The sequence below is a fragment of the Sorex fumeus genome, unplaced genomic scaffold (assembly GCF_029834395.1).
Source record: "Sorex fumeus unplaced genomic scaffold, SorFum_2.1 ptg000093l, whole genome shotgun sequence".
In the NCBI taxonomy this organism is placed as follows: Eukaryota; Metazoa; Chordata; class Mammalia; order Eulipotyphla; family Soricidae; genus Sorex; species Sorex fumeus.
Window position 1 is genome coordinate 5,723,096 of NW_026606150.1, and position 112,512 is coordinate 5,835,607.

The 112,512-nt window shown below is 44.1% G+C and overlaps 1 protein-coding gene and 1 pseudogene across 1 annotated transcript; both read left to right on the forward strand.

The window, feature by feature from the left end:
* Positions 1 to 5,636: 5,636 nt before the first annotated feature.
* TOP6BL (TOP6B like initiator of meiotic double strand breaks) lies at positions 5,637 to 104,316 on the forward strand. Its single transcript, XM_056131577.1, has 15 exons — positions 5,637 to 5,698; positions 12,480 to 12,684; positions 14,640 to 14,781; positions 24,306 to 24,359; positions 71,319 to 71,440; positions 77,803 to 77,886; positions 80,129 to 80,184; positions 80,559 to 80,630; positions 82,694 to 82,889; positions 87,952 to 88,102; positions 94,639 to 94,785; positions 98,344 to 98,465; positions 99,932 to 100,042; positions 102,648 to 102,746; positions 104,188 to 104,316. The coding sequence occupies exons 1-15, from the start codon at positions 5,637 to 5,639 to the stop codon at positions 104,314 to 104,316; spliced, it is 1,752 nt and encodes a 583-aa protein (XP_055987552.1).
* Positions 36,727 to 36,871, forward strand: LOC130040079 (uncharacterized; annotated as a pseudogene).
* Positions 104,317 to 112,512: the final 8,196 nt, after the last annotated feature.

Genomic DNA, 112,512 nt, shown 5'->3' on the forward strand with positions numbered 1-112,512 from the left:
TCTGGTGCGCGCAGGAAACAGAGAGAAGGGCGGTGGAGGAGGAGCAGAGGTGAGGCAACGCCCAGTGAGTTCTGGCTGGGAAGAGCGCTCTGGGCCAAAGCGTGTCAGCACTCCAGGTCATTGCCAGATCTGAGGCTTCCACCGGGAACTCCCGAGTGGCCTTTGAAGGGGTTGAAACCGGGAAGGGCAGTGATGGACTTTGGGTCTGCGGCCACTCTAGTTGCTCTGCAGGAATCAGGCTGGAGGACAAAGTCATCTGATGTGCGAAGCCAGCGAGAAGTCAGTCGGGGGCATTCACGTAAGAGAGGAGACGGAATCTAAACTTGGAGTAGTTGGCCGTGGCGCGTCTGGCTGGAGGTCGGAGGACACACGGGGAGAAATGACCACACGTGGAGCAGGGTTAGCCTCAGCGTGTCCCGCTCACTCCCTGAAATCCGGTTCCTTTGGCTGAGGGTTGCCCTGTTCTGGCTTCCTCTCCACGCCTGGGTGTCTCGTTTGCTCACTTTGGGCCCCCTTTCTGCCTGTCGCTTTTATTGTTTGCACAGATGGTGGTCTTTTGTTCTGTGCCCATCGGCAATCTCTGCCTTCTGCCAGTCTCATGTCCCCTCTGCAGTGAAAGCCAGCTTCCGGGTGCGCCAGAAAGGTCCCTGCTCCCTCCAGACTTCAGGGCCACCCAGTTGTCTTAGGGGTAGCGTTCTTCACAAAGTGTATGCCATCTGCTTTTTGTGCCTGTGTGTTCACTCAACACCCTCTGGGAGTTTGTCTGCTATTTGTAGGGTTTTGAGCTCGTCACTCTCGCTGACCAGAAGTGCTTTCATTTCTGGTCTCCTGAGTATGGCCAATCTTTTATGTGTCAGTTTAGGATTCACTTTGCTCTGGGAGGTAAGAGAGATCCTCCATTGCCAGTCTGGCCTGTATGTTTCTTTTTCTCTCTCTCTCTTTTTTTTCTTTTTTGTGTTTGTTGTTATTGTTTGATTTTGGAACTCACCTAGCTATGCTCATGCTCAGGGCTTATTTCAGACTCTGCACTCAGGGGTCACTCCTGGTGGACTCAGGGGATCATACGTGTTGCCAGGGATTGAACCTGAATCATCAGTGGGTAAGGCAAGTGCGGTACCCACTGTGCTATCGCTCTGGCCCTGGCATGTATGTTTCTGTGCGGGAAATTAACAGATGGCAGAAAAGGCCTTGGGAGAGAAGCTGGTTCCTTGGTTCCTTGCTGAACCATGAAAGTCGATGGTCAGGCCACGTTTTCTCACTTTCTCTTACCCCTGCTCTGTCCTCCACTGTTCAGGCTCTCTTCAGATGCACGGCCCGGGGCTGAGATGGAAGATAAACATTGAATTCTTTGAATTTCTAACTAAACCCTATAATGCTACTGCGTCCAGTGACCTGGTTCATGGCGGAGCACAGTCCTTGTACGCATGAGGGCCTGACAACCCTGTCCAGAAAAACACAGCCTATGTCAGAGACTAATTTTTCAGTTGAGGTAAAATTGGCATGGGATCACTGTCTTTGCTTCAGGGATACAACAGAATAGCTTGATTTCTTTTTCTTTTTTTCTTTTCGTTTTTTTTTAATACAGTGAGAGCATCACACCAATGGCCAAGTCACCATCTGTCACAAACATTATTTTTGTTGTGATGAGTACTTAGAAGATTTCTGTTCCTGGCCACTTTCAGATATGCAATACAATATTCTTGATGGGAGTCGCCAAGCCTGAGTATAGTCCATTTCCATGATTTATTTATATTATAACTGGAAGTCAACCCCCTTGACCCTTTCACTCATTTTGCCCAGCCCCCACCTCCTTCCCCTCAGGCATCGACCAATCTGTCAGAGAAGAGATTTTTAAAAATTCCAGTTTTTAAATCGCAAGTGCCAGATTCCAGAGAGGGGGATTTTTTCCCCCTCTGTCAAAACTTCCTTGAAATATCAAGGAACAGAGTCAGAGAGATAGTGGGGGTTGGGGGGGGCGGGCAGGATAAGTCACTTGCCTTGCACTGTGGCTGACCTGGTTGTGAATGTACATATCACCAGTCACCTGAGCACAAAAGTCAGGAATAACTCCTGAGCACTGCTGCGTGTGACCCAGAAGCCTGTGCCCCCTGCAATAAAATAAATAAATAAATATCAGAAGACAGGCTCTTCCTTGTAAACCTATATGTGAGAACCCCAGGCGTGGTTCCTGGCACCGCATGGTCCTAACCACCAGTGTGTGTGGTCCCTGAGTAGAGTGGCAGGGGTGGCCCCCCTCAAAAGGATGCTTCCAGGGCGGCCAAAGCTGAGTGCTCAGATAATGGAGGAGAGGTGCATGGTTGTAGTCAGGGATCGTATGGAGATGTCATAGTCCCAGGAAGAGCAGAGATGGGAGCCCACAGTGCTCCCCTAGGAAGCAGAGGCTGCACTTTGTACCAAGACCACACCACCACCTGCTGGAGAACTTTGAGGCAGCTACAATGGCAGCCAAGGGCTAAAGCTGAGAAAGGAAGCAACACTCTGGTATCTGGGAGCTAACAGAGGCCCAGATTGTGCCCCCCCAAAAAAACTTTTCTTTTTCGCTTTTTGGGTCACAATCAGCAAGGTTCAGGGGTTAACCTAGCTCTCATTCAGGAGTCGCTCCTGGTGGTGCTTGGGGGATCATGTGGGATGCCAGGGATTGAACCCGGGCCAGCCACATGCAAGGAAAACGCCCTCCCTGCTGGACCAATGCTCTGGTCCCTAGAATGACTCTTTTTTAAAAAAATTTTTATGTCGGAGTACTGCTATTTATTCAGCCACTGATTAGCTGATTGAATTGGGCATGAACTCCACCTTACCTTTTTTTTTCATTTTTTATAATTTTATTTATTGAATCACCATGAGAGCAGCTACAAAGCTTTCGGGTCTAAGTCTCAGTCAGACAATAAAACACCCGTACCTTCACCGTGCCCATTCTCCACCCCCAACAACTCCAGTACACCCCCATCCCACATCCTCCCCCTACCTGTGGGGCAGATGATTTCCACATTACTCTCTCTCTCTACTTTGATCACATTCAATATTTTGACACCAGACCCACCATTATTATTTGAGATTTTACCCCAACACTCTGATCTGCCGAACAGGCAACAGTAAACAATTTGTTTCCTATTGCTGGTTGTGAATAACATATAATGTTGTGTGGCTGCAGTAGTGGCCACGTGATTTTGAAATTCTGAAACACTTAAATCTGGAGGGATTTCTGCCCAAACCTGCTGGGTTCCAAGATTGGCTCCTGAGTCTCTGGGATCATGGTCGTTAAGCCACTTGATCAGGAGCCTGAGAGGCCGTTCGTGGGTAATGATTTGGGGTCTCGTTGGGGTGGGGAGGACAGGCCCGGCTCCACCCCCATCCCGTGAGGCCCAACAAGTTTCATTACTGTGGGCCCAGACCTGACTGTCCAATGGCCTCTGGAGGATGACGGCCACTGAGCCGCCAAGGGGGAGCAGGCGGAGGGAGGGACAACACCTTTTCCCCCCTGGGGTGGCCCAGCGACAGTAACCTACTGCGGGGTCCGGACACATTTCTGCCAAAAGCCGCTGGGTTTCAAGATTTGTTTCTGAGTCTCTGGGATCAAGGCCGTCAAGCAGCTTGATAAGGAGCCAGAGAGGCCGTTTGTGGGCTATGACTTGGGGTCTCGTTGGGGTGAGGAGGACAGGACCAGCTCCACCCCCATCCCGTGAGGCCCTGTGTGTCTCGTCACTGGGGGCCCTGTGGCCTCTGAAGGATGGTGGTCATTGGGCCGCCGGGGGAAACAGGCCACGGCATGAAACCTATTTCCACCTGGGTTGGCCAGAGAGGCCTTGCCTCCAATTATATAGCTGAGCCGGAGATTGTGGGTGTGTTTTCCACATACCTAACTTTTGGCCATTTACTTTCTTGGTAACTTTGTGCCAAGTCTTTGGGGTCTGGCCAAAGGCACAGCAACAATTTTGGGGTATCTGGAAGTCTGAAGGCGCCATTAGGCTGCTGATGCACTCACCTCATAGGTACAGATTGACCGGCTGGCGGCACCATACCCCCTCAGAATGACTCTTGACCTTCACCATCTTCCCTGATTTCAGAAAGATACGTGAGCCCCCACGAGAGCCTCATGAGTTGGGGACTGGCAGGAGGATCCTGAGAAATTGAATTCAGACTTTGAGATGAGGCCCCAGAGAGAGAGAGAGTGCAGAGATGGGAGCCCAAGCAAAGGCACTTACCTTGTTGCGACCCTGGTTTGAATCCCCAGCACCACATTTGTCCTCCTGTGAAGTTCCAGGGGTCACTCCTGAGCTCAGGACCAGAGAATAGGCCCTGAGCACCACCAGGTGTGGCCCCAATTCCCCAGTCAAAAAAAAAAATGCTTGAGACGATTGAATTGCTGAAGATTCTGATTTTTCTGCCAGTAAGATAACTGGGAACTAATGGACCACTAGGTTGAGAAATAAAGGACATGATTTTCTCACTTGACAATGTGTCTGTTTTTTGTTTGTAGGTCACACCTGGTGGTGCTCAGGCCTTACCTCTGGCTCTGCAAGCAGGGAATCACTCCTCCTGGGGCTCGGGGACCATATCCAGTGCCAGGGATCAAACCTGGGTCAGCCATGTGCAAGGCCGATGTCTTACTCACTGCACTGTTGCTGTGGCCCTTGACAATGTGTCTTGAATTCATATGCAAGCCTATTGCACAAGCCAAGTTTACAAAGCAGGGAGTCACAGAGCGTTCCAAGGACTCACTTGATTTCTGGCGGCCATGGTGGGTTGGGGGGTAGGAATAATTCCAGCTCTGGACAGGAGTGGGAAAGATTGATTTGAAAGCTGAGGTCTTCAGCTGAGTCTGTACAAGTCCAAGTCACACGGTGCTGTGGGAAGAGCTGGAGCACGAAGAGCAGAGTCCGCCCTCCAGCTCCAGCTCCAGGAAGAGAAGTCTGGGGTGCTGGGCCACCAGGGATGTAGCCTAAGCTGATCACTGCTGTGGGTACCAGCTGTTGGAGACTGAATGGAAGAAACTGGGACTTGAGCGAAGACATGGAAGTCAAACATCCATTTATCTCTGTCCACTTTGGATTCAAAATAACACTTATTTATGGACTGTCCTCCCCAAGCTATTTTTAACTGGCAAACCTAAACCCCATTAAAAACGGGGCCTAAAAATAAATAAATAAATAAATAAATTTTAAAAAATAGGACCTAGGGGCTGGAGAGATAGCACAGTGGGTAGGGCGTTTGCCTTGCACACGGCCGACCCAGATTCGATTCCCAGCATCCCATAGGGTCCCCTGAACACCGCCAGGAGTGACTCCTGAGTGCAGAGCCAGGAGTAACCCCTGTGCATCGCTGGGTGTGACCCAAAAAGCAAAAAAAAAAAATAGGACCTAAAAACCCACTTGATTCCCCCCCCCCCCCGCTTTGTTTTTGGGTCATACCTGGCAGTGCTCAGGACTTATTTCTAGCTCCTTAGGGGACCCTATGTGGTGCCGGGAATCAAACCTGCATCAACCTTGTTTCAGGCAAGCACTCAACCCTCTGACTATTGCTCCAGCTCCTAAAACCCATTTGAATAATCCTAACCCATCTTGGAGCAGGCTGTGATCAGTCCCGGATCTCAACATGGAATATTTTACCTGGCAGTCATGAATGGCATCTTGCCTCTAAGCAGTTTAGGCCAGGCGTACCTGGAGCACACCAGCCCTTGGTGAGCATTCTGCCGAGACTTCCGGTGCATCTGCGATGGTTTGTCAGGATCTATTTCATATTAATAGCTGAGGCAAAGTTTTGGGGTTCCTGAAAAACTCACAGTGCCAGATGCTGTAGAAGAAATGTTTCACATCTACCCTTAACGTACTAGAAGTTTGAGGTCACTTTCTATGTTGTGAGTAACCTCTTTCATTGGTGCTGGGGAACACAGCTGGCGATAAGCCATTCCAACTCATGTTGGCAGCTGGAACTTCCTGGTAGTTAAGACACAAGACTCAGAGTCACATGACCTGTTAGAATTCTGACCGCTACCTTCTAACTGAGTGACCTTGGACAAGTGATTTAACTTCTTTAACCCTTGGTTTCCACAGGGGGTGGGGGGGGGCTAATTCAAATTGAGAGTGGGGTGAGAAATTCAAGAATGCATATCAGGAGCAAGATGCCTGTGCCAGATCAGGGCATCGCATATCTTAGCTGTTGCCAGTATCATTATCTTTACTTGTTTCATACGAAGGCAAATCTTGCCTTAAGTAAAATGCAAAGGTACAAAAATCTAGATTTGCTTCTTGAATGGTTAACTGGAGGTGGTGAGTTTTCCTGTAGAAATGAACTCTTTAGTTTATGAAAGAACCGAGAAACAGGATTTCTTTTCAATAATCAAATTCCCCATATGCCTAAAAGCATTTGACTCGCATCCAAGTGTGCAACGTTTAGCATGCAAATCCCAGGACCTCTGCAGTGCAAACTTTAGACTGAGTTTTAAAGCTCTGTGACAAGTTTACAATAGCAATCCCACGGCCTCAGTGATAGTACAGCGGGGAGGGCGTTTGCCTTACAAGCAGCCAACCTGAGTTTGACCCCTGGCATCCCATATGGTCCCCTTGAGCATTGCGAAGAGTAATTCCTGGGTGCAGAGCCAGGAGTAACTCCTGAGCATTGTGGAATGAGACCCAAAAAGCCAACAACAGGGGTCTGGAGTGATAGCACAGCGGGTAGGGTGTTTGCCTTGCACGCAGTCAACCCGAGATTGATTCCCAGCATCCCATATGGTCCCCTTGAGCATTGCGAAGAGTAATTCCTGGGTGCAGAGCCAGGAGTAACTCCTGAGCATTGTGGAATGAGACCCAAAAAGCCAACAACAGGGGTCTGGAGTGATAGCACAGCGGGTAGGGTGTTTGCCTTGCACGCAGTCAACCCGAGATTGATTCCCAGCATCCCATATGGTCCCCTGAGCACTGCCAGGAGTAATTCCTGAGTGCATGAGCCAGGAATAACACCTGCGCATTGCTGGGTGTGACCCAAAAAGCAAAAAAAAAAAAAAAAAAAGCCAACAACAACAACAGAAAGCAGTAGCAATCCAGGGTGTCTGCACTCCCCTTTAGAAAGGAATTAGATGAATTCCCTGGGGTTTCAAAGGACAGAGCTGAGATGAAGGGGTGGAAGAGACAGTTGGGGGTGGGGAGGGGAAAATTCGGTTCAACACAGTGAAAAACCCTACCAGGTGATTGCTGGGCTCTGAAGTGATGAAGTTCTCAGCATTGAAGTCAAAGGTGGGTATCAATTGAGTAAATTATTGGAATGACTATTGCAGGTCATCGGGAGGTGAACTAGGGCAGTGCATCCCACACATAAACACATGTCACTATGCCAGCTGGGTTAGTTCCCTACACTGGGGGTCAGGAGGAAGTGGAAGAAGGAGATAGAGAGAGAGGCTGGTTAAGGGGGAGGGGGGTGGTGAGATCAAGGAAATAAATTGGAAAAAAAATATAGCCTCTCTGGTTGGGAAATATTAGATTAAATTACTTCTAAGATTTCCTCTAATTTCAAGATTCTAAAGCTCTCAAATGGTTTCACAGATGTTATTTTAATTATATTCCTGGGAGAGTTTTCCTATTTTAGTTGTGGAAAACTAGAACATAACACCTCAAGTAAGTGGTAAAGTGGGCAAAGAATTCAGACATCCTGACCCTTTTATTTTTGTTTTTTGGGCTACATAGTGCCCTGGGCTCATTCCTGGCAGTGCTCAGGGGGTGATATGGGCTGCCGAGTATTGAGCCCGGGTCGGCCATGTACAAGGTAAATGCCTTACCTGCTGGACTGTTGCTCTGACTGAACCCCTTCTCCCCCCGCCCCCAACCCTTGAGATTCTTGATCACACAGCCTCTTTTCAACTGCTAAAAGCATCAGAGATTGGCATGACCAGACTGGAGAGAGAGAGCACAGGGGTGGATCTTGGTTCAATCCCTGGCATCGCGTATGGTTCCCTAAGCACTGCTAGGAAGGATCCCTGCGCACAGAGCCAAGAGTAATCCATGAGCACCGCACCACTGGTGTGCTCCCCCTCAACCCCCCCTCCAAGAAAAGGGCAACTTGAAAGTTCATTCCAGTTACAATAAAAATTAAATCTGGCTCAGAGGTCAGCGGAAACTTAGTTCACTGGAGTTTGCTTTTAAAACCTTTGTACACAACGTTCCCAGCGCAGAATTCAGAGGCCTGTAATCATACAAAGAGTGAACCTGTGGAGCCAGTATCCCTTTAATAGGCTTCCTAGAGGAAGAATGTTTGTCCCGCCCGCTGACTTGCCTTTCAGCTAAAGTTGACCATCTGACCTTTGGATCAACTGGTTTATTTGGCCCCGTGTGGCCAGGTTACATGGCCCCTTCTACTCCCAAGGTTCCTGTGGCCTTCCCAGGGACAGCAGCGTGTAACCCGGTGCAGCCCTGTCCAAGCAGAAGGCAAAAAGCCAATTACAGACAACAAAAGTACTTTGGGAGACTGATTTGATTTGTGACCTGGTGGGGGGGGCAGAGAAACTGAACCCCAACAGGAAAGGAATGAACTCTCTGGGGCTGGCCTCGGTCTCTGCTGCCAGTGGAAGAGAACCCAGAGACTGTGCAAAGGATGAGAGTCAGCCAAGAAGAATCAGAACCTGCCCCGCGTCATGGTCAGTTATTTGAAGGAGAGGAAGGACCCGGGGAATGAGGGTGATGAAGAAAAAGATTCCTCAGATACAAGATTTGGGGGTCCAGTGGGGAGAATCTCTCCTTGACCCATAAGCCTAAGAGTGAGGAAGAACGAATGAATGCTAAGGGATCCCGGAATTGGCACAAAAATCAGCACCCCTCTGCCTTCAGGGCCCCCATAACCTGTCCCAGCCCCAGCAAGTCTCTCCCTGCGTGACCCCAGAGCAGAGCAGAGGGTCTGAGTTTTGCCACTGCCCCAGATTCTGCGCTCCAGGTGGAGAAGGGCCTCAAGAAGGTGAAGGGATGAGCTAATCTGAGCTCCCTGGCCCCGTTTCCAAGGATGTGATTAGTGGAGGAGCACCGGGGACCTGTTCCATTTCAGGAAACCCGGTTATGGGAGCTGGTGGCGGGGACAGACTTGGCTCGGGAACCCAGGAGAAGCAGTTAACCCTTTTCTCTTGCTGGCAGGGGAACAGCTTTTCTGAACAGGTGTCGAGGAGGAGTTGGGGGATGGGCAGGTGCGCCCCGGATGGGTTGAGTCTGGTTGGAGAGGGAAAACCTGAGTGATACTTTCCAGTCACGTTCCCAGGGCCTGTTTGCCTCTCCAGGGCTCTCGCCAGGGGAGCCTGAGAACAAGGTCGGGTCTAAGAAGAGTCTAGGAATGATGTTTTACCAGGCCGACACATTCAAAAGGGACATTGCGCAAACATTCCTGAAACGTTGCTACTCCATGTCCGCTTCCACTCGGCCCTGGTGTGTGGGTCAGAAGCAGCGGGGTGCTCTTCCGGGGGCATCTCTTCTGGACCTGAAGGGACTCTTCCACAGAGGACAGGAGCACCAGCCTCTGAGGGGGGCGAGGGAAGGCATGCCGGTCAATAGGCCACTGAGGAGATGGTCTGAGGACTCTGGCCCAGAAGTCACCACTGATAAGACCCTGGGCCCCAGGGCTGGAAAGATGCAGAGGAGCCTCCACAGGCACCTTGGCCTGGGTGACAAAAGTGACCCTCAGCTTGGTTTTTGTCACTTCCTCTCTTCAGATCTCAGGTGGCGTCCTCTGTTCGAGGTCATCCATAACCTCAACAGTCCGCTGCAATTCTACCCTTTGATATGGCTCTGAAGATGGGAGTCTGAGTAGAACACTGTTAGGATATTTTGGCGGTTCCCTGTGGAGTTAAGAGACCCCCCGCGGGGTGGGGGCACACACTGACAGCAGGGAGTGCCGGCTCGTCTAAGTTAAAGTCTCGGTGTGTGGGAGATGAGGGTATCTGAGTTCTATGCTTCTGTTCTCACACCACAGAACTCCAAGATGCCAGCACACAAAGCTGGATGAGGGATGGAACGGGGGAGCCGCAGGGGAGTGGAATGAGAAGTTAAGTGATTTTTGTTTCAGGGTTTTGGGAAAATGGCTTCAAGAGCTGGAGCACATGTCTTGAATCTGTGAAGCCCTGAGTTTTTCTCGTTTGCTTTTTGTTTTGGACCACACCTGATAGTGCTCAGGGCTTACTCTGGGCCCTGCACTCAGGGATAACTCCTGGCAAGCTCAGGGGCACATATGCAGTGCCAGGGCTCAAATCTGTGTCTTTCGTATTCAAGGCAAGCACCCCAACTGCTGTATTATTGCTCTGGCCGAGTCCCCAAGTTCTATTCCCTGAGCACGACCTGGTGTGGCCCTGGTGACCCCATGATCATGCTGGGCCTGAGCTTTGAACTATCCAGCCGGGTTGACTGAGTACTGCTGGGTATGGCCCTGGGAACCCCTGAGCACTGCTTGGGAGCCCTCACCTCTGCATGAAGCTTTTTGGTTATAGATCGTGACAAACCAATGATTGTACAACCTCTTCTTGGGACCTCCTCTTGATTATTTATAAAACAATGCTAACAATGCTTCACATTCAGAGGAGGAGGGGGCTCAGATGAAAAGGTGGAGACCATTTCCACCTCGTGGATATGTACATATCCGAGCAGACGGCGGAGTATACAGTGATGATCACAGATGCCAAGCCTGCATCAACCCTGTCTTCCCCAGGGGGCACCCTCGGGAAGGCCTGATGTCAGGCTCCCTGACAAAGCTCCTGCCTCCCTTCTCCATCCATCCCTTAGGGATGCTGGTGGTGCCCTGAGCTCCCTTGCCTCGAATTGGAGGCGGGGTTTTTCCTTGCATCTTCTTCATCCTTAAGGTTCATCCCAAGGACAAGGGCTGGCAGCCAGGGTGACCAGCTTAGCTACAGTGCTTCCACTCTGGCAACCTTCCTCCACCCTGTTTCCCAATGCCATTCTCAAGGTGGGGCAGTTTCTGTGGAGCCAGCACGCTCCTTGAGACACAGTTGAAAGAGCATCTCCAAACCTGGGTGTCTCTCCATCAAATAGGGAAGATAACAACGACCTCACAAGACGCCGGGGGGGGGGGGGGGGGAGGGGGATGAACACAACCGAGGCCAAGAGTTCAGCTCCCTGACCGCACGCATGCACTCATTAAAGGCTTGGACAAGCCTGTGGAAACTCCGCTAAAGGGAACCCCTGAGAAAGAGAATGAAAGGAGATCAAGTCCCAAGGATGCATCAAAGGCCAGCTCTCTTAGGAGGTTTGAGGTGGTATTATGTTGAGTTTTCCAGAAAGCAGAGCCACTTCTCCAACAGTCCTTTCTACCAGCACCAGGATGGGCAGTGCGGTCAGCAGAAACTGGCAGGAACCACAGACAGAGGCTTTGAGTCAAGCCTCCGTGGATGTATCCTTTGGAGTGGCTTCCAGGCTGGGTCCTGGTCAGGCACCCAGCCAGCTCTCTGGCTGATTGTCCAACCCTGGTTTCTTGAAGCCAGGGCGGAAGAATTTTGCCTGAAGGATCACAGCCAACACCCTGTCCCACCTTTCTCCTTGGGCAACTCTTTGCCAGGCAAGGAATTTCTTTCATCAGTTTCCTTTTTGTCGGCTGCTGGAGGAGCAAATTGCCTGATCATCAGTTTGGGTTCACGCTGTTCTCACCAGCTGCTCCCCAGCCATCCTGGGGCCCACATCTGGAGTCTGGCTGCCTACCTTTCCTCCAGCTGGGAGCGCACTTGAAAACCCCCAGAGCTGCTGCCTGCTGGGACCGGTGAAAGCAACTCCTACCCAGGGTTCTCAGATGTGGGGAGGGCCCATTTCCAGGTCCTGTCTGCATGGCTGGGGCTCTGGAATTAGGCTGGGAACGTAGTCGGGACAGGTGCCATAAAAAATATAGGACACCCAGTTTTAAATTTCAGATGAATGGAATCGGTTGTCGGAATCTGTCCTAAATACTGCGCAGGATATGCATATGCTTTTGAAAGATCACTTCTTTTTTGGCCACACCCGGTGGTGCTCCGGGTTACTGCTGGCTCTGCACTTAGAGAACATTCCTGGCAAGTGCTCAGGGACCATATGGGATGCTGAGGATCAAACCTGCGAGGCAAGCGCCTTACCGGTTCTGCTATATCTTCGGCCCCCCCCCTCCCCTCCACCTGCACCCCCCAATTCGCTCTTTCCGCTGGAATTCAAGTTTAACTGCCCATCCTGCCTTTGGATCTGCTAAACCTGGGAACCAGAGGTTGCCCTGGGGCACTCGGGGCAGCCGGCTCGGGCAGCCGGGTCCCCGGCGCCAGCAGTTTCTCCGGCACGAGGGAGAGCGGTTTGCAAAGGGCTAAGGACAGCTCCTCGGCGGGACCGTGGGAACGCGCCTGGGAGGGAGGCGGAGTCGTGGCGGGGTCGTGTTCCGGCTCGCCCGGGGCCAGCGCCCCGGCTCTCCCCACACCCGGGCCCGCCCCACCGCCCACCTGCACGCGGCGCCTTCACACCGCTCGCCAGGCCCGGGCGGGGCGGCCGCGGAGTGCGCAGGCGCGGTCGCGGGGGGCGGGGCTGGGGGCGGGGCGGCCGCCCGGGCGGGAAGCGGAGCCCGGAGGCGGCGGGTGCGCGCGCGGGCGGACGGCGAAGCCCTGAGGGCCGCGAGGTGACCGGGCGTCGTCGCTGCCCGCCGCGAGCCATGGAGGGCACGGCCATGGCTGTGTGCCAGGTGATGGCGGACAGGGAGGGACTCACAGAGGGGCACCGCGAGGAGCTGGGCTTGGGGGTGGGAGGGAGACCGCGAAGTCTGGGTCCCAGGGCCTTTGGCGCGGCCTGAGGTGGAGAAAGAAGGTTCGGGAAGAAGAAGATGGAGGGACCGACCGTTCGCCTGCCTGAGGGACAGCCCGTGAGGAGACGAGCCGGTGGGGCGCCCTGGGCGGAGAAGCCCCTCGGGGGCCCAATGTGAGAAGCCCCGGGGGGCAGCCGGGCTCAGGCCGCCTCAGAGTTGACCGAGGCTCGAGAATACCCCGCTTGGCGGGCACACCGGAAGGGGCAACGGGCAACAGCCGGCCGAGGGCGTTGGTCCCTAACGGATGGGGGCAGAATGTGGAGTCAGGTCTGGGGGAGTTACAGCCCACCCCCCCCCCCCTCAGCGCACCCCGGGCCACCTTAGATACCCCCGCGCGGGAAGGTGACGCAGGTGTCCCTCGCTGCCATCTTCTCGTGGAGGAGGAGCTGCTGGGGGTCCCGGCCAGAGCAGGCGTGACCCCAGGCCACCCGGGAACACCTGAGGGTCCTCTCCCCCCAGGCTCCCCGGCTCTCCGGCTTCTCTGTGGTCATCGGGAAAGTGGCGGGCTCGATCTGACAGGTGACCAGAGCGCAAAGAGGACCCAGAGCTCTGACTCACAGGCCCGTGATCTGGTCTCGGCTGCTCCCTCCTTGTGGAGAAAAGAGCTGAGGGGATTGGACCTCATCCCAAGGTCAAGCTGGGCAGTTGGGATGCGCGAATGAGCATGTTAGGTGGGAGAAGTGTCTGTAAATCGTCCTCATAAGCCCTGGTCACATTAGAATCTCCCCCTCGCCCCCCCCCCCCCCTTACTGAGATCTCACTGACTCAAAAAAAAAAAAAAGGAAGATGGACCAAGTGATAGAAGTGATAGTACAGAGGGTGGTGCGACCTGGGTTCCACCTCCAGCACCACATATGGACCCCAATTCCCCATCACGCCAGAAGTCGTCCCTGAGCACAGAGCCAGCCAGTAAGGCCTGAGCACTGGGTGTGGCCCCCAAACAACAAAAGTCAAATACATATACAGTATTGGTGCTGAGTGATAGCCAGTGTCTACTAAGCATTTACTGTTATAAGCCTGGCCCTGTGTTAAGAATTTTCCAACAATATTTGTTCCATTCATCTGTGGCCAAGTGTCCTATGTTGTAGATTTGTCCTCAGTTTTCATACACCAGGAAGCTGAGATCCAGGGAGGTTGAGGAATTGGCCCCCAAAATGTTTGCTGGACTTTGTCTTGTCAGTTACTCAGATCCAGGCACCTATCTGCTTCTAGACAGTGCTCTTAACTCTGAACCTAAGAAATGTTGCTCCTATGAAAGGGGCTGGGGTGTTAGTACAGTGGGCAGGGCGTTTTGCCTTGCAGCAGATTCCTGTTCTATCCCTGGCATCCCATATGGTCCCCTGAGCACTGTCTGAGTGCGGAGCCAGGAGTAACGCCTGAGCATCGCTGGGTGTAACCTCCTCCCCAAAAAAGAAAAGCAGAAAAAAAAAGAAAGGTAAATATGATTCATAGCCAGGTCCCATTCTTAGTCATAATCTTCTTGTTGACTTTTATTTGGGAGAGCGAAAAAAGAAACAAGAAAAACAAACTCCCACTTGATATTTCCAAATTATTATTTCTAGATGAACTTACCCTTTGAATAAAGCAATTCTTTGTCTCTATTTCCACTCTTCTGGGGCATTGCCTTGAATTTCATTGACTTCTCTTGTGTGTCACTCCCAGTTGTTCGATTTAGACTTAGTGCTTTGTTCTCAGCAAATGTAAATTTGACATTTTACAAGCAAGAATGTCTCTTTTTTTGAAACTTGAATTATTGATTTCACTATACTAAAAAATTTATTATTACCATGATTTCTAAAGAAGATTTTGTTTTCTTTGAATTATGCCCTTTTCAGATTTTGAAATATTTAATCATTCACTGGAAGTATGAAACAGCAAGAGTATCAAAGGGAGCCTTGCTGGAAAGACAGCTAGTGATTTCCATAAAAGCATTAAATTCTAAGCACCAGACAAATACTCTTCACTGTGTAACAACGAGTAAGTGAAGGAAAAATGATTCCCTATCTTTGTTTTATCATAATTTGTTATAGCTTATTTAAAATTTTCATTTGTTTATGATCTTTATCATGTTCTCCAGGGTTCTAAAGTTTAAAAGCTTATATGATGATGTAATAAGCAACTGGTAATTGATTTACTAATGTGTCATACGGGAAAGGTGGGTAGAATGATGATTACAGATTCTTTTACTAGCTTAATTCAATATTTCTCAGAAACAATCTCACTCTTGCTCTTAAGTTTTAACATTCTCTTTCACAGCAAAATTATATTAAACTGAAGTTTACTTCCTTTTATATTTAGACTCTGGTAGTTGGAAATGAGCCAAAAATAAAAAAAAAGGAAAGATAAATGATGAATGTGATAACCTTAACTTGCAGTTTGAAAAAATGTATGTCCCATCTGCTCTTGATCACTTTGCCAGTATAATTGTGGGAAAGCTGATTCATTCAGTGGCTTTCAAACAGCTACTTTTCTTTAAAAATATTTAAGAAATTTCCCCTTTTTCCTTAATTATTAGTCTTTGTGATTAGGGGCACACTTGATTTGTGAGGCTTGCACCATTGTTTTATTCTCAGATTTTTTAGTTGTGGTGCTTGAGTATACTTGATTATGGTGTGCTAAGAATCCTAAAAGACAGAGTCTCTGGGATTTTTCTTGGGCTTGTGGGGTGGTGCCAGTGCATGGCTTTATTGGCCTCCTGCTTGCCAGATAGGCATTCTACCACTAAGCATTGGTTTCCTACAGTTTCTTTTCTTGAACTTCTATAGTGATAACTTTTTTGTTTGGGTATTTGGTGTGTGTCTGTGTGTGTCTATGTGTGTGTGTATCTCTGTGTGTATATTTTTTAAACCTTGAAATAAAGTCCCATACACCTTACCGGAGTCGCCAGGGGTGGCCCTGGTTGAGAATGGGTAGTGTATTAGATACAACCAGACATTTCCTCACCTGAACTGGACTGACCCATCTTCTCTGGTAGTAAATATCCTCACATGTTAGCTTGGTTTGCTGTTACTCTGCACAAACTCAATTGTGAGAGGACAGAGTTCCTGCCAGTCATGATCTGAGTGGCTTGGGTGATGATGGTCTGTACATGGTTTTGTTAGTTTGTGCATTATCCCAATCCACTCAACTGTGGCTAGGGTAATAGGATTGATTTCACTCGAAGCAGAAGAATTAAGCCTCAATAAATTTTGGTTAGAAATTGATTCTGTACGCATTTTCAGCCTGAGGTGAGGGCCATGTTATTTTAGTTGCAGTGCTTGCTTATGCAGTTACTGAGGGTTACATTCCTTAGTTGTGGTACTTATATACATTCTGGTTGCATACTTACTGGGGTTTGATGTGGTGCTCACACAGATATGCTTGCCAGGTATCATGTTCCTGACTGTAGCATTCACACATATTTTTGAGTTCTGGTGTTTGCCAGAGTTGCACCCTTTAGTTGCAGTGCTTGCACATATTTGGCTGGAAATCATTCTCAGAATTTCAGTCATCAGAGCTGCCAACCTTGCACTTTGCACATGTAGAGGCACCGGGAATCAAAATCAACTTTACACTTACAAAACACATATATTAGCTGCTGAGCCATCTTTTGAACCCCCACCCCCACCAGTCTATCTGTTTTTAATAAACTTTGGTTCTCAGCCAAAGATCCTTGTTTTTATCTTTTTAAACAATGATCTCTTCCACATCCACTATCAATGTTAGGGAGGGCCAGTCTCTCGAAGGCTGAGTGGAGGAAGACTGATTTCTTAAGATCCAACTACTACTTTAATTTCCTTTTTTTCAACCTATGTCTCACTTTAGCTCTCATGTTATCTCTTCTTCTAGAGGCTCCCTTATTCCCGAGTCTTTTTTTTTAAGGGGGTCTAAGCCTTCCCTGCTTCTGACTTATAACTAAATTTCTAAACCCTTTCCTGTTAGTACTAGTTTTTATTTTCTAGACTCGGGTTTGATTCCTCCGGCTCTCTTGGAGAGCCCGGCAAGCTACCAAGAGTATTCCACCCTCATGGCAGAGCCTGGCAAGCTCCCTGTGGCATATGCTAAAAACAGTAACAACAAGTCTCACAGTGGAGATGTTACTGGTGCCTGCTCGAGCAAATTGTTGAACAGGAGGACAGTGCCGTGCTACAGCATTTCCTTATAAATGTTTCTTGATTCCTCCCAAAAAGTGCTCATGGGGCCCTAGAGCCCTTACTGGTGATACTCTGTGCCCAGTGGTTCAGTATGTGGTCCTGTCCATGTGATGTTGCTGGTCATGTTACTGGGGCCACTGGAGTTACTTCTGCTGTGTTTGGGAATCTGTAGGGAGTGAGCTCAGTTTTTCAACACTTCGAATTACTCCCCAAATCTTATATGATCATGTCTAATTCTTGTCCATTTCTTTTCTATTTTTTTTTAATCCCTTTTCTACGGGCTGGAGCGATTGCACAGCGGTAGGGCGTTTGCCTTGTGCGCAGCGACCTTGGCTGAGCCAGGTTCGATTCCTCCGCCCCTCTCAGAGAGTCTGGCAAGCTACTGAGAGTATTCAGTATGCCAAACACAGTAACAAGAAGTCTCACAATGGAGACGTTACTGGGCCCGCTCGAGCAAATCGATGGACAACGGGAGGACAGCGGACGGTCTCACTGAAATTTCAGGAGGATGTAAAACAGAATTTTATGTTCAGTTTTCCATCCTTACTTGAAAGGGTGGTGGTGTATTTGGTCTGAAATCTCTGATGAGGGCTGGAGAGATATTACAGTGGGTAAGACAAGTGGGTAAGACACTTACCTTACATGTGTGTGACCTAGTTCAATCCCCGAAACCCTTTATGGTCTCCTGAATACTTCCAGAAGAGATCCCTGAGTGCAGAGCCAGGTATAAGCCCTTAGCAATACCGGCTGTGGCCCCCAAACAAAAACTCAAAATAATTACAAATAATCTCTGATGATGAAGAACCAAGCTACTGAGGGCTGCACAAATTGGGTATTTAACAGCATTATACTTTATTATCATATTATGGGTGCCAGAAGTCCAAAATCAAGGCCTTAGTATGGTTAGATCCTTCTGGAAACACTTAGAAAGCAACCATTTTGCATGTTTGTCTCCTACTTCTGGTAGTTAAAACTGGTTCTTGGTTCTTGGTTTGTAGATGTTAATTCTCCAATCTTTACCTCTGTCTTCATGTATTATACTTCTCTGTGTTTTTATATGCTTTTCTACATGATCTTATAAGTATACTGGATGGATTTGCTGACAAATATGACTTCATCTTAACTTGATAACATCTGGAAAGAACATATTTCCAGAAATAGATCTGGAGTGATAGCACAGAAGGTAGGGTGCTTGCCTTGCACACAACTGTCCTGGGTTTGATCTTGGGCATACCATATAGTCCCTTGAACCTCCCAGGTGTGTTTTCTGAATGCAGAGCCAGGAGTAAACCCTGAGCACAGCTGGGTGTGGCCCAGAAGCCAAACCATACAAAACAAAACCAGATATAGACATAGGCACAAGCAATAGTGATTAATTCTTTAAAATAGCTTTTCGGAGGACAAAAGACAGCTATCAGCAAACTAGCAAGTAGTTTTATTACTGAAATAATTTGTGAGAACCTGAGTGGTCGCTATTTAGTTTTTTTCCCCCCTATCGGTAATTCTTGAAAATTTTAACAAATATTTATTGTGTTGTTTCTTAAAATAAGGCTATAGGACGATTATTTAAATTATGAGAGGATTTTTGTAGTGATCTAAATTTGGGAAATGCTGGTTAGGAGAATCAAATAGATTTTACTATTTTAGATCTTTGGAGGGCTGGAGTGATAGCACAGCGGGTGAGGCGTTTGCCTTGCACGCGGCCGTCCGACCCGGTTTCAATTCCTTCGCTCTTCTCTGAGAGCCCAGCAAGCTACTGAGAGTATCTCGCCCACACGACAAAGCCTGGAAAGCTACCCGTGACGTATTCAATATACCAAAAACAGTAACAACAAGTCTCACAATTTGTTGTGAGACGTTACTGGTGCCCGCTCGAGCAAATCGATGAAAAATGGGAAGACATTGCTACAGTGCTATAGATCTTTGGAACCTTTAATATGCCTACATGCGCTGTGAATCTTTTCAAGTGGGGTATGGTTTATAAAATTTCCCAAATATATCTGATCTCAAAGCTCTAGTCTTTCTTTCTTTTTTTTTTTGCCTTTTGGGGTCACACCCAGCAATGCTCAGGGGTCACTCCTGGCTCTGCACTCAGGAATTACTCCTGGCGGTGCTTGGGGGACCATATGGGATGCCGGGGATCGAACCCGGGTCGGCCGCATGCAAGGCAAACGTCCGACCCGCTGTGCTATCGCTCCAGCCCCCTGTCTTTCTTTCTTTCTTTTCTTTCTTTCTTTTTTGTAAAACAAGATAGTTCTTACTGAAACTTATGTAGAAAGATGTGAGGTGAGAGAAAGAGAGAACTGCATTCTTGTGATGTGAGGTGAGAGGTGAGAGATGAGAGAAAGAGAGAAAGATGTGAGGTGAGAGAAAGAGAAAGCTTTTCCAGAGTAGAAATGAACATACAAAGAAGCATAGAGACAAGCAAGTGAGATATTGTTCAAGGGAGAACACAGACTTGAAGAGCAAGCCTCAAAACTATTTTTTAAAAACAATTTCTATAAAGGGAATTTAGGAGAATATTATTTCTTTAAAAATATGTGTCTGTAAAAGTCTCTCTCTACTGTCATCTTAGCAGTAAAAGGAAAATACTTTATTATTTTCTTGTAGACGCATTAGAAGTGTGATAAAAAAATAAATTAGGGTTTGGATTGAGTATGGGGCAGGTAGGATGATTACTCTCCCCGGGCATGTTCTCCAGAAGTGACTTATTTCAACAGTAGTTGATATGATGTTACTAAAACTAAGAATAGATATTAGAGGAAACTCTGACCTATGAAATTGAGAAATGCCAGGGACATATGTGAGACATACAGGTTGTGAATTTTGTTTTTTTCTCGTTAATATCCTAGCTCTTCACTGGCTAGTAATGTAGGCATCTCATCTCAGTGACTAAATTCATTGAAGCCTGTGGAAGAACAGTAGGAAAAAATGTTGATTATCTTTTATTTAGTGTTCTATACTATTTGGGCTCAGGCCTTTTCAGCTAGGTATATTTGCTCAGAATTACTCAAACTCTGGAGATCTAGAGAGATGGTTTTCAACATGGACCAGTGCCAGCCTGTAGACATAAAAATGTTGAAAACAACTTATCTAGAGCATTACTGTCTGATAGAATTAATTTTTTTGTTTGTTTTTGTTTTGAGGCCACACAAGGTGATACCCAGGTATTACTCCTGACTCTGCACACAGGTCTCAAGGCTATGAATTCCTAAAGCTGTTGTCTTTCCATGAAGCTCTATTTTTTTTTCCTTCTTTTTGGGTCACACACGGCGGGTGCTCAGGCGTTACTCCTAGCTTTGCCCTCAGGAATTACTCCTGGTGGTGCTCAGGGGACAATATGGGATGCTGGGATTCGAACCCGGGTCAGCCACTTGCGAAGCAAACGCCCTACCCACTGTGCTATCACTCCAGCCCCTGAAGTTCTGTTTTGTTCCTTCAAATATGAATGATAATCTAGCTGGCTAGAGGATTCTTGCTGAGGTGTTCATTCCATTGAGTTTTTATACTACCACCCTCCATACTCTTCTGGCTCTTATAAGTTTCATTTGATTGATCTGCTATACTTACAGCTTTCCTGTGTAAATTTCTTTTTTAATCTCGTTGCTTTCAGTATTCTATCTTTAGTGTTTGTCATTTTGAGTACAGTGTGTCTTGAAGTTTCCCTAGTTGAGTTTATTTTTCTGGGTCTCTTTTCTGGGATCTCAGTAGCTTTATAATCCTCAACTCTGCAAAATCCTTATAGATGGTTTCTTTAACAATTATTTATTGTTAAAGAACAATTTGCCTTTCTGTTCAAGGACTCCACTGATTTCTATATTATACTTCTTAAACTCATTCAATAATCCCTTGGTATGCTGCTCATTTTCTTTCTTTTTTTTCCAGACAACTTCTTACTTTCTGCAGTTTTTTTTCCAGTTTCCTCTTTATCTTAGAACTCCTTAATCTTGGGACTGGAGCGATAGCACACGGCTGACCCCTTGCACGTGGCCAACCCGGGTTTGATTCCCAGCATCCCATATGGTCCCCTGAGCACTGCCAGGGGTAATTCCTGAGTGCAAAGCAAGGAGTAACCCCTGAGCATTGCTGAGTGTGACCCCCCCCCAAAAAAAGCAGAACTCCTTAATCTTTTATTCAGCTTTTGTTATTCTGCTGCTCAGAGCTTCTATTGAGTTTTGTTTGTTTTTGGGCTCAGGGGTTACTCTTGGCTCTGCACTCAGGAATCACTTCTGGTGGACTCAGTGGATCATATGGGGTGTCAGGGATTGAACCCAGGTTTGTCACATGCAAGGCAAACACCTGACCCACTGTGCTACTGCTCTGGCCCTGTCATTTCTGATTGTAGTAGGTTTTTCATTTTGACTCTGTGCTTTGCCTGACTACCTGTGCTATCATTTCTTTGAACTTGTGGAACATCTTCATTATGGAGTTATTAAAGACATTGTCTGAAGATTTACTGGTGTTGTTTATGTATTTGGTGATATTGTTTTTGCTCATTGAGTTGGGTGGGCTTCTAGGGTTTTTTACATTGCTTTTCTTGTGTTCTTGCTGTGCTACTGGGTGAGTCTGTAGTTAGATTTCTTGTGAAATGCTGAGGGTTTAGGCTGGGGTTACTTTCTTCTCTGCTGTCTTCACCAAATGACAGGAAGAATAACTGAGCAGCGTGTAAACTTTTGAGTGGATCCACACACTTCAGGAGCTGTGGTGTGGGTCCATTTGTGTGACAGGCTGGTGTGGAGGCTGTTGGATTCTAGTGATAGGGAGGAACTCTGCCTCCTGTTTTGGATTAGGCCCAGGGATGTCAGCAGAGGCAAGTTAACCCAGAATGGCCGAATAGCAAGCAGCAAGGTCCTCCTTAGTGATTCTTACATAACCTTTTTTCCTTGAAGAATACACATTTCTTGAGAAAAAGAAACATTTCCATCGATTTCAATGATAGTTATTTGAGTTGGAGGGTTGGGTTTAGAGTTCAAACTCACACATGCAAGGCAGTTGCTCTGCCAATGAGCTATATCCCCAGTTCATATTCTCAGATTTCATTTTTTTTAGGGGGGAGAGCTGGGAAGTCACAACTGGCAGAACTCAGGGGCTACTCCTGGCTTGGTGCTTGGAGGTTGCTTCCCCAAAATGCAGAGGACGGGGGTTATGATGTGATGCTGGGGGTTGAACTTGGTTCTCTCAAATGCAAAGCATGTGCTCTAGCTCTTTGAGTTATTTCCTCAGTCATCCCCATGCCATTGTTAGATTCTTTTTTTTTTCTTTTTGGGTCACACCCGGCAATGCACAGGGGTTACTCCTGGTTCTGTGCTCAGGAATTACCCCTGGTGGTGCTCAGGGGACCATATGGGATGCTGGGAATCGAACCCGGGTCGGCTGTGTGCAAGGCAAACGCCCTACCCGCTGTGCTATTACTCCAGCCCCCATTGTTAGATTCTTAACAGTGGGTGGGGTCACATCTGTCTAAAGGAGGGCATGTTCAATTTGGAAAAAAAAAAGCCTCCAGATATTCAGATCTTCTTTTTTCCTTTTTGGGTACCTACTTCCTCCCTCATCCTCTTCCTTTGAAGAATTGCTGCTCTACTTGTTCTGATGTTTGCATTTAGAACTGTTGAGTGCAGAGATTTTTGTTTGTTTGAGTTTGCTTTTGAACCACACCTGTAACTGCTCAGGGCTCACACCAGGCTCTTTGTTGAGGGATCACTCCTGGTGGGGCTCTGAAGACCTTATACAGTGTTGGGATTGAACCCTGATTGGCTGCATGCAAGTCAAACATTCTGTCCTTTATACTATTTCTCAGGCCCTGAGTGCAGAGAGCTTTTGCTTGATAGACCATAATGTGTTTTCACTAATGAGTGAATTGGTTAAGAGGTCCAACTACTTCTTTGTTTTTTGGGCTACATCTGATGGTGCTCAAGGCTCATTCTGGTGGCACTTGGGGAACTATATGTAGTACTGGGATTTAACCCAACTTGGCCACATGCGAGGCAGTGCACTGCCCAATGTACTAACTATCCCTCCAACTTGTGCACCAGCATTTTTAACTGGATCTTAAACTGAAACGTGGGTGATTATATTCTGATTTCTTTCTTTCTTTCTTTCTTTCTTTCTTTCTTTCTTTCTTTCTTTCTTTTCTTTCTTTCTCTCTTTTTTTTGTTTCTTTTTTGAATCACTGTGAGATACAGTTATGAAACTTTCATGTTTGAGTTACAGACATACAGTGATCAAACACGCATCCCTTCACCAGTGCACATTTTTTGCCACCAAAATCCCCAGTATCCCCCCTCATCCCAACCATCCCCCTGCCTGTGTGGCACACAATTTCCATAATACTCTCTACTTTGGTTACATTCAATATCAACACCAGTTCCACCATTATTATTTGGAATTTTTCTGCTACCACTCAAACCTGCTGAAAAAGCAATGCTAGACAATTTATTTTGTATTGATGTTTATGAATAGCATAAGATGTTGTGTGGCCATAAGAGCCACGTAAGAGCTCTTGGAATTCTAAAATTTTAGATAATTAGGACCTGGAGAGATCTCTGCAGTGAGCTACTCGGTTCTGAGATTCTTTTGTGTGTCTCTGAAACACTGCATTAAGGAGCTTGAGTAGTAGCCAGAAGCAGTTTATGGGCGTCATCTCAAGGTCCCATGGGGTGAGGGATGAGCAGGGCTGGCCCATCCCCTATCCCGTGAGGCCTGGTGTTTGCCGCTACTGCTCTTGTGTACCTGGGCTTCTCATTGAGTTCTGAAAGACGGCGACTGCTGGGATTCCTAGGGGGCAGGCGGAGGGACAGCACCTGCTCCAGTCTGGAGTAACCCATTGAAATCTATCTATTGCAAAGTCCCAAGGCATCTCTGCAGCGAGCTGCTCACTTCCGAGATTCTTTTGTGTGTGTCTGTATTCTGATTTCTACCTACAACTAAACGGCTTCCTGTAAGCCTTTTCTATCTGGGTAGAATATAAGTGAAAACACTTGTTATATGGTTTTCTTTGAGAATTAATTCTGCTTTGTAATAGTAAGCAATGTTTCACTATTCTTTGCCTCCATTTTTACTTATAGTGTTCCCCCTTTAAAAGTTGTATATCTGTAAGCAGTGCTCCGTAATCCCATTTGATTCTTTAAATTAATGTTTTCTGAAGTGCCCCCCCACCTTCCCATGTAGGGGACAGCAGTCTCTTTATGTACAATTAGGAAATGCTTTCTCTTTGTTCATTTAAGGAAGGTAGATTCCAGCTAAGTTAGTTTTTTTTTTTAATTTTTCTAAAAAGGGGATGGTTGGCCAAATAAATTTGGGAATCTCTGCTTTAAATCAAATCAATTTAATTGTTTTATTTTTGATATTCATATATTATGTTTCTTACAGTTGCTTCTGCAGGAAATATTTATGGAGGGTTGATTCTCAAGAAGCTCCTGAAAGGTAAAGAATTACTCATTTTCCACAAGACTCTGTTCCTGTCAGTGAATTTGCTATTTTTTTTGGCGGGGATGGGGTACTCCCAAGTAGAGCTCAGGGGGACAGCTGGGCTGTTTGGTTTAATGCTAGGGTCCAGTAATGCCAGGGGCCACCATAGTCATTTGGTGGTGCTCAGGAAGGCCAGCTGGTGCTAGGGATTGAACTGGGATCCTACGTGTGCCACTATCTCTTTGGTCTGAATTTGGGGATTTTGTTTGTTTTTTCTGACATCCCCTGAGCACCACCAGGAGTGATCCCTGAGCAGAACAAGGGGTGATCCTTGAGCACTGCCAGGTGTGGCCCAAGAAACAAAACAAAACCAAATCCAAAGTAGCTAATGTTATCTGTAGATGGATGAGGTCACAAGAATATAAGCCTTTTTTTTTCTTAGTTTCAAACATTTTATTACTATACTTTGGATCATAGAGGCCACCCCAAAAGCCTCCATCCCTCTTGGAGAGCCCAGCAAGCTACTGAGAGTATCCCACCTGCACAGCAGAGCCTAGATAGCTACCCGTGGCGTATTCGATATGCCAAAAACAGTAACAATAATGGGCCTCATTCCCTGACCCTGAAAGAGCCCCCAGTATGCCATTGGGCTACTAGCACGGGACTGGGACAAATGGAGTTGTTACTGGTGCCTGCTCGAGTAAATCCGATGATCAAAGGGATGGCAAGTGACAACTGACAAGTGTTTGTTTTTTTGTATGTCTTTTTTGGGGGGTGCACATCCAGCGATGCTCAGGGGTTACATCTGACTCTGTGTTTAGGAATTACTCCTGAGGTATTCAGGGGACTGTATGGGATGCCAGGGATTGAACTCAGGTCAGGAATGCTCTACCTACCGTACTGTAAAACCTCTGAATTTGGTATTTCTTAAAAAAGACTTACAGTGAATGATAGGATTACCAGATTTAGCAAATAAATAAAGGATGCTCATTTACACTGAAGATCAGGTAAGTCATTACTAGTTTTAAATAAAAGTATGCACTGTCATGGCGTATGGTACTGCTAGCAGGTTAATCTGTACCTGTGAGGCGAGTGCATCAGCAGCCTGATGGTGCCTTTAGACTTCTAGATATCCCAAAATTGTTGCTGTGCCTTTGACCAGACCCCAACAACTTGGGGCCAAGTTTACTAAGAAAGTAAATGGCCAAAAGTTAGATATGTGGGAGACACACCCACAAACCACCTCTGGCTCAGGTGTATAATTGGAGGTAAGGCCTCTCTGGTTCCTGATCAAACTGCTTAATGGCCATGATCCCAGAGACTCAGTAACAAATATTGGAACCCGGCGGCTTTTGGCAGAAATGCGTCTGGTCCCTGCAGTAGGTTACCAGTGCCGGACCACCCCAGGGGGGAAAGGGTGTTGTCCCTCCACCTGCTCCCCCCTTGGTGGCTCGGTGGCCGCCATCCTCCAGAGGCCATTGGACAATCAGGTTTGGGCCCGCAGTGATGAGACATGCGAGGCCTCATGGGATGGGGGTGGAGCTGGCCCTTTCCTCCCCACCCCAACGAGACCCAGAGTCGCCACCCACGAACGGCCTCTCTGGCTCCCGATCAAGCTGCTTAACGGCCATGATCCCAGAGACTCAGGAACAAATCTCGGAACCCAGCACATTTTCGCAGAAATTCCTCCAGATTTAATTGTTAAAATTTCAGAATTCCAAAATCGCACAGCCACTACTGCAGCCGTGCGACATCATATGTTATTTATAACCAACAATAGATTTGTTCTAAAACAAATTGTCCATGGTTGCCTTTTCGGCAGATCTGAGTGCGTGTGGGGTAAAATCTCAAATAATAATGGTGGGTCTGGTGTCAAAATATTGAACGTAATCAAATTAGAGAGAGAGGGAGTAATGTGGAAATCTTCTGCCTCACAGGTAGGGGGAGAATGTGGGATGGGGGGTATACTGGGGTTTTTGGTGGTGGAGAATGGGCACTGGTGAAGGGACAGGTGTTTCATCATTGTATGACTGAGACTTAAACCCGAAAGTTTTGTAACTGCTCTCACGGTGATTCAATAAATAAATCTATAAAACTGTTCTCGTGTTGTTCATTGATTTGCTCGAGCAGGTCCGGTAATATCTCCATTTTGAGACTTGTTGTTACTGTGTTTGGCATATTGAATATACTCTCGGTAGCTTGCCGGGCTCTCCGAGAGGGGCGGAGGAATCAAACCCAGCTCGGCTGGGCTGGCTGCGTGCAAGGCAAATGCCCTACCGCTGTGCTATCACTCCAGCCCAAATTTATAAAAAAGAAAAAAAAAAGTATGCACTGTCCTGTAGCACTGTCCTCCCTTCATCGATTTGTTTGAGCGGGCACAAATAAAAGTATGTATTATATAATATTTTTACCTTCTATTTTACCTGGCAATCCTACACAGACCTACGAATTCATACACACACAGGATAAAGATACCAAGATCATTGTAGTTTTTCTCAATACTTTGTATTATCTCAGGCAAGTTTTTCCCAGCAAAGAAAGTTTTTACAGATTGTTCTCATTTACCTCAAAGAATGTATGGCAAGTGACTTTTACTGTAAATGGTTTTAGGAAGTATTAATAGCTGCTTTGCTCATTATATGCCAAAGTTGCTACAATTTAGAAACTTTAGTTTTTCTTTCCTTGACTTGAGAATATGGGTTCTTACCTGCTACCTGAAATTATACTGTTCCGATTTAGTATAACTTGGTTGATTAATTTTGGAGGTCTGAGAAAAAATTTCTCCTTAATTTATTTTACCGTGAATTAATGGTAATGGTCTTCTATGACCACCGACGCCTGCCAAATAACCTACCAAATTATACCTGATAGAGTAGTTTACTTTTGACTAGCTTGTGGGACCTGTAGACTTAAGTTAAAATTCATACATTTCCTGTTTGTTTGTTTTTGGGCCACACCCAGCTGTGCTCAGGGCTTACATCTGGCTCTGCATTCAGGGGTCACTTCCAGTGGGGCTCTCGGGACCTGATGCTGTTTTGGGGAATTTTTAAGAGTCATACATTTTTTGGTTTGTTTTGAGCCATACCATGTGTTTTGGAGTTATTCCCTGCTAAGTTGCTAAGTGCTTGTGGGTTGCTCCCATGAATGCCTTGGGAGCCATGTGGTGCTGGGGATCAAACCTAGGGCCTACCATGCAAAATAAGCACTGTGAATGTGCCTTCAGCCCTCACAAGTCTCTGTCTGTCTGTCTCTGTCTCATGCACATGCGCATGTGTGTGCATGCACCCACACATGAATGTGCACACACACACACACACACAGACACACAATTAACAACTTTTAAAAAGGAAGTTTTCTCAACTAAATCAGAAATATAAGTAACATTTTTCAAAACACATTTTTGCTTTAAGAAAATATGCTCTGGGTGGGGAGATAGCTCTAATGGATTGTAAGGCATGTAGTTTTGCATGAGGGAACCCTAGGTTTAGTTCTTGACTCTTCATGGTCCCTAGAGCACCACAAGAAGTAACCCCATCCCCTCAAGAACAAAAACAAACAAACAAAAAGAAAATATGCTATGTATCAAATATGGTAACAACCAGAAAGCCACATTAGAAAGGTAATATATATATATATGATAAATATAATGACATTTACTATGTCTGTGGAGCGATAGCACAGCGGTAGGGCGTTTGCCTTGCACACAGCCAACATGGTCGACCCGAGTTCGATTCCTCCGCTCCTCTCGGAGAGCCCGGCAAGCTACCGAGAGTATGTCGCCCACATGGCAGAGCCTGGCAAGCTCCCCGTGACGTATTCGATATGCCAAACACAGTAACAACAAAGTCTCCAATGGAGACGTTACTGGGCCCGCTCGAGCAAATCGATGATCAACGGGAGGGCCTTTACCTTACCTTTACTATGTCTATAAAATGTATTACCACTGGACTTTAATTTTTTTAAAATTTTTTAAATTTTTTGCTTTTTGGGTCATACCCGGTGATGCTCAGGGGTTACTCCTGGCTCATGCACTCAGGAATCACTCCTGGCGGTGCTCGGGGGACCATATGGGATGCTGGGAATCAAACCTGTACCACTGGACTTTTAATCACTTAATCACTTAACTTCCCATTAGTCGTCGATTTGCTCGAGCGGGCGCCAGTAACGTCTCCATTTGTCCCTGTCGCGTGCTAGTGTAGCCCAATGGCATCTGTTCGCTCCAGGAACATGAAGGGCCTCAAACCGATCGTTCATGATCTTGACGAAGAAGTCTGACCATCTGGTAGGTGGGCGGCCACGCGGTCTTTTGACATCCCGTGGAATCTAATCAGTAACAGCTCTAGTCCAACGGTCGTCTTTAAATCTCATTACGTGACCAGCCCATCTGATTTTCGACACCTTGGCAAATGAGACAGCGTCCCTGATCCTTGATCGTCGACAGATGTCAGAACTCCGGATTCGTTCTCTCATTTGAGTGAAACGTGATATTCCAAGCATAGCTCTTTCTATTCTTCTTTGGGAGACCTGAATAGCGTTCTCATCTTGTTTGCGTAGGGCCCAGGTCTCTGAGGCATATGTTAATGCAGGAAGAACAGTGGAATCAAAGAGATGTGCCCGGAGCCAGAGGTTCTTCGTCCTCTTAGCTATTTCTTCGACGTTCTTGAAGGCCTTCCAAGCCGCTCTCTTCCTCCTGCGCAGCTCGGGTGCCAGGTCATTCATTTGTCATGTTGACCTCTCGACCTAGGTACACATAGCTGTTGCATTCGGAGATGGTCGTTCCATTGAGAGTGAATGGGGCGTCAGGAACAAGGCTGTTTCTCATAAACATTGTCTTCGTAAGATTCAGCTGTAGTCCTACCTTTCCACACTCACGGTCAAAGTCGGCCAGCATTTGTGCCGCTTGGCTGATGTTTGGTGTTATTAAAACAATGTCATCAGCAAAGCGGAGGTGGTGTAGTTGCCGACCATCTATCTTCACTCCCATTCCTTCCCATTCCAGTCGTCGCATGATGTTCTCGAGGGTGGCACTGAAGAGTTTTGGTGAAATGGTATCACCCTGCCGCACCCCTCTCTTGACATCAATGATCACTTCTTTGTAGAATGGTGAGATCCTGGTAGTGAATCCGCAATACAGCTCACGGAGGATCCTGATGTATTGGGCTTGAATGCCCTGATTGGCTAGGGCTTCAATGACCGCTTCCGTCTCAACAGAATCAAAGGCCTTCTTTAAATCAATGAACGTTAAACAGAGCGGCATCTTGAACTCCCGAGAAACCTCAATGAGCTTGGTTATCGTGTGGATATGGTCGATGGTGCTGAATCCTTTGCGGAACCCGGCTTGCTCGCATGGTTGTCCTTCATCTAGTGTTCTACCAATCCTATTTAGGATGACTCGAGTGAACAACTTGTAGATGACAGACAATAGGCAGATCGGGCGATAGTTGCCAATGTCATGGATGTCTCCCTTCTTGAACAGTAGTACGGTCCTGCTGGTTTTCCATTGGGACGGAACCTTGCATTCAGACAGGTAGCGAGTGAAGAGCCGAGCCAGTGTATTGATGAGTACTGACGGCAGGTTCTTCAGGTGTTCAGGTCTGACCTTGTCTGGGCCGGGTGCTGTTTGTTTCTTTACCGACGAAATGGCGTGTCGGATTTCGGAAGGGAGAACGTTGGGAACGACATATCCATCCTGTGGAATTTGGTATGTCGGCAAGTGGACATGGCTATTGAAGAGATTTGAGTAGAAGTCATGGATAATCTTCTCCATTGCCGTTCTGGAGGATGTGATGGATCCATCAGGACGTCGGAGGGCAGTCATCTTGGTCTTATAGTTGGCGAAGGACAGGTGGGCGTTACGAATACTTTTCCCGGCTTCTGCCGCATCTACCAGTACTTCTGCTCTTCTCTCTTTGAGGTCTTCCTTGATCGCATCTCTGCACTGCTTTGCGAGCTCGGACGTTAGCTTGCGGTTGCCTGAGGCATGCGCCAAACCACGCTGGCAAATTAGCTCAAGAGTTTTCGAAGATAGGCGATTTTTTGTGGTTATCTCTCTCTTGGCGTTCCTCGCACATTCATGGAGGTACTGAACCAGTCGATCGTATTCCTCGTCAATGTTGTCAACAATGGCATCTTCCCATGTTGCCGCAATAGTACCAAAGAGTTCCCAGTTGGTGGTCATTCTGGGAGTTCTCTTTTTGAACTTTGCAGCCCTTTCTCCCCGCTCTGTGAAGTAGAATTTTGCACGAAGGAGACGATGGTCCGATCCCATTTGAAATTTTGGGACAACAGCGACATCAGTCAGGCAAAACCGTCGATTGAATATGATGTGGTCTATTTCGTTGTGGAATCGTCCACCGGGAGACTCCCATGTCCATCGTTTAGATTCTGCCTTCTGGAACTGTGAGTTACCATGAATGGTCTTGGTCGACATGATGAACTCAGACAGTCTCTCACCCTGTTCGTTCCATTCTAGGCCATGGGTCCCGATGTGAAGTTCTTCAGCTGATCTTCTCGGTCCTATCTTGGCATTAAAATCACCCACAATGATCTTGTATAAGGTGTGGTCTTCTTTATAGAACTTCTCTAGCTCCATGTAGAACTTCTCGATTTCTCTTTCATCATAATGAGATGTTAGTGCGTAGACAACGAAGATAGAAACTGCAGGCAGTGAGCCACATCTATTCAAATGTAAACGTCCGATTCGGGTTGTTAGGCATTCGAATGAATCAATGCTCTTGGCCAAGTTTGTGTTGACAAGGACACCGACGCCTCCAACACCTCTTTTATCGCATGTTCCGAGGAACAATTCTTCTCCAGTGTCGAAAACGGCATGGTGAGATTCGTGCCTTCTTGTCTCGGTCAGACCAATGATGTCGTACTTGATCAATTTTTGTTATTTTAGGACCCATACCTTGTTTTTGCCTTCATTTCAATTTTATTTAGATTCTATTTGGTTTGCACACATTTAAACCAGTAATTGTGAAAAAGCAATGAAAACAACAACAAAAAGAAATTAGTAGTTGTGGAAGAAAAGAAATAAAAAATAGAGATTTTTATTCTTAGCTCCATAGAAGGTATTTTGGGGACCTTGTGTAGATTATTCTTCCTGTGATCATAATTAAAATAATGATCTATTGAGTATTTATTTTATCATGTGCCTTGTGCCAGATATGAAGAGATTGCAGTGGTGTACAAAGTAGATTTGATATTCCCTTATGCCCATTATAAAAATATGCATAGTTTTGGAGGATGTGCCCCGGGTTTATTTCTGCCTCTGTGCTCAAGGACCCCTGGCAGGATTTGGGGGACTATATGTAGTGCTGGGGATCCATTCTGGGTCAGCTGTTTGTATGGCTGGCCTTTGTGCAGTCTCTCTAGCTCCAATCAAAATACCTTAATCAGTTAATTCTGTTGCCTATCAATTTGTATGGAAGAAAATGAATATCATCTTATTGTATGGTGTGTTTGCTCCTAAGACGTTTGGGAAATGTTAATCCAAGTTTGTTTTTTATTTATTTATTTATTTATTGCTTTTTGGATCACACCCAGCAATGCACAGGGGTTACTCCTGGCTCATGCACTCAGGAATTACTCCTGGTGGTGCTTGGGGGGCCATATGAGATGCTGGGAATCATACCCGGGTTGGCTGCTTGCAAGGCAAACACCCTACCAGCTGTGCTATCACTCCAGCCCCTGTTTGTTTTTTAAATTACTATTTAACAACTTCAAAAACATCTTAGAAGGAACTGGAGAGGGAGAGATAGTATGGGGATTAAGGCTCTTGCCTTTCATGCAGCTGACCCCATTTAGATACCTCATATGGTCCTGCCTCCCCTAGCACCTCCAGGAGTGACCCTTGAGTACAGAGCCAGGAAAGCCCCGAACACAACCGGATATTGCTCCAACCCCCAACCCTTCAAATCATCTCTATAATTAGTCTTCCATTTAAAAAATTTTTTTCAAGTTTATTTTCATAAAGTTGTCCACAATATTGATTACATTCAATATTTTACCACCAATTCCTCCACTGTTATACTTTCCCACCACCATTATTTCAAATTTTCCCACCACTACTCAAGACTGCCCACAGATAGATGCTAAATAATTTATTTTGTATTGCTTGTAGTGAATAGTACAAAATGTCACATGACTGCTTTTGCAGCCACACACTCCTATAATTCTAAATTTTAAATAATTTAGGTCTGGAGACATCTCTGCAGCATACTGCTCTCTTCCGAGGTTCTTTTGTGAGTCTCTGGATCATGGCTGTTAATGCACTTAAATGATATCCTGAGGCAGTACATGGGTGTGACTGCCACAGCACCTAAGGGCTGGGATGGGGAGAGGCGACCCATTCCTGGCTCCATGAGGCCTGGAATTTTCAGTCACTGGTCCCATGATCATGATCACGATCATCCTGTTTGTCAATTGCCTCGAGCAGGCCCCAGTAACGTCTCCTTCGTCCTGGCCCTGAGATTTTAAAAAGTGCCATATTCAGGGCTCTTTCAGGGTTAGGAGAATGAGACCCGTCATTGTTACTGGTATTTGGCATGTTGGGTACGCCACAGGGAGTTTGCCAGACTCTGCCGTGTGGGCAGGTTACATTCGGTAGCCAGCCAGGTTGTCCAAAGTAAGAATGAGATAATAAGATGTCGCTTCTGGGAGCTGGGTTTTATAGTCTCTGGGTCTTGGCCATTGATGGGATTACATGGCGCCAGGGGACCAGTTGGTGTGACCCCTGCCTACTGGAAGATGGAGGGTCTGGGTGGAGGATGCTCAGCCCTGATCTGAGCAAGCATGGAGATCTCAGCCCTGGGACCCGCATGCCTTTGTTCCTCTGCCAGTACCTTCATGCATGTGGAGAGTGGTCTCAGCATGGTTGTGGCTGGTTCTGGAGGTCTTCGGCTGCTAAAGCTCTGCTCAGGGTGGTGAGGGAAACTCAACCCGTCCCCCTCCAAGGGACCCTGGCGAGGACAGCCAGGCGCAGGGGCAGGAGACTCTGCACTGTTCTCTTCCGGGAGCTGGGTTTTATAGTCTCTGGGTCTTGGCTGTTGATGGGATTACATGGCATCAGGGGGCCAGTTGGTGGGTGTGACCTCTGCCTACTGGAAGATGGAGGATTTGGGTGGAGGATGCTCATCCCCAATCCAAGCATCCTCCTTGGAGATTTCAGGCAGAGTCTCCTGCCACCCACGCCTGGCTGTCCTCCCCGGGGCCCCTTGGAGAGGGGCGGGTTGAGTTTCCCTCCCCGCCCCGAGCAGAGCTCCGGCAGCCGAAGACCTCCAGAACCAGCCAGAACCATGCTGAGACCACTCTCCACACGCATGAAGGTACTGGCAGAGGAACAAAGTCATGCGGGTCCCGGGGCGGGTCCCGGGGCTGGTCCCACATACCTGGGTACTTTGGTAGAGTTCTGGAGGTTTGCAGTTGCTGGGGTTCATTTGGGACAGGCGAAGGGACTACACTGGCTCCCCTCTGAGGTGCCCTCGTGAAATCAGCCTGGCACGGGGTCTGGAGACATTTCTGCAGTGCGCTGTTGTCTTCTCAGATTCATTTGTGAGTCTCAGTCTTACATTTTTTTGGATTATGCCTTTTTTGGATAATGCAAAGAATGGAAATTCATTTGTAATGCCATTATTCCAGTTATTATACATAAAGGTACTGTGTAATGAGTAAAAAAAATAAATCATTAGGCAATAAGTATTTCCTTCAAAGAAACCTATACATAACTTGTCTGTACAGTGAGAAGTTGGATCACATCTATTGCTACTTTTCTAGATAATATTTTTGAAAATGCTTTGAAACTAGTAAAAAACACTTGAAGTCCTGGAAATGGGGTCAGAGCTATAGTACAGTGGGTATAGCATTTGCCTTGCAATGGCTGATTTGGGTTCTATCCCTAGCACCTTATCTCTTCCCCTTGTGCCCCACCAGAAGTGATCCCTGAGCACTCCTAGGTATGGCCCAACTCCTCCTCGCCAATAAAAAAGTACAGGGAGTGGTCTTCTCATGGTTTCCTGATACTGGAAGAAAGTACTGAGTTGAGTATATTGTGTTATATTTATACAGACTTAGGCAGTTTGTGTCATGGTGACTTAGTTTAATGGAAATGTTGCTTTAAAGAGCTCAGAGAAGTCTTATGCATATTTATTTACTCCTTTTCTGTCCTTGAGATAAGGTGGAGGTGACTAACTTTTTGTACAAAGAGGAAGTGTTGTATAGTAAGTACATGAAAATTGAGTCACTTGCTTTTAGTCAGTCTTACTTTTTTGTATCCAGCTTTAGCTTGTCTTTTTTCCAGGTGTTTGGGACTCATAATACCAACCTCCACTTAATAATGCTATTTATTCTTACTAATTAGTAGCAAAAATGACTCAGTGAAACCCACAAAGGAAATTGTCCGAGACTAAGACTTGAATCCCTTAGCTCTGGATTATGCAGCATTAATTATGTCTTTATTACAATGGTTATTTAGCATTTTTAGCAATCTGCTTTCAATTGGTCCATTTAAAAATCTTTACACTGTTTAATTAGCTTCATCAGGGAGTGTCTGAATGGTGACTCATTAGCCATCAGACTTCCAGATGCTAAAGATTTAGGGGTCTATACAAAATGAATGCCTTTGAGAATTCAGTTTGCTAACTATATTGACCTGTATTGTTCATTTGATTTCTCTCAGTGTCTGAAATAAGGTTTCTCTTCAGGGAAATTGTACTGTTGTAGAACCAGCCATCTCTTTACTCTTGAATCTGTCCTGTCAGGATTATATCAAGCGACTTTTTTCTTTGAATCTGGAAAACTTCAGATGAATTCTAATACAAAATATATTTCATTAAAGCTGAAGTAATAAGCAATGATCAAGATAATTTCTATTTTTTCCCCTAGTGTTTATACTTCTCTTTTTTCTTCTCCTTCCTTTCATTGATATTATTATTGTGGTGTCTGGTTGTAGTGTGAGTGAGGATCACACTTGTTCATATCAGTGCACTCATTGTAGTCTCACTTGGGGGGGGGGGGTCCGTGAGTTGCTCACACAAATGCTTGCTGGGGGTTGCATTCCTGGCCACGTGGTGCATACATCTTTTAGTTGTGATGCTTGCCTAGGGACCTTATCCTTTAGTGGTGGTGTTCCACACCTGGCTGTGGTGAGACTGGGAATTGCTTTTGTCACTAGGGATCACAGACAGCAAAGATGCCAAGTAGAAACAGCAGAACTGTCAGAGTTGTGCTTGACACATTTGGCAGCACCAGGGATTGATCTCATGGTTTTATGTTGTCTTTTCCTAGTTCTTTTTTGGTAGGAACATGCTTTTTTTCAGTAAAGCTTTATTATTATTACCATTATTATTATTAACATATATATCAGGATCGATTTGCTCGAGCGGGCCCAGTAACGTCTCCATTGGAGACTTTGTTGTTACTGTGTCTGGCATATCAAATACTCTCAGTAGCTTGCCGGGCTCTCCGAGAGGGGCGGAGGAATCGAACTCGGGTCGACCATGTTGGCTGCGTGCAAGGCAGACGCCCTACCTGCTGTGCTATCGCTCCAGCCCAGGATCAGTGGCTTATTCCTGCCTCTGTGCTTGAGGATCACTCCTGGCAGGACTATGGATGCCAGATTCAAACCCAGCTTGGCTTCATGCAAGGCAAAACCCTACCCTCTATTATTTCTTGGTCCTTTTATTATTTCTTGGGTCCTTTCCAGTAAAGCTTTATTGACCATCTGCCTGGCAAAAAGAGGAAGTTCTGCCAGCTGTTAAGTACTTTAAGGGAGTTATGTATGTTTAAATGCTTCTTTGCTCAGGGGCTATGTGATATTGAGGATCAAACTCAGGTTAACAAGCATGCAAGGTAAGCGTTGCAAGCCGTAGTATACTGTCTCTTGCCTTTCCCCTCCATTAAAAGGTAAAAAGGTAAAGACCCTCCCGTTGATCATCGATTTGCTCGAGCGGGCCCAGTAACGTCTCCATTGGAGACTTTGTTGTTACTGTGTCTGGCATATCGAGTACGTCACGGGGAGCTTGCCAGGCTCTGCCATGCGGGTGAGAGACTCTCGGTAGCTTGCCGGGCTCTCTGAGAGGGGCTCCCCTCCATTATCAAATCTAATTTATTTTCTTAGTTCTTTGGTAATCTAGATAACATTTTCCAAAATTCAGCTAGCAATATGTTTTTTCCCCATGTTATTGGCATCATTATTCTGTATTTACTTTAGAGATAGCTTTTCTACTTTTATTATTTACCCTATCACTCATATGCTAATGAGACTTATTTTTTCCCTTCTATCACTAATTTTTTCCTTAAACTCCAGTGGAATAGCTTTAATTATCAATTTTATTTGCATGTTTCTCTGGTAAATATGCAACATGTCTAAACTAGGGTTAGATTGTCAGGTAGGATAATCCTTACCTGCTCTTTTCTTGAGAAGGCAGATGGAACATGCTGATTGGAGTTCGCATGATTCGTGATTAATGTCTCTGAGTGATTAGGGGTGATTAGGGCTCAGAACACCCTAATCGCTCCTATCTGATTCGCAAAAGTAAATAAATAAATAAATTAAATATACTAGGGTTAGTTTCCTGGAAACTAATGTATTGTGTAATGTTTTTATTTCTTTTGGTGCTACTAACATTCTCATAATTCTCCAGGATGAAAGTTTGGACTATTTTATGGGGGGGGGTAGTTTGCTTTCATCCCACTATTATTTTTTAAATTTTTAAAATAAATTTGGAAATGGGCACAACTTTCAGTGTTTAGGGCTTATTCCTGGTAGTACTCAGGGAATATGTGATATTGAGGATCAAATTTAGGTCAACAACATACAAGGTAAGCATTGCAAGCTTTACTGTACGTTCTCTGGCCCTCCTCCTCCATTATCAAATCTAGTTAATTTTGTATTTATTCATAGAACTATTTCTTAAATTACTTATTATTAAATGCAATTTTATATTCCTTCCTTAATGAATCTCTATTACTTATTATAGTAAAACACCTCAGATCATATTATTTGAGACCTTTATTCTTTTTTTCATTGTTTTCGGCTTTTTGGGTCACATCCTGGCATTGCTCAGGGGTCACTCCTGTCTCCGCACTCAGGATTTACTCCTGGCGGTGCTTAGGAGACCATATGGGATGCCAGAGATTGAACCTGAGTTGGTCACGTTCAAGACCCTACGCACTATTGTTACATTCCTTTTTCTTCTTTCTTTTGGGCCACACTGGGAAGTGCTCAGAGGCTATTCCTGGCTGTGCTCAGGGATCATTTCTGATGGACTTGGGGGACTATATGTGTGCTGGGGATTGAACCTGGGCCTTTACTTGGCTGTATTCAGGACTTACTTCTGGATCTGTGCCCAGCAGTCACTACTAGTGGTGCTCAGAGGATCATTTTTAGTACCAGAGATCAAAGCAAGATGAGGTCCATGGAAGGCAAGTGCCTTCCTTTGTACTGTGTCTCCTGCTGTTTTTTCAAATAAAATAATCTTTTTTGTTGTGGTTTGTTTTGGGGTTACACCCAGTGATGTTATACTGGGCTTTGTCCTGGCTCTTTGCTCTGTGATCACTCCTGGTAGTGCTCAGGGAACCATATATGGTGCCAGAGACTGACCCAGAGTTGTTTGTGTGCAAATTCCTTAAGTGCCTGGTATTATCTCTTTAGTCCCCAATATCCTCTTATTTGAAGGGTGACATTCATTAGTATAAAATGTTATTTTTAAAAATATTTTCAGATTAGTTTCATATTCTATATCATATCATTATCCATTTATTTAGAAATAAATTTTAATTTTGTTTTTTTTGGTCACACCTGGTGATGTTCAGGGCCTACTCTTGGCTCTGCACTCAGGGATCACTTCTGGCTGGACCTTGGGGACCAGATGGGATGCCAGGGAGTTAACCTGGGTCAGCCACATAAAAGACATGTGCTCTGTTCATTGTACTATCTCTCCAGGCCTAGAAATACATTTTATATCCATTTGTATACTTCTTCATTTACGTAGGATTATTTCTATCATAAATATCAGTTTTGTGGAACACAGCTGTTTTATTCTGTTTATCGAAATCAAAAAGCAACTTCCTATCATGTCTAGTGAAAAAAAAAAAAGAAAAGAGTTATAAGATGAGGTATTATGTACAAAGCCATGTTTATAGGCCTCTGTTTGTTCTTTAGTTTCTTATATCTCTATTTATTTATTTGTTGTCTTTTAGAATTCTCCCCTTCATTTTCATATTTACCAAAATAATTTTTTTTTGAAGGGAGGCCTTCCGAGAGGTTCTCAAGGGGCTCTAGGAGATACTCCCTAGAGTATCTTGGCCAGCTGGACCAGTGGTTCAATGCTTGGACCTGAGGATACAGTATTGCTTGGGCCCTGTGATGCTGGGGACTTAGAGGTACTCAGGGGCCTCTAGGGCCATACCCAGCAATGCTCCAGAGGTCATGTGGTACTTAGGATTGAATCTGGATTGGGCACATGCCTATCCATTATACTATCACCTGGCTTTTTTTGGTGGGGGGTCACACCCAGTGATGCTCTGGGGTTACTCCTGGCTCTGCACTCAAGATTCACTCCTGTTGGTGCTTGGAGGACCATATGGGATGCTGGGAATCGAACCTGAGTTGGCTGCGTCCAAGGCAAACGCCCTACCCATTGTGCTATCGTTTCAGCCTCTAATTAATTTTTTGAAAATAAAATACAATTTGGCCAGTAATTTTTTAAAAAATATCAAGTGTTTCCCAGCGTACAAGGAGGAGAAATGAAGAAAGTGTGGAGGGGAGTTGGGGGAGAGACAGATGAGAAGCAACAGGGCCAGGACAGGGGAGTCAGGTACAAGCAATGACAGAGCCAAATATCCAAACCATAGAGTCAGCAACACTGAAATCAGAGACCCATGCATGATCAACCAAACTTAGAAAGGGGCCTGTTGAGAGGGCAGGCTGGGGAGAGGGGAAATGTGAGAGAACTTGGGAACATTGGTGGAGGGAAGTTGACACCTGTGGTGGGATTAATGCTACAGTATTGTATTTCTAAAACTCAACTGAGTAACTTGGTAAACCACAGTGCTTTAATAAAATGTGGGGAAAAAATATCAAGTGCTTTCCCAAATCAGAACTTTTGGGACTAGAGTGATAGATAGCACAGCCAGTCGGGCGCTTGTCTTGCATACAACCGACCCAGGTTCAGTGCCCAGCATCCCATATGGTCCTCCAAGCCTGCCAGGAGTGATTCCTGAGTCTAGAGCCAGGAGTAAACCCTTGAGCACTTTATAAACCACAAGGTGTGTGCCCATAAACAAACCAAAACACAACAACAACAACAAAACACATTTATAGCCCTTTTTTCCCCCCCTTCAAAGTACTAGGTAAGAATATCTTCTTTGTGAAAAGTAGGGAGGACTGATTTGCCATTGAAACTATTGATACATGGCTATGCTGGTTATGATAGTTTAATTTCTTCCTCCTTTCTTTACATTTTGAAATTAGGGAGATGTTTTAAAAAGTAGTTTTTTTCCTATTTGTTAATGTTTTTGGGAAGAAAAGTGAGGAGTACTGCTTTTTGTTTGAGAATTGACAGTTTCAGGTTGAAATACTCATGAGGGTGAACTCTAGATGTACAATTTCGCATGCTTAAAACTTTTTTTAAAAAAGATTTCTATATTCAAAGAATAAAAATATTTATGACTTATTTCAATGTCATAAACTAAACTTACAGATAAGTTGGTGAACTCGTAGGTCATAGGTTATCCTTGGCAACTACCCTTAAATCCTCAAGCTTTTGATGGATTCTAAAGCCTCTTGCTGCAAAATTTGCATATCACATGGGAAAGATTTTATCAAAAGAAGATTGATTAAAGATTAAGATGATGGAGAGATAGTCCAACAGGTTGAAGCACATACTTAGCATGTCAGAGTTCCTGTTCCATCCTCAGCATTTTATAGTCCCCTGGTTACTCCCAGTAGTGGCCCCCTCAGGGTGGGTGTGGCCCAAGACTAAATTTTTTTTCCAGTGTTTGAGCCAAATCTGGCAATACTCAGGGGTTACCCCTGGTTCTGCACTCAGGAATTACTCCTGGTGATGCTCTGGGGACCACATGGGATGCCAGAGATTGAACCTGGGTCATTGGCATGCAAGGCACGTGTCCTACCCGTTGTGCTATCTCTCTGGTCCCCTAAATTTTTTTTAAGAATATATTTAAAAGTTGATGCAGGGGCTGGAGCGATAGCACAGTGGGTAGGGCGTTTGCCTTGCACGTGGCCGACCCGGGTTCGATTCCCAGCAACCCATATGGTCTTCTGAGCTCCGCCAGGAGTAATTCCTGAATGCAGAGCCAGGAATAACCCCTGTGTATTGCCGGCTGTGGCCCAAAGAGAAAAAAAAATTGATGCAAAAAATAAGGAAATGGGGTTGGAGTGATAGCACAGCAGGCAGGGCATTGTCCTTGCACTTGGCTGACTTGGGTTCCATCCCTAGCATTCCATATGGTCCCCTGAGCTTGCCAAAAGTGATCCCTGAGTGATGAGCCAGGGTAAAGCACAGCTGGGTGTGGCCCAAAAAACAAAAAAGAAAAAAAAAAAGGTAAGGAGATGAAAAGGTGAACCTTGACAGTTTTCTCTTTTCCTTTCAAACTTGTATAGTAAAAAAGCAATAAAACCGTAGTTTTTATTAGAACTTTCAGTTGAAAGTTAATCTACCCTACTTGTGACTTTTACTCAGTGAGCTAGCCTACCTTGATCTGCTTTGACTTAAAAAATACTTGAATTGTTTTTACCCCTTATCCAGTAATGAAATGCATACCTATTGCTTTCATCTCTTTGGCACAAAATATTATTTACCTTTAGTAGTGAATTTGGTTGCTGTGGGATAAAGAGACATTTTGAGAATTATTTCCTGAGTTGACCTTGTGGTTAGTCTTTTATAAAGACATTGTATATGAGACCATAGGTCCACTTTTAAAAATGTATTCTTAGGGGGCCAGAGTGATAGTACAGTGGGTAGGGCGTTTGCCTTGCACGTGGCTGATCTGGATTTGATTCCCAGCAACCCATATGGTCCCCTGAGGACCACCAAGAGTAATTCTTGAGTGCAGAGTCAGAAGTAACCCCTGAGCATTGTGGGTGTGACCTTAAAAGACCAAAAATTTTAAAAAATTGAAAAAGTATTCTTGGAGCCAGAGAGATAGTAAAGGAAGTAAGGTGCTTGCCTCGATTGTGGCTGAGCCAGGTTCAATACCTGGCATTCTGTATGGTCTCCTGCACCCCACTGGGAGTGATTCTTGAGCACAGGGCCAGGAGTAAACACTGGGAACCTCTGGATGTGGCCAAGAAACAAAAACAAAAAGCAAATGAAAATACATTCTTTTTAGACTTATTGGTCATTTGTATAAATGTTGTCTTAATTTGCTGAACCACAAATAGGGTGGCTTGAAATTCAGAAATTTATTTCTCATAGTTCTGGAGCCTGAGAACCCTCCAAATGTAAGACATAAGCTTCCATACATCTTGAATTTTGAAAACATGCTAAATGAAAGCAGCACTGCACAGACGGCTACATATTATGATTCCATTTTTACGAAATGTCTAAAATAGGCAGTTCCATAGAGACACATCCAAAGTAGACTAATGGGAGGAGGAAAGAATGGGTAGTGACTAATATCGGGCATGAGGTTTCTTTTTGGGGTGATAAAAATGTGATGATGGCTATATAACCTTGTGAATATGCTAAAAGTCACTGAATTATATACTTAAAACGTGGTGAATTTTTTGGAATGTGAATTATATTTTCGAAGTTTCTTGAATTCCCTTCTTCCCCTGTCTTTACTTCCATTCTGGCACCCCTACTCGGCTCCTACTCTTGGGTAACTACTTAGCACAGTATAATCCCCTTATGCCTTGACTTTTTACCTTTTCTTTCTTTCCAGTTTCTAAGTTTAGGTAATCCCCATTGTTCACTTTTTTCCACCCTCATTTCCAAGATGCCAAACACTATTTAGTATAAACTATAAAACAGAACCTTGGGTACACTACAAATTCAAAATGAATTTCTATTAGGGTTGTTTAATAATGATTGTTTATTTTAGTTTTTTATCATTTATATCCACCATAATGGATATAAAAAACCAGCTCCCGGAAGAGACCAGTGCAGTCTCCTGCCCCTGCGCCTCGCTGCCCTCGCTGGAGCCCCTTGGAGGGGAGCGGGTTGAGCTTTCCTCCCAGCCCCGACCAGGGCTCCGGCGGCCGAAGACCTCCAGGACCAGCCACCACCATGCTGAGATCACTCTCCGCACACATGAAAGTACTGGCAGAGGGACAAAGTCATGCGGGTTCCGGGGCCGAAATCTCCAAGCCTACTCGGATTGGGGCCAGACATCCTCCACCCAGATCCTCCAAACTCCAGTAGGCGGGGGTCACACCCACCAACTGGCCCCCTGGCGCCGTGTAATCCCATCAATGGCCAAGACCCAGAGACTATAAAAACCAGCTCCCGGAACCGGACATCTTATTATGACATCTTATTATCTCACTCCTACTTTGGACAAACTGGCAGGCTACCGAATGTAGGTTGCCCACACGGCAGAGTCTGGCAAACTCCCCGTGGCGTACCCAATATGCCAAATACCAGTAACAATGATGGGTCTCATTCTCCTAAAGAGCCTTGAATATAATCTCAGGGCTAGGATCAAAGAGACGTTACTGGGGCCTGCTCGAGGCAATAGACAAATTGACGAAATAATGGATATATGTGTGTATACACATATATACACATACATGGATATATATTGTCACAAAATGTCTGAACTCTTTTAAACAAATTATCTCTGCTTTCTATTTTACTGAGATAATTGAAGTGGTCTGAGTTATAGTTCTTTCTAGTTGTAGTTGTAGTTCTTCAAATTCTCATTGTAATTAAATTTGAAATACTAAGTTGTAATTCAAGGATCTCTTGTTCCATACTAGTCATAGGTCAGCTACTTTATGGTTTTTTGAAAAACATAAGATATTTATATGTGAAAACTAACTTGTATTAATTTTACTTTTATTTTTAAATCATTTAAAATATGCATATTTATTTTGCTTTTTAGACCATACCAACAGTGCGCAGGGTTTACTCTTCACTCTGTGCTCAGTGATTACTCCCAGCAGGGTTCTGGGGACCATACGGGGGGTTCCAGGATCAAACAGCTCTACCCTAGGCATACTTGCTGTACTATCTCTTTTTTTTTCTTTTTGGGTCACACCCAGCGATGCTCAGGGGTTACTCCTGGCTCTGCACTCAGGAATTACTCCTGCCGGTGCTGGATAGACCGTATGGGATGCCAGGGATCTAACCTGGGTCGGCTGAGTTCAAGGCAAACGCCCTACTTACTGAAATATTGCTTCCGCCTACTGTCCTATCTCTTTGGCTTCTAATTTTACTTTTAATTTACTTATAATTTTACTATGAAATTATTTTATGTTATGACAGTGTTTTTAATTGAATAGGTATAAATGTGTATAAAAAATTTCCCTAAGGAGCCAGAGCAATAGTACAGTGGATAGGGCATTTTCCATTGCATGTGGACAACTGGGAGTTGGATCTCCGACACATTATATAGACCCCTGAGTCATGCCAGAAGTGATCCCTGAACACAGAGCCAGAGTAAGCCCTGTGAACCGCCGAGTGTGGGCTAAAAACAATAACAACCACAAAAATTCTCTAAAAAGGATGATAAACGTAGATCTAAGTGTTGATAGCATTAAACTGTAAAATAGCTATTGGAGAAGAATCTGGGTTGTGTATGACTTCTGGTGAGCACCTCAACCAAGTGTGTGAACACCACAACCAACCATGTGTGATTTTAAGCCATCACAATAATAACAGCAAAAAGAGAAGAAAAGGGAGATGAAACAGAAATAGTATTCCTAACTCTGACATCAACCACATGAGGTAATTTTATTTTCTTGCTCCTTTTGTATGTTATTTTCTTAGAAAATAAAATATAGGTGGGAGTCACCATATAAAAACTTTTCAAAATTTAAATTTTTTATTTTTGTTTTTTGGGCTGCACCTGGCAGTGCTCAGAGCTATTCCCATTTCAGTACTTTGATTTCTGGCACTGCATAGTCCCCTGAGCATTGTTGGGGGTGACTGCTGGGCAGTATAGCCTTGAGCACTGCTGAGTGTGCCCAAAAACAAAAAGTAAAGTTGAAAGTTCAAATTCCTTTTATGTATTCAGGGAACCATGTGGTGCAAGGATTGAACCTGGGGCTCCTTTATGCAGAGTTATCTCCTTGACTCTCAAAAATGAAAAATTTAAATTCTGCTTTTTATTTATTAACCTCAATGTTTTGATATGAAAAAGTAAAAACGTTTTTTGGAGGGGGTACAGGGACAGAGTTCAATGGAGTGGAGCACATACTTTGCATATCAGAGCCCTGAATTTTATTCCTGGCACTGCATGATCTCCCAAGCACTGATCCAGCAGAATCTTCCAAGCACTGCCAAGTTTGGCCCACAAACCAAGACACAAACCCAAAACTGCATAGTTTTTTTTTCTCCAAGTAGTTTTAAATTTTATAATGTGAAAGCAATTTGAAAAAGTATAAAGTGGGCTAGGGATAAAACTCAGTGGTAGAACATATGCCTTGCATGTGTGAGACCCTGGGTTTAGTTCCCAACACTTAAAAAAAAGTTACTAAACAAACAAACAAAAAAAAAAAACAGAAGAGCCAAACATAGAATGCTTTGTAAAGAACATGAAAGATATTTTTAGTCTGTCTTTCCAATTCTTTCAAAATGATAAATATGCTATTTCTCTCAACTCTTATTGCTTCCTGTTGAACTAATGTCACCTCAGCTTTTGCTATTTAAGTTGTTGCCTCTCTTGTACTATCTTCTTTGCCCTATATGTAAATGTTGTTAGGTCTTTTCTGTTCTTGCCAAACAAGGAACAAAAATCAGTCCCCAAATCTCCTGTTTTTTTTTCCTCTTTATTACATTTTTAAGGTAACATTTTCACTACTCTTACCTACTCTTATTTACTCAGCTTCTTAGTTCCTTATAAATTGTTTTCTTCACTTTAGTCATTTTATCAAAATCATTCCTGAAAGGTTAATACTAACCCCTATTATATTTTTTTTACAATTTAACAATTGTTTTCTAATTATAAAATAAATACATACTCATTATAGAACATTTGCAAAATTCAAATACAAAAAAGAAATGAAAATCAGGGGAAGCAGGGTCACGGTGGAGAAGGGTGCTCTGTGAATCACTCCAGGTCCAACATGCACAAAACACAGAAACTACAAAAAGATTCTGTAATGGGCCCTGTGGAGGAAGTATGCAAGAAAGAACAGCAGACAACTCTGAGTTACTCAAACAGTAAGGAGCTCAGAATGAGGCCCCAGAATTGAGGAGGGACAAAGTGGAGAGATATAACAGGAGATATAACAGACTAAAATTTCACCCAGCCTATTAATCTTGCCTCACACAAGACCTGATGAGAGCTGGACCAGGATCCCACACCAGCATTTGCAGTGGGGCACACAGATGCAGCCCCAGGCAGGAAGGTGATGTACCAGTGCTACAGGTTTAGGTGACAGGCAGAAAGCAACCAGTGACACCATGTGAAGCAAAGGACCATCCCTTCCTCAAGGCACATCTGAGTGCTCACATTCATAGTAGTTTCAGGAAGGAGTTTGATCTGAGAAATAAGGCTGGTTCAGCAGCCCAAACTCAAGGATTGAGGCAAATGGGGCCAGGCTGAGGCACTGGGTGCTATGAAAGCAGGGAGGGAGCATGGTTTTATGCTGTAAAGTCTTAATTGTAGCCAAATATAGTAAACTCTTTGTGGAATTGGTGAATACGAACTTCAGATTGCTTCCCAACCCTTTATAAAACGAGAACGTCTGGGCTGGAGTGATAGTACAGCGGGTAGGGTGTTTGCCTTTCATGCAGCTGAGCTGGGTTCGATTTCCAGCATCCCATATAGTTCCCCAAGCACCAACAGGAGTAATTCCTGAGTGCAAAGTCAGGAGTATACCCCCTGTGCATCGCCGGGTGTGCCCCCCCCAAAAAAAACCCCAGAACCTCACCCCTAGCTTTTAGAGCACAATAGACATGATGCAAGTGTTGAAATCTGGAAAATATCTCAGACACTCAGTGGTACATAGCCTATCATGATAACTTTAAAGTGACTATAGTGGGGATACAGAGAAAGTATAGCAGGTAGGGCACTTGCTTTGCATGAGGCTGACCCGGGTTCAACCCCTGGCACCCCATATAATCCCCTGAGCCTGCTAGGAGTGAACACTGAGTGTAGAGCCAGGAGTTAGCTCTGAGCACCAATGGGGAGTGGCCCCAAAAATCCAAAAGCAAAACCAAAAAACCAAAGTGACAATGGTAAGGCTATTTAATAAATTGAAGGAAATGATAGAGCAGATCTCCAACAAAGAAAGTATAAGTGATGGCATAAGAAAACTGCAATTGAAGTCAATAAACAGTAGAGAAGAGCATGTTAGTTAACTAAAAACTCACTGGATGGATGCATCAGCAGATTCAGTTCTCAAAGGGGTACTGAAGTATGGTCCCCCAGGTACCAAAAAGACACCCTTGACCCGAGCCTGTGCCACACAGACCAAGGCCACTTTCAAAGCTGGCTGGTCTCCAACTGTTGCAGATGTTACTTGGAGATGGAGCTAAGCTGGTTCAGGACGCTCTTGCCCTCACTGAGAAGAAAGCCCCATTGATCATCTTCATTGTTAAGTTGGATGCTCCTTGACAGCGAGAAGGTTGGGGAAGTACAGAGAGTGATGCTGGAGCTTCTGCACCAGCTGGATGGGTTCTATTGCAGCCACCAACAGGGTGAACATCCTGGACCGTGCCCCTATCCGCCCAGGCCATTTGGACCATAAGATTTGAGTTCTCAATACCCAAAGAGGAGGCCAGGGCCAGAATCATGCAGATCCACTGTTGAGAGATGAACATTGGTCCTGATGTCAAGTACGAGCTCACTCGCTGCATGGATGACTTTAACAGGTTCGTGTATGTGGAGGCGAGCACAATCACACTGCGCAGAGGTGCCACAAGCTCATCTATGAGGACTACATGGAGGGCATCCTGGAGGTGCAGGCCCCAAAGAAAACCAACCTGCAGTCCTATAGCAATAGGATACCTAGGGTTGCCTGGGCCACTTCCTGCTCTCTTGCTGGTTGGTTTGGAATAAAAGATTGTTTGGGGGTCATGCAAAAAAAAAAAAAGAATGGAAAGAAAGGACAATGTCAGAGAATTATGAAATAAAAAATGTAAAGGTAACAATATCCAAATTTTAGAAGTTCCCAAGGGAGAGGAAGGAGAGAATGGGAAGGAACTATTTATTTATTTTTTGTTTTGGAACCACACCAGCAGTGCTCAGAAGTCCAGGCTCTCCATTGAGGAATCACTTCTGACAGACTCAGGGGACTATTGGATAACATTGGATTGTCCTTGCACCTCCCACAGGGAGATTAGATTTATTGAGTTACTTCCACAACAGTGCCCCTGAGGCACACCAAATTCCATCAAGCACTAATAATCCTATATTGCTTTTCCCTTTCCTTTATGTCATTTGTATGATTTGGTAATGTCCTTTTTTTCTTTGCTTACCCCTGGTGGTGCTCAGGGGACCATATGGGATGCTGGGAATTGAACCCAGATCTCTGCATGCAAAGCAAATGCCTTACCCACTGTGCTATTGTTCCAGCTTCAGCAATGTCCTTTTTTTTATAGACACAGGAAGACAGTTGATGCTGTGCTTTTGTAACAGAGGAGTTAATTGACTCCAAATAATATTTACTTCTGGACATTCATCATATTTACCTGACTTTTAAACCTCCGTTGCCCTTACTTCCTAACACCCTCTGACGGAGGGTCCCAACAAAGGGACTGGATGGACCCAGGTCAAGCTGTAAGCTACCCTGGCATTGGAAAGGGACAAGCTAAGTGCCATAAGAAATATAATAAGATCATGGAATATAATATAATAAAAGTCATGGAACAAACCCTGTCATGACCCAAAAAGGACCCTGCTGGGGTTAGGAAAGACTAATCTGGCTGAGGACTATAGTCTGGAATATATAGCAAGATGTCCCCAGGAAGAGCCAACCTTTAAACTTAATACATCTCTTACTGTGTTCATACAAAATGACTAGAAATATTCACAATCACAATCACAAAACATCCTGTTATTCGTTGATTGCCTCGAGCAGGCCCCAGTAACGTCTCTTTGATCCTAGCCCTGAGATTATATTCAAGGCTCTTTAGGAGAATGAGACCCATCATTGTTACTGGTATTTGGCATATTGGGTACGCCACGGGGAGTTTGCCAGACTCTGCCGTGTGGGCAGGCTACATTCGGTAGCCTGCCAGCTTGCCCAAAGTAGGAGTGAGATAATAAGATGTCATAATAAAATGTAGCGCACCCGCTAATGCGGCTGCGCGGTTCTGGGAGCTGGTTTTTATAGTCTCTGAGTCTTGGCCGTTGATGGGATTACACAGCGCCAGGGGGCAAGTTGGTGGGTGTGACCCCCGCCTACTGGAATTTGGAGGGTCTGGGTGGAGGATGCTCGGCCCCAATCCGAGTAGGCTTGGAGATCTCGGCCCCGGAACCTGCGTGGCTTTGTCCCTCTGCCAGTACCTTCATGTGTGCGGAGAGTGGTCTCAGCATGGTGGTGGCTGGTCCTGGAGGTCTTCGGCCGCCGGAGCCCTGGTCGGGGCGGGGAGGAAAGCTCAACCCGCTCCCCTCCAAGGGGTCCCGGCGAGGAATAGCCAGGCGCAGGGGCAGGAGACTGCACTGTTCTCTTCCGGGAGCTGGTTTTTATAGTCTCTGAGTCTTGGCCGTTGATGGCCGTTTATGGGACTAGAAATATTAAAAGAAGTAAAATTACTGTGATTGTTTAAATGGATTATTAGCTGAGGAAAGGATAAAGCAATACACCCTGGATGGAATCCCACCTTGAGCGGATCTCCTAGTAATCTGGAGTGCTGAACCCTCAGATGAGATTTTGTCCTTGAGTTAATTCCCTAGAAGTTCCCCTGAAGGAGTGGCTTTACCTCTGTTTGTTGTTATGACAGTGTTCAACCCCACCTATGTGTACCCCCCCTCCCCGATTTCTATGTAACCATGCTGTAAGGGGTAAGAGGGGTATAGGACTTTGAGGTCTGTGAGGAGACTAGGATGATGAAATCATGATGCCTGGGACTATGACCAAAACTACGAATACAGTTGTGCTATAAGGGGAGAGATCGGACTACGCCCGGGAGGAGAGAGAAATAAACTGACTACCAACCAGCCTGGGGCCCAGTCTGTTTCTCTGTTCCCCCCATCCTTTGTCTCTCCAATCGCCATGGACTGGCCAGGGGAATAGCTCTCAGCCACCGAACTTTCAAGTCTTGTGTGCCCATGTGCTTTCTCTTTGAAACTTGCAGGGGACCATATGTAGTGCTGGGGATCAAACCTGAGTCTGCTGTGTGATATATGTGAGATAGCAAGCACGCTATCTGCTGTACTGTCGCTCCAGCCCAGGATGAAGAATACTGGTCTAAGAAATTATAGCTGAGAATTCCCCCAATCTGAGGATTTGAGTCATATATCTAGATCTAAGAAATTCAGAGTTCCAAACAAAATAAACTTAAGTAGAAGAATTCTAAGGCACACTGTGATTAAAACAACAAAAGCCAAAGATAGAATCCTGAGAGCAGCAATATCTAGGAAGAAACTGTAGAGGAACTCCTCTAAGTATTGCAGCATAGTTATTGAAGGAAGTTCTACAGATCAGAAAAGAATAGTTGGACATCCCAAACAGTTGATGTAATAAGCATTTTAACAAGAATATTCTATCCAGTTACATGATTTTTCAGGTTCTAAGGAGTGACAGAGTTTTATGTGTGGTGCTTACATAACTTTAAGTTGTACTTCCTGGGGTTTACACACTGTTGTGGTATTCACACATGCCTAGTGTATACTAGAGATCATACACTCTTGTGTTGGGGGTCCCAAGTAGCATAGCCTTCAGGATTGTACTTGGTGCATGTAGAAGACATTAGGGATGGAATTTGTGACCTCATACTTGTAAGGTAGGCACTTTTTGTTTTGGGACCATTTATGGTGCTAGAGATTGAACTGAGGTGCAAGGCAAATGCTCTGCCCGCTGTACTATCTCTCAGGCTCCAAGGTAGGCACTTTCTGCCACTGTGACTCTCTCTTGCTTTTAAAATTGGTCATCTTAGGAGCTGGAGTCATAAAACAGTGGGTAAGGCATTTGCCTTGCGCACTGCTGACCCCTTAGCACCGGCTTCCGTTTGGTCTCCTGAGCACATCCAGAAGTAATTCCTTACTGCAGAACCAGAAGTAAGCCCTGAGCATCACCAGGTCACTGTCACTGTCACTGTCCTCCCATTGTTCATCGATTTGCTCGAGCGGGCCCAGTAACATTGTGAGACTTGTTACTGTGTTTGACATATCAAATACGTCACAGGTAGCTTGCCAGGCTTTGACGGGCCGGTGAGATACTCTCGGGGTTTCTGAGAGGGGTGGAGGAATCGAACTCGGGTTAGCCATGTTGGCTGCATGCAAGGCAGATGCCCTACCCGCTGTGCTATTGCTCCAGGTGTGGCCCAAAAACAAAGAAGAAAAAAGGAGAAATTAATTGGAAGAATTTAGGATTCTCAAAATTTAATTATTGTAATTAACCATTGCTAATTTTGTGATTATGTACAAGTTAATCCCTATGTGCCTCAGTTTTCTTATTTATAAAATAAAAATAATAAGTCGGTGGCTATAAAGATTAAAATAAAAAAATAGTTAAAATGCCACAGACAGGGCTGGAGCAATAGCACAGCGGGTAGGGCATTTGCCTTGCACGCAGCCGACCCAGGTTCGATTCCCAGCATCCCATACGGTCCCCCGAGCACCGCCAGGAGTAATTCCTGAGTGTATGAGCCAGGAATAACCCCTGTGCATTGCCGGGTGTGACCCAAAAAGAAAAAATAATGCCACAGACACAGACAAGTGTCAATAAATGAATCAATTTTGAAATTATATTAAGTATCATGATTGCAGTAATAGATAACTAGAAATCAAACACAAAAAGAAAGCTGGATGCTTTGCCAATAGAGGCTTACATTAGACTCCCAGCACTGCCAGGAGTAAGCATGGTACCCAAACCCCACTGGGCATGGCTTCGGAACCAAAGGAGGGAAAATATTTGGAAAAACTTGAAATATGGGGTCTAGGGTGATAGTTTAAAGTGCTAGAGTGCATTCCATACACGTGGAGGCTCTGAGTACTGGGCCTGAGCATTGAATCTTCATACCTATATATCTTGACAAACTATCTTTGTAGTGGCCCCCCTGGGTCCCTGAATATTGCTTGGGATAATTCCCTCAAACCTCCCCAAATATGTGGAAACTAAAAGATGCTAAAGGTAAAGGCCCTCCCGTTGATCGTCGATTTGCTCGAGCGGGCCCAGTAACATCTCCATTGGAGACTTTGTTGTTACTGTGTCTGGCATATCGAATACTCTCGGTAGCTTGCCGGGCTCTCCTGAGACAATGAAATCATAGTAGAAATAGAAACAAATGCGTGCAGAAACATGAAAATGAAGTCATGAACTAGTAGAACCTGTGGGCCGCAATAAAAGTGATAGGAGGAAACTAGCACAATATAGGCCTACATTAAAAAATAAAAATACTGGGGCTGGAGAGATAGTACAATGAGTAGAGGGCTTGCTTTACACACAGCCAACCCAGGTTTGATTCCCAACACCCCATGTGGACTCCCAAGTATCACCAGAAGTGATTCCTGAATGCAGAGTCAGGAGGAACCTCAGAGAACAGCTGGTTGTGCCCCCCCCCCAAAAAAAGGTAAAAAGGTAAAGGTAAAGGCCCTCCCGTTGATCGTCGATTTGCTCGAGCGGGCCCAGTAACGTCTCCATTGGAGACTTTGTTGTTACTGTGTCTGGCATATCCAATACTCTCGGTAGCTTGCCGGGCTCTCCGAGAGGGGTGGAGGAATCGAACTCGGGTCGGCCATGTTGGCCGCTTGTAAGGCGAACGCCCTACCACTGTGCTATCGCTCCAGCCCAAAAAAAAAGAAAAAAGAAAAAGAACTCAGATAACTCAACAGCTAAAGAGCCCATCAGAAAGCAGGAAGAAGAGCTGAAAGGCAGACATTTTAAAAGCAAACAAATGACCAATAGGCATATGAAAAATATTCATCACGAAAATGCAAATCAAAACCACAGTAATATATCGCACCACATCTGTGAGAGTACCTATGCCAAAGGATGAGTAACAAGTATTAGCAAGAATGCAAAAAAAAAAAAAAAACCAAACATATAACCCTTGTTTGTTGTTGATGGAAATATAAACTAGTAGCCTCTATGAAAAGTAGTATGAAAATTTCTCAAAATATAAAAGAAGATCATAGGGCTGGAGAGATAGCACAGCAGGTAGTTTGCTTGACGCCAGCCTGGGTTTAATCCCCAGATATGGTATCCCAAGCCTACCAGAAGTGATTCCTAAATGCAGAGCCGCGAGTAAGCTCCTGAGCACCACTGTTGTCCAAAATTTTAAATTGAACTTTATTTTTATAGAAAGTAGATCTGCCATATGGTACAGCACTCTTACTTGTATATCTGAAGAATATAAAAACATAAAAAATTTATTACTTTTTTATGTTGAACTTGTGTTTACTTCAGCACTATTTAGAATAGTTAAGATGTGGAAACCGCCTAAGGTACTAAAAAATGGATTGTTAGATAAACATGGTATATTTAAACAACAGATTACTACTCATCTGCTTTTATTTTTTTCCTTCAGTGAAGCAGGATAGTTTTTATGGAATGAAACTACTTAGAAATCTGAGGGGAAAAAAGAGGAAGAAAAGTGTGTTCAAGAGAGAACACGAGCTTGAAGAGTGAGCTTCAGTGACTTTTTAAAAGTTGATATTTTGCCTCTTGTGACAACATGGGTTGAACTGGAAGGGATTTTATGCTAAGGAAAATAAATCAAAAGTAAAAAGACAGTGTGGGTTATTTCACTTGTATTTGGAATATAACAAAGCAAAGGAACAACAAAAAAAGTCAAAACAAATCCGTGGATTTGGGCTGTATTTTATGTCATCTTACTAGAGGAGTAGGAGTTGGGTTTAAAGGGGTTCACATGAGGGGCTGGAGCAGTAGTACAGCAGGTCAGGCGTTTGCCTTGCACATATCCAGCCCGGGTTCGATCCCTAGCATCCCATGTGATCCCCCAGCACCGCCAGGAGTGATTCCTGAGTGCAGAGCCAGGAGTAATACCTGTGCATTGTCTGGTGTGACCCAAAAAGTCAAAAAAAAAAAAAAAGGGAGGGTTCACGTGAACAGTGTTGGAAATTTATTGATTTTTTTTGATGAGCAATAATATATATATTTGAAGAGGTAACCTACATTACCTCAATAAGAAAATGTTTTTTCATAGTACTGGGGACAGAGAAAGTGTCCAAGTTTGTGGTTTTGAGTACTCATATCTCCATCCCAATCCTATCTCCTTTCAGATTCATTCTCTTTATAGTAATCAGTAAGCATTTAAAAACATAAATTTGTATGTCGCTCCCCTACTTGAAACCCATAATTACCTTCTTTTGCAACTAGGAAAGTGTTCCTTCTTATTATAAACTGTGTCTTTGAATGATCTTTTTTAAAAAAAATTATTTTCATAAGGTTGTTCACATTAATTGATTACATTCAGTATTTCAACACCAATCTCACCACCATTATACCTTCCCACCACTATTATTTCGAATTTTCCCATCACCATTCAAGCCTGCCTGCCAGGGGCAGATGCGAGATAATTTATTTTCTATTGCTTATTATAGTATCAGGCTGGAGCGATAGCACAGCGGGTAGGGCGTTTGCCTTGCATGCTGCCATCCCCGGGTTCGATTCTTCTGCCCCTCTTGGAGAGCCCGGCAAGCTACTGAGAGGAGCTTGCCCGCACGGCAAAGCCTGGCAAATTCCCCGTGATGTATTCGATATACTAAAAACAGTAACAACAAGTCTCACAATTTGTTGAGATGTTACTGGTGCCCGCTCTAGCAAATCGATGAACACCCGGAGGACAGTGCTACAGTGCTATTATAATATCATGAGAGATTGTGCGGTGATAAAAGTGGTCATGTACTTCTGAAATTCTAAAATTGTAAATGGCATTTGTTTGTTGTCTTTCTCAGTGTAAGTTCCAAAAGGAGAGGGATATGCCTTAGTCATTCCTGTGTTTCTCGACTGACTGATGTGCCATTGATTAACACTGTCACTGTCACTGTCCTCCCGTTGTTCATCGATTTGCTCGAGCGGGCCCAGTAACGTCTCCATTGTGAGACTTGTTGTTACTGTGTTTGGCATATCGAATACGTCATGGGGAGCTTGCCAGGCTCTGCCGTGTGGGAGAGACACTCTTGGTAGCTTGCCAGGCTCTCCAAGAGGGGCAGAGGAATCGAACCTGGGTCAGCCGGGTTGGCTGCGTGCAAGGCAAACGCCCTACCTGCTGGGCTATCACTATATATATGTATGTATATAAATATATAGGGCTGGAGCGATAGCACAGCGGGTAGGGCATTCGCCTTACACGTGGTCGACATGGCCGACCCGAGTTCGATTCCTCCGCCCGTCTCGGAGAGCCCGGCAAGCTACCGAGAGTATTCGATATGCCAGACACAGTAACAACAAAGTCTCCAATGGAGACGTTACTGGGCCCGCTCGAGCAAATCGATGATCAACAGGAGGGCCTTTACCTTTTTATAAATATATATGTATATATATATATATATGTCTCAATCTGTTTTTTATTGAATATCTGTGAAATAGACCACTACAAAGCTGTTCATGATTTTAGGTTTCAGTCATGCAGTGATCCAATACCCATCCCTCACTAGTGTACATTTCCCAGCACCCGTTTTGCTCCCACCATCTTCCAACACCCTCTGCCCCCAGTCTGCCTCTATGGCAGGCACTTTTCTTCTTTCTCTCTCTCCTCTAGTGCATCATGGTTTGCAATACAGATACTAATCTATAAATATTTTACGTGCAGAATTTTGTGTTACTTACTGCTGAGAAGGTATATAATATAATAAAAAACTTTGGAGTCATTTGGTCCTGGAAGTGTTAGGAGCTGTTTGTTGCTCTATGCACAGAGGTGCTTACACCTCTACATCCCATATGTAGTCCCAGGAATCAAACTGGGTCGGCTGCTTGCAAGTCTTTTTCATAATCACAATGAAGATTAAGGTGACTAGCTGACTTTATCCATTCTTTTAGTAATAATTCTACTTAGGTTCCTTCCCCTTTATTCCCTAATGCTATGAGTGCATCTATTCTCTTATTTTTCCAATTCCTCTACCCATATTTTTTTCTGTTTATTTTTGTGTTTGGGCCATGTCTAGCTGTGCTAGGGCTTACTCTTGACTCCGTGTTCAGGAATCACTCTTGGTAGTGTTCAGTGGACCATATGCCGTGTGGGGATTGAATAGGGGCTGGCTGGCAACGTGCATGACAACCACCTCACATTCCTGTACTATTTCTCTGAACTACTACCCACATACTTAAAGAGTATTCTCCTGAATTTCCACTGGTACCTCAAGTTGACCATGTTTAAAATTAATTGTCCTTGAATTTTGACCTTCCTTCAGGATTATTACCTATTTCTCCAGTTCAATAGTAATCTAAATTTTTCTTCAATTTTCTCTTTCTTGCACTCATATTGAGTTAAAATTCTGCTGATTTTACCTTGCCAATATTTCTTGAATCTTCTCCTTTTCTCCATGCCTATAATGGTCTCAATTCAGAATCTCATTATTCTCACCTACAACAGTTTCCTGATTGGTCTTCTTATCTTTAGTCTTGGCCCTCCAAATTAACTTTCTTTAAATTTGCCAGACACAAAAGTTCACACTTTTAGCCACTATTCTAAAATTGATTTTCACTCTCATTAAAATGATCTTCTGATGCACCTGCTTCCTCACTAGACCAAGGGTTCCTTGAGGCTGAGGTTTTGTCTTATTTGCTTTTCTTCATTGTTTAACCCAGCATTGGCCTTACAGTGATTGTTTAAAACCATTTTTGAGGGACTGGAGTGATAATACAACCAGTAAGGCGCTTGTCTTGCACACGACCAACCCAGGTTTGATCCCTGGCATCCCATATGGGTCCTTGAGCCACTGCCAGATGTGGCCCAAAAACCAAAAGAGAGGATAAAAACCATTTGTGATATATAGAAATAGTCACGGTCCTCCCGTTGTTCATTGATTTGATATAGAAATAGTAAAGTATAGTAAAGGTATAAGTGTACTCTACGCATAAAGATCAGATACTGATATTATGATTATTTATTGTATCATTAAAAAAGTGATAATACATAAAAGATAAAGTTGAATCAGGGAGATAGCTCAAAGGATCTAAGTATGCACGATTTGCATGTGGAGGCCCATGTTTGTTCCCTGACACTTCATGATCCCTTGAGCAATGTTGGCAGTGACCACTAAGCAGTGCAGCCTTGAGCACTGCTGAGTGCTCCCAAAAGCCAAAAGTAAAGCAAAGTGGAAAGCTCACATTCTCTACATATCCAGGTTTTAAATGCACAATTTGGTAAGTTTGAAAATATATGCTTATTTACTATTCACATATATTTTTTGTGAAGTAAATGTTTTTGTCTTTTGCATGTACTTGAACTGGGTTCTTATTTTTCTGTTTTATTGCTTTGTTTTGAGGTGAGTGGCACACCTAGCAGTGCTTAAGGCTTATTCCTGTCTCTGCATTCAAGGTTCACTCCTGGAAAGGCTTTGGGGCCCATTTGGGGTGGCAGGGATTGAATCTGAGTTGGCTGCATGACAGGCAAGCACCTTATGCTCCATACTATTGATTCAGCCCCTCAACTCTGCTTTATATCTTCCTTCCTTCCTTCCTTCCTTCCTTCCTTCCTTCCTTCCTTCCTTCCTTCCTTCCTTCCTTCCCTCCCTCCCTCCCTCCTTCCTTCTTCTTCTTTCTTCCTTCTTACTCCTGGCTCTGTGCTCGGGGATTACTCCTGGTGGGGTTTTGAGGGACCATATGGGGTTATGGGGTGCTGGATATTGAACCCAGACCAGCCACATGCAAGGCAAGGAAGTACCCTTCCTGCTGTACTATTGCTCTGTCCTCTCAACTCTTAAAACTTTATAAATAACTCTTGTTGCCTTTGATTTTTAAAACTGTTAACTCTTACATATTAATTTTGTAATTAGTTAAATTTCATGAAAGATCTTGCTGTATCTTGTGGTACTTATCATTATCACAGTTATGGATTAATTTGGTACCAATGAATACACACACATACACACACACACACACACAAAACACAATCTCCTGAGCAGTGCTCAGGAGGCCCGGGGCCCCACCCATGTATTGGCCATGTACTTAGCCAGAGAGTCCATGTAAGGGGCTGAGAATGTGGTACTGTTTACCCTGTGATCCTGGGATTGTTCAGGCCACCCAGGTAGTGCTTGAGAAATTCCAGGACCATGCTTCTCAATGCTCAGAGGCCTTCAGGGTTGCAGCCACTGATGCTCGGGGGACCATGTTGTGCCAGGGATCAAACCAGGATTGCAACGTGATGCAAGGCATTAAACCCTGTACTATTTCTTTTGCCCACCAATAAATATTTTTATAGTAGTAATTATTTCTATATGATTTACCATAACTTGCTATTTATTTGGTCTTAAAAATCATATTTTTATGTTTAAATATCAATGCCTGAGAGATTGGTACTATCATCTCCATTGTATAGTTTCTGTAGAAGAGTAAGACATTTCCCAAGAGCAGCTGGCCTAAAACGCCAAAGTCAGGGCCAGAGCGATAGTACAGCGAGTAGGGCGTTTGTTGTGCATGTGGTCGACCAGGGTTCAATTCCTGATATCCCATTGGTAGATTTTATTATTTGTTCACAGTGATTTTGCTTTCTCTTTGAGAGAATTATGTTTCTTGCTCCATCAGTGTCTCCAATGGAGACGTTACTGGGCCCGCTCGAGCAAATCGATGATCAACGGGAGGGCCTTTACTTTACTTTTTTACTCCATCAGTGTAAGGCTGGACTTTATAACTTGCTTGTGCATGAACTGTGAGTGGAAGTTAAAGGTGTCACATCCCATGAGAAGCTCTGCTAGAGGTAATGCCAGGAATTTAGTACAGTGCCTCAGGAGGTTTTGGCATAGCACGTTTATCTATCTATTTATTTATTTTTATTTATTTTGTGTCTGTGAGAATAGGATATCTGAGAGAGAAGATGCTCTTCTAATTTCTATTCTACTTTGCTATGTCTTTTTAGCACTAGCCTGGGGTGCTACAGCCTCTAAATTGATTTTCAGAGTTCTTTGAGGCAATTCGATATGGTTCAGTTGATGCTTCCAACTGAAGGTGGAGCAAGGGCCTGGTACTCCTTTCTCATCATTTTGTTGATGTGACTCATTTCCAGCTTCTTTTATGTTAACATAAGTCTTACACGTATTTTGTTACATTCATTCTTAGTGTCTGATAGTTTTTGTTTGATTTGCACTATTTTTCAACATTACTAAACTGATTACTAAACATTGACATCATTAATTTTCAGTTCATTGGTATTATCTTAGATTCTGTACACAGGCAAACACAGGCAGTCTCTGAACTATGAGAGTTTTGTCTTTTCACTTGTTGCATTGGATGATGTACTAATATTAGAAGAGTAGGAATAACATTTGAAATCTATGTCTTGCCTTCTCTTAAATGGAATTACTCAAAATCCTTTAATTAATGTGCTTTTAGTTTTTTATTGGGGAAGTGGGGTACTTTCTTCTTGCCAGATTGAGTAATTTGGTTTCACCGTAGCACTGTCCTCCCATTGTTCATCTATTTGCTCAAGCGAGCACCAGTAATGTCTCCATTGTGAGACTTGTTGTTACTGTTTTTGGCATATCGAATATGCCACGGGGAGCTTGCCAGGCTCTGCCGTGCAGGCGGGATACTTTCGGTAGCTTGCCAGGCTCTCTGAGAGGGGCAGAGAAATCAAACTCGGGTTGGCCATGTCAGCCTGCCGCGTGCAAGGCAAATACCCTACCCTCTGTGCTATCGCTCCAGCCCTTACCAGTTGTATTAATTATAAATGAATGTTATATTTTCTGAAGTGCTTTTTTTGGGGGGTCCTCCCAGGCAGTGCTTAGACTTGCCCCCTAACCTCAATAACCTGTGAGTCTTGGACAGGGGATTGGGATTCAATATAAGAGCCTAAGGATGTAGTGTAGCTCAGGCCATGCAATGCCAGGATTGCTCAGGCTACCCTGGTAATTCTCAGGGGCCTCCAGTACCACCCCTGCCCCTAGCTGTGTTTGGATGCTCCAGGTCTCTATCTGGTGATCCTCAGACCATGTAGTGTGACAGGCACTTTTCTTCTCTCTCTCTCTCTCTCTCTCTCTCTCTCTCTTTCTCTCTCTCTCTCTCTCTCTCTCTCTCTCTCTCTCTCTTTCTCTCCACCTCCCCATTCCTCCCTCCCTTCCTAGAGGGATTATTTTTAAAGGGAATTAAGCCTATTTTGAAAATTAAAATAGAGAAAAGGATCAGACTTCCTGCACAACAAATGTTGGCATTTTATTATATTCTTTTCAGACTACTCCCCCATGTCTTTTTCATCACAATGCAAGCATAATTTCCTACCAAATCCTTTTTATTAAGCAGTAAGCATTTTTCATGTTATGACATAGTATTGTCATTATTTTAATGGATAGATTGTCCATAAGAAGATGTATCATAAATTAGCCGTTTTGTATATTTTTAGACATTGAGGCTTATTCTTCCTCACCCTGTCCAATCATGAATAGCAGTGTATTGTAGCGGTTAGATGTTCATACTGTACTGTGTGTTCTTTAGCTTTTTAAAAATATTTTTATTGAGGTACTGTAATTTACAAAGTTATTCATAACACCCAACTTTACAATCAGCCATGATCAAATTCCATGTGTACAATTTTTCTGATGTCAACCCCATCACCAGTATCAGAGATCACTCTTTTTTTTTCTTCTTATATTTATTTATTTATTGAATCACTGTGGGAAAAGTTACAAAGCTTCAGGTTTAAGTCTTGGTTATACAATGATCAAACACCTTTCCCTTCACCAGTACTCATTTTTCACCACCAAGAACCCCAATATACCCCTCTCCTATACCTCCCAGTGCCTGTGAGGCAAATAATTTCTCCTTAACTCTTCAATCAGAGATCACTCTTGCCTGGGCTCTGGGGCAATATGGGGTGCCAGGGACTGTAGGATAACACTCTTTTGTCCTTCCTCAGGTAGCTTAGGTTTGTCAGGTCACACCCATCTAAGGAAACTGAACTTGTATTGTAAGCAATGTCCTTTCTGTGTGGACACAGGAAGACAGTTAATATTATGCTTTGTAACTTGGGAGTTGATTGACTCCAAATAATATTTACTCCTGGGCATCTGATTTCTTGACTCAGTTGCCCTTAGTTCCCAGCACCCCAAAAGCAGGGTCCCGACGAGGGACTGAATGGACCCAGGGCAAGCGGTGAGCTACCCTGGCATCGAAATGGGCCAGGCCAAAGCGTCACGATACTCAACTATAAGTTGAGGGCATGATCATGGACAAATGCTGTCATGATCCAAAAGTAAGTAACGATGAGACTAGGACCCTGCTGGAGCTAGGAAGATTAACCTGGCCTGAGGACTGCAGAGGGTTTGGAGCGATAGCACAGCGGTAGGGCATTTGCCTTGCATGCAGCCAACTGAAATATTAGAAGTAGATTTATTACAACTATTTAAGTAGATTACTAACTGAGGGAAGAACACACCCTTGTTGGGATCCCACCCTTGAGCGGATCTCCTAGTAATCTGGAGTAATCTCTGTAGATGAGATTTTATCCTTGAGTTAATCTCCTAGAGGAGTGGTCTTACCTCTCTTTGCTGATTCGTCAATATTCAACCCACCTTTATGTCACCGCCTTACGTGATTGCTATATAAATTAAGACTGTAAGCTCAGAGGGGAGAGAGTCAGAGCAAGAGGGGCTCAAGCTTGAGAGAAAGAACAGCCGTCCTGATCCAGGCACATACAGGGCTCAAGAGCACCGAACGCAGGCGGTGAGAAAGAGCCATCCAGTGAGCCCGTGAACACACAACCTTCGGCGTGATAAGATTTTACAAGGGACCAAACCCAGATCAGCTGCGTTGCAGGGAAAATGCTGTAACCACTGTCCTATCACTCTGGCTCCTGTTCTTTAACTTTGTGTAGTGGAGGTTTGCTTCATACCCAGTGATGCTTTGTGTCACTCCCAGCAATGCTTAGGGGACAATGTGGTGCCTAGAATCTAACCAGCATTGGCTGCATGCAAAACAAATGTCTTAATCCCTGTATCATCTCTCTGGCCTAATACAGTATGTTCTTGAGTAGATTATTTGATCTTTTGAAAGTACCAACCTCATAAACCTGTTTTGAGGATTAAGTGAGTTAATACACATAATGTATGTGGCACAGTATCTGGATAGTTCTTAATAATACTAATTAATGTTAATGTCACTGGATGGTTATATGTAATGCACTTAGCTTTTTAGTTAATTAAAAAAATTGGGACTAATTTCCTGTAGTAGAATTACTTGATCAAAGTCTGTATATTTTTATGACTCTTGAAATCACATTTTAAAAGGTGAGTCATGTAATAATAGTATTTATGTGAAGATATCAATTTCAGTGTGCTTTATTAGCACTGATAATTTCAGTTATTCAAAATACTCTAGCCCAATAGACTTTTAATACCTTTTTATACCTTTAGACTGATACCAATCTAGAATTTCTGAACCAGTTGAGAATTTATGCTTTGGCCAATTTATTAGTTATTGAAATGGTCTGCAGTTTTAATTTAAATTTCTTTGAGTCTTTTTGGTAAGTATTTACTCTTTATTAAACTTTATTTTTTTGTTGTTGTGGGGCCACACCTGGTGGTATTGGGTTGTTGGTGTAGGGGAGGCATACGGCACTAAGGATCAAACTCTCACATGCAGACATGTACCTACCATTGAGTAACAAACCCATCCAAGGACAATTCTTTTTTACAAATATATTTTAAGTTCTAAAACTAATTTTTCTGTATTCAAGTTTTATAAAGTAAGTAAATATATTGTGAATAATGGAATCCTAGTTTCTCACTGTTCCCATGGAAAGGTGGGAGACCAAAATATACCTTATAGAATTGGAACTCATGGTTCCAATTGTATAGTAGCACTGTCCTCTCCTTGTTCATTGATTTTCTCGAGCGGGCACCAGTATTGTCTCCATTGTGAGACTTGTTGTTCCTGTGTTTGGCATATCGAATACACCACGGGGAGCTTACCAGGCTCTGCCGTGCGGGTTGGATACTCTCGGTAGCTTGCTGGACTCTGCAAGAGGGATGGAGGAATCGAACCCAGGTCAGCCGCGTGCAAGGCAAATGCCCTACCCGCTGTGTGTATATATGCAACAGTTGAAAAAAGAAATACTTGTGTATATTCTAACTTTATGGAAAGAGCCTAGAAACAGTGAAACTCAGTGACTGCACTGATTTAGTTCTCAAACCTTTATTTCTGAACTTGCTCTCTTAAAAAACCTATACTTTCTTGGCAAGGTTTTTGCCAAGGTTGCAGGGTTGGGGAAATACAAGATGATCATGGATATTAGGAAAGTTCTCAGAGATAATGGATAGATTAAAAAACATAGCCAACTTGAAGGGAATTCCACTGACCAGTCAGGCCAATTTGAGATTCAAAATAAACAATGGTAGGGATTATAACTCATGAAATAAAATAAGAACATATGACTCCATGCAGATATAACAAATAAAAGAAAGCTCTTCTTTATAGAAGACTGTCAACTGTAGAAGGGCTTAGAAAATATTCAGTAACTGCTTAACCTCCCAGTGTAACTTAGATGAGGAGCAGGATATATGAGTCATTTTAATAAATTCATAGATGTTCACTATAAAGTGGGTATGTAAAAACCTCTCCATAAATTATTAATTACAAAGGAAAATTACTTTGTAGTAGAGGAATTTATGAGACATTCCCTATGTTCTGGGAATTTATGGGAAATAAACTAATGCCTTTATGCCTTCTGATGTGCACTGAGAAGCATCTATCCTCACTTTTGTGGTATTTCAGCAAAAATACACCTAACCCAAATCTAATTAATGAAAGAGAGATGACCTGAATTGAGGTTTATGTTTTCTGTAAGATAATTGGTCTGATTTCTTTGAAAATGTCAAGACTGGGCCGGAGAGATAGCACAGCCAGTAAGACTCTTGCTTTGCACGTATCCACATAAGCACCACATATGGTCTGCAGAATCCAGACAGGAGTAATCCTGAGCACTGTTAAGTGTGGCCCCCAAATAACCAACCAAGGCAAATAAATAAAAGCAGTAAGAGAGGAAAGACACAAGAAGGAGATTAAGGAGGCTGAAAGCTAAATACTAAGTATTTAGTATGCTTATTTAGTATAATACTAAGTTAAATCCTGAACCAGGAGTAAAATAGCTGTAAGAGATATGATACTTGCCGAAATTTTAATATGGACTATGAATTAGTTAATATTATATTTAGGGACTGGCTAGTATAGCAGGTAAGGCTCTTGCCTTTTATGCACCTACCCAGATTTAATCCCTAGCATTCCCTAGCACTTCTAGGAGTAATTCCTGAGTGCAGAGCCAGGAGTAACCCCAGAGAAACTCCAGGTGTGACTGTCCTATCACTGTCCTCCCATTGTTCATCGATTTGCTTGAGCGGGCCCAGTAACATTGTGAGACTCGTTACTGTGTTTGGCATATCGAATACATCACAGGTAGCTTGCCAGGCTTTGCCGTGAGGGCGAGATACTCTCGGTAGCTTGCCCGGCTCTCTGAGAGGGGCGGAAGAATCAAACTCGGGTCGGCCATGTTGGCTGCGTGCAAGGCAAAAGCCCTACCCACTGTGCTATCACTCTAGCCCAACCCCAAAACTAAGAACAATAAAAGAATAAAATTTCAAAAAAATGTATATATTTAAAATTTTATGTTGATAATTATAAGGATGTTTTAAGCTCCATAGGCACTGAATTATTTAGGATTACAGGAGTACAATATCTCCAATTCTCAGTTGAGGAAAAATTACACATACCTACAAACAAAGATAGGCTTTATCTTAAAGAATGTATGGATACAGAACCCAATCACTGCCATACTTATGACCTCTCTCCACAGGCTCGAATGAGCCTCACCCATGAGTGAATCTGCGGAAAAACCCAGGTACGCAGGATCTATGACTGAAATCTCCAAGCTCGCTTGGAGCCAGAATGGGCCTCCTCCCCCAAGTCCCAAAGTTTACCAGTAGCTTGGCAGTCACACTCACTAACTGCCTCTGGCGCCATATAATTTCATGAAATAAAGCTCCCAGAAGAGAGCAACATACGCCTCACCCTTGAGTGAATCTGCTCTATAATAATATTCTAAATTTTAGAATTCCTGGAGCTATACCACTCTATACCACTGATGTACCAAGAGTAACATACATTTGATTGGGTTTAACAAACATGTTTATAATCTCTATATGGCTCCAGGATGGAATACAACAATCTTCACACACTTTTCTCTTATGGTGGTGGGAAGGTGCACTGGTGATGAGATTGGTGTTTGGATATTAAATATAATGAATGTTTGGATATTAAATATAAGGAACTATTTTGAACAACCTTATAAAAATAAAATTTAAAAAATGTTGCCTGTGTAAAAAAAGGAATGTGTGGAATATATTGTAAAGAATGTATGGAAGTTCCTAGATATTCTTGAAACTTTGCTGTTGAAAAGTAAAAAAAAGTGACTCAGACAGTGTTAGAGTAGTAGCTCTGTGGGCTGAGTGCATGCTTTGATCACCACATGATCCCCTGAGCACTGCTGACAGCAAATCCTGAGTGCAGAGATGAGAATAGATGGCTCACACCACCACCACCATGCCAAAAAACTCATACAATTTAATGTTTGAAGTTGTTTGCAATAATCCAAGTATTCTTTCCCTTTCATACATCCAGTAACTTTCAGTTATGTAAGCTAAATAATACATTGATGAAATATTATATTGTTTTCATAAAGATATTGCACTTTACAATCTTATCGTTAATACACACAAACACCTGTCTTATCCTCATCTTACCAATATTATGCAATACTATTCAAATTAAAATTTGTTAATTTATTAGCATTTTTTCATTTTAGGGGTAATGAAATAGTTTGGAGGCACTCTTGCTGGTGCTCAGGAACCACTGGGGCTATACCTATTAGTACTTGGTAGACCCTGCAGTTGTGGGGTTCAGACCCAAGTCCTCATACATGCAAGGCATGTGTTCTACCATTTGAGTCACATTCCTGACTCAACACTTTTTAAGATAATTTTTTTTATTTATTGTAATTGAATCACCATGAGATACACAGTAACAAAGTAGTTTGTTCATTATTGGGTTTCAGTCATACAGTGTTACCCAACACTTCACCAGTGTACATTTCTCTCCACCAAAGTCCCCAGTTTCGCTACTGCCATCCACCCCCAGCCCTGCCTTTATGGCAGTTTCTCTCTCTCTCTCTCTCTCTCTCTCTCTCTCTCTCTCTCTCTCCTTTTGTGCAATATGGTTTGCAATATAGGTACTGAAATGTTATCATGTATATCCCTTTACCTCCTTTCAGCACTCAATTCTTGTCCAGAGTGATCATTTCCAACTATCATTGCCATACCTTCTCTATCCTGACTGCCCTCCTTCCCCTCCCCACTGTCCTGACTGCCCCCTACCTCCACTTGTGACAAGCTTCCAACTATGGACCGTCCTCCTGGCCCATATTTCTACTGTCTTACTGTCTTTGGATGTTAGTCTTATACTGTGTTTCTTATAACCCAAAAATGAGTGCAATCATTCAGTGTCCTTCCCTCTACCCTGACTCACTTCATTCAGCACGATACTCTCCATGTCCATCCATTTATAATAAAAGCAGATTTTATGACCCAAATTTTCCTGGCTGCTGTGTAGTATTCCATTTTGTAGATGTACCGTAGGTTTTTTTTAATCCAGTCATCTGTTCTTGCTTACTTGGATAGTTTCCAGATTCTGGCTGTTGTGAATAGTGCTACAATGAACATAAAAAGGCAGATGGCTTTTCTGAACTGTTTTTAGGCCCCTAGGGTATATTCCCAGGAGTGGTATTGCTGGGTCATAATTTCTAGTTTTTTGAGGAACTCCCATATTGTTTTCCAAAAAGGCTGGAGTTGTCAGCATTCCCACTAGTCGACTACTGGTGGGAAATGAGAGACCCTTTCTCCCGGCATCCGTACCAGCATTGATTGTATTTGTTCTTTTTTGATGTATTCCAGTCCCCATGGCATGAGATTATATCTCGTTGTTGTTTTGATTTGCATCTCCCTGATGATTAGTGATGTAGAGCATTTTTCCATGTGCCTTTTGGCCACCTTCTTTGAGGAAGTTTCTGTTCATTTCTTCTCCCCATTTTTTTTCCTTTTTGGGTCACACCCAGCAATGCTCAGGGATTACTCCTGACTCGTGCACTTACTCCTGACGGAGCTTGGGGACCTATGGGATGCTGGGAATCGAACCCGGGTTGGCCCCATGCAAGACAAATGCCCTACCCAATGTGCTATCGCTCTAGCCCCTCTCCTCCCCATTTTTTGATGAAGTTGTATGTTTTTTTCTTGTAAGGTTCTACCAATGCCTTTATTATATACCTTTGAAATTAACCCCTTATCAGATGGATGTTGGGTAAATATTTTTTTTTCATTCCAGGGCTGGAAAGATAGCACAGTGGGTAGGGCATTTGCCTTGTATGTGGCTGACCCGGCTTTGATTCCTCCGTCCCTCTCGGAGAGCCCGGCAAGCTACCGAGAGTATCCCACCCACACGGCAGAGCCTGGCAAGCTCCCTGTGGCGTATTTGATAATCCAAACACAGGAACAAGTCTCACAATGGAGACGTTACTGGTACCCGCTTGAGCAAATCAGTGAACAACGGGAGGACAGTGCTATAGTGCTTCATTCCAGGGGCTGTTTTTGTAACTTGGTCATCATTTCCTTTGAGATATAGAGTTTCTTAATTTAATGTAGTCCCATTTGTTTATATTTGTATCCACTTGCTTTCACCCTGCACTTTTTGTTTTGTGGCCACACCCAGTGGTGTTCAGGGGTTACTCCCAGTGCTTGAAAATTGCTCCCAGTGGTGATAGGGGGATAGGTGCAGGGGAATTGAACCCAAGCCCCTGGCATGCAAAGCATGTGCTCAACCATTTGAACTATTGCTCCAGCCCCTAGCACTTTTTGTTTTAAATTTTTTTTCTTTTGGGCCACACCCAGCCATGCTCGGGTGTTACTCCTGTTTCTGCACTCAGGAATTACTCCTGCTGGTGCCTGGGGACCACATGGGATGGCAGGATCACAACCGGGTTGGAAATATGCAAGCAAGTGCCCTACTCACTGTACTATTGCCCCAGACCTCCCACTTTTTCTTTTTAATTGTCTCCTCCTGCTACTTTCTTTTTTTTCTTTCTTTTTGGGCCACACCCGGCGATGCACAGGGGTTACTCCTGGATCGTGCACTCGGAAATTACTCCTGGCGGTGCTCAGGGGACCATATGGGATGCTGGAAATCGAGTCCGTGTCGGCCACGTGCAAGGCAAACGCCCTACCTACTGTGCTATTGCTCCAGCCCCTCCTCCTCCTACTTTCTTATTGTTGATACTACTGGGTGACTGAGAATTGCCACATGGCTGATGGGGGTGCTCACCCAATTTCTTAGTTGTGTTTTCCAGGGGTTGCACATCAGGTTGTGCTTGCACACTTGTCTGCTGTGCTCATTTAAGATTTTCACTCCTTCTGTTGCATTCCAGAGCCCACACACTAGTTGAGAACCACAAATTCTGGTAGGAGCATCTGATAAGGGGTTACACTTCCTGCCCCTGGTGCTTGCACATTTCTTTAGCTGGGGTGCTCACTGGGGTCTCCTCCAGTGATATGACAAGAAATCGCATTTTGGTGTGTGAGATCACAGATACAAGAGCTGCTAGGATCATGTTTTGTGCATGTGGGGCACTGGAGATTTGAGCTCATGACCATATACTTACAGGACAGGCATTCTAAACCACTGTGCTGTTTCTCTGGACCCTAGAACAAAGCTTTTTAATTTTAGAATTCCCAAATATTATAGAAAAGTTAGAAGGTAAAATATATTTACCGTGTTACCTACTTAGAAACAACCATATATATGTGTGTATATAATATAGTTTGTTTGGGGGAGGGGCACACTTAGGGTTTCTCCTGACTCTGCACTCAGGAATCACTCCTTGTGGTGCTTGGGAGACCATATGGGAGGCCAGGGATCGAACCAGGGTAAGCCACGTGCAAGGCAAGCACCTTACCCATTGTACTATTGTTCTGACCTGAGATAATCATATTTTGAATACCTTGGCAGATGTCTTTTCAACCTATCATAATAGTGTGTGTGTGTGTGTGTGTGTGTGTGTGTGTGTAGTTTTTGGTAGGAAATATTGCTTCTCATTTCAGTGGGATGTGGGGGTTGGGTACACGCAGTGGTGCTCAGGGCCACTCCTGATACTGAGGAGACCATGTGTTGCAGGGATCAAACCCAGGGCTTCTGTATGCAAAACATACATGCAATCCAGCCTTTTGAGTCATCTCCACAGGCCCTGCATTTAATTTTTATTCACAGTTTTTAATCAAGTGAAATTTAATTTAATCAGTCTTGAAGCCCGGCCATTTCTTTGGCAGCAGAGGAGCCAGATGTGGGTGGGTGGAGTACTGGGCCTCTAGAAGGGTAGGGATTTGGTACTGCTAAGGTTCCAGAGATCTGGGCCTCATGGTGGCATTTTTCTCAGATAAGTTGTGAAGCTGAGCAGTTTCTATGACGTTATATCTTATTATTGATAATAACCTTGTTAAGTTATTGTTTTTTGCCAGATTTCTTCATGTTAAGATACCCTATATACTTTTCTGTATTATTTAAAAATATTTAAGATGAAATACAGTAAAACTTTGCTTTTTTTTCTGTGCTCAGGGATTACTCCTGATTCTGCACTCAGGGAGCACTCCTGGCAGGGCTTGGGGGACCATACAGGTTCTGGGGATCATACCTGGGTCAGATATGTGCAAGGCAAGTGCCTTACCTGCTTTACTGTCACTTTGGCTCATCTGCTTTCCCTAAGTTTTAGGTACATCCATCTGCTTTCCCTAAGTTTTAGGTACATCCATGCTACAAATGGTAGGGTTTCATAGTTTTAACAGATGAATGGTAAATATAAGGTTTTTCCTAATTTCACAGAAAGGCACTTGAACTACAAAAAGTGGGTCACCTTAGGTCAGAAATCGGTCATTGGTAAAATTGAACATTGATGCATGACATCCTGGTACAGTGCCAAGTTCATTAAACTTCAGTGTAGCATAACCTTGCTACCATATTATCTTGGGTTTGTGACTGAATTTTATTTCAAAAACAAACTCATAGCAAGAAAAATATTGTACTAAGATAGATGGCTAGAACTTTTTCTTGGTTCAGCCCAAATTTTTTAGATGGCTAAAGATTTACTATGTAGAATTAATACCTGAAAAGAAAAAATTTTAAAACTTCCTGTAATATTTTGGACATATTTTGTTATTAGATTTTTTTAAGTTGAATTATTCTATAATATCAGCATTGAATGGGGCTGGAGAGATAGTATGAGTAAGGCTCTTGCTAAGCATGCTAACTACCTAGGTTTAAGCCCCAGGACTGCATATGGTTCCCCAAGTCCAACCAGGAGGATCTGTGAGCAAAGGCAGGAATAAGTCCAGAGCACCACTGGTGTGTCCCCAAAACAAAAATCAACATTGTAAACTTAATTTACAAGGTGGGATTTTTAGGCGTATCTATTTTTATTCATATTAGTTTCTATATTAAAACAAAAAGCAGTGCTTAGGGAACTCAGGGGCCACACCCAATGATACTCATCCTGGTGGTGTGGGACTGAAGTTTTCATGCTCAGGTTCTATGATGCAGTGCTATAAAGGCTCAGTGATACTGAGGGCCACCAGGGCTACCCCAGTGGTGTTTCGTGGTATTTAGGGATAAACCTGCAATGCACAGAGGGAGCACATGATGCTGGAATCAAACTCCAGACCTCACTCAAGCTCTTTGGGCTATCTCCTAGCCCAAATTCATTCCCAATTTTAATAGTAATGTAGGGGGGAAAGAAGGGATGGCATTTATAAAATAGAGATTTGATGGTACCTTTTATGAGGGTACACTTGAGGGTGCAGAAAGGAAAAAGGATGAGGCATATTTGGAGGTTGTCCGTATAGATGGTCCAGGAGTCATGATACTTTGTGGAAAGATAGTTCTGTGTCAATATATATAAATTAATTGAGTAGTCAAATAAATTGGAAAAAGTTTTCCTTTGTTTGGATTTGTTTTAGACTACCTCATTGAAGAACATCTATATTAGGCAAATGCTTGAGAGGATCATTTTTGAATTTTCTGCTCTCAGTTCTAAATTATCTTGCTTACTGGATTTGTGTCTGTTAAATAATGAATTGATCTATTTTAAAATACAAGAATATCAACTAGAGCTATTAAATCTGAAGATTTCAGGCATTGGGTATGACCTTGTGGAAAGGAACTGAAAATACAAATTGATTTAGCAAATATGAAAAATTGAAAACATGAGATTTAATGTCTTAACTCTATAACGTAATTCTAAATGATCAAGCAATTTGCTGATACATAGTCATTTCCAGTCATACTTTAGATTTTTTAGATAATCTTTTCATCAGAGAAAAGCCTTCTTGGCTCATCAGTTTAATAAACAATTCCAGAAACTCTGGTGCTTATCCAAACTTCTTATTCTATTTTGTTGCTATTTTTTTCTCGCATAGAAATGCTGTATACATTCCAATCTATACTGCCTGGATTCTCTGCAAAGCTGAATTGGACTTCAGAAGAAGTCGACCATTCTCAGAACACATCAGGGCCAGAATGCTTCCAGATGATTTTTGAGGTAGGTTTTGTGGTATAAATTACTGATGTATTGATTCTTATTTTTCTACAAATCTATTAACAGGAAAGAAAAGCCTGGGTACAACCTTATTTGAAATAAAGTAAGGCATTCATTCCCAAGTTTACATGTACAATTTTCACCTTTAGAACTTTCAAAATACCTATGTTTCTGTCCACTTCAAGAGGCTGATATTCAGTGTGTATGGACTGATCTCTTGTTGCCATTGGAGAAAAAGAAACAACACAAATTGGTAGCTTAAATAATACAAATTTGTTTTCTCATATTTCTTGAGACTAGAAGTTTAAGATGAAGGTGTCTTGTCACTCTTGCCTCCAATGGCTTTTCTTGTGTTTGTGTTGAGGGGGGAAGGAGGGAGGGAGGGACGGAAAGGGAGAGGGAGGGGGTGAGGGGAGGGGGAGAGAGAGTGAGAGAGAGAGAGAGAGAGATCTTTTTATTTCTTTATTTTGATATGTGGGGTGGGGTTGGAATAGGGACTATCCTGCAATGCCCGGGATCCACTTTCAGTGATACTTAACCAGGATGTAGGTTAGATGGTTTGGTGTTTGGGCCAGTGACGACAAACTATTTGGGCAAGTGATGCTAGGAGTCACCTGGGTAGTGCTCACCAGACCCACACGTGGTGGTGCTTGGGTTGGGGGACCATACAGTGCTTTGTGCTTCATGCAATAAAGGCATGTCCTTCACACCTTTGAGATGTCTCCTCTGCCCTTCCTTTTCTTATAAGGATACTGATCCTATGGGATAAGCGTCCTCCTCATGCCACCTCCTTTAATCTTCATTATGTCTTTAAGACCTATCTCCAAATGCAGTCACATGGAGTCTCAGGAAGTTATATGGCCTGGAGAGGACAAAATTTAGTTCAGAGCAGATATGGCCTGGGCTCTGGATTATTTTTTAAATTCCATATGATTCCTGATAGGCATACAAACTTGAAAACCCCAAATATGAAGCATTGCATTTAGATCTCCTGAAAAAGAACACAAAACAATTCTCTGATCTCTTATCTTTCCTTCCCTTGGCTTATTGGAGACACAAAGAATTAACATTCTTTAAACTTTCTCCCAGGAAACACTTGGGAAGCTTTTCTTCATGTTTAAATAATTGTATGCTCCTTCTAAAAGGAAGTGTACAGTACTGAGACTAAATATTTCTGGCTGTGCCTTATCTTCTTTAGGGAAATGAACAGTAAATAATATGAAGCAATTAGTGGTTAGTGATCTCTGAAACTATTCATGTCAAGTGGCAACTAAAAGTCAATTCTAGTGAACCATGGAAAGCAATTCTAGAAAACTTGATCATGTGTTTTAGCCAGTTTGAACAATGATAATTCTTTTACCTAACATGCTTTATTTAAAAAATGTGTAGTTGTTTTTAGGCCATACCCAGAAATGCTCAGATATCACTCCTGGCAGACCTTGGGGGATCATATTTGGTGCTGGAGATTAAACCTGGGTCAGCTGTGTGCAAGAATCTTCTCTCTCTGATCCTAACATTTATATTTTCGACTCCCATCAATTCCGTGAAGTAGATAGCACAAGGATCACCATCCCATTTTTTTAAATTTATTTTTAATTCAATTTTATTTTTATAAAGTTGTTCACAATAATTTATTACATTTAATAGTTGTACCAATCCCACCACCATTACACCTTCCCACCACCATATTTCAGTTGTTTCCACCCTGAACCCCAAACACTGCCCCCAAAGCAGAACCAAATAATTTTTTATTACTTGTTATTAATTAACCCACCAAAAATCCAAAAATGTTTCTTTTTTTTATGTAGGACTACTGCTATTTATTCAGCCACTGATTAGGCTGATTGAATTTTGCATGAATTCCACCATACTTTTTTTCCCCCATTTTTTATCATTTTATTTTTTGAATCACCATAGAGCAGTTACAAAGCTTTTGGGTTTAAGTCTTGGTCATACAATGAAACACCCATACCTTCACCAGTGCCCATTCTCCACCTCCAAAAACCCCAGTGTACCCCTATCCCACATCCTCCCCCTACGTGTGGGGCAGATGATTTCCAAATCACTCTCTTTATACTTTGATCACATTCAACATTTTGACACCACACCCACCATTATTATTTGGGATTTTACCCCAACACTCAGATCTGCCGAAAAGGCAACAGTAGACAATTTGTTTTCTATTGCTGGTTATGAATAATATATGATGTCGCATGGTTGCAGTAGTGGCTGCGCAGTTTTGAAATTCCGAAATTTTAACAATTAAATCTGGAGAGATTTCCTGCCAAAACCCTCTAGGTTTCGAGATCTGTTCCTGAGTCTCTGGGATCATGGCCATTAAGCAGCTTGATCAGGAGCCAGAGAGGCCATTTGTGGGCAGCGACTCGCAGTCTTGTTGTGGTGGGGAGGAAAGGGCCGGCTCTACCCCTGTCCCATGAGGCCCTGTGTGTCTCGTCACTGCGGGCCCAAACCTAACTGTCCAATGGTCTCTGGTGGATGGCGGCCGAGGCGCCAAGGGTAAACAGGCTAAGGCACAAAACCTGTTTCCACCTGGGGTGGCCCAGAGCCGGTAACCTACTCTGTGGCCCACACGCATTTCTGCCAAAAGCTTTTGGGTTTCGAGATTTGTTTCTGAGACTCTGGGATCATGGCTGTTAAGTAGCTTGATCAGGAGCCAGAGAGGCCGTTTGTGGGTGGTGACGCAGGGTCTCCTTGGGAAGGGGAGGAAAGGGCCGGCTCCACCCCCATCCTGTGAGGCCCCACATGTTCGTCACTGTGAGCCCAAACCTGACGTTCCAGTGGCCTCTGGAAGATGGTGGCCACCAGGCCGCCAAGGGGGAGCGGGCGGAAGGACAGCATCCTTTCCTCCCTGAGGTGGCTCAGCACCGGTAGCCTACTGCAAGGACCGGACGCATTTCTGCCAAAAGCCGTTGGGTTTCGAGATTTGTTTCTGAGTCTCTGGGATCATGGCCATTAAGCAGTTCAGTTAGGAACCAGAGAGGCCATGCCTCCAATTATATAGCTGAGCTGGAGGTGATTTGTTGGGTGTGTCCCCCACATACCTAACTTTTGGCCGTTTACTTTCTTGGAAAACTTTGCCCCAAGGCTTTAGGGTCTGACCAAAGGCACAGCAGCAATTTTGGGGTATCTAGAAGTCTGAAGGCGCCATGAGGCTGTTGATGCACTCTCCTCACAGCTACAGATTGACCTGCTGGCGGCACCATACCCCCCAAAAATGTTTCTTTAGAGGAAAGTGTGTGAAGATTGTTGTATTTCATCCTGATCATTAAGCCCTTCTACAAGAGATTACTAACATGTTGTTAAAGGTTGAGCCTTGTGTCCCCCTGAGATTGGTTACCTTCTACTTAAAACCGCATCAAATGTGGTGTACTACTCTTGGCACATTAGTGGTATAAAGTAGAAATGTTATCACCTGTTCCAGGAATTCAAAAATTTAAAATACGATTATACAGCAGATTCACTCTAAGACTGTGGAGAGTGGCCATCAGCATGGCAGCGATTGAGTTTTGGAGGATTTGGGCTTTCTGGAACTCACCACCCCCTCCAGTTTTCCCCAGGTGGGACAGCCTGGCGAGGGTCCAGAGAATCTCTGCGACATGTCATTCTATTGATGCTCTCTTCCAAGAGCTTTATTTCTGAGTCTCTGGATCATGGCTGTTAATGAGCTCAGATGGTGCCAGAGGCGGTCTGTGGGTGTGACTGCCAAGTTACCAGAAATACAGGAAGATGGAGGAAGGTTGCCCATTCCCGACTCTGTGTAAGCCTGGAAATTCAAGTCACAAGTCTTGCATACCTGGGTTTTTCTGCAGATTGACTTATGGGTGACCTTCCCATTTTATAGAGAAGAAAACAGATTCAGAGAATTTGACTTGCTCTTCCAAGGTCATATGAAAATTAAATGACATAAATAGTATTTGAATCAAAGCAATACATACTCAGTGCTGTTGTAATATTTATTCATTCAGAAACCTGTGTTTGTTCTATCAACCTCACTGAAGGTACAAAGTTCCAAGACACATTACTTGATCTTAAGGAGTTTGGAAACTAAATGAAAAGATAAGTAAATGGAAAAATAGTCCAGTAAACTGAATGTTGTGATAGCAAAGAGGAGGGGCACCAAACCCTAGGGGTCTGTCTAGAGGTTTAATGATACTGAGAAGCAAATTTTCTGTATGTAAACTATTAGGACTTGAAAGAATAGCGAATTGTATCAGAATGGTAAAATGTTCTCTTGCCTTTGTTTTTTCCTTATTACAAAAGCAGTATTTCTTTCAAGAAAATCAGTATGGATAGGAGAGAGAGAAAGACAGGGAGGGAGGGAGGGAAAGAGAGAATGAATATGGTTTAAGGTTGACAACAAAGGTTTGGGAATGGAGATATCCATGGAAAAGCTTTATGAATTGCTTTGGACATATGAAGAAAGGTAATCCCAGAAGACTGAGGAAAGTTCCTTTTAAGAGAGGTGCTCTTTTATATTTATGCTCAAAGCCACTCCTGTTTGGCGGGCTTATTAGGTTGAATAATGTGTTTCCCAAAATGAGTTTTTAAAATTTGGTGTAGGGCCGGAGAGATAGTACAGTGGGTAAGGTGCTTGCCTTGCATGCAGCCCACCTGGGTTCGATCCCTGGCATCCCATATGATCCCCTAAGCACCACCAGGAGTAATGCCTGAGCACCTCTGGGTGTGGCCCAAACCCAAAAACTTAATTTAATTTTTGTGTAAAAAATTCTTTATAACCAGACTACATCTTCCTCACAGAGCTATTTACTTTTATATTTATTTTGATATAATATTCATAAAATTGCAGAAATATACATATACACAAACATATGCATCTTTATTACTTGTTTCTGTTTCTCATCTGTTTAAAGGAAATAGAAGACGAGAAACTCAGCTCTGACGAAGATAGTCATATAAGATCTATTCATGTTTGGAAATAGAAAGTGGGTGTTGGGGGTGTGGTTCAGCAGTTGAATGCCTGCTTTGATTCCTGGCACCACAATGAAGAAAACGTTTTAAAATGCCAGGGAGATGGCTCAGATTGCTGGAGCACATGCTTTGCCTGTAGGGGACCCGGTTCAATACCTTGCACAACATGGTTCACGCGGTCTCCTAGCATCTCTGGGAATGACCCCCAAACACCATGCTGGGACTAACCCCCAGATACCACTGCTATGACCCCCAGAACAAACAAGAAAGCAGAAAGCACCTTTCATACTTTGTCACATAATTAGATTTGTATTTGAAGGCAAAGGAGGAAATTCAGTAGTGGCTTTTGTTGCTCAGGGCCAGCAGCATCTCCTCTGCCTAACAACACTTACACAAGTTTCTAACACCCAACTACAAACAGCTATAAAAGGCTTTCTTTATCAGGGTCGCTGTCTCTACCTCTTAATAATTTATAAGTACATTTCAAAAGAAGCTGTTTGCGTTGTGTAAGCTATATGACCTGATAACAGGATCTTTTACCTTCAGAGTCCGGCTTATGTGTGAATCCTTCTTGTGCATTTTATTAGATCTCTTATACATCTAGGTAATAAAACTTTTTACACTGTCATACAAATGATTTATTTGTCTTTCTTTTCTACTGAACTGTAAACTCTTCATATTAGGAATTTAATATTTTTCTTAGACCCAGGTACTTGATAAACCATGTTGTTTTATGAGTGAATAAATAATATACTCCTTGGAAAATAGTGATAAACATGATTCAGATAGCAGCAGGCACAGAAAATGCTGTGTAATGGAATGTGGGTTTTATATTAGACCTAGGTTTGCATTCATGTCTCCCACTTAAGTGGCTATGCGTAACCTTAGACAAATCAGTTAGCTTATTTAGTCTCCTTATCCTCCTTCAAGAAATACATTTCTGACATTCTGACGTTCATATAAATTGATTGGCATGTAATAAGCAATTATAAAATGGTAGCTCTCATTGTTATTAATTGTAGTCCCTTTCTGGAACTCTGTTCAAGGAACTCTCTTTTATTTGGTTGCCTTACTGCTAGATATAATTAGTAGTTTCTGTAATACACCCTATAATCACCAAGGTTTGAAATATATGAAGCTGTTCCAAGAAGTTGTTTTGGAAGTGTTAAATACTTTTTTATATTTTAAGAAAAAAGATATCATTGCTTTTCTACTATTAAATATTTTAAAATAAAAAATTTAAATGGGGGATAAGCCTATAATATATGTATGCTGCAGTTACTATTTAATTACCATTATTTACATGTATGAGTGAGTAATTCCTTGCTTGTTTGCAGAATTTTCTAATTATCCATCCATCTATTCATTTGTGCTTTGGGGTTGTTGGTGTGTACTTAGTCTCTTTGTTGTTCTAGGTTGATGAAAATCTCACAACTTTGGTGACAGGTAGACTGGTTATAAAGAATTTTTTACACAAAATCATTATGGTGCACCCTAAGGTAAGTTGTTTTTCTTTCCAATTTGGTGCTTTAAAGATCAGATAACTTGCAGAACCAGGATTTGAACAAATGCATCTGGCTCTAAAATCCCTTGTTACTGATATAGCCATCTAGAAAGAATAGTGTAGGTTGAATTTAGGTAAGTAGGAAAACAAGTAATGTGAATTGGGGGCAGAACATGAAAGTCACATTTGGGGCAAGGGAATAAAACTTTTGAAATGTTACGTTCTGGAAACAATGTGAAATAATAGAAAAATCAGTAGTCCTTTTAAGAATAGGGGAGGATGAAATAAAATTCCTGGTACTAATCTCGGCCATTCTTGGGTGTTAGTCTCCTATTTTGTTACTTTATGTTCCCCAGATGAATGCAATCTTTCTATGTCTATCCCTTTCTTTCTGAGTCATTTCACTTAATATGATACTTTCCATGTAGTACCACTTGTATGTAAATATCATGACTTCCTCTTTTATAACAGCTACATAATACTCCATAGTGTAAATGTACCAAAGTTTCTTTAGCCAGTCATCTGTTCTCCAGCACTCAGGTTTTTTCCAGATAGTCTACAACTATACCTCATGGTGTCTCACTAATTAAAAAAAAAATAGACTAGGGGAGGATGAAACCCAAGCACGAAAGTTTGTAAGTCTACACCTGTACCTCATGGTGTTTCACACACAAAAAAAAAAAAAAAAGAAAGAAAGAATAGGGAAAATAGGGGAGGAGATAAATTTGGGAGAGCAGCAATCTAATAATTGTGAAATTATTTTCTAATAATTTTTGAAAACTTGTAATTAAAGTATTAGGATTCAATATGTTGTTTTTGTTTGATTTGTTTTGGGCTGAAGTGATAGCACAGTGGGTAGGGCGTTTGCCTTGCACGCAGCCAACATGACCGACCGGAGTTCGATTCCTCCGCCCTTCTTGGCATATTCAATATGCCAAGTCTCACAATGGAGACGTTACTGGGCCTGCTCGAGAAAATCAATGAACAATTGGAGGACAGTGACAGTGATTTGTTTTATTTGGCAGGGCTGGAGTGATAGCACAGTGGTAGGGCGTTTGCCTTGTGCGCCGCCAGCCCGGCTAAGCCGGGTCCGATTCCTTCGCCCCTCTCAGAGAGCCTGGCAGGCTACCAAGAGTATTTTACCCGCACAGCAAAGCCTGGCAAACTATCTGTGACGTATTGAATATGCCAAACACAGTAACAACAAGTCTCATGACAGAGACATTACTGGGCCCGCTTGAGCAAATCGATGAACAACGGGAGAACAGTGCTACAGTGCTACAGTTTTATTTGGTGGGGGCACACTTGGAAGGACTCGGGGCCTCCTCTTGGCTTCGTGTTTGGGAAGAGTCACTCCTGGTAATGCGCAAAGGATCAAATCCAGTTTTCCGACATGCAAAGTGTGCTCTCTAGCTTATTGAACTGTCCACCCCAGGATTTAGTATAATGTAGCACTGTAACACTGTCCTCCCATTGATAATCGATTTGCTCGGCCCAGTAACATTGTGAGACTTGTTGTTACTGTGTTTGGCATATCAAATATGTCACGGGGAGCTTGCCAGGCTTTGCCATGTGGGCGAGATACTCTCAGTAGCTTGCCGGGGTTTCCGAGAGGGGCGGAGGAATCGAACTCAGGTTGGCCGGGTCAGCCGTGTGCAAGGCCTATCTACTGTGCTATCACTCCAGCCCAGTATAATGTATTGAACATTAAGAATTTGAACATGAAGAAGTGTTGATTATTTTAGGGAACGTGCAAGGTAGGGGAAAAGGTAATTAAAAATATATTCTCAAAGGGCCAAAGTGGTAGTACTGCAGGTAGGACGCTCACCTTACACGAGGCTGACCCAGGTTCAATCCTTGGCATCCCATATGGACCCCGAGCACTTCCAGGAGTAATTTCTGAGTGCAAATCCAGGAGTAACCCCTGAATATCACCAGGTGTGGGCCCTACCACCCCCAGAATAAAAAGAATATATTTTCCTTTAGTAGTTGATTATGGATTTTTTTTTTTCACTTTTGGGCTATACCCAGTGATGTTCAGGGCTTTGTCCTGACTCTGCATTCAGGGATCAACTCCAGGTAGTGTTCGAGGATCATATGTGGTACTTGGGATCTAACCTTGGTCAGCCACATTTAAGGCTAGAACCCTGTATGTTACAATGTCTCTCTGTCTGTGAATAGAGTTTTTAAAATTCCCTTTCCTGGTTCATCAAGTTCACACCCTGTTTGTTTTGCAGATTAGATTTAATTTCAATATAAATTTGAATGGAATCTTCTACAAAGAAATCTTTGAGTAAGTTTTTAAATCCAGGGGGTCTACAGTTTTACTCAGTCATTGTCCTGTTTTTCATTCACTGTCCTGTTTTAGTAGGTTCACGGTTGGATTTCTTGATCAAAAGTGACTTTGAAACAAATTTTCTGAGACCCCCCCCATTTTCATATTTTATAGTATCTTTGAATGAGTGAATAGGTCCATATATATACATTTCTAACTTTTCCATTTAACAAAAGTGGCTGAACTTTATGGTTGTCATTTCCCCTTGGGAAGTTAGTTACTGAATTCAAGCTTTCTTTGGAAGTAATAGTAGTTATGGGACAGAATTTGTAATAAATAGATATTGGCTTTAGGACCATTGAGATCTGACTCTGTTTTTCCTTGTTTTGCAGAGCAGAGAATGAACCTACTTTGAACCTGTCAGATGGAATGGCCCTTGTTGTGAGCTCTCAGCACTATGTGAGGTGAATGGAAAAGCATGGTGGACTCTGTGCCTGAGGGTGAATGTGGGTAGAAATTGAAAATGTCTCACTCCTCACTAGTGCCAGCTGTCAGAGTCTCTGTCAAAGTAGAACTTCGAAGTAATACTTTCTTTGTACTGGGAACGTACTCTTCCTGGCTTTGAGAATTTACTCTGCGGGAGGTCTTCCAAGTAGTGCTCAGGGGGACTGGGCCCTCTCGGCAATACTTGGCCAGCCAGCCTAGATGCTTAGAGCTATGTCTCAGCGGGTTGGAGCCTCCAGAGCTCTACTGACCCAGGGACCACTGTGGCTGCCCACCTAGTGGTGATTGGGGGCCGGGCAGTTCCAAGGCCCGAATGCTGGGTCCTGCTCACGCAAGGTATGCACCTCTGACCTCTGCTCATCTCTCTGTACATCTCTCTAGCTGAAAACATACCATTTTTTTTTCTGTAGAATTTTTTTTTGTTTTTGGCTTTCTGAGTCACACCCAGTGATGCACGGGAGTTACTCCTGGTTCATGCACTCAGGAATTACTCCTGGTGGTGCTCGGGGGACCCTATGGGATGCTGGGAATCGAACCTAGGTCAGCTGCGCGTAAGGCAAACGCCCTACCTGCTGTGCTATTGCTCCAGCCCCTTTCTGTAGACTTTTAATTCTCTACTTTGGACTGGAAACAAAATCTTCACCTCATACTATGTGTGTGCGTGTGTGTGTGTGTGTGTGTGTGTGTGTGTGTGTGTGTGTGGTGGGCAGGGGTTGTGGATTGAACTCAGAGCCTCACACAACTGCTATAATGCTGAGCCACATCCCTGGCCTCCCCTCAGATATTTTTTTTGTTGTTTTGTTTTGGGGCCATATCCATCCGTATTCAGGGCATACCGCTGGCTATGCTCTCAGGGATCACTCCTTATGGACTCAGGGGACCATATGGGGTGTTGGGGATTGAACCTCGTCAGCTGCACATGAGGCAAATGCCCCACCCACTGTACTATCTCACCAGAGCCACTCCTCCACCCCATATATTTCTTAAGTAATATTGTAGTATCATGTAATACATGCATGGAGACAGATCATTATCATAGGTTTACTGACTGAGTATAGGCCCATGAGCCAGGACTTGTGGGCAGATTTCCCTGGGCAACTGATTAGAAAGAGCGTGGCTGGTTCATTAATATTTCATTTACATTTAGAAAAGACATGTTGTAAACCTTCACGAGATTCTTTATAGTAGAAAAAGATGTCAGCTTTTTTTCATGACTCCCTAGACCTCTTCAGGGTAAGGTGTTGCATATGTGAGGGAAGACAGGTAAGTCCCACAAGGACAGTTTTGGGTCTTTTGTGAACCAGGACCTCCCTGAACCCCATAATGCTGATGTTTGAATGTTCTTGGAAACTTTGTTCAGAACCATAGAGGACTTGGGGTTTTGTTTAGATTTTATTTGGGGGCCACACCTGGTGATGCTCAGGGTTTACTCCTGGCTCTGCACTCAGGAATTATTCCTGGCAATACTCAGGAGAATCATGGGGTGTCAGGGATTCAACCCGGGTGGGCCACATGAAAGGCCAAAGCCTTACGTGCTGCACTGTCTCTCCAGCCTGAGACCCTTAAGAGTTATATTAGTGGGGAAAATAAACCTCTAAAATATATGACAGCGGAGCTGGAGCTATAGCATAGCGGGTAGGGCATTTGCCTTGTACTCAGCCAACTCAGAATCGATTCCCAGCATCCCATATGGTCCCCCAAGCACTGCCAGGGGTAATTCCTGAGTTCATGAACCAGGAGTAACCCCTGTGCATCGCCAGGTGTAGCCCAAAAAGCCAAATATATATATATATATATGGCATCAAAAGAGGGGAGCTAAGATGCCATTCCTGAAGTGCCCTTTGTCTGCTCTTTGTATTGCTTGTCATTTTCTGAATGCAACACATGTTGCTTATTTAAAAAAAAACTGATATGGCAAGTTATCTGGTGATACATATGTTAAAGATTGTAAAAGGAATTTTAAAAATTTAAAAAATTTAAGATGGGGAAGAAAGGCTAAATTTGTCTTCCTGTTTTTGGACAGTATACCAAAATTTGGTACAACAAAATTACTCTGCAGTAGAATCCATCCTGTGCTAGGACATCCAGTAATGCTTTTCATCCCTGATGACGTGGCTGAGAAGAGGTTTCTGGAAGAGCTGATATTGACTCCAGCTGCTGCTCTGTGTCCCTGTCCAAAGGCCTTTTCTAACCAGCTGAGTGGAATTTCTTCAGTTTCTATATCCTTTTTTGTGACAGAATTCATCTAATTGTCTTTGAAATGGATTTTTACGTCAGTACTAGAAGCCTTTAGCGTATAAACTGTCTAGAAACAGGCATGACTTGTATAAAAATAAAAATCAAGCATGAGTGTTTTTTTATAAAATGACAACTGTAGGGCCAGAAAGATAGCACAGGTGTTGAAGCACATGCCTTGCATGATCTCTGGCACCATGTGGTCCCCCAGAATTGCTGGGTACAGTACTGGAGGCCTTTGAAACTGCTGGTGTGGCACTACAGGCCTCTGCTGACTGTCAGAGTGGCCCACGTAACCTCTGGGACCCCAGGCCCAAGCAGCATCATATCTTTGGGCCCTTCCTTGTATTGAACCCCTGGCCCGGTTGGCTAAGAATTTCCAGATTGGGGTCCCTAGGACTCCTAAGCCTAGGAAGAGCCACCCCTAAAAACCTGAAAAAAATACTTTGGAAACTATACAGTGTGCCATATGCCATGCACTTTCCTTATGATCCAACTTGTCTAAAGCATAGGATGAATGGTGCCAGGGGGAGACGAGGCTGGAACAGTAGTTTGGCATTAAATGTAGTGGATCTTTAGCACCACACTAAGGAGTGTGAACTTTCTTCTCTGCATATGGAAAGCCATGGAATGTTTTATTTTCTCACAGTATTTATTATACAGGGTGACTGGGAGAGAGAAGTTGGTAAGTTTATTGTTTATCAATAAGCAAACGAGTAAGTAAACTGGGTCAGAGAAAATGAGAGCCTGAGGTGAAAGCAATGATCATGGAAAGAAGAGGCTTCTGGGAGAAATCAGTATGATGCGGGAGGTAGTTCATTATTTTAGGATTGAAGGTATCAGAGTAAATGAGGTATAAGAGGGTAGAAGGAACAAGAGTAGCAGAAGGGTCAAAGAGTCAAGGTCATACGATGATAAACATCAGCTAAGACCATCTTTCAGGGATGAGAAAGGAGCAGAATGTTGAAAAAGTCTCTGCGCGGACATTATTTTGTATTTAAAAACATGCCTTTTCTTTTGTTTTTCTGGGTTTTGACCACACTGAGCAGTACTTAGGGATTACTCCTGGCTCCGTGCTCAGGAATCACTCCCGGCTCTGTGTTCATGGATCACTCCTGATAGTGCTCAGGAAATCATATGAGGTGCTGGAAATTAAACCTAAGTTGACCACATGCAAGCTCTTTACCCACTGTGCTATTTCTCTGGGCCAAAACATGGCAGTTTTTTCCATTTTTGGTTTTTGGGTCACACCCAGCAGTGCTTAGGGCTTACTCCTGTCTTTGTTCTCGGGGATCATTCCTGGCGGGCTCAGGGATTGAATTTAGGCCAACTATGTGCAAGGCAAGAGCCCTACCTGCTGTACTATCTCTCTAGTCTCAAACATGTCTTTTCTTAATTTATAGGTCATAATGAAGAGTATAACGTAAAATATGAGTTTCTTTCTGCTTGTTCAGTTTCTTCCTGCTTCTGTTCACCACAGAGAATAAGACAAATTTTCCATCCTCTTTTTTAATTTTTCCTAGATAATTTTAGTTGGAAAATTTGATAAATAAGTAGGTATGAGGTGGTTATTGATGCAGTGAAGATAAAAAATAAGCAAATAAAGAGAGGGAATAATGAGTCCCCCAATCATTTCATGGCCATCAGAGTATCTGGTAGGTGATGCAGACCCTCAGTGAAGAACTCACTGTCTTTCTCCTGGGGTTGTGGGGACAGTTGCAGGGCAGCCATTACAGAGGCAAAAAAGGGGGTGCCGTGAGATGAAGTTCCTGCCATCCACAGGGTTGCAGGGACCCATGTGGTCCCCTCTAGGGAGCTTCTGGGGAGAAGCCTGTAGGGAATGCAGAAGGGGGTATCTTCACTTAATACCAGGGCTAGGTCCGCTGCCTCTCTGCCCAATCTGATTTCAGACAACTTTTGGATGAATGTCCACTTAATTCCTTGGTAAAAGAAAAGGGGGAAAAATTCTGGGCTCCACAAAGACTCTAGGGAAGCGATGTCTTAGTGGAGGGATTAGCCAGCTATGAAAACTCTGGTGAGATTTCAGTTCCTGAAAGTGAAAAATTAGACAATTTATACAAGGCCTCCTCTTTAAGACAAAGGTTGGATGAAGTATTGCCCTAGTGGTCCCTGGGCTTAGGGCACCACAGCACTGACCCACATGATAGGTCAAGTGGCTCCTGGGCACTCTCTGGTCCTTGCACTGCCTGGTCAGCTGAGAATCACGAGAACCTCCTGAGCATTGCTTGGGAGGTCACCCCCACTGTATATACAAATAACAACAGTCTACATTTCTTCAGGTGGAAGGGAAATGAGACGATAGTAGAAAGACCAAGAGTGGGTAAATAAAAGTGAAATAGAAGCATATTACTGAAAGATTCTCATACTATATATGTGTGAACTGTTAGAATATCCTTTGGAAGTAGACTGGTAAATTAAAACAACTCCCAAGTTAACACAACAAAGAATTACAACTAACAAACCAGATGTGGGAGTAAAATTAAATATAAAATATACCCAATCTGAAATAGAATCTAAAAGTAGAAAAGAAGGAAAGGAATCATGAAAAAGATTAACACAAGGAACAAATGGAAATAAACGAAGTAGAGTAAAACCCAACCATAGCAGTAAGAAAAAATAACATTGCATTTAGACTCTTTAGATAGTTCACTCTTAACAGGAGCTGGTGGTGCAGCAGGTAAGGAGATTACCTTGCATGTGTCTGACCTAAGTTTGATCTCTGGCACCCCATATGGTCCCTCGTACCCACCAGAAGTAATCCCTGGGTGCAGAGCCAGTAATAAATAACCCCTGAGCATAGTGGGTTGTGCCATGACCCACTAAGAACAATACTAGATACTGCAATCTTAGATTCTGAGTTTGCAGCCTCTGAAAATTCCCCTGGCTCTGATGTGTTGCCTTAGCACCTGTATTAAGTAATGCCTACTTGGATCTATGATGGAGACTTCACTCATGGACTCTCTGATCCTCTTTGTTTTGCTGTTACTTTCCATAATGGACCAAAGCCTTTTGGGTGAGAATTTTTTTTTTTTTTTTGCTTTTTGGGTCACACCCGGCAATGCACAGGAGTTACTCCTGGCTCTGCACTCAGGAGTTACTCCCGGTGGTGCTCAGGGGACCATATGGGATGCTGGGAATCGAACCCGGGTTGGCTGCGTGTGTGCAAGGCAAACGCCCTACCTGCTGTGCTATCTCTCCAGCCCTGGGTGAGGATTTTTGATCTTCACGATTAATGCCTCAAATTTACCCTATTAAAAATAGGATGAAAGGGCCAGGGATGTGGCTTAATCGTAAAGTGCATGGCTTTCTTGCATGATACCTGCCAGGGTTAGATCCCTTGCACCACAAGCAAATAAATAAATAAAACCCAGGGAGATAATTTAAAGAGCTGGAGTGTATGCATGCTAAAAACCTGGGTTTGATCCTTGGTACCACATGGTTTCTACAGGTTCCCGAGAACCACCCCCTGGATTAAAAAAGGAGGAAAAACAGTAGATAAAAATATACTGTGATTGGGGGGCTGAAGTGATAGCACAGAGGGTAGGGCATTTGCCCTGCACGCGGCCAACCGGGGTTCAATTCCCAGCCTCCCATATGGCCCTCTGAGCACCGCCAGGAGTCATTCCTGAGTGCAGAGCCAGGAGTAACCCCTGAGCATCGCCGGGTGTGACCCCTCCCCCCCAAAAAAAAGTATACTGTGATCTTGGGACTGGAGTGATAGTTCAGCAAGTATGGCTCATACCTTGCACAGGACTTACCCAGGTTTGATCCCTGGCGACTATATGGTCCCCCAAGCCCTTCAAAAGTGATCCCTGAGCACAGAGCTGGAAGGAAGTCTTGAGAACCACTGGTGTGACCCAAAACATTATTATCTCTTTAGCTCTGGTTAGGGGATAGGAATGATTAGGCCATAGCCTTTATTTGTTTGTTTTGGCGCCACACCCATCAGTGCTCAGGTGCTGTATGTGGTGCTGGAGATCAAATTTGGGTCAGCCCTGTGCAAAACAAGTGCCCTACCCACTGTACTATCTCTCTTGCCCCTAGGCCATGGTTTTAAACTGAGTCACTGTTACCTCGAAGCTGTTTTAGCTGTGTCTGAAACTCTCAGTTATGTGATGGGAGGGAGGATATAATTGTCATCTGGCAGGCAGAGAGCAGGGGTGCTGCTAAGCATCCTACAATGTGTGCAGGACAACCTCTCACAAAGAATTCTCTGGCCCAAGTGTCAGCATTGTCAAGAGGAGAAACCTGGGGTGATAGGGAGAATGAGAAGTAACAGAAGTCAAGAGAAGGCGACCATTCCAGGACCCAGCTCTCCTTGGTCTTGGTCAGAGAATAGGGTTAGAAAAGGTGAGGAAAAAGTGTTCTCTATCGAAATAGACCCAAGTACTTACTGGAAGATATACCTCTAAAACCCATTACATTGGCAGTTCAGAGATAATATAGGAGGTAAGACACTTGCCTTGCGTGCAGCCACTTGGGCTGCCACCCTGGTTCAATGTCCAGTACCACATACGGTCCCCTGAACCTGCCAGAAGTGATCGCTGAGTACAAGCCAGGAGTAAGCACAGCCATGTGTGGCCCCCAAAGCTAATAAAGCATGCTATACTGTAGTGCAGTCAACTGGCTTTTCTATGAGTCTCCTGTACAAATGGTAACACTTGAAGGTAGGTATTAACTTGGAATATTCATTGTATCCCCAGAATTGAGTACAGCGTTTAGCCTATGGCTAAATGGGTAGGCTAAATTCAGATCTGTGGCTGAATGGGTAGGCTAATAAATAAATGAATTCTCCAGTACAATACATAGAGTCCACATGGTAAACCCAGAATAAGATTCTGCGGGTTCTAATGGATCTGTCTTTGGTGCCTGACAATATCCTCAGTGTGGTAAAGGCTTAATATGTAATTGCCTAGCTCACAAGATTTTTTCTAGGAGAGTGAACCAGGTCATAACAGTGTTATGTGTAAAGGAATATATACTTATAAGAAACTAGAAATTGTTGGTTTTCTTTAATAGCACTACATATTTCTGTATGGACCTTCAGGCCTTCCTCTGATACTGCCAAGTCAGGAGCAGACAGCTACTACTGTCTTCAGAGATGCCTCTTATTTCATTGACTGGAAGAAGTACCATTTGTGTATGGTGCCAAATTTGGACTGCAACTTGGACAGAGGTATGTATGTCTTCCCTTCCTTCCCCTTCCCCCTTCTCTTCCATCTTCCTCTCTCTTCCCTCCCTCTTTTTCCTCTTTTACACATTTTTCTATCCTTTTCCGTCTTCTTGTTCTTCCTTCTCTGTATACACACATGAATAAACCTGGATAACAGTAGAGCAATGCAGGGAAATATAAGTGGAAACTGTGTATGAATTTGAGTCCCAGACATTCTATGGCTTAGGTTGGAGATTGGAAGCAGGGTCTGGCCAAGCTTAAGGATCTATGAAGAATTAGACCAACAGGTGTCAACAGGCTACACACTGTTGCTGAGTTTCCTTTCTCTCTCTCTCTCTACTGTCCTGGTGTTCTTAGAATAGTCACTTGTATTCTAGGAACTGGGTCAGTGGGTTTCTGTTGTACCTGAAACTGTCAACTTGGGTTGTTTTTCTTCCCATTGGGAGGGACCCATACCTCGTGTGCTCCAGATCTACTCACAATTTGGTGCTTGAAGCTCACTTTTTTTTTTTTTGCTTTTTGGGTCACACCCGGGGATGCACAGGGGTTACTCCTAGCTCTGCGCTCAGGAATTACCCCTGGCAGTGCTCAGGGGACCATATGGGATGCTGGGAATCAAACCCGGGTCTGCCGCATACAAGGCAAACGCTCTACCCACTGTGCTATTGCTCCAGCCTCCTTGAAGCTCACTTTTGGCAGTGCTTCAGAGACCATGCAATGCTAGGAATCAAACCTGGGGCTGCAACATACAAAGACTGCATAGCTGTTAGAGCTATCATCCCAGCCCCTGACTTGAGCTTTACAAAGCTCAGTAAGCTAGCAGTGACATCATTTTGAAAGTGCTATTGTGAAAGAAAAATTTTTTCTAATGAAATGATAAAATTCGTGTGACTCACTTAGAATAAATTAAAACACCACATAAATGTAAGGCTGGCATATAAGCCATATAGTAATAACCCCAGGCAGAGGACTGTGGTGTTCGGGTTGAGCATAAAGTTTTATCAGTGTCAGATGAATTATGACGGAAGTTGGATGTCTTATCATGCTCAACAAATATAGGCATGGTAAGACTAGAAATGAGGGGTTCTCAGGAAGTTAATCATCTTGAGCCTATTGTTTGCTTGAGCCCTTTGAAATGTAATGTAATTTATTTAAAAATTTGTGTTTAGTCACCGTGGATTACAAAATTATTCATGATTGGATTCTAGGAAAACAGTGTTACAATACCAATCCCATCCATCACCGGTGTCCACTTTCCTCCACCAGTGCCTCCTGTTTTCCCCCCGCCCACCAGCCTGCCTCTATGACGGGCACTTTTTTTTTTAAACTTTTGGCACTGTGGTTTGCTGTTACTGATGGTGTTTCATACATACGCTTTACCACCTTTCAGCACCCCCTTCTCCTCCTGGTTTACCACTTCCTTCCACTATATGTAGTGTTCTCTTCCCTGTCATATTCCCACTCCACTCCCCACCCCCTAACCCCACATCCTACTGAAGACCAGTCTCATGTTCTTTGTTTCTATTGCCTTTGGGTATTTGTTATTTGCCCTATTATTTTTTTTATATTCCACATGTAATTGAGGCCATTCTGTGCCACTCTCTCCCTCTGACTAACTTCACCTTGTATGATAGTCTCCAGTTCCATCTATGTAGCAGCCAATTGCATCTTTTCCTTTCCTTTCCTTTCCTTTCTTTTCCTTTCCTTTCCTTTCCTTTCCTTTCCTTTCCTTTCCTTTCCTTTCCTTTCCTTTCCTTTCCTTTCCTTTTCTCACTGTGGTTTACGAAGTCCTTCATAATACAGTTGTTATGGTCACTCATTGTTCCAATGCCACTCCCACCACCAGGTCTTCCACCATTGTCCCCATTTTCCCAACCACTCCCCTTAGCAGACACACAATTTATTTTTTACTGTTTTTTACAACTAAATGGCTCACAATCACGATCATCCTGTTGTTCATCAATTGCCTCGAGCAGGCACCAGTAACGTCTCCTTCATCCTAGTCCTGAGATTTAAAAAAGTGCTATATTCAAAGCTCTTTCAGGGTTGGGAGAATGAGACCCATCATTGGTACTGGTATTTGGCATATTGGGTACACCACGGGGAGTTTGCCAGGCTCTGCCGTGTGGGCAGGTTACATTCGGCAGCCTGCCAGGTTGTCCAAAGTAAGAATGAGATAATAAGATGTCGTGGCTGCACGCTTCCAGGAGCTGGGTTTTATAGTCTCTGGGTCTTGACTGTTGATGGGATTACACGGCGCTGGGGGTCAGTTGGTGGGTGTGACCCCTGCCTACTGGAAGATGGAGAATCTGGGTGGAGGATGCTCAGCCCCGATCTGAGCAGGCTTGAAGATATCAGCCCCGGAACCCACATGCCTTTGTTCCTCTGCCCGTACCTTCATGCATGTGGAGAGTGGTCTCAGCATGGTTGTGGCTGGTTCTGGATGGCTAATGAAATTATCAAAAATACTTCAGTATAAAAAAATTTGTGAAAATTGTTATCTTCCTACAGGGTCTGAGGATTTACTAAGGTGTTTGTTGCTAGTTGAGTCTTCGGTGTTATTATTTTTGTTGAGCTTTGTTGTCATCTACATTATTTTCCCATCTAATGTGCACTCCTCCTGGGATGTCGGTATTGTGGAAATTGGGGGTATGAAAACTTCAGTTTTTGTAAACTAGGCAGATGGATGAGTTGACATGGCTCTGAGCTGTGGGTGCAGCTTCTGGGGGCTCTGGAAGTGTGGGGTGGGTGTGGGGAGGAAGCTGCCTGCCCCTACTTTCAGAAGACCCCGGAGTTCTCCATCTGAGAATTGGTAGACCTGGAATTTTCGCAGTTTGGTGTCTCTGCAGGGATTAATCGTGAGGTAGTGGAGTTGGACTGTTGGGTGGAGGCAGCCGTGGGTTGTGAGTGCTGCTGCCAGCACTTTGGCAGGGTGGGGACTCAGCCAGCCTCCCCTCCTGAGGGTGCCCCTGAGTTTTCAGCCCAAAGTTCGATGTATCCGTGAATTTTAGTGACTTGTCTTGCATCTTTTTGGAGACTTAGTTGTGAATCAGTAGAGCAGGGTTGGTGGGTAAGTTGACATGTGAGGTCATGATTTTATTTTTTCTTCCAGCTGAGTAATATTCTATTGTATATATCAACCATAATTTCTTAATCCAGCCATTTGTTCTTGGGCGCTTAGGTTGTTTCCAGATTTGGACTATTGAGAATAATGCTATAATGAACACAGGGGTGCAGATATCTTTTCTCTGTTATGTATTATGGGCCTTTGGAGGGTATATTCCAAGTAGAATTTCAATTCCAAGTACAGTCCATACTGTTTTCCAGAAAGGATGAACCAGTCAACATTCCCACCAGCAGTGAATGAGAGACCCTTTTCCCTCACATCCATACACTGGTTGTTTTTGTTCATTTTGATGTGTGCCAATCTCTGTGGTGTGAGGTGTTACCTTGTTATTTTGATTTGCATCTCTTTGATGGGTAGTGATGACGAGTATTTTTTTCATATCCCTTTCGGCCATTTGTATTTCATTTTTGTGGAAGCTTTTGCTCATCTTTTCTCCCCATTTTAATTGGGTTGAATTTTTTTAATAGTTCTACCAGTGCTTTATATATCTTGGATATTAACCCTTTATCAGATGAGTGCTGGGTAAATAATTTCTTCCAATCTGTGGACATCTTTGTAATTTGGTCACTGCTTCCTTTGAAATGCAGAAGCTTCTTAATTTAATGTAGTCCTGTTTGTTTATCTTTGTTTCTGTTTGCTTGGCCATTGGTGTTACCCACTGAAAAGTACTTCTAGCTTCAATGTCAATGAAGAGTTCTGCCTATGTTTTCCTCAGTGTAATTTATGGAGTCAGGTCTAATATCGAGGCCTTTAATCCATTTGGATTTGACTTTTGTGCGTGGTGTTAGAAAGGAGTCTGAGTTCACTTTTTTTGTGCGTGACTAACCAGTTTTCCCAGAATCACTGTTTCCTTGCTCCACTTCATATTTTTTGCTTCATTATCAAAGATTAGCTGTTCATATTTTTTGTTCATTACCAAAGATTAGCTGTTCATGTGCCTGAGGATCTGTCTGTTCCTGAATTTTCAATTCTATTCCATTGATCTGAGAATCTGTCCTTACTCCAGTACCACGCTGCTTTAATGACTACAGTGTAGCCATTTGAAATTTAGACAACAGTCTGGTCATTTGGGTTCTGAGGAAGATGGTCAGTAGGGAAGAGATCCAAAAGGGCTGAGAGTGGGATGAGATGTGGCTTTTTGAAGGAGTGATTGCCACCTTACCTAGGAAGTAAGATGTAGGAAAGGCTCAGCTTTCTTTTGGAGTTGGGGGGCACTTTTTGGGTCATACCCAATGATGCTGAAGGGTTATTCCTGGTCCTGCACTCAGGAATCACTCCTGGCAGTGTTCTGGGAACCTTATGGAATCTCAGGGATTGAATTCAGGTCAGCTGCGTGCAAAGCAAATGTTCTACCCACTGTACTGTCGCTCTGCCCCCCAAGGCTCAGCTTTCTTGAGTAGTGATTGTTCTAGAAGGAGTAATAAAAGGAGGGGCATCCTGGGACAATATCTTTGGAGGTGTTTATTTTGTTTTGTTTGATATGCCAAGGATGAAGATGTTTTAATAAGAAAGAATGTGTCTTTTTATTTGTTTGTTTGGGGGCCACACCCAGGAATGCTCAAGGGCTACTTCTAGGTCTGCTCTCAGAATTACTCTTGGTGGTACTCAAGGGAACATATTGGGTGCCGGGGATTGAGCCTGGGTTGGCCTTGGTAAGGCAAGCATCCTGCCTGCTATACTATCTCTCCAATATCATGCCTCCAAATTATTTTATATACAGGGTCCTACCCTCCCTTCTTTGTTTGGTTTTGTTTTTGCCTTTTGGGTGATACATAGGGGTTACTCATGGCAGTGCTGGTGCTCGGAGGACCATATCACAAATCACAATCACAAATCATCCTGTTATTTGTCGATTGCCTCGAGCAGGCCCCAGTAATGTCTCCTTCATCCTAGCCCTGAGATTATATTCAAGGCTCTTTAGGAGAATGAGACCCAGCATTGTTACTGGTATTTGGCATATTGGGTACGCCACGGGGAGTTTGCCAGACTCTGCCGTGTGGGCAGCCTACATTCGGTAAACTGCCAGTTTGTCCAAAGTAGGAATGAGATAATAAGATGTCATAATAAGATGTCGCGCGGCCGCGAATCGCGCGGTTCTAGGAGCTGGTTTTTATAGTCTCTGAGTCTTGGCCGTTGATGGGATTACACGGCCACCAGGGGGCCAGTTGGTGGGTGTGACCCCCGCCTACTGGAATTTGGAGGATCTGGTGGAGGATGCTCGGCCCCAATCCGAGTAGGCTTGGAGATCTCGGCCCCGGAACCCGCGTGACTTTGTCCCTCTGCCAGTACCTTCATGTGTGCGGAGAGTGGTCTCAGCATGGTGGTGGCTGGTCCTGGAGGTCTTTGGCTGCTGGAGCCCTGGTCGGGGTGGGGAGGAAAGCTCAACCCACTCCCCTCCAAGGGGTCCCGGCGAGCGAGGACAGTCAGGTGCGGGGGCAGGAGACTGCACTGTTGTCTTCCGGGAGCTGGTTTTTATAGGAGGTTTTTATAGGAGGACCATATGGATGCTGGGAATCGAACCCAGGTCAGGCGTGTGCAAGGCAAATGCCCTACCTGCTGTGCTATCACTCCAACCCCCACCATCCCTTCTTCCATCCCTTTCTCTCTCCCCTTTCCTCCTTCCCTCCATCCATCTTCTTACCTTCCTCCTGCCTGCCATTTGAGCCATCTCTTTAGCCCTCTTTTTATTTTCTTTTATGATCTCCTTCCATTTTGTTCAGTTCTTAATGTCTACGTTTTCCTAGTTACCTTTAAAAATGAGTACTGTAGAAAATGTGTCATCATCTTCATCTTTATTGCTTTAAAAGACATCACTCAGATCTATATGTAGGTATATCTCTGCATGGACCTGGGTGGAATTTAGGATTATCCTGCTTATAATGTAAAGGACAATAGTGCTAGAAAGTGACATTAGATTACTGTGATTACTAATATCGTATGGCACTATGCTTAGAGAATATTTTGGAATCAGTGTAGTATCAGAGAGAAAAGAGAGGGAGAGGAGAATAAAAAATAAACCCAATATTTAGTATATGACAGGAATTTAGTATTGTACCTGGCACAGGGTAAGCATTTGATATACATTAACTGTTATCATTGCCACTTTCCCTCTTACTCATGATAACTATCTTAGAAAGTTGCATAAAGAATGAATAAATTTATTGTATAATGCTTCCCAGAAAATTCTAAAGAGTGCTTTCGGTTTGCATTTTGCACACCCAGTTATTTTGAATTTCTTCCTATGAGTCACAATTATTTGCTTCCATCGTATGGCTAGAAAAACAGATTTAGGAGGGGATGAGTGTTCAAATTTAGATCCATCTCAGGGCCTTCTTTGGGTATAGGCTTTTTATTCACTTAGCTTTCTGAGGGCTTAATTAATCTTGGATACTATGTGCTATCTTATCTCTAGATTTGGTGCTTCCAGATGTGAGTTATCAGGTGGAATCCAGTGAAAGTGGTCAGACTCAACATATGGACCCTCAAGGACAAACTTTGCTGCTTTTTCTCTTTGTGGATTTTCACAGTGGATTTTCAGTCGAGCAAAAGGAACTCTGGGGTAGGTATAGGAGAAAGGGGCTAACCGCTTGGAGAGCTTAAATGTTAAGAGGATGAAGAAAGGGAGCCAGGGAAATATTTTAGAGTATGGAGCACATGTTTGGCCTGCAGGAGCCCTAGGTTAGATCTAGGTTAGATCCCCAGCACCACATGGTCTTCCAAGCACCAAACCAGGAGTACCCTCAGCACCATCATTGTGACTCCAAAAATAAGAGAAAGAGAGAGAGCATGGGAGAATAAATAAAGGGATACTTGTTATGATGTATACATATGAATTAAATATATTTCTGTAGAAAAAAAAGTCAGTGAAGGGGAAAGAGAGATAGCGGGTAGGGTGCTCCTCTTGTATGGAGCCGACCCAGGTTCGATCACCGGCATCACATATGGCTCTCCAAGAATCAGTAGGAGTAATTCCTGAGTGCAGAGACAGAGCAACCCCTGAGTATTGCCAGATATGGCCCAGAAACAACAAATCAGTGAAATTTTTGCTTACATAGCTTAATTATATGCTCTATAGAAAAGACCTCTCTGTCTCTCTCCCACTCTCTCTCTCTCTATCCTTCCCTCTCTTTCTCTCCCTCCCTCCCCCAGAACCTGAACATGCATGAGCTTTACTCCTGATCCACCATCCTAGGTGCCCAACATCTGTTTTTGGTGCATCATTAAAGGATGATAGTACAAGATTCACTTGGTCAGAAATCAGTAAACACTTCCTTGATAGAAATGTATCTTCTAGAGTGGGGTAGAATGAGTATTGTCTCAGATGGGTGACTCCTGGGAACCTCCTAAAATGTGTAGAGCTTATAAGGATTCGGGTATCAATGTTTTTATTGTTATTCTGTTATGTTCTTTAATTTTTGGGGGTTTTTTTTGGCTTTTGGACCACATCTAGAGGTGCTCAAGGATTGCTCCTTGAGTGATCTCTGCCTCTGCGCTCAGGGATCACTCCTAATGGGGCTCAGAGGACCATCTGGGGTTCCAGAGATTGAACTTGGGTTGGCTATGTCCAAGGCAAGCACCCTACCGTTGCTTTCTTATGTTTTGGGGACACTCCCTGTGGTGCCTAGGGAAGAGGAATGGGGGTCTACACCCAGCATAGAACTTAAGGACTGTGCTTGGTGCAGTGCTGGGTAGCAACTCACAGTGGTCCTTAGGGACCTTGCAGTGCTGGGGATGCAGCCTGGGCCTGCACATACAGAGCATGCACTCGGGCCCTTTGAATCGTCTCCCCAACCTCTGAGTGTGTTTTTGAAAGCTTCTCAGTAATACTGATGTGTATTTGAGCTTGAGAACTGGTCAGTGTCCTTCTGCCTTCCCAGGGGAAGCTAAGAAATGTAATCAGCCATACTTGACTTCGCTGCAGCGTGCCATGATGCACCTTGAGCACAGCATGAAGAGATGTTTGGATGTGATGGTTTTATGTGATGCTCACATCTGGAAAGGGAGACATTGTCCTCATTCAGGCCTACAGGGGGGCACATTTGATATTTACCTAACAGATGATGAGTACGTATTAGCTGAAAGGTTCTATTAGAGGTAAAGCAGTGGTTTCACGGCTTTGTGCTCCACAATATACATGCATCAGAATTATCAGGAATATTCGAAAATGTGTTGAACTAAATAGAAGCCCATTATGCATTAGTAAATGTAGAAATACCAGCGCAAGAGAGATTGTGCAGCAGGTAGGGTGCTTGCCTTGCATGTAGCCAACATGAATTCAATTCCTGGCATCACATATGATCTCTCAAGCCCACTAGGAGTGATTCCTGAGTGCAGAGCCAAGAGTAACCCCTGAGCATTACCAGATGTGGCCCAACTCCCCCCAAACAAACAAAACAATTAGAGAGAGAAAATTGAGAGAGAGAGAAGAGAGAGAGAGAGAGAGAGAGAGAGAGAGAGAGAGAACGAGCACTCAGTGGGCAATAGCGCATGCTTTATAGCTTTACATAAAGGAGGCCTGACACTGCATGTAGTCAAACATTGCTACCAGCAACCCCTGAGCACAGCTCAGAGTAGTCCCTGAGGAATGCTAGGTGTTGCCCATAAACAATTAAAAAAGATAAATTAAAAAGTTAAATAAATCATATACCTGATATTTTAGGACTAGCCTGAGATACACAGTGAGGGAAGGTGGCTGTGGAAAGATGGATGAAGATAGATAATTTCTCTTCTCTTTTCTTCCTTCTCCTATCCTTGAAAGCCTTCTCTAGAGCTCCCAGGAAACAGATTGTACAGAACTACAGCCTGTTACCATGTGTCTTTAAAAAAACCACTTCATTGGCCTTCTGCCCACCTTGTCATGGTAACTTTCTATGATTAACTTGTTATTTTGCCACAACCATAAAAGCATCTGGTGGTATCATCAGTTTTAGGAACAAACTTGTAGCTTTTAAATTAAATGTCTGATTTCAGAAGGGGCCTAACTTATTTCTTGAGACTATTCTTAGGCCCAAATTATAGAAAATGATAATCTGAATCATACCACAGTAATAGTACCTTCCCTCTGAATATTGCAACATACATTTCAGGCCCATTTCAGCATGCTTTTCTATGGCCCTAGTTTATTTGCACAGCATCCCTGAGAAAGCACAGGTTATAAAGCCATTTCTGGTGCTGAAGTGAGAAAGGTGAAGTGACTTGGGCACTGCTAGTTGGGAATGGAATTGATCTGGAATCTGTTTTCCTGACTCCAGTTCCAAACTCTTTCTGAATTGCCACATGACCATCTACCTTTCAGAAAAGCATAGTACTTCACAATAGGAAATATTCTTTCTGCCTTAAAGCTACCCTAAGAAAAGCCAGCGAGCTTTTGACTGTTTTTCATGATAATACCAATGAACAGACTCTCCAGGGAGGAGAACCCATAAAAAAGAAATACTGATTCAGACACATTTTATTCAGGTGGCTTATGGGGTGAATCGGTTGTCATGATACTGTGGGATCAGGCTCATCTACACTGGCCTGTTGTCTAACATTTTATCTTGCCCATTACTCTCGTGGTTTGATTTTTCTGAGTCCTGCCGAGTGGGGCAGATTATGGTTAATGATGAGAGAGTCCCGATTTACCAGGATTGTGTACCAGAAATTTTTAGTCATCTTTGTAAGCTTTGCTTTTTCTGTGCCATAGCATCTCTGGAAGGATTGACGGGCTGCCAGGGACAGTGACTGCCACAGTCAGCGCCATATTGCTCTTAGGAATGTGCAGGGGCTGGATAGACATAACCCCCCTCCCCGCTCCAGGGCATCCCCTCCCCTCCTCTCCTACTTGGGAGGCAACAGTATCACTTTATAAGATGTGATGTCTATTTTTGTTTCTGAGAGGTGTTCAACAGGATCTCTAACTGGTTTCTTCAAAAAAGAATGTTACTCCTCCTTTTAAATTTCTTAAAATTTCTTTCAGTTGTAAGTGGGAAGTGGGCGAGTTTAAAAGTTGTTAGGGGATCTTCCCCCTCTATAAAAGTACCTATTTGTGGATAGGCAGAAGTGGCCTCATGCCTGTTCCCAGTCCTGACACAGGAACGGCCATCTTGAAGTGGCACCCATATTCTCCCTCTCGTAGGCGTCCACACTTGGCTCACAACTCACCTCAGCAGGATCCTCATGGAGAGCCGCGGTGCAGTGCAGAATTCCCTCCAGCTCACCGTGGACTGCACCCTGGAGCAGCATCGCCTGGCTACCAAGGTGAGTGGGTGCTCACAGCCCTTCTGTTCCCTAAGGGAAAGGTGGCTCAAGTGTGGCACAGGACTGGGAGTTGTGAGGCCCTGGGTTCAATTCCTGTTACCACACCCCCCCCCCCAATTAAAAAAAAAAAAGAGGAAATGAAGACTATCATAGCTAAACTACATAGCAGGCAGGGTCTGACCCCCTTCCCTCTGGAATGCCTCTTCCTTGTGTCTTGTCACTAGGCTAGTCTTATTACTGCACCTGGCCTAGGAACTCATGGTCTCATCTGGGTCCCTGTAACTAGTTTGCTTAGTTTTACTGGATACTGGGTGAGCTTTCAGTAAATAGGGATAAAACCAAAAGTCAGTGAAAAATGACTGATGATGTACCTTTTTCTTACTATACATGTCTCCTCCCCACACGCCTGAAGCTACTGCTTCACTAACCTGCCTCCTTACCCCTCCCTCAACCCCCCCCCACACACACACACACGCAGACACCTGCTCCCCACAGTTTGGGAGATCAGACTCAGGTCAGAGTGATAGTAGAGCGGGTAAGGAACTTGCCTTGTATGTGACTCACCCGAGTTCGATCCCCCTCACCCCATTATGGTCCCCAAACAACGCCAGGAGTGATCCTTAAGCCTAGAATAACCCCTGAGCATTGCCAGGTGTGCCCCAAAACAAAAACAAAAGCGGCAAGAACAAATGAATTCCTCATGCAAGCCAGGCATGGGCTTCACCCCTGAGCCACATCCCTTGTCCTGCCCTAACTAACTCTTAGATTAGTCCCTCTTCCCTACTCCTTTATAATGCCACGGTCACAGTCCTCCCGTTGTTCATCGATTTGCTCGAGCAGGCCCAGTAACGTCTCCATCATGAGACTTGTTACTGTGTTTGGCATATCGAATATGTCACGGGTAGCTTGCCAGGCTCTGCTGTGCGGGCGAGATACTCTCGGTAGCTTGCCGGACTCTCTGAGAGGGACAGAGGAATCGAACTCGGGTCGGCCATTTTGGCCGCTTGTAAGGCAAACGCCCTACCGCTGTGCTATTGCTTCAGCCATTTATAATGCCATTTTCTCTTATTATGTGACCTTATGAATTCTTCATCCTGTTTAATTTGGGAATTGTTCCTTATTTCACATTTCCCACTTTCGAGGTGGGGGAATCCACACTGAAGGAGCAGAGCATAAATCATTTTGTTTCTAGATAAATGTGTTGGTTTTCTTGCCCAGCGTCTTATTTCTTGTCTTTTCTGGTATGTATCTGTGCTGTCAGCTCTCTGACAGGGAAGAACGTTTTGCTGTCAATCCCTAAGTATTCTCTACATACTATGATCTCAGTAAGAGTTGTTGGATGGGGAGGAATTCCTGAGGTTCTGCTCTGACTGAAATCTTTGGTTCCTTTGGAAGTCTCTGACCCAGCTGTATGTGATTATTAGCAACTTTAGTTCCCTCCCCCCACGCCCCCCGCTATCCCCTAGGCTCATCAGACACTGCAGACCTCCCTCTCGGTGGCTGTGAATTCCATCTTGCGCATCGTGACTGAGAGCACCAGCAGCAGCTTTCGAAACATCTGTCTCCAGACTCTGCAAGTTAGTAAGATACTGGCTATGCTCAGTATGACTTCTTCTGTTTCTCTGGGTGATGTGTACTGGGATTGTAGAAACGGTAATTCATTTGATCCTGCTATGGTTCTGCAGAGTACCAGGCCTGTGGTAATAATTCTAAGAAATGATCAGAGGGTCGGAGAGATAATACAGGGATTAAGGTGCTTGCCATACACACAGCTGGTCCTGATTCAATTTCTGGCATCACAATTAGTCCCCCAAGCACAGAGCTAGGAATAATCCCTAAGCACCACTTGATGTGATCCCTCCCCCCCAAGCCAACCAACGAAACAAACATGCGAAAGAAATAAATATTCGTTGTGGACTAGAGAGATAGTAAGGGCTTGCCTTGCATAAAGACATATGGTCCCCCAAGAGACCTCTAAGCACAGAGTCAGGAGTAAGCCCTGAGCTCTACTGGGTGTCTCCAAGACCCTCTTCTCCCACAAAAGGAAATATTTGTGAGTAGTGATATAGGTATTATTCCATAAATTAGAAAAATGTAAGATTTTTAATTCAGTCCACACAGCTAGTTACAAACAGAGCTGGAATTAGATCAATGACTTCCAGTTCCTTGATGAAAAATGTTCCGTTACCTCAAGGTGACAGAATACATTGGGAATAACCAAACTATAATACTACATGCACTGTAGCACTGTCCTCCCGTTGTTGATTGATTTGCTCGAGCGGGCCCAGTAACTTCTCCGTTGTGAGACTTTGTTGTTACTGTGTTTGGCATATCGAATACATTACGGGGAGCTTGCCAGGCTTTGCTGTGCGGGCGGGATACTCTCGGTAGCTTGCCTGGGCTCTCTGAGAGGGGCGGAGGAATTGAATTCAGGTCCGCCGTGTGCAAGGCAAATGCCCTACCCGCTGTGCTATATGGAGTGGCTTTATAAGTTTTGTTTTCTCTTTGTTTGGGGGCCATATCTATTGGTACTCAGGGATAACTGCTGGCTTTATGCTTAGAGATCACTCCTGGTGGGCTTGGGGGACCCTATGGTGTGCCAGTGATTAAATCCAAGTCAGCTATATGCAAGGCAAGCACCCTGCCCATTGTGCTATATCTCCAGCCCCAACAAATTTTGAAAGTATAAGCTGAAGTTCAAATTTCATCTCATTTACTAACTGAATCCATGGACTCAGGCCTGTGTTCAGTTTCTCTGAGCTTCATCAGTTCATATTGGAGAAGGTCACAGAGTCACTCTGTGTTGTTTTTGTTTTTTTGTTTTTTGGGTCACACCCGGCGATGCTCAGGGGTTACTCCTGGCTCATGCATTCAGGAATTACTCCTGGTGGTGCTCAGGGGACCATATGGGATACTGGGAATCGAACCTGGGTCGGCCACATGGAAGGCAAACGCCCTACCCACTGTGCTATCGCTCCAGCCCCCCACAGGGTTAGTCTGAATGTAAGAGCTAAGTGTGGAACTGCAGAGTACCTGGAGAATCTCAGTGAAGGTGAATGTTTTTCCTTCATTTTAGGAATATGTGTTGGTATTGTCAGAGTGGTAACATGTTTATTCCAGGTTGGCTGATTCCTTTTGGGGCACATTTTTCTTGAAAAGACAGTACAAAATACAAATTTAAATGGTAATAAACTTTGCCACTATAATTCAAATTTTTGTATATTATCTCTTACCTCTTATTTATATAGTTATAATCAAGTTATTCTATTTTCATACACAATTTGATGCTTCCCTCTACTTCAGTAGTCTTAGAATTTGTATTACTAGATATTTTACTGTTAATCTAATTTAATAAACCATTCCACCAGTGTTTATATATATATATTTTTACCAATATAGTGCTTCACTAGTAGGTTTTTATAATGCCGTTATATGAATATCCTGCATGGAGGGGGTGGGAGTTATTTACCAGTAAATTTCTTTAAGTAGGGTTACTGGGCTAAAGCTAGAACATCTTTATCATCTAGTGCATTTTTTCATAGCTTTAACTTTCTGGAGTGTGTGGATAGCACGGTATATGAGAAGATGCCGTCTGAGTGTCTGGGGGTGGGCTACTAGGCCCCCTTGGTCGGGGAATATCAGTTTCTCACCTGTAAAATTAGTGTGTTATATTAGGTGATTACTCTTGTCCTCTTTAATATAAAAATATGACTCTACAATTTTATGCTATGTATGTAAACAGTGTTATTTTGTTTTTCTCCCCTGCCTCTCCCCCCTTCCCCCCAAAAAAACCTTGACTTATCTGAGGTAAAGTTTTTGTATCAGCCTTAATTATTGACTGATCCTCTGTTGTCTTAGAACTTGTCTTAGAGGAAAATGTTTCCTTCAGAGACAGTGCAACTCTGGGAGAGTTACCTCCTATAGAGATTGGACAGAGATCTTGTTGGAAGGATCTCGCTTAGGTAACAGCAATGGGAAGAGCCACTACTACCCATCTCAGACCAAGTGTCCCAAGACTCCTTCATTCTTCTGAGCCTAGGAAACTCCTCACACAATGTGAGGATGTCAGTGGTTTGCCCTCCTACTCATCTCTTCACATACAAAAATCTCTTCACATTCAATGGGTGTTCCCCCTTGGTCTCAGTACTAGGACTCAGCACATTCTGTCTCTGGCCCATTTAGGCTACTGACACACAGGAGTTTGGGACCAAACTGGACAAAGCATTTCATGAGATCATCCTGCACCACTTTCTTCCCCACTCCTCATGTGAAGTGAAACAGGTGAGTGTAAATTCATAATCAGTTTTCAGATGGAAATATTCCCCATTGGTGGGATACAGGATGCATAGATCATGGTGCTTCAGATTGTACAGTCTGGGGTTAGCCTTTCAGTCAAGAAGCCTGTGGTTAAAAAAAAAAAACTTTCTAGAACATATTGCATAGCGGTTAAGAGCATAGTTAAATGTTTGCCAATAACTAGCTGTATGGTATGTATTATTGCAGAAGTGATTTAGTCTCATGATTCTCAACCTTTTTATTCCTGAAGACTGCACTGGCCCTTGAATCCGCAATTGAAAACCATTGATTTAACTTTTTTGTTTTGTTTTGTTTGTTTGTTTTGCTCTGGGGCCACACCTGGTGATGTTCAGGAATTGCTCAGTAATTCCTGGCTCTGCACTCAGCAATTAATCCTGGCAGTGCTGGAACCATGGGATACCAGTGATGGAACCCAGGTCAGCTGCATGCATGGCAAATGCCCTACCCTCTGTACTATCCCACCAGCCCCTTGATTTTACTTTTTAAAAATTTCTGCCTATTTATCCATCTGGGCTGGAGCGATAGCACAGCGGTAGGGCGTTCGCCTTACAAGCGGCCAACATGGCCGACCCGAGTTCGATTCCTCCGCCCCTCTCGGAGAGCCCGGCAAGCTACTGAGAGTATCTCGCCTGCACGGCAGAGCCTGGCAAGCTCCCCGTGACGTATTCGATATGCCAAACACAGTAACAACAAAGTCTCCAATGGAGACGTTACTGGGCCCGCTCGAGCAAATCGACGATCAACGGGAGGGCCTTTACCTTTACCTTATCCATCTATTTTTAATTGAATCACAGTGAGATACACAGTTGCAAGGTTGTTCATGATTGGGTTTCAATCATTTGATTCTCTACCACCAATGTCCTCAGTTTCCTTCCTGCCCCCTCCCATCCTTATGGCAGGAACTTTTCTTCTCTCTCTCTCTCTCTCTCTCTCGCTCTCTCTCTCTCTCGCTCTCTCTCTCTCTCATCTTCCTCCTTTGGGCATTATGGCTTGTAATACAGATACGGAAAGGTTGTCACGTATATCCCTTTTACCTATGTTATGATTTCACTTTTTAAGCCAGAGTTTCTTTTTTCCAGTGGGGGGAAGATGGCATGTCATTGTCAAGCTATCCGTTGCAATAAATGTTCCATTCTGGTGGGGGAGTCTGTGCATGTGTGGGGGCAGGTGGTATATGGAAAATCTCTGTACCTTCTGCTCAGTTTTGCTACGAACATATAATGCTCTAGAGAAAAGTCTGTTAAATAGTCAACCCAAAAGAAAGCAGAAAAGAAGAAAATGAAGAAGAGGGAACAAGGAACATATGAGCAGAGAGAAAATTAGCAAGATGATATATTTAAACCCAGTCATCAACTATAATATTAAATATTAATGGTTTAAGCCAGTGTTTCTCAACCTTTTCCAGATCACGGAAAAGATCCTTTCCACCTCGTTTTCCTTCCTATGGCTCCTGTCCTTCCAGTTGCCCCCTAGCTTGTGCCATGGCCCCCTGCTTATGCAGCTTTCACCTATGCCCTCTTGTAATATCTGGTGACAGGTGGGGCCATATGGCTGGTCCAAGCAACACAATTAAAAGACAGATTGTTGGGTTGGATAAAGAAGCAAGAGTTGTTAGCAGGGGTGTGGAAGAATGCAAACTCTTTCATTTTTGTATAAAATAGTACAACTACTTTTTAGAAAACAGTTTTTTAAAAAGTTAAATATAGGAGTTGGAGGGATAATGTCAGGGTTAAGGTGCTTGCCTTGCATGCGACTAATTCAGGTTTGCTTCCCGGCACAGCATATGGTCCCCTAAGCACCACCAGGAATGATCACAGAGCCAGGAGTAAACCCTGAGCACCACCAGGGTCCCAAACCAAGTTAAATATACTTGATCATACAACCTAGCCATCTGTTCCTACACACATACCTAAGGGAAATGAATGCATATGTCCACGTAAAAATGAATATGATAGGACTGTAGGAAGTACGGCAGCTAAGGCACTTACCTTGCATGTTGCCAACCCTGGTTTGAATTCTGGTACCACATATGGTCCCCCAAGCACCACCAGCACCACCACTCCTGAGCACAGTCAGTAATAATCCCTAAGCACCGCTGTGTGTGCCCCCTCACGCTAATGGTCATTGCCATTAATTGTAAGCTAAAAACTGGAAGCAATCCACTGTGAACAGGTGAATGGAAAAAGACATACTATTCTTCAGTAAAAGGAATGAACAGAAGGAGCAGTATAACAGGATGCGTTAATAAGATGAGTCCATACAAGATGTATTTTCTAATTAGTCATGCTGAATGAGAAAGAGAACGCAGGAATTCGAGAGTAAATATTCTTTGTTTCAATTATGTAAAATTCTATTAAATGTCAACTATAGTTATAGATTTTTGGTGTTTTAAAGATGGGTCATACAGGAATTAGTGTGATTCTGAAGGACAGGCAGAGAAAGCAGGCAGAGAGTGATGGATATATTCATTGTCTTGATTGTCACTTAAATCAAATCACTTAACTTCCCGTTAGTCGTCGATTTGCTCGAGCGGGCGCCAGTAACGTCTCCATTTGTCCCTGTCGCGTGCTAGTGTAGCCCAATGGCATCTCTTCGCTCCGGGAACATGGAGGGCCTCAAACCGATCGTTCATGATCTTGACAAAGAAGTCTGACCATCTGGTAGGTGGGCGGCCACGCGGTCTCTTGACATCCCGTGGAATCCAATCAGTAACAGCTCTAGTCCAGCGGTCGTCTTTAAATCTCATTACGTGACCAGCCCATCTGATTTTCGACACCTTGGCAAATGAGACAGCGTCCCTGATTCTTGATCGTCGACGGATGTCAGAACTCCGGATTCGTTCTCTCATTTGAGTGAAACGTGATATTCCAAGCATAGCTCTTTCTATTCTTCTTTGGGAGACCTGAATGGCGTTCTCGTCTTGATTGTGTTGATGATTTTTTTTTTGCGGAGCTGGCGACTCACTGACAGTTCTCAGTCAGCTGGCCCGAGGGTCCAATTCAATGCGTGGGCCTCAGGGTGTGGTGCTGCTGGTGCCCTGAGATGCTGAGGTCCGCCTTGGCAATGCTCGGACCTCCAGTGGCATGCTTAGGGGCCTCTCGGGTGCAGCTAGAGGTGCTCCAGAGCCCACGTGGTGCCCTAGCGCCTGTTCTATCCCTGCAGCCCCTGTGGTGGTGATTTTACAGCCATGGGCATATGCCAGAGCTTAATGATTTGTTCTATTAAGTAGCCCTCTGTTCACATATGTTTATTGTGTGTAAGTTATGTCAAATTTTTATTTAAAAATTGCTGTGGTTCTGCTGCATCATCTCTCCTTTTCCTACTTTCTCATGCCTGATTGGGTGGGGAGGTTGAGGTACCAGGTACCCACAGATGCATTTACTCAACTTCTCTGGAAAGGCAGAGGGCATTGGGGAACCCCTGTAAGTGTTCTCTTTACCACATATTTCTATGGTTCTACCTGATTTCTAGAAGCATCTTCTAGGAGCATAGGTGCTGTTCCTTTCAACTCATTCCCCACCAACTTAGAGAGCTGCTGCTCACAACAAATAGGAGCAAATAGGAGGTGATGCCTTTCTCATCATTTCCTGTGGTTGTGGTAACAAATGACCACACACACTCAGCACCTCACAGTTCTTAGAGTTCAGAAGTTCAAAGTTAGGTGTTGACAAGTCCTGCTTCCTCCCAGAGCTTCAGCAGCTCAAGATGTTCCTTAACTTGTACACACATTACTCCAGCCTCCTCCTTTCTCTTCAGTAGCCCTCTGCCTTTCTAAGGACCCCTAGTCCTTTACTGAGGACCCCCTTTAAATCCACAGTGATCTGATCTTGAGAGCTTTAATTGCATCTTCCTAGGTCCCTTTCTAAAAACATTCAGAGGTTTTAGGGATAAGATGTGGACATATTTGGGAGCAGGGGTGGCCCATTCCATTCTTGGTAGCATCCACATCTCCATTTTTCTAGGAACAGATTCAAGGTCAAGTAGGAGCCATTATCACAGCACTGAGGTTGAAGGTTAGGTCCCAGCAGTGTCTGAGGCTTTGAAGTCCTTTGCTTGTGCCTGCCTGTTGTCCCAGTGAGAGCGCAGAAAGGAATGGGCTGACTTTCGCTGCCCTGTTCTGTTGCTGTGGTAAGGGTCACAGCCTCAGTTATAGCCCAGTCAACCTGGCAGGTGGCTAGTGAACTCAACATCTTACCCAGAGACCTGAGCCTAGGAAAAAAAAATGGATTGAATTCCTCTTTAGCACCAAGACCTCCACATTCCGGGTTGGCAGGAGGTAGCGAGGGGCGGTCCTCACAGTGCTTGGGGGCCCCCAGAGCTATCCACATTGCTGCCCAGAGGCATGTGATGCTGGGACTGTAGCCCAGGCCTCACACGTGCAAGGCACGTGCTCTGTCGTTTGAGCCACATTCCTGGCCCTAAATTCCTACTTTGATTTTTATAAGCATCCTTTGAGGTAGGTTGTAGCAGTCCCCTTTTATGGATAGAAGAAACTGGCTAGAGGTTTTCTCTGATTTGCCTTAATCTCAGCCAGTCAGTGGCAAGGCTGAGCCTTGCTCTGCACCTCCGAGCACGGGAGCAGGGCTACCACGTAAGAGCTCTGTTTCAGTCCTGAGCAGAACCCAGGCTTCTACACTTCCGGCCTGGCTGTGGGCTTCTGATAACCACCATTTCGTGGAAAAGAAACTTGTTAGTGGCACAAGAGTGGCACCTAGTGTTGCAGCTAAAAACTGCAAGATCAATCTTTCACCTCTGGCGTCCATCAATAAAGCAGGACAGATGCCTCATCTTTTGAGTAATGCAGAATAAAACCACATTGAAAGTGATTGTGTAGAGAAAAGCAAGGAATTAGAGAATATGTATTTCGAGTCTTACGGGATAGATTAACGAAAAGATGGCTACTGGTGGTAAAAATTTTAAGCCAGGTTGCTGGAATAGTATTGTAGGCCATGAAGGAGTAAGCTAAAGGATCAGGGTCACCAAGGTAGTGGAGACTTGCAGGCAGGAGTGTCACAGGGAGGCAGTCTTCTGGGGGAAAGGACTGTTTCCCCGGCAGAGATCTGAATGAAACGTCCTTTGGAATGTTAAATCTAGGGAGCCTCTAGGTGGCTGAAGGGAAGAGCACATGTCTTTATTTATTTTTTTTCCCACCATACTGTCAGTGAGTTTCCCTCCCCGAGCAGAGCTCCGGCAGCTGAAGACCTCCAGAACCAGCCACAACCATGCTGAGACCACTCTCCACACGCATGAAGGTACCAGCAGAGGAACAAAAGCATGCGGGTCCCAGGGCTGAGATCTCCAAGCCTGCTCAGATCGGGGCTGAGCATCCTCCACCCAGATCCTCCGAATTCCAGTAGGCGGGGGTCACACCCACCAACTGGCCCCCTGGCACTGTGTAATCCCATCAACCGCCAAGACCCAGAGACTATAAAACCCAGTTCCCGGAAGCGCGCGGCCGTGACATCTTATTATCTCATTCTTACTTTGGACAACCTGGCAGGCTACCGAATATAACCTGCCCACACGGCAGAGTCTGGCAAACTCCCCGTGGCGTACCCAATATGCCAAATGCCAGTACCAATGATGGGTCTCATTCTCCCAAACCTGAAAGAGCCTTGAATATGGCACTTTTTAAAATCTCTGGACTAGGATGAAGGAGACGTTACTGGGGTCTGCTCGAGGCAATTGATGAACAACAGGATGATCGTGATCGAGATCATGACTATCAGTGAGAGTTCCATGAATATAGTGTTCCAACCCTCACCCTCCACCAGAGTGACCAATGTCCATTTCCCTTCACCATTGTCTCAGGGTCCCCTACCTGAGATCATCCCCCACCCCGTGGCTTCCCCGGCTGTGGGGGTGGTGGGCTGGGAAGCTCAATTCTATAGAGCACTTCTCAGTTCTGTTGACTCTGGCCGTTTGTTATTCTCAGACCATGCTCCTTTATATTGCACTTATGAGAAAGATTGTTCTTTTTTTGTTTTGTTTTGTTTTGTTTGTGGGATTTGGCCATAGTTTGATGATGCTCAGGGTTACTCTTTGGCTCTGGCCCTCAGGATCGCTCGTGGAGCTGCTTGGGGAACCCTGTGGGATGCCGAGCTGGGTCAGCGGTGTGCAAGGCAAATGCTTTACCGCTTGTACTGTTGCTCTGGTCCAGAGAGAGATCATTCTGTCTGTCCTTTTCCCTTTTGACTAACTTCACTTAGCATGAAACTCTCTAGCTCCACCCATGAACTACTGAATTGGGCTGAAGCGATAGCACAGTGGGTAAGGCGGGGTAAGGTGTTTGCCTTGCACTCAGCCAACCCGGTCCGCCCAGGTTTGATTCCTCTGCCCCTCTCAGAGAGACAGCAGGCTACCGAGAGTATCTCGCGGCAGGGCAAAGCCTGGCAAGCTCCCTGTGACTTATTCCATATGCCAAACACAGTAACAAGTCTCACAATGGAGATGTTTCTGGGCCCACTCGAACAAATCTGAACAACGGGAGGACAGTGCTACAGTGCATTTTATAGTCGATTAGTAACTGGTTGTGTTTATATACCATTGTTTCTTTACTGACTCATCTGTCCAGGACACTTGGATTGTTTCCATATTTCAACTATTGTAAACAATGTTGCAGTGACATAGTAGGGCAAATGTCTTCTGAGTAGAGTTTTGGGGCCCTTGGGTAGATGCCTAGAGGTGAAATTGTTGTGTCATGTGGAAACTCAATTCCTATTTTTTTGCAAAGTGTTCGTATTCATATTGATTTCCAAAATTTTCCAGCAGTAAACAAGGGTTCCCACGCCTCTACCAGCACTGGTTATTATTTTGAGCACATGCCTTATATGTGCTGAGGCCCTGGGTTTGAGCCTCAACACCAAACAAGAAAGAAAAAGGAAAAAGAACTTCACTGTGCCAGGCACTGGTGAACTCTTAATGGAGTCTTGGTGTTTAATCTGAGGAGTGTCTCATGGAGGCCGGGTGTTTGGTCTGAGGAGAGTCCCATGGAGGCCCGTTGGTTAGTCTGAGGAGAGTTCTGTGGAGGTAGAGGCCAGGCATTTGGTGTGACGAAAGTCCCTTGGAGGCTAGGTGTTCGGTCTGAGGAGAGTCTGGTGGAAGTAAGGTGAGGAATATCCCAACAACAAGTATCTCCCCAGGAACCTGATGTGTGTGGTGCACAGAGACAGTAGCTCTACATATGACTGTGGGCATCTCCTTGGTGAGACCGATTTTAGGAGCTGAGGAAGATTCATTTCTTGCTAAAGAATTTGAACTTTGTCACTTTTCCTGATAATGTTTCTTTTAATTTTTTGTGGAAGAGGGCCCCTGCTGAGTGTTTAAGGACTTGTCACTACTCAGTAATAGACCAGATGGTTCAATGGGGCCTCCAGTACTCAGGGGCCTGTAGGACTACAGGTGGTGATGCTCAGGGGTCCTTTCAGTGCTGGGGATCGAACTCATATTCCAGTACATACATGGCCTACATCCTTGCCTGCCGAGCGCCTCCCCAGCCCATCTTTCTTCCAACCCATCTTGAAGACCATCTCTACTGTTTCTGTGTTCTTTAGTATGTAAATACTTCGAGATTGAGACCTGCTTTAGTTAGAATACCTATTTTTGAGAGGGCCTGCACTTCCTTGCCATTGGACCTCAGCTCCAACATGTCTGATCCTGCCCCAAGTGACACTGACTCTTCAGGACGTTCTCCCAGCAAAGCAGTAGCTGCCAGCAGCCAGCTCCACAGCCCAGCAGGGGAGAATGCCAGCCACAGAACAAGGAGCAGAGCGCAGAGAGTGTGTGTCTGGGAGAGGTGGCAAGTCTGTGCTGAAGATTCACTGGGCTTTGAAGTTGGCCCTGTTCCGGTACTGGTTAGGAGTCTTCCGTTCATTTCTTCTGTATTTGTTGCACATTTGGGGCAAGTACATGCGTCCATAGATTTGGCCACATCCATCTGTCTGCTATCTTAAAAGAAAGGGGAAAAAATTCAGCATATCTTGGGCCAAAGACGTAGTGATTTTCTATTCACAAGAAAGAAATTTTCTGTAAGCTAACCAAATGTTTTACAGACAGTATTTGATTTTACAGGAAAGAATTGAGAAATTAAATGTTTTCTCTAGGTAGTAAACTTTAAACTTTTGATTTTTTTCTTTTTTTTCTTTTTGGGTCACACCCGGCCATGCACAGGGGTTACTCCTGGCTCTGCACTCAGGAATTACTCCTGGCGGTGCTCAGGGGACCATATGAGATGCTGGGAATCAAAACCGTGTCGGCCTTGAGCAAGTCAAACACCCTACCCGTTGTGCTATCGCTCCAGCCCCCCTCAAATTCATTTTTTTCCAGTTCTAAAAATAACAATGAGTAATGTTTATTGAGCACTCCCTTTTTGTTGGGTACTATCAAAATCATTTTAAAAGACTTTTTTTTTTTTACCTAAAATTCTCACCGGTAAGAGTTATCATCTTAAAGTGTATATAGTTCATGGGCCGGAGAGACAGTAAAGCAGGTAAGGCATTGTATGCAGCTGAGCTGGGGAGTTCAGTCCCGGCACCCCACAGGGTCCTTTGAGCACCACCAGGAGTTATTCCTGAGCACAGAGCCAGGAGTAAGCCCTGAGCAACAGCTAAAAGTATAGTCCAATGACTTTAAGTATGTTTGTTCGTTGTTGTGCTCCCGTTACCATGAAATGGTCACATTCCCTCAAACCAAAAGCATCTTGTGCCTTTGCGGCCAGACCCAGAGCCCCAGTGCCCAGTCTCTAAACAGCAGTCACTTCCCCTCGATGGACTTTCCTATTCGGGGGCTTCACAGGCAAGAAATAATTCAGTAAGTGATCTTTAGTGTCTGGCTGCCTTCACAGAGCCTGATGTCTCCAAGGTTCATCAGCGTTGGTACATGTCACAGTACTTCAACCTTTTTGGTGACTGAATTTCACTGGACAGACCATTTCTTACCTGTCGAGACATTTTTGTGCTATTTCCACTTTCTAATTATTATGAAACCTCATGTCATGAACACATGTATGAACTTGTTTGTAATTCTTTTCAGTTTATATCTAGGATGGAGATGCCGGGTCATAAGATAACTAGTGTGTGTGTGTGTGTGTGTGTGTGTGTGTGTGTGTGTGTGTGTGAAGCAAGATATTTTTATTGAAAGTTACTTGGAATGATTTCATTTCATTTCATTTCATCATCCTGTTATTCGTCGATTGCCTCGAGCAGGCCCCAGTAACGTCTCTTTCATCCTAGCCCTGAGATTATATTCAAGGCTCTTTAGGAGAATGAGACCCATCATTGTTACTGGTATTTGGCATATTTGGTATGCCACGGGGAGTTTGCCAGACTCTGCCCTGTGGGCAGGCTACATTCAATAGCTTGCAAGTTTGTCCAAAGTAGGAATGAGACAATAAGATGTCATAAAAAAAAAAAAGTTCTGATAATGTCTTGGCTGCTGATGGGATTACACGGCGCCAGGGGGCCAGGTGGTGGGTGTGACCCCTGCCTACTGGAATTTGGAGGGTCTGGGTGGAGGATGCTCGGCCCCAATCCGAGTAGGCTTGGAGATCTCGGCCCCGGAACCCGTGTGACTTTGTCCCTCTGCCAGTACCTTCATGTGTGCGGAGAGTGGTCTCAGCATGGTGGTGGCTGGTCCTGGGTCTTCGGCCGTCGGAGCCCTGGTCGGGGCGGGGAGGAAAGCTCAACCCGCTCCCCTCCAAGGGGCCCTGGCGAGGAACACCCAGGCGCGGGGG

Excerpts from the sequence above, each read along its gene's own strand:
- TOP6BL (XM_056131577.1), top strand. The coding sequence starts at position 5,637 with ATGAATGGCATCTTGCCTCTAAGCAGTTTAGGCCAGGCGTACCTGGAG. Across the intron at positions 88,103-94,638 it reads GGACTGCAACTTGGACAGAG|ATTTGGTGCTTCCAGATGTG; the intron begins GTATGTATGTCT and ends TCTTATCTCTAG. Across the intron at positions 100,043-102,647 it reads TCTGTCTCCAGACTCTGCAA|GCTACTGACACACAGGAGTT; the intron begins GTTAGTAAGATA and ends TGGCCCATTTAG.